This window comes from Clinocottus analis, unplaced genomic scaffold, assembly GCF_023055335.1.
Source record: "Clinocottus analis isolate CAN_PGR_092001 unplaced genomic scaffold, fCliAna1.0.p SCAF_1, whole genome shotgun sequence".
Taxonomy (NCBI): Eukaryota; Metazoa; Chordata; class Actinopteri; order Perciformes; family Cottidae; genus Clinocottus; species Clinocottus analis.
Genome location: NW_027175820.1, coordinates 21741768 through 21866067, shown reverse-complemented (window position 1 = coordinate 21866067; position 124300 = coordinate 21741768). Strand labels below are relative to the sequence as shown.

The 124300-nt window shown below is 41.6% G+C and overlaps 3 protein-coding genes across 5 annotated transcripts; all 3 read left to right on the top strand.

Annotated features, from left to right (window-relative positions):
- Nucleotides 1–19690: 19690 nt before the first annotated feature.
- On the top strand, nt 19691–67054 carry glceb (glucuronic acid epimerase b). The gene is made up of 6 exons (XM_068571157.1): nt 19691–19851; nt 40705–40820; nt 49179–49714; nt 56076–56321; nt 61959–62251; nt 62713–67054. The coding sequence occupies exons 3-6, from the start codon at nt 49192–49194 to the stop codon at nt 63442–63444; spliced, it is 1794 nt and encodes a 597-aa protein (XP_068427258.1). The 5' UTR covers nt 19691–19851; nt 40705–40820; nt 49179–49191; the 3' UTR covers nt 63445–67054.
- A 6435-nt stretch (nt 67055–73489) lies between these two features.
- On the top strand, nt 73490–81809 carry paqr5b (progestin and adipoQ receptor family member Vb). Its single transcript, XM_068574541.1, has 8 exons — nt 73490–73558; nt 74586–74713; nt 77652–77857; nt 78465–78591; nt 79267–79311; nt 79888–79984; nt 80553–80697; nt 81209–81809. Exons 1-8 carry the CDS (start codon nt 73505–73507, stop codon nt 81541–81543), a joined length of 1137 nt encoding a protein of 378 aa, XP_068430642.1. The 5' UTR covers nt 73490–73504; the 3' UTR covers nt 81544–81809.
- Nucleotides 81810–82945: 1136 nt separating this feature from the next.
- On the top strand, nt 82946–94071 carry LOC137782044 (kinesin-like protein KIF23). 3 transcript variants are annotated; one of them, XM_068571136.1, is made up of 22 exons: nt 82946–83015; nt 83702–83768; nt 83961–84089; nt 84212–84317; nt 84563–84699; nt 84801–84910; nt 85066–85236; nt 85935–86047; nt 86453–86574; nt 86747–86849; nt 86945–87024; nt 87159–87278; nt 87614–87773; nt 87894–88055; nt 88255–88421; nt 88558–88731; nt 89314–89538; nt 89769–90092; nt 92020–92108; nt 92798–92858; nt 93125–93165; nt 93375–94071. In XM_068571136.1, exons 1-22 carry the CDS (start codon nt 83002–83004, stop codon nt 93388–93390), a joined length of 2691 nt encoding a protein of 896 aa, XP_068427237.1. In that variant the 5' UTR covers nt 82946–83001; the 3' UTR covers nt 93391–94071. The 3 variants fall into 3 exon arrangements, with proteins under 3 accessions (XP_068427237.1, XP_068427229.1, XP_068427247.1); XM_068571128.1 differs by having other exon boundaries at nt 87891–88055; XM_068571146.1 differs by lacking the exon at nt 89769–90092 and having other exon boundaries at nt 87891–88055.
- Nucleotides 94072–124300: the final 30229 nt, after the last annotated feature.

Below are 124300 nucleotides of genomic sequence, written 5' to 3'. Positions count from 1 at the left end.
AGCTGTGTGAGTGAAAAACTAAAACTCAACAACACTGTTTTTACTGCAGCTGCACTATTCCTTCAAACTAAAATACAGATGTTTTGTGCATCATTTTTTAAAAGAAGCTCATTTGGTGTGTCACTACTGCGATGTATTTAATCCAATTAATCTCTAGGTTTGAACAAAGAATGAGTTTATATACACACACACACACACACACACACACACACACACACACACACACACACACACACACACACACACACAAACACACACAGTGGGGACGGTTGGGATGAAGAAGTTCAGGAACACGACCACCAGAGGGCGACTCCAGCATGAAGAGTTCCTTCTGGAAAGCTCACATTGAGAACCGATGTGCCGGGTACGACACTGTGCCTGTGGACCGTCCTGGAGCTCATGAATAACTATTCAAACTATAGGTGTTGTTGCAGCTGCATTATTTATTTTTTAGCCAAATACACCCCCGAAAATAAATGTTGATGGAGAAACACGAAGATAATGGCAGCTCAGTGCAGTTCTTCCATCGTGTTCCAGCGTTGCTCTGCTCTCGTTGCCCGTTAAAGGTTCATGGTTCATGCCTCACATTGACAGAAAAGTGTATCTCATGTAAAATGTTGTGCTTCTTCAAAAGGACTCTTATCTCAATGAGTCGGTGATTAATTGTAACCGCTGCGGGCTGAACCAGGAGCTTCATATAGTTTAGAGAGTTTATAAGGCTGCAAACAAAAATGTTACAATTGAGACGGTAATTCTGTCGGAAAATCCAATTTTGGAAAAGACACATTGTTTAGAAGATCTGGCTCATGTGCCTCTCACGCCGTAAGCGTAGCATGCAGCTTGTTAGCTGTTAGCACCGCCGGCTCAGCTGAGCGTTAACCCGATGCGTCTCTGTGATTTTTTGGATGATTGTGTCGGCTCCTTTATTTTAGATTAAGTCACCAAACAAATTCGAACTTAACTACACCTTAATAAATCATAATAATACAATTATATATACTTTTACTTTGTATAATACTTCCATACTTGTACTTAAGTGACATTTTAATTGACAGAATTGTACCTGTAATGAAGTATTTTATATCGCAGTCTTTTAAATCCCAGTAAGAATGACAAATTATTCCATACTAGGAGTGTAGCTTTAATCACATACCCCCCCAGTAGGTTTTATGAAAGCTTTGCATTAATAATGATCTAAGTACATGAGTTATCTTCCAGGATCCAAGCAGCAGCAAGACATCTGATAATCCACTTCTGTGACAGACGCCATGCTGTGATGTAAATTGTGGACGTCGATGATGAAGCGAGGCCCTTGAAGAGAAGACGGACATGTTGTGAGATATGATGATTGTGTTCCCTTGGCGTACAGTTCATGAGGTTGTGGTTTGAATGATTTGTCCGCGGGAACCGTTAACGCCAATTTCTCGTTTTGGAGTTTTTCCTGCCTGCAGTTTGTAATCGTCCCTGGATGCCGAACACCAGATTGTTCGCATAACTCTTGGTGGACTTGTGAGACAGATACACATGGGACGATATATGTTTGATGTGTCTTCATACGCCAGACGGCTCACCTCGCCGTGCACGTCTGGAATCATGTTAGGACACGCACTAGGGAGGCCTGGCTTGAATGAAGTCACTTATCTGGAATACTGCAACACTAAATGCTTCTTTAACTGTATTACTCCTGCACACTTGACAGAAATCTACTGGTAATCTGGTTGCTTTGTTTGTAACATCAGTTGGCTCACCACTACCTCTAGTTTCTTATTGTGGCAGAAATTGCATCTGTGAAATCATCTTTGAAAGTGGTTTAATGTGCCTGTGGCTGTTTATTGTCACAAGAGAGTCATTCTTCTTTTTTTGATTGTTTGCAGAAATATGTGGCTCATCCAAATCCAAATAATCCCAAATGTATTTAACTCACAAGTCGATGCCGCTGGAGGGAAAGTAGCGTCTGTATATTGCAGTCTTTATGCAGACATGAAAGATCTTCAGATTTCTTATTCAGGGCATCCAGGGTTGGAGATTCTCGGCTGTCAGACTTTGAATTTCGATCTTCATCCACTAAAACAACTCGTTTAACACGCAAATCGTAAAGATGAGACTTGTAATTTCAGGAATTGCCGACAAGGAAATAATTTGTCTTGGATCTTTTCCAGCTAATTCTATTGAGGCAGTGGCCACTTCTTATCAAATGTCGAAGGCGTTTGATGTGTTTTTAAATCCGACACAGCTGCTGTTTTTTTCTTCTCGTGGATCTCTGATTTGTGAAGCTGCACACTGGAACAATAAGCTCCTCTATACTGGAAATAGGTAAGTGACTGTGACACATAATTTCATTCAGAATAAGCTTTGATGTTTGATACTGTGGTCAGAGGATAGTGCATGTGTCTCCTGTGTGGACGGTACAGGGAATGTTCACTTTTAGTGGTTGGTTTATCAAACAGGGACCATACAGATGAGCAAAAGCAGATGTTATGAACCCAGGCTCAGATTAAAAACAAGGTCGTAAATAAGTGCATGAAACAGACTCAGGATGGAAACAACAGAACGGACAAAACAAGCAGTTTATACATCAAAACATAGGTGTGTGTGTGTGTGTGTGTGTGTGTGTGTGTGTGTGTGTGTGTGTGTGAATATAAATACAGTATATAAGTGCATGTATGTAACAACTGATTCCATTGAAACGTCATTCAGTTTTTCAGCAAAAAATCTAAAGCACTGTTTTTTCACATTCATGCTAAAAGCTTTAAATGTTTATGTTTTCGATTCAGGTGGCAAGTTGTTACATAATCAAAGACCTTTACAGACTAAAATGTAACCAAACGTTGGTTTGCAGTCTCGGAGAGAACTACATCCAGGTATGCATCAACCAAAATAATAGAAAAAGAAGCATCAGCTGCAGCACATCCAAATGGAACATGAGGGTCATTAGAAAGTATAACTACTGATCCTGAAATGATTATGGATGTGTGAGCCGCATACTTTTAAAATGTGTTTTCATTAAAGGCCCTGCTGTTGGTTCACCCAGCAGGTGGTTTTTGCTTCATTAGACATCTGCTCAGGACTGTGTGGGCGTGTTCAGACTGAGTTTGATTGACATCTCCCTCCTGCGGCACAATTTTTAGTCATAGCCATATAAAGTTATATGAACTGAGGCAAACTGCCTTGTTATTCTTCACAGAGGACATTTTGACATGTCACGATATGAAAAACAGGTTTAAATGAGAAAATAAATGATTCCTAAATTCCTTTGTGTGTCCTGCATGGTGCTGTCATGACTCTATCTCTTCTGTGATGTCTGTAACTGTCTCTGAGATATAAATACCTTTGTGTATCGGGTTGTTTTTTTTTATTTTATCTGCTGTGTACTCAGGTCTCTCTTACAAAAGACGTGTTGAAATCAACGAGTCCACCTGATTAAATAAAGGTGGCGCTGACAACAGAGCCATCGTTAATGTTACGAGTAACACCTGTGAGCAGAAGTCTAATCAGCCAGAAGAATTGAAAACACCTGCGTTCTCCTGGTCTTTAACTTCTGGTCCTTGTTTAAGATTTTAACCTTTTCTTCAACCTGTCAAACAATTTCAAAACCCACTGTTGACTTTCAACAAACTTTTCAGTCAATCTTGTATTATATCGGTAAAAATAATTGTTCTTAAGATGTGCTTTTACACAAAAATACAATAAGGGCAGCATGTAAATGTAACTGTGTGTCATATGTGGCTGAAATGAAGGCCGCTGCAACGAGAACAGCACTGACTTGTTGAAAATCTGCCTGTAAGAGAATAAATGTACCACAAGAGGGTGATATTTGTTAAAAAAATTAAAATAAAAAAGACAGCGTCAACAGTCCATGTTGAGCAGCTTCTGGAAATAACAGAAATAAACAATATTGTCGATATGTTTACCATGCGGACTAAAATCTGAAAAAAAGACACTGGGGAAAACTAAAGTACACGTGTGAAGATAAATATAACCAACGGTTCTTTATTATAGACGATCGCACCATCACATCTTTATTTACTTAATGATTTAACAAAGCAGGTTGAAGGTGAACACGTTGTTTTCATGGCACAGTGAAGGCAGGGAGGAATCACTGCTGCAGACGTAATCAAGCTCTTCCACTTTTCCCCACATGGCAGCACTTCACGCCCGTGGTACCCAACGCAAGTGCTCACACACAGGAAGACTTTGCATTGACTCGTTCTCCTAATGTTACTTAAATGACAGCTCTAATTAACTCGTCTCCCACCAGCAGCTGCCTGAACATAAATAATAATTTTAAAAAAAATATAGTGAAGAGACTTGATTAGAGTGACGGGTTTCTTCTGTTGTTCGGAGCAATTTGCCAGCTTCTCGCTAGATACAAAATTCAAGCAGGTGATTTTCTCTGTAAAATTAAAACAGCAGCTGCAGGAGAAAGAGGTATGCAAATCTGCCAAGACTTTACTATCTACTATATGAAGCACAATAAATAGTTCACTGCATCAGAACATATAGATGTAACACAGTAAAAAATGTGTTTCCCAGAGAGGAACATACATCATTATTTGTATTAATGTTTTCTTCAGATAAGAGATCTATCAACTTTAAGGTCCTCTATGAGATTGGCAGCATTTAGGCTTCCAACAAAGACGTCAGCTTGCAGCTAACAGTGCAAACATTGGTAAAGGTGCTCGCAGCGCTGACAGCGTTTACTGAGGGGAGCCGAAGCGTGGGCTGAACACACACTCATGTGTATTGCACCTTTCGTCTTGGGCTGATCTTGAAGACAATGCACCTCATACTTCATGAAGCTGCCTGCTGCCGCTGCTGCTGCTGGGTGCAATTGATCAACTTGTTAATTGCTCATTGAGATAACAGTCAATAATGGAAATGTTAAAAGATGAATGTCGCTATAACCCGCAGAGCTGCGACAACAAATCACAACTTATGAATTCAAATTAGTTCCTAAAATAATCATGAATCATTTCTTGACAAAAGTGATTTTCTTGCCTAAATCATCTCCTCGTGATACTGGCCACCTCTGGTAAAACCGTCTTCATCCCCAGTTGAACAGATCATGTGATTGTACCTCTGTACTATAATGGCGCGTGTCAAGAGTGTGACTTAAGTCATTTTATTTTGCCTATGTCAAAAGATAATGTGACTTAGGCTATTTTACAAGCTTTTCAAGATGGCGGCTGCATCAAGGAGAAAGAATTTCTACCAAGTAATCTGAAGTTATTTCCATGATTTAGGGCTCGTCACCTATTGGTAGGTGATGATGTTTACTATAATATAGGCTACGCTACACATATTGCATCTTTTTATTCAGTGTTTTTAGTTAACATTTTAGTCGGCATTTTAGTTAGCAGTAAAGCTAGCAATTTAGTTAGCATTTTTTTGAGCATTTTCTGAGCGTTTTTTGAGCATTTTTCTGAGCATTTTAGTCAATGAAAATCGCACTTACATAATCAACATGATAATTAGGTTTTAAAGTACGTCTGTTGCAGTTTCTACAGCAGTGGCGGGCCGTGGGTTTCAGATCCAGGCCTTCAATGAGTGCCGTATAGTCCACATCACGGGGCGGACTGAGGGAAAAAGTGTCCCTTGAGTTACTGTCACAGGCAGACACACTCAGTACATGGCGTGTTCATACATGTGTGGACAGACACCCGACCCGCGGAGTCACACGGCACCACCGGCATGGAGGAAGGTCACGAGAAGGGAAAAAAAAGGAGACGCTCCTGTTGACCGACGTGGACCGACCCACGAAGCCACTTCAACCACCAGAGCGGACTCTCCAAGGATGTTGATTTGAACAATACGGTCAAAATGAAAAGAATTAAACGCCTCAAATGGAAGCAAAATGAATCTAAGGAGAAAAGTCTCAAAGGAATGTCATACAAGAACAAAGGTGTCAAAGAAATAAGTGCAAATGCCTCCCTGCAACTCAAACTTATGTCAGCGAGTCTCGACTCGAGACTGCCAAGTCATTAAAGAAGAGCAGCGGCGGTGAATGTTACAGGAGCTTTGGGCAATGAAAAACCTGAAAAAATGACTTCGGTCATTATTTTTAGTATTTAATTTAAATATCGCTATCAACCCTTTAAGTCAAAAGGGGTTGATAGATGTAACATTGTTCTCTTTTTCTCTATTTGTCTGCATCTGAAAGTCTGAATCTTGCATGTTTGCTTTTTTATATGAAGAAACATTTAATATGAATAATTGCTGCCAGTAACAAAATGCATTTATTTGAAAAAGTCATTTTTCTAATCAATGAAATTTTTGCTGTAAATGAGAGCAGCCATGGGCTTAACGACGTCATAATCAATAAGTAAGACTTTAAATGATTTATTCTTTACAAATGACCTCGAGGCTCTACCTTTTAGACTTCACGGGGTGAAAGGTCGACACCTTGACTATTAATTATTTAAAACAGAACAACCATCATGACACTGACAACTAATATCTGCTGAATTCTTTATAACCCTTTCCCCTACTTCAGGAGTGTGACACATGCAACATTAATGCATCCATGTTGCTTGGATGATCTCCACAACAACACCGGGAAGCGTGTCGAGCCTGCGAGCTTATTTTGATAATCAAATCAAGAGAGAATTAAGGTCCTTTTCTCATAGACTTCTATACAATCAGACTTCTCTATTGCAACCAGAAGAGTCACAATATCAAACTAGCTCAGCTCACTTACTTTACTTACGATGCTCCTCAACCTCGTTATTGATACAGTGGAGCGCATGTTTTAAATTTGTGATATTATTGAGCAGAAAATGAGCATGAGGTGTCCGCTGCAGGTGCTCCGTGACCACCGGTTACTGCCTGTTGGCCTGGCGGATGTGTGGTTGCGTGAGTGTGTGAAGTGATCTTCGTAGTGTGAGCAACGCGTCGATGTTACTCGTCTTCACTCAGCGGTGTCAGGCCACACGCGTGATGAGATGATCGCCGTCCTCCTCCTTCAGGGGAGAGCACGGTTAACCGTCCCGGGAGTGCACGAAGTTTGCGGTGCTTTTAACTCGATAAAGAACATTTTACTTCTGTCCGTAACATCATTAGCTTCTCGTCCCTCTTTGCGAAAATGAAAAAGCCGCTCTCCTCGTGTGCCGGAGCAACGGGAGCTGGAACAAAATGAGCACTCGCAAGCATCGGCGTCACTCGGCATTCATTATTCATATTAATTGATTCTGGCAGTTTGAAAACAATACCTTGTAATGCAACACCCATCCAGGACAGGAAGACGATAAACACACACTAATCTCCTCCAGCATGCATACTGAGCAGCTTGCTTCCTGCTCACGTGACTCTCACATCAACCTGCGAAGAACTCAGGTTGTGTTCTCGATGCCGGGGTGTGATTTGTGTCGTCGGAGCCTCGTGGTGTTTGCTGTGTGTGTGGTGTTTGTCTTCAAGTGGGAAGTTGTTCACATGGATGTGATGTTTCACCCCATTGTCATCTCGCTGCGTTCTTTTCAGATCTCAAAATATTCATGTGCTATTTGCAGAATGTCCCATGCCACATGTAGAACATTTACCACCAAATTACCATATCCCCAAATGCAGATTATTCGTGTGGCACGCGGAATCGCTTTGAGTTTTCTTTTTCCCTTAATCATTTTAAAAAATGCAAATGGTAAAAATGAACTGCGCCCATGTTTTCCCCAACACCCTTTTATTTAATCACAAGGCTGTTAAGCTCACAAGAAGACAAACGTGATTGTACACACTCGCATTTGGTAGAAGTAAAAAAGGGAAAAAAAAGAAAGAAGGTCACATGCATCTTGATGTAGATGGCAATGCACTCAGCATCGCGCTGCAATTAAAATTTAATGAGGCCTCTCCATTCTGCTCATCTAGAGCAGTCAGTCACTGTGCAGACTCTCTGCACTTCAGCCTCTTCCTTCCCGTCACCTACTAGCGCTTCTTTTTCCCCCCACTGGCATGCGATTTCAAAAACAAACCGCAGGAAAATGAATATCCCGGCTTTCTTTAAAAAAGCCCAGATTGATCCTGATCCTTGGAGATGCTGCTTGTGTTTCATCTGCGCTGAGATGAGGTTCCTTGAGATTCTCAAACGTGAGACATAGTTCACACAACATGAAGAAGATTTGAGACGTGCCTCTCCTTGCTTCACCGTAGCTGAGACACATGAGAACATTAGGAGTATTAATCAGTGAAAGAACATCGTTTCTGCTCTCGAACCATTCGCCAGCTCCTGAAAACGTACACGCCGTGTTGCGCCTCGTCCTTTTTTTTCCAACTCTCTCACCTCTTATCTCTCTGCTGTTTGCTTTTGTTCACCTTCCTGGGATTCAATCAGTCCACAGTGTTGTTGTGCACATACAATCATGCAGTTCATACAGACAGAACACACTGTCACTACATCCATCCATCCATCTCTCTGTCTGTTTCCATCACACACACACACACACACACACACACACATTCACACAAAACATCCCTGCTTCTGCCTAATCATATTTCAGCACGGTGGATGATGCATAATTACATATTTGCCGAGTGATAATCTGCAGCGGTCTCGGCATGTTTGTGATGAGGTGGAGGAGCGTTGAACACGGAGCCTGTGCAGTTTGCTGGAATTAGGCAAAGAGGATCGGCGGTTCGATTCCCGGCCCCGCGAGCCAGGGTCGATGTGTCCTTGAGCAAGACACTTAACTGAAAAATTGCTCCCGTATAGCTGCGACTACAGTGTATGAACGTTAGATAGTTCTGATGTGGCACCTTGCATGGTAGAGTCCTATGTAAAGCCTCTGTGAGTTTTCAGAAAAGCGCTATATAAATTTAAACCGTTATTACATTTGGTCTGAGAGGATGAATTAAGGACTTTGGTGATCCTCTGGCATTGAGTTCCACCAGGACGTCACTTTTCCAGTGAAAATGTGTTGGACTGGGACATTTGGAGACATTCGTGGTTCTCAGAGGACGCACCTACACTGACTGTGTGATCGACAACGCTCTGACGGATTGTCTTGAAATTTGGGGCAGACACTCAACTCATAAATAAATTGCAAAAACTCGACCATCATCATCATCAGGTCACTTGGGGGTTGACCCTGCAAAACTAATTGTATTCCCCAAAGCCTCCGCTGCACTTTGTGTTTGGTGCTAATTAACAAAGTTTAGCCTGCTGACACTAATAAAAACAAACACGCGTTGCCTTCCAGTGAAACGCTGCTTAATCTAAATGTAAAAGTAAACTTTATTTTGATTCAATTGAGTAAGCGCATGGGGACAGCTACTACTGTGTGGTCCACTTCAAACTGTAGGACAACAGAACTCTGGCAATAAATGTGAAACACATCCCTTTAGTGTTGCACTGCGTACCACACCGCTGACCTCCGTCCAAAGCATCTCAATTAAAATCTCCTGAAACACATTTCCTCTTCCGAGCACGGCTGTATTTTCGTTTTTTCCCCTCCACTGTGCAATGTCCTTTGCTAACTCTTATTATTTCTTCGTCAAGCCTTTTGACACAGCGGCAGCTGTGACATGGTAGACATTTATGAAGGCGGCCACTTGTTCCTCTCAGAAAGAAACACCTTGTTCTCAGTCTGCTGATTTAAGAAAAATTGCGCTCCTCCAAGAAAAAAAATCACTGCAGTAAAAGAGATAATCTATGGGGATGAATAAAACTATAATTCATCCGGTCTCACATTTTTTTTTGTAATTTCACGACTTCCACTTGTGATAATGTTTTTAAAGTGTGAAACTCATTTGCATAATTTCCATTATCCCATAAGAAGCTTCATAAAGCTGCTCTGCTCCTTTTCCACTTGTACTCATCAGTTTGTACTTTCCTCTTGTAGAAAATGGTCTGCTCACTTAGTTTTAAGAAGAAAGGCCGAGATTATGGAGAGAAGAAAATCCATATTGGTCCAATTTGAACAGTTTGGGATTCCCAGAGCAAAGTAGCATGTCACTCCTACATTGTTTTGTTATTTTACGCTCTCTTAAACCTTTTAATGGGAAGGATACTACGATGAACGACGTGTTGCTTTACTCTCAGCAGGAAGTGCTTTATTATCAACAAGCTGCTTCATGGGTCTCCAAAGTAATTCTCTGTGGCAATCCTAATCCTTTTTTTCATCCCATTTTCAAGAATTAAACAGTAAACACTATATATCAACAATTTACTGAAGAAGAACACAATAGAGGATTTGAGTATTTTCTTGAGTCATTTTTCATTTAATTCATTATCATCTGAAAAGCTTATTCTGTCCTGAAGTAAATTCTATTTAAAATAATGTAATATATCTTTTTTTCAATGTCAGCATATGACAGACTCCTCTACTTCATAGAGAATATAGGAGCTATTCTCTCACAGTGTTTTGTCTGCTTACCTGTGGCTGCCTCTGACTTCTCGCCTGCAAGAGGTAAAGACACGGGCAGCCGATGGAGAAATATGTGAGCGCTGACTGTTTTTCTCTCTGCTGGAAAATTACAACCTCTGCCAGAATTAAACTGCAACCACAAATTAATCAACAGTCTTTGTTGTTTTGTTCCTGATTGAACAAATTTGAGCAATTAACAGATATTGACTCAATGTTAGTTTGCTGATGAGAAAATCAATACCACTCCTGTCGTGTCCATTAGATGTGTCTCGTGAGCCGTCAGCGAGTTATCTTAGCTTAGCATTAAAATAAATAAATAAACTAAACCAGATAACACTGATTTGTGAGCATTAGACGTGCTGGTAAGCGGGTTATGTTATCTTTATACAGAGCCAGACTATCTGTTTCCCCCTGCTACCATTCTCGATGCTAAGCTAAGCTAGCCAGCTGCTGGCTTAGCGTCAAATAAAGCCATGGGCTAATTATATCAGTGGTTTTGAGTGTCTTATCTTACTCTTGGCAAGAAAACAAACAAGTATGTTTCCCAAAATGTCAAATTATTCCTTTAATATGAGTATTAAAAGAGCACTCAGCAGATTTGCACCACTGTACCATTGTCAGACTCACAATAAAAAAAAAAGGATGAAGATGCAGTAGAAATTCTTTCCTGGCACCGACATTACCCACAATTCAACACAAACCCTGACAGTTCACTCTGAGATGTAAGTTGCGCTACGTTAGCATTTGTAGCCTGAAGCGGAGATGAGCAGCACTTCACCCTCCGATAATTTTAATTTTCAGACTTGTATTTTTCAGCCCCCAACCAACGCTGACTCAACTTTTCATCACTTAACTTATCAGATTCAACCTCTGGAGCCACAAAAGACTCAATAAGACGTTTCTCTCCAGCAAGCAGACTTTGAGGTGTAAAATTGGTGGGGGTCCCCTTTTTTAAACTGGGAACGGATAGCTCACCCAAAGACCGCCAATCCACGTCAGCTGCAAACAAAACGCAATTAGAGGGGAAAGTTACATGCACGCACACACACACAAGTGGCCGTGTGTGCCTTCGACTCTAGAAACCATGAAGCGCCGTTAATCGTCCGGCTCCCCCGATGTGTATCGACTGGCATGTGAGGGAGGGCGGGCCCTGGTGACAGTGAGCCATGGCCTGCTGTAGCTATCCTCCGCCCAAACAACCGCACCAGCTACCTTAATCACCTCGAGGTCATCAGCATTATGTCGCTGTTGTAATGCGCAAAACCCCCCCTCTCGCCGCTGTGTTTCTCAGATTATTTGGATTTCGCGCTGAGGCCAGATGACACAAGTTGTCTCCGCTGACTCCTAAGATCCTAAAAACAAATGGCGACAGGTTCCCTTTCGGATGAAATGATACGACATATGCTTGAATGGCAAAAAGGTGCACAGACTCAAATTTGTCAAAGCCCAATGATGGATTGCAACGGAGAAAGCTGAGCTTTCATTTGGCTGTCAGGAGAAGCTGCCTGCTTCAGCGCTTCTATAACCTCTAAAATGAGCAGCTTTATGGTAATGGCCTCAGAAGTGAGAAGGTTTTTTTTATGGGCTAGTTTTCACATATTGAAGTAAACTGGGTTGACTACGCCCCGATATATCACAAAATATTTCGCCACATTTAATGTCAGCTTTATATGTAAGATTAAAAATCTATAATCTCTGAATCTGCACTGGGCATGCTGATGGCTTTGTTTGCGTTCACGGAAAGTCGGCGCAGAAGGCTTAGGAGTAGATTTGCATCTACAAATAACTGAGATTGCTTCTTGGATACTTTCCTTTAAAGATCTCGTCTTCTTTACTCACCAGCCAGCTTTCTTTCACTTTGTTCAGAACTTTTCTTTGCTAAGAAAATATTTATAAAATCAACACGCCACTGTTTTCTCTCTCTCTCTCTCTCTCTCTCTCTCTCTCTCTCTCTCTCTCTCTTTCCGCGCTGCTCTACTTAAAGTACATTGAAAAACACTGGAAGCCACAGCACATGAATCTTTTATGACCCGGAGAGAGCCGATAAAGCGAAAGACGGAAGACTCTTGACGCTCAGATCAATCAAACGGCGGGCAGACGGACTCATCTCTGTGAGGAATCCTAATCTAATCGGAGCGTCTGTGTGACTCATTCGGTGCCTTTTTGAAGGAGAGCGTCAAGTGCGAAAGTGCGAAAGTGCTCCCGTTACACGCCAACTAACAAATGGCTTGAGCTGATCAGGAGAAATGTAAAGATTAACAATTGTGGAGGAGTGTTGCTACGTCGTTGTGTGAATGAAGTGGTGATTCATCCATCGATCCACAGACATAATGTCAGCATGAATTACATTCAAGCAGATTATATATATATGTATGTACATGTGTGACGGCCCTGGATTAAAGAGAGAAAATCTCATGATTCATTTATTTGTATTTTTGTAAATTCCAGTGTGATATCTACTCAGTACGGATTGTTCCCGATGTACTAGGGAAGATCTGTTGGTGTTTGGTACAAACCCTCACGAACATATTGTTCCATTAAAAAAGGATATCATGGGTTTCTGTGCACTGGGCTCCCTTGTTATTGACCTTTTATTGAAGGGGCTGCACTTTTAAACACAATGTCCTTCATGATGAGTTCTTCTTGATCGACGATGATATGAAAGACTTGAGCTGTGTCTCACGGGGAGTTTTGTTTTTTGCGGGGGATTTTATTTGTTGAACGTGGCACAGAAGGGGTCTTTGTTTTATGTCAGATGAATGTTTCACAAGTGGAACAATATGTTTAGTGTTTCATAAGCCCTTGTGGGCGGGGCCCTTGGATGTGAATGCTACAATAAATAGATAACTAACTATATGGTCGCATGGATGCTGTAGAGAACTTCTTGCTCTGTCTAACTTGAGTGATTGTACCTTGTCAAACACACTTTTTCAACATTTTTCAACACTTAAGAGTATCATGAAACCAGACAGCTTGCAGGGAATTCATTTCTAACGCCAAATGCATCCAGGCCTGTATTAGCGAGGTCCCTCGGTGCCTTGTGTGAAAATTAGCATTTGAGTATTTCCCTCTGCTCTCCTTCTTCCTCCATTAGCAACACAACTATGTTGTATACTCGAGGACTAAGAATGTAAATTAGCAATCTGACAAACAAACTGTTTTGAAACTGAATGGTCTCCGTAGGGTTTTTGTGTATTTTACGAGACAATGAAACTCTTTGTTCGTGCTATTTTCTTTTAGTTTTCTTGAGTTTGTTTGGATCCCCCTTCGGCAACAGCGGCTCTGAGGTCCATAATGTGACAAACACGTCCGCGGTATGAAGCACACAAATCACAGGGTGGCATATCAGGGTTATGGCCGGGGAACGGTTATATGTTGTCACACTGATGGAGCTGTAGAAAGGGGGGAATTTTTTTTTGAATGTCTCTATCCATAGTGAGTCCCCCCCCCCCCCGCCCCCTTTCCTTCTCTCCGTCCACATAGCGCTGTCACTCAGCTCATTTCTCTTTCTTGTGCCTGAGGTTGATGTCAGATACGGCGAGCGCCACATTAAAGGGCCATACCTCCTCCTTTTCCAAAAGTTGAAATGAGAAACAGACTTAGAATACCAATAGCCGCAGATCAAATGAATGGTCGGGATTCTGAGCGCCTTATCTCGCTCAGTCAGTCAGTTTGGAGTTGGCGGCCGCTACAAAGACCAAGAGAGGGAGGACTATGACCTCAGATATCCTCCCAGCTATCCCTCTGGCTGCAGGGGAGAAAGGTACATCTGCACACACACACACACACACACTTCATTTTGCATCCAATATTTTGTTATATTCTTTGTAGCTTTTTCAAAGAATTATTCTATTTTCCACTGACACTGTAATTTGCCAATCCTCTGCTCTGAGACATTTTCCAAGAAGGTTTATCCAACTCTGTTTTTTTTTTTTTTTGCAGCCTATTTAAGGAGGGAATTTGATTTTTAAGACAGAGCGTTGAGGCTGCTAATCCTTATTTTCTGCCGCTGTCGCTCTGGAATGATTTCTGAGCTGTATTAAAAGTAGGAGCGCTGTTTGAAGTTCTTTTTCAACAGCTTCAGTGAGTCCACATTTTGAACTGGGAGGTAAGCATCGATTTTAAGAGTTTGAGGCACAAAAAACACCCAGAAAGCTCTTCAGCTGTGATGTGTTTAATCAGCCTTAGAGTGGAATTTGCCCAAAAAGATCCTCATAATTTACATTAAATTCCTTATTCCTCAGCGACAGGAAGCGCAAGAAGGGTGTTTGTCAACCAGAAATGTGATTACGCTCTGAAATACTCCCCGCTGATTGAAGAACTCTTGTTGAGTCTTCATCAAACGCAACTCACAGATTCCCTTTCTCGTTGGGATTTTTTCCTTCAGTGGAAGGCATGAAAAGCGGAAATGATCAGCTTTAAATTGCTTTTTTTATAATCCCAAATCTGCACTTTTGCTGGCAGGACGTCTTCCTCTCAGCAGTGATAGTGCAGAATATTACCCGACTGCAGAAAGTGAATGACTGATTTCATGCGGCATACGAGTTGAGTAGAGAAATGAGCTGTAAAGCCACATTTACTTTGCATTTAAATCTGTTATCAGTCTCATTACCCTCACACCTGTTATCACTTACAAATGTATTATAGAGTTCACAAGGTTAATTATGTCAGGCTTCTCTTTCTCTCTAAGACGTTTCTGGTTTTAGATCAACATATAAACATATTATTCGTTTAAATGCACAGCATAATGTCATAAATACTCTGTTAAAAATCAAATTACCTATTACAGCTCATTTGTTCTGTTAAAATTAATTATCCCGACCAAGGTTTTCTACATAGATATAACCTAATCTCTCATTAAAAACAGCCCAGCGGCTTTGATTTCTTAAAAACATTTAGAATATTGATATATAATTCAAAAAGCTGCAATAAGGAGATCCAAGGCAAGCTGAACATAAGCAGTGAACGATATTTCACACTAAAGAGCTTCACATTGTCTGGCTGACACCGTCCTCCCACAGCCAGTTTCACACGATGCTTATGGATGGAAAACAAACATCTCCAGGAGTTTCCTTGTTTTTGCAAAAGAGTAATATTGAAAGATATATGGAGGCTCAACATATTTAAAACAATGGAACATAATGGGCATAATCTATCTTTAAGAATAATTCCGCTTGAATGAACACATGAACACCTCAGTGAACATAATATTATTCCTCGCCTCATCACATGTTTGGGTTCATATCTCACTTTAAAAAAAAGGAGTTGACAGCCGAGCTAGCTGCTTAGCAGCTTTTTGAGGCTTTCGGTCATACACAGTGGGAGCATGCTGACATGTTCACAATGGCAATGCTAACATTGTTTCTTTTTTTACCCTGTTCACTGTCTTAGATTAGTGTGTTAGCATGCTGACAAATGGCAATGCTAACATTGTTTGTTTTTTACCCTGTTCACTGTCTTAGATTAGTGTGTTAGCATGCTGACATGTTCACAATGGCAATGCTAACATTGTTTGTTTTTTACTCTGTTCACTGTCTTAGATTAGTGTGTTAGCATGCTGACATGTTCACAATGGCAATGCTAACATTGTTTGTTTTTTACCCTGTTCACTGTCTTAGATTAGTGTGTTAGCATGCTGACATGTTCACAATGGCAATGCTAACGTTTGTTTTTTTTACCCTGTTCACTGTCTTAGATTAGTGTGTTAGCATGCTGACATGTTCACAATGGCAATGCTAACATTGTTTGTTTTTTTACCCTATTCACTGTCTTAGATTAGTGTGTTAGCATGCTAACATGTTCACAATGGCAATGCTAACATTGTTTGTTTTTTTACCCTATTCACTGTCTTAGATTAGTGTGTTAGCATGCTAACATGTTCACAATGGCAATGCTAACATTGTTTGTTTTTTATTCTTTTCACTATCTTTGATTAGTGTCTTAGCAATGCGAACATTAGCTAATTACTGCTAAACTCAAAGTACAATTGAGTCAGGTAGGAATGTAATTAGTTTTTTAGATAAATTAAAGTTTATGACCAATCAAAACTGATGATGGTGCTTAATGAAATGTTAAGGGATCACCAAAGTTATTACAGTTCATCATGAGGGGCACAGAAATGTCCGTACCAATAGCCATGGGAATCCATTCAATAGTTTCACTCAAAAACTTCATGGTGGGACTGGAGTGAAAGTCAAAGGTTCATCAAAGTCATTCAGCTTCAACCTCTGGGGATCATGAATGCCGTACGAACGTTGGTGCGATGCCAAAGATCAGATTTTGAGATATTTCCCTTGCGTTAAAAGATAGGTCAGAGGGTTGAAAAAATCACAAGAATACACCTGCTGGGCACCGTAAATGTCTGCACCTAATCAAATATGAGTTGTGATATTTCAGTCTGGTAGACAGACAGACCAGCAATGCCATCCCTAGAGCCACAGCACCATATAGCTAAAACACATCAACAGAATAAGATATTATCTGTATATGAGTGTTATGAATTCCTCATGTAGCTCCGCAATTGTTGTATTTATTGTGAATGAGACATTGTGAAAACATTCATATAAAAAAGCTTACATTTTCTCAAAGTCTACAGTGCATGCAACTTTGACCTGCTACTATTAAGAAAACCAGTAGACTGTGGAGAACCAACTGGGTTTAATGAGCATCCTCAGCTTCCATGACAGAATTACGAGCAGTCAACCCTCGGGGCATACAAGACACTCAAAGTGAATGTGGGAGAGCACGGACACAGTTTTTCTTCTTCCGAAGGGGAGATGTTGCTGTCTTGCATCATGCATCTTTGCCTGTGATGATATCATCTTCTTTTATTCTTTCTCAGAGTCTATTTCATAAGATTAGGCATCAGCATATACTGAAGAGAGGGGATTATCTCATGTATTTTAGTCTTTGCTGAAATACCATCGTGCAGCCTCATGAAAAAGGCATTAGAGCTCAAAGAAAAGCTTAAAATTGCACTTTATGTAACACATTCCAGCAGTTTTCCTCATTCCCGTCAAGAATACTGTCGCGCACTCTGCCTTAATCATTGACAATAGTCCTTTTATGTCCTGTATTCTTCTTGAGGGTTACAGGGAGGCGTGGGTTTGATTGAAGAGAAAGCTCAGGAGATTCTGGGCCGGTCACCAGTCTGTCACAGGGCCGTTTCCATTTAAAATCATACAAAGATGATTTATACTCCAGGCTACTCTTTGAAATCATAATAGGAAACAGAAACAGCCTTATTGGCCAAGGACAGTATGTTTACCTCCACTGTCCATTGATTGTCTTTGTTCTTACACACAGTGCCGAGAACAATTGATGTGCACAGACAGTTAAAAGAAGGACAACAAAGGTGAACAAAGCATACAATTTTAGTCTGTAGGAGAGTAAACAAATCACTGTAAGTAAACCCACACAAACATATGGAAAACATGAAAACTCCACACCGAAGACAGGAAGATGGATTAAAAGGATGAACATGAGGGAATGGGATCTGAGGGCGTGTTGGAAGATCAATCCCTCTTATGTTGCCACTACTTTTGCATCTATAGTCATTTGTAAAGTGAAAAGTCGCTGTGATGGGGACTATACACTGAAACAAAACAATAATGCAACGTGACAGGATTTTTTTGTGAGGATCTTTAACGAGTTCTGCCACTGAGAGATTTACAATTGTGCAGCATGGTGTCATTAACACCCTCGGTTTATCACCAAAGATTGACACGTCCTCGCCACGCTGGAATCAAGTGTGGCTCTTTTTTAACTGGAGAGCAAGGCTTGGCTTGAACACAGTGAATAATGCATTATGGAGAGAGACAGAGATGGAAGGCAGTACTTTAAATAATGGCAGAGGATAGCAGAATACCATAAGAAGCCAATGGTTCATTTATAATTGTTTTGATTAATTAATTTAACATGCATTTTTTGAGCATTTCATTTATTGAGTATTTCTTTGATGTAATGAAATGAAAGCATCTTTTAACACCTCAGTTAATCTGTATATGTCGCGCAAGGCTGTATTAAGTGTTTTTGCTTTTACATTCTGCTCATACACTCTCATGGTCCAGTGTATACAACCTGTTTCATTAAGATTCATCAAAGAAACCAAGCACAAGCACGAACACGCACAAATAAAGAAATACCTTTTTGATTTGTGTCTGTAAAAGTGTATTTTTTGACATGAGATTTAAGGGGTTTCAGTCAATATAAATACATTTTCCTGCACCTGAAGTGATAAAGTTATCATATTATCTCATATAATCCTTATTTGTCACCTGGACATCGATAATTTGTCAACACATTCTGCAGACTGACTTCTACGGCTTCTTTAAATACTGGAATTGTTTTGCTTTATAACAGATCCTGAAGCTCAACACTCTTATGATCCCTTAGTATGCATAGGTTTTTATGATTATTCTCTTGACTAATGCTTTTGATTCATTTGTACTACTGATGTTTTTATTCTTTACAATTACGATTATGTTCATGCATATTATTTCATTGCTAGTTATATTACCCTTTTTACTGCTGTTTGTTAACTTTTTTAAGTAGCTTTTTTATGATGTTAACTCTGCACACTTGTAAAATAAGGCTGCTGTTCCCATGTGTTCTATCTGAGTGTGAAAATGTTTAATAATTTATGTGGATAAGGGATACTTTTTTCTCAATACTATGAAATATAAAACCATGGAGAAAAGACACATTTAATAGCTCAAACTACCTCCGTCTACTACCAAAAGTTGAGCTGATGCAGCGTCAGGGACAATGGTTCCGTTATGTCACATGATATGACATATGTTATGTTTAGGAGCATTGCTAAAAACTACTACTCTTTTTGCCATTATGTCTTGTAAAATAGCCATGCATTGAGTTTTCAAATGATAATTTTCAGGAAAGCTCTCGTGTAAATCTAGTACATCAGCCTGCAAGTTGCTCTTTTAACTGCATTTTGAGAAGCTCACTACAGATGAATGGGATTTCACATGTATATTTTAATTGTATAACTTTATTTACCATGGCGTTTTAAATTAACTTTTATTTTATTTTATTTTATTTTATTTTATTTTATTTTATTTTATTTTATTTTATTTTATTTTATTTTATTTTATTTTATTTTATTTTATTTTATTTTATTTTATTTTATTTTATTTTATTTTATTTTATTTTATTTTCACAGCACCATGCAGAAAACACCAACAAAACAAACGCGTTCTCCAGCCGGCTAATTTGATTGGCTCCCAGACATCTCAGAACTCTCGTACTATCTCGCGATACTGCAGATCCTTCCCAGTGAGAAGCAGATCCTGAGCGAGCTGTAGTCAGTCGCTGTTGTGGCTGGGAGGCAGAACAGTCAGCCAAGTCTCTTCTGTTGAACCTTGACTCAGCCTGAGATAAAACAGGACTCTTTTAAACAAACTGACCGACCGGAAACAACAACAACTTCTGGTGGCTCCCAAAAAAACACCAGCTTTGTTTTAGGACACCTTTAATCCCGCAGGTAAGGCTGCTAACGTTACGCCTTGTCGGCTCCCCTCGTCCACACACTCGCATGCAGTGCTAGCTGATATATTTACCCCCCAGTTCAGTTCCACATCAGCGAGTCAACATTTAAAACCCCCGACCAGATCTTCCTTTTCCTCGTCTGTTCAAAATGTTGTCTCTGCACATCAATGCACCGTCAGGAGTCTTTTAATGCAACCTTCAGCTGCTCGGCGCGTGGTAACGGAACTGGAGGGGAGATACAGGAACTTCAAAGCTCAGCGTTGACTCTCCGGAATGCAATATCCCTGTTAGCTTGTATGCTAACGATACGTCTGCTTAGTCTAAAGTAGCAGTGGGTTTACTAGCTAGCTTGGCTAGGTCTTACTGCCAAAAAATATCAGCGTTTTATGTTATTGCCCTGTTGGATGTGGACTTTGATGATGTGGACACGCGACGAAGTGATGACAGGCTTTTTTTATGGGGTGAATGGACTAGACCAGAAACTGACAAACTTAACTTGTTTATGAGTTAGCTAACGTCCAGTCGTCTTTAGGTTTTAAAGGGCAGTTTTGCTGTCCAGTAAATATTAGTCTCACCAGCAACTCGTTGCCATAACACATCTACTTTTCATTGCAAGATCACCTCTGATACTCGTCTAACTAAGATTAGTGTCTCTTTCTAATGTCCAGTAACTTTTTCATCCTCAAAGTCTCCCCTCCACATCTACCATATTTCCACCTACAAGCGCCACGCACTACCGCAGCTGTCCTGTTATTAGAGACTGGAGGTAAAATACCACTTTGTGTAATTGTGCTTCTGGTAATGCAGCAATCAGAGACCGAGTAGCACTAAATGTGCTGCTTAGTGGTATTTGAATATACATCTTAAATTATCTTTTCATACCAGCCCTTTGCAGCCCAATCCCTTTATGTTTGGTCACTACACAGCTGTTAACAGTGTGCATTGTTAAGGATCTGATGTAGATGGCACAAGGCTATTTTCAGGTTATTGACATTGAGTTAAGTGCCCATATACTCCTAAATGTCCAGCTGAGGATAAGATGGGGGGGCTGTATTCATACGGATAGAAGTTCAAATGTACTATGTATGTACACCGTAAACTAAAATGTACACTCAAATAAAATTAAAGTAGAAAAAAATTGTGGATTAATTCATGTATGGGGTTACATTGTTCCAAATCGCAAGCAATGAATTAACTGCACAGAGAGGTGCTGTGGTTATTTTTATTTTTTTTAGTTGTATATGATAATAATCCATCATTGCTTAAAGCCAGTGGGAGGAAGGATCTTTTGTGGTGTTCAGTGATGCACCGCGGTTGTTTCAGTCGAGTGCCGAAGCTGCTCCTGTTCCTCGAGAAATGCAGAAAGGGGATGAGAGAGAGAGGGAAGCTATGACTGGGTTATTAACAGTCAGTTTGTGTGATGTATGATGTGAATTTGGGAGTTTAAAAGCGCAGATAATAATATATCGACGGATGTTCTTTTTTATATAGTGATACTGATCCCTTAACGGCGCCACTGCATTCTAAAAACCCTTCATATACTCTCTTTTTTTTTAATTGGGGCATTGTTTTAAATTAGCTCAAACCTACTTTGGCATTTCTGTACTGCATTGTTCACAGGACACATAACATATTCCTCATGTACTATGTTTATTCCCTTTTTTTTATAAATATGATAAAGGCTTCGTGGCTGAAAACATTTCATGGAATAAACATACTACATGACAGGTCAGTTGTGTGACATTGATTTTTTTGGTTATTTGTGTGCTGGTCTGCACCCCACACAGTGTGTGATATCTAAATCTGGGAAGGTTCTGGGCTCCTCGTGTGTCCTGAACACAACAAAAACCCTCACATCTATACGATCAAATAGCCAGTTGAATAAAAGGAGAACGGCTTTACTTTTATGGCTGGTTTATGGAGATCAAGATTAAAATTGTAATGATGGATGTTCTACTTTTGGTCTTTCTGCCTACTGCTATGATTTGGATTTCATATGTCAGACTGCACCAGGGGCTATACAGAGTAGTTTTTTTTGTTACGGCGACTGACTATCAAATACCTTAAATGCTTCACTTTTTGCACATGAGCCAGTTGAAACATGTTTAAATGTTTCACGAATCACACACCTACTTCTTTCCTCAAAATGCATGTTAATAATTTGACTATAATCAGTTAAGAGATAAGATAATACACTGAATATGGAAATTATTATATGCAAGCCATTGACTGATTGCATATCTGAGCTGTGTGCGCACACGACTCCATTAAAACGCCTGGATTTTTGCTTAGTCAGAGTTTAATTTAGCATGTAAGTGTCTGTCAGGGGTCAAGACCAACAGTTTATTCTGATTGATGCTGTTGACGACCACTTGTGTGTCAAAACACCTTAAAAACTCTGTCAGATAAACTGAATCTCAAAGTATGTACGGGGTCAGCAGAGTGGTGTCAGTGCTTGAGGCATTTCCACTCAAATTGAACGAAAAGGCAGAAAACTTGAGAGGCAGAGCTCTTGAATCAGAAGCTGAATAGACGGTGAGCAACACATGAGAGTATGAACATAGCCTGTCAGACTGTTTTGACAAAAGTTTTCAAATTTTACTTAATTTCAAGGGGGGAAAAAAACAGTTTGATTTCTTTATGTACCGCATCAAAACAAAAACATTTCGTGCAGGAGAAAATTATTTCTCGTCCTGAAATTACCCTTGAACCTTTTCTTTCTTGACCTTTGTAGATGAGAGAGAGAGAGAGAGAGAGAGAGAGAGAGAGAGAGAGAGAGAGAGAGAGAGAGAGAGAGAGAGAGAGAGAGAGAGAGAGAGAGAGAGAGAGAGAGAGAGAGAGAGAGATGTGGTTGAAACTCCAGAAAATGCGAGTATGTTTTTAGTGCGCTTGACTTAAACTGAAATATGATGCGTGATAACCCAGAGACATTATGGCTCCAGTTACAATCTATGACTTTATGGCAGCCATTCTGTCAACTTTGGCAACCAACATTAGTCCCTGGCAGCCAGCCTGGCTACCAATTCTAAAAGTTGCTGTCGGGCGCTTTCCGGTTTCGTTTGGATTCTCTGACTTCACACATGAACCAGAAAGCAGATGAGTGAAGCGGATGCTAAGTTGTTGTTTTTACCCCACTTGCTGAAAGTAAAGTGGAGGACACTCACATTTTAAAGGCAGAAGAGAAGATCAGTACTTATTCATGGCATGAATAAGAAATGCGTTTCCAGGCACGTATTTATGTTTAATATTGCTCTTCATATTCCCGTGTGCCGTCGATATGTTTTCTGCTCGATGCCACACATCCGTTAAGTCGTAATGATCGTGTGTGTGTACGCGCGCGCGCGCGTGTGTGTGTTACCCTGATTGACTTAACTCGCTCTTTATTACACACTTGGAACCACGCATGTAAAAGTATGCATCCGTACAAATATTCACACTATTAAATTAAACATTTTCTCCTTCATGCACTTGTGTTTATAGGTTTGTTTGCATAACCATATGGATAAATATGTCTGTAACTGGTCATATCATGCCTTTGCTTATTGCTTCACGTCACTGTAATTGTCTAGTATATAATTAGGCAATCCTGTTATTAGTTTTATCTAATAAGAATATTGTGCTAGTTTTAAGTAGTAAATGTATGAAACATTTTTTGTTTCAATTGATTTCACCATTGCTTATTTCCTGGTTTGCTTCTTTTTCAAAGCTTGGTTTTATAAAATTATAGATTTTGTCTACTTACTGACTAAAGCTGCTTAAAACTTACTGGTGCACCAGTTGGAACCAGCTGGCTGTTGGGAAAAGGTGAAAATGCAAAATACATGTAATGCAGAAAACAGAATTAAACAGAATTAGTGACTTTTTAATAGAAATAACTTGTGTGTGGTTTGGTATATGGTTTCATAGTCGGGCTTCCAGAAAGTCTTGCGAACAAAACCCCGTTCCACAGAGTGCGTGTACTATTTTTGAGAGGTAGCAGATTGCAGCAGCACTGGTACAAGTTTGCTAATTAGGCAGTCAGCTAATCGAAACACAGAGTTGATAAAGAATGCCTGGAAAGAAGGCCTTTTATAACCCCGCAAAACATATACATGTGAACACTATTTAATAGGTAATACAAGTAAATACTTCGAGAGGAAGTGAGAAGATTCTGAATGAGACTCGAAATACCAAGAAGAAATTTAGACCCAAACAAAGCGCTTTGAAATCCATAAATCTCAGCACCTGGCGGAGTAATCCTTTAGTCACCAGTATTGATCAACAACTCTATACGCCCCTCTTGGATCCATTAAGGCTATTTCCTGCTGTGGTGCAAAATGTACCTTTTTCAAAAGTTAGCCAAACGCAGCATGATGTTTCAAAATCCACATTCACGCTTCAGTTCTGTTCTACAGTTTATACTTTACTGTGATTGGATGATGATTTCGCCATCTCCCAGATCACTGCCTCTGATATTTAGACTTCATCATTCCATAATGCACATGTTTTTTCCATAATGCACATGCATGTCAATTATGTGTGCATTCATTCATGGACATACAGTCACACAGCCCTGAAGATGCAGCTGTGGGCTCTGAGCGTGATGCGGTTTTGTTCATAGTGCCGGGTGTCTTTTAATGGCAGCGTCTCATTTGGACAGTTTCACCAAATCCTCATAATTCTGTGATGTGCACATGTCACAGTTGTAGTTTTTAAACCCATATTTCACCCCCTTCAGTTTGTCATCTCCAGTAGATATTAAATATCCAGTGCTGTCTGCTGAGTTTGGCAGAGTGCAGTTCTGTGTCGCCGTGCTTTGATTTATATTGTTGATGTGAGTCCTTCCAAGGCCATTTCAATCTGTTGTCTGATGAGTGCCCTTCATCAGCACATTTCACCAGACGGCATGAAACAGTCCAAGCGTCCTTGTGGCTGAAGTTCTCTCATTTTGGTTCGACTGCCTGGCCCATTTAAGAAATTGAGGGGGACAGAAAGCTGTCAAAAGGTGTTTTATACTGAACTCTACTCATTTGGTCCCTTTTTTTTCTGTAATACTCTTACTGCAGAGGGGGAAGCCATCAAACTTGTACCTGCGACCTGCTCCCCGAATCAGGCAGTTGCTTGTGAAAGAATATTATTCCCTATTATTGTTCTGTCATGCCCGAGTCTCAACATGTCGGTCTAAACAAGAACCAACAGCATACAGATTAATACAGGACATTTATTTTTTGCTTATGTCTGTTTCTGCACATTTAAAAAAGTGTATTTGTCTTTATATTATAACCAATTGTACATTTGTAATAATGGATAAAAAATAGATCTCATCCAAACATGCAAAGCTGATGTAACATTTATTTCTGTCCGTGTTTACGAGACCTCATTTTGGTGTGTGTTTATCATCTTAATTAAGTTTGAATGGAAAAGTCTGTGAGTCTTTTCTCACTCTCTGGCATTCCCATCTGTTTTCTACCAGCAGCACATAAAGAGATAATGCTGCCAAATTATAAGACACTGCAATATCTATCAATACACTTTCTTTTTTTTAATTGTTCCATGGTGTCCTCAACATTCAGTTTATAAACCTTGTATCTGTATGCTTGCTGCTTCCCACTGACTAAATAATCATAACCAAAACCTTTTCTTATAACTTTTTCTTTGTTCCAAGTTTGTAATTATGTGTTGAGAGGTTTACGTATAGGGTTGGTCAAAATATGAAGTCACGAGACAATGGAGATTTCTCAGGCTGTACAGATTTTATAATATCCTGTTTCTACCGAAGTAGCTTTCCCTTTAATGTCTGTATGATGAAGTACCTTGATTTGTCAGATACTTAATTCACAGGATGAGCCACAAAACAGACGTTCCCATCTGGCTATTTCATAAATTTTCTCAAGATTTTCAGGAAATGGCCTTTTGGACTATATTTCTTGATGTAGTGTCTTATGATATTAATCATCTATTTTCAACATAAGGATGGATCCATATTGCCCACGCCTACTGCCAGAAGAGAGATTATCAGATGTGGGTCGTTTGTGACCAAGCTGGCAGCTGACAGCTCTAGTGTTGATGCTCCTTTTTCTTGCTGAAGTTGACAAGAAAATCCCTTTTAAATTAGTCGTTTCTTTCCGGCTCCTCACCTCCTAACTTCTCGCATGGAAGCAGTCAAACCTACTGTCTTGTGTATGTTGGTCCTTTGAGACTCTTTATTTCTGTGATTCACTTGACTAGCCTGCTGAGTGGATGTTGGATATGGATAAAACAGGCTAGGCTTTATCTCCACTTTACACCTTTTTATTTTTTATTTTGAGCTGAACCATCTGGGACTCTTTTTTGTTCCTCATGAACTGTGAAGGAAGTTTCCCACTTTCTTTGAGTAGTCAGTCACATGCTAGATGGCAAATCTATAATATGTTTGCAGCAGCAAGAAATGTTCTGCAAGCGATGTCATTATTCTGTTTTTTTCTCCCCAAATACTTTAAAAAACAGTTTTGTGAAAATCCGACATTTGAAAGCATGAATAAAGATTGTATCATTCTCTTGTATCTATAAAATCCTAATCTTAAAAGTTCATAATCAGCATAAATGTAAATCTTTTAAATTAAATTCCAAAGTAAAAGATGCCATGTGCAAGTTATTTTGCTCTCTTTCCACACAGTTTTAAAATACAAAAGGCCTGATGTTTTCTCTCTCACTGAGCACGAAACCTTTCCAGACTTAAACCTGCTCTGTGTGAACTTCTTCTTTTTCTCAACATAGGAGCTTTCATTGAAAATACAGCCCTGTTTAAATACAATTTTGCAAAGTAAATCTTTCATGTGTTGAGAAACGAAAGAATCACAGCACATATTGGAAAGAAGAATGTCGTCATGTATTTGTTGATTCATTTCCTGTCAGAATTGCTCTGCGCTGTAAGTTGCTGGCCCCAAGCTGTTATACCAACTTCTTTGGGCTGGCCTACATGTCATTGATGTGTCTTCCACCTACAGGATGTCATTTTCTGCCCCACTGCTGAAGCTGCTTGAGCTTGCTCATGCCAAGACCTTTCTCTCGAATGCAGTGAAAAGCCAGGTTGGCCATAAGCTAAATAATAGACTAATGAACAATTGGATGCTCTGTCTTGGCTGCATGCATGACACTTCCTGTGTGCTCTATAAAGTTCATGAAGAACTCAATAGTATAATCTCAAGGAAGGATCCCGTGACATTTGGATTGTATTATGCAGGGACTAGACCAAACTTTTTCATGAGCAATAAAAAAAAATGGCGCCCGACGGTCATTTTTGTTTCCACCTCCCCACATCTAGCGGGTCAGGTGATTATCTCGCAGATTTCCCGTAGCTTGGTCTTGGCATTGTATTGCAGATGTCCTTAATACAGTGTCGACCTCTTAATTAATGTCACAGTGTTTGAATATATATATATATATATATATATATATATATATATATATATATATATATATATATATATATATATATATATATATATATATATATTCTCTTGTAAACCTGGTTTAGTGACATTGACACAGCAATTATCTATATTTGCTCTATGATTGCAATCTCCATTTGACAATCGACTTCACACATTTTATAAACTGACCTGCCTTCTCACGTTGTCGAAAAGGTCTGGCGCTCTTGTTGGAATTGTCAAAGCAATCAACTCCTTAGCCTCAGTAGACCTTCATGGTTTGAAAGTTAGTCCTACTTTAAATTTCTCGAGGGTGGCTCGAAAGCTCACAACCCAACAAGCACTTCACAATGGCTGCTTTTGTTTTGTAGCCTTCATTCTGTGTTAATTTTTGGCAGCGGGTTGAGGGGGCTGGATGAGTCCGGGCTCGCTGTGGGACACTGCTGTTGTAAACCCTTTGCCCTCTGACCCTTATAGAACAACCAACCATGGCCTGCTTCAAAGACAACACGCAGACAGCTTATGTCGGCATACTTTGCACTCATAACCCTCCCCCAGGCACGTTCCTCTGCACCCCTCCTCTATACTAAATACCAACCGCCCCCCTACAACAAAAGATTGGCCCCAGTTGCCCCCAGGCACGCAGACAAATATGGACCTATGCTCCAGTCTCATTATTCATCATACATTTGTGGCTTTTAGTGAGCAAGACTTTCAGAAAAGTACCCAACAGAGATTTTGTGTTGTGGATGTAACAAGGATTAAGAGCTGGTTGAGCTAAGGAGTTGTAACACTCTACGGGGAGCGAGATCCTCCGGTTGGCTGGCTCACGATCATGTGTGAACGACTGCTTGTGTGTTTGCCGTCTGTCGGTATCCAAACCCAACAACCCCACTGCCCTACCCCTTCAAACACATGGGTTAGCCACACATCCAAGCCAGTAATGTAGCGCTGTTATTCCCGGCCACAACTGTCTCTTGCAGCAGTCTTGCTGTATTGCATGCCATGGCAGTAAATAGAGATGCCACCGTGTTGTCTCTCAGCTTGTGTTCTGTGCAACCAAAGTTAATAACACGTCTTGTGTTGTAGTGACAAGCTCAATGCTTCCCACTTCATTTGTTACTCACTGCAGATTTCCTGTGTCACTCGCTTGTTCAAATAATTGTGGTCAATAATGGAATCGAGGTGAAAAAAAAACCCTTAACTTTGCAACGGTTTTACAAAGAAAGCATGTTTGTCTAATATTCTGTCCTTGGTTGTTGGTGTTTGTGCAAATAGTGTTTTTCTTCTTTCTATTCATTATGCATAGTCAGATTTTGTGTCTTCTCAAGATTGTAGCCATTGTGACTGAGTCATGCTGTGGAGTCGACTCACCACCTCTGCTGTCGAGATTTTGAACACAAGGACTGGGGCAAAAACCTCATGTATCTTCCACCATGTTGTATCACTTAACACACCTGTTGGTCCGGCTGAAAGTAGGCACAGAAAGTTGCCCCCAGATGAGCTAATTTAAGTAACTGTGGAGCAATCTACTTCAAGGACAACAACCAAGGGCTATCTAGATAAATAGCTTGGAGCGAGAGACAATAACATGGTGCAAAGGGCCTGGGAATCGAAGCCGGTCCGCTGCACAAAGGACTTCTCTTAATATATGCTGCATGTGCTAAACCAGGTGAGCTACCAGGGCGCCCTATAAGACTCGTTAACCAACAGCTGCAGGAATGTTGAGTTTGCGTTTGATATTTCATTAGTTTTGAGATACTTCCTCATAGAGCTCAAGTTTGTCAGATAATCGATCGGCAGGAAATACAACTGACAATTGTGCTCGTCAATTAATTGGTGGGTCTATTTTTCAAGCACCGATGCCAAACCCTCGATGGTTCCCGAATCTCATATGTGAACATTTTGCTGCTTTTGCTATTCTTATATGATAGAAAACAAAAAAACCTTTACATTCTTGACTGTTGGTCAGACAAAGCAAGTACCTTTTTGTCGGTCACATGAATTAAAATAGAAATAAAAGTCTCCAAAGGACAGTGACTCCTGCATTATGGAGGAGCTAAGAAATTACTGAACACTTGCATGTTTGAGCAGTGAACCGTGATAAAGCTCAGTCATGCTTCGACCCTGCTTGCTCACATGCTAAAAGGTGTGTTGCAGCATTGCACTGTCACTTTAAAAAAAATGTCTTTTGGTTCTCTGTCGAAGAAGGAAAGTAACTGGCCAGACGAATAATTGAAGCCTACAAATCATAATATATGATTTATATGAAGGAGTTCTTCTCCATCCAGTTTGATAATTGAAGCGCTTAGTGCATGAAACGTGTGTAGTGAAATGTCTCTGGGCTGCCATTTTACTTCGTTCTTATAAGAGCCATCCACTCTTACTACCCAGTGCAGCTCAATGATGTCTTAGTTAATTGTTTTAATAGCTATCTTTACAACTCCACACCCTCCAAAATTGCAAAACTTGGGGACTCTGAAGCTCCCATTTTCCCTGAACCAAATTAGTCTTCCACAACCCTCCTTCGCTCTGCCTCCGTGACATTCACACTTGATTAGGTTTGCAAATGAAGTTTTCCTTCTTTTGAGGTAGGAGGCGCGACCTTGGCCCCAGAGACCTGTTAAGTCTTTATTGGATTGGCTTGACATATTAAGCTGGAAAGGGTGTCCCAGCAGTGTTTTCCCTTCAGCCAAATGCAGCTGCTTCATCAGCACTCTTGTTTCGGCTTCTCTTCATGGCTCTTTTGTAGCCTCGCGTCTGGACTCTCTGACGCATCCAATAACTTGTGATGAAGATGAACTATTTTGGGTCAAAAGAGCCCCAATTGAGTTGATTTACTGTAAAACTGGCCAATATTTCACCCACTCTACTTCATATTGCTCACCAGAACAACTAAATGTAACAGAGCTACCATTAAAGTTATTAATTACACCTGTCCTTGCACTTGTATTAAATACCCACACTAAGAAAGGGCTACCAAAAACGTTGCTATTGCTTTCTCTCTTGGTTATTAAACCTTTCCAGTTGTCTTTTTAATGTGTTTTTTTAATGTACCGTTTTCACAGGTGGCATTTTGTCAGTGACAAACAACATTAACAATCCACAGTACCAGGACCCTGAAATGGAATCATCATTTTATTTGCATATTGAAAGGCAATAGTGTAACTTCTTAGGATGTTTTTCATGATTTAATGCTCATTTTTAAAATAATCTTAGTTGTGTGATAAGGATATGTCTGCATCATGTCCAGTTAATTATGGCGTTGAGCTAAAAAAAAATCCTTTTCTAACGGCACAAAAACAAAAGTATTGTGCTCCTCTTGATGCATCTGAGCAAAAAAAATATGTGTAATCTGTTGGAAATGTGTTTATTAGTCAGTGTCCTTGGGTTTTAGTTTTTGACTTGAATCAACAAAGGGGTCAGGAAGTGTTTTTTTTTTGGTGTCTGTAAAATGTCCGTTGTTTATTGACTTTCTTTTCTTCAATATTTAATTAGCTGTACTCTCACAAACTTGTCCTCCGTTGCTCTTTTCTCCTCCTACAAAAAGAACAGGACTTTTTTTTGTCATTTCAGCAGCCTCGCTCCTGATGAGCTGCTGGCAGGTCAGGAGGGGTTATGATTTTGAGCTGACTGGTCGACAACGTTGTTCAAATATTATCACAACATTCCAATGCCATTTCCGGCTGCACAATAGCTCAGTGGTTTAGCACTGTTGCCTCACAGCAAGACTGCTAAAACCTGCTGGCCTGTCTGTCTGGAGCAAGCGTGTTCTCCCCAATGAGTGGGTCTCCCCAGGGTGCTCCCGCTTCCTCCAACAATCAAAAGACATGTTGGGGAGGTAAAGCACAAACAGGCCTTTGGATGCTTTTTGCAAAAGTTAAACGCTTTGCATTCAATGAGTTATTAAAGTGTAATTCTGCTTGTAAGTCTCAGCAGAGTGTCAGACGAATGTAAATCTGTTGTAAATCAGTGGTGGCTGGTGCCGGGTGGAGAAGCTGTAAAAGTGCCTTTGTTCTCAAAGTTCTCAACAGGCTTTAGTCGATCAGGCAAATGCAAAGAGATTGGCTTCAAAAGAGGTTTTACATTTCTTCTACGTCAGAATTTGGACGACTTTCTACGCCGATTTGACTTCAGTTTCATTCAAATTAGTGCTTGTTAAATATATTAAACCCAATGTCACGTAATGTTTTGGCCGATCCACAAGTATACACTTTCATTCAGAGGGAGTGCCTTGTCTTCTTACACAACTGATCTCCGTGTTAGTTAATGTAAGTGTCGAGCAGGCATACTGCATGAGTGTCCATGATCATTTATTTTTGCACAAGACTTTAATGATTGCTCTCCTTTTTCCCTTTAACATTTCTTTTTACATCAGCCTTCTCATTATGAATGCAGCTGAAGTCTATAATCCCCAGGAATGCTGACTGCAAAAAAAAGGGGAGTGAAGTCGCTGTCTCTGTAGCGCTCCACGTATGACAAAGTGCAGCTGAATAAATAGTGTTTGCTGTACCATCAAAGCTCAGGCATGTCTCCTCTCCTCTGCCTCTCCACCGCCCGTACCTCCTGCATACCCGATGCCATGCCCGAGTAGCACATTAGCCATTCAGCTCAGCTCTGACGGCCCTGTTGGCGATGACGAATTTGATTTACCATAGCTATCTCAAAGTCATATCTTGAACCCGCTTTATCCATCTAATGTAAAACAGACACTGTGATTATACAACCGCGGAAAGAGCGTTGTTTGTGTTGGACACAAAAAGGGAAGGATGCTGCACATATAGATGAGTTGTCATGGACAAAGGGATCTGTAGATGAACAAAAAAAGTAACCAAGTTGTCTCTTTGTAAATTTGTGTTTTTGTTGTTCAGGGTTTTGTTTAATGGACCTTTAGACTTAATGCTGTGATTTAGCACCGTTGCCTTGTAGGAAGACAGGTTCCTATCTCCAGGTAATGAATGAGGTCATTCATGTTTCCAGCTGCAGTAAATAGGACAACTCTGTAGGTCACTTGCTACTCTATATGTAATATACACTCTATTTTACTCGATAGGCAACAGTAATCTGAGATTTCACCATGAACTCATTTTTCCTAATTACTGACCGGTGTAGTGTTGCATGACTTCTGGCCTATAAAATACAAAGCATTGCATTGTGGGATTGTTAATACATGGTGGTGTGCATGCCATGGACATTACACTGTTTCTATTCCATTATGGGAGTTTTTGAAGGCACTATATTAAATATCATGAGCATGAATATCACACTTTGAATTTGGCCACTCTAATAAAATGGCTGATATTAAATATAGAGCATTATACACAGTGTGTACAGTGAATAAATGCTACAACTCCACCTGCGGCAGGAACACTCAAAGTGGGCTGACCTTTTAAAGTGGACACAGTATTCCCAAGCCACTCCTCTGGGTTTTGCTCAGCCTTTCCAATTTTTAAAAAAATATTTCCTTTGACTGTATAACTGATAACGCGGTTAATTATTAACATCCCAACTGCAAAGAACAATGCTCTCTTTGTATGTTAAAATGTCAGCAACAGCATCATTGCAGAGAAAGTGAGGAACATCTGACGTTTTTTCAACGTTATTGACAGAACTGAAATAGTATTTTTAAGCACTCAAGTTGGGATGACCAAATCTTAAAATGTTGTATCGGTGCACCTCTTTGCTGATATCAACGACCCAGAAGCATGTGCTCACACTGCTTCATAAACTAAATGTGTATTTATATAATATTTGTTGAGTTTTGGTTGCCCCTCATCCATTTTTTACCGTTCGGCTCGCGTCTTAATTTCATCAGTATGCTTACATTAAAAGCTAACTGATCATAGTTTTAACACAGAGAGAGTGTGAGTGTCTACTTTAGACGCTCCACTTCTGAAATGCTTCCAGTGGACATTTGGACCATCGCAGACGTGTTAAAGCCAAGCCACATGGACGCTCTGGATTACAAACTGACTAACAAGCTGTTGAACTTGTGAACGGTGTCAAAGAATTGGCATGGCCTTGTTGTACAATCTGACAAACTAGTTTTTGGTCACCCTGCCGAAAGAGACATGGACCTCTTCCATTGGCAGAAATGTTCATCCTTGTTGCTGGATTTCGGTTGGATTCTCCAGTTTTCGTGAGTATTCACGTATTTGATCTCTTTTGATTATCTCCACTGCGACTTTTAAGTTCTTGGCTTTTTTTCTTTCTCGTCTTGGATATTGAAGTCTGATGAGCTTCAAGGGCAACAACCTATTTTGTTCTGTGACAGAAGGAAGGTCGTATCGCGTGAGACGGGTTTCAAGCAAAAATTGTGATCTCTTTGCAAAGTGTTTAATTTTCTCATTATTAAATGAGCATGTTTGTCTTTGAGTCACAACGAGAACAACCCCATCATGTCTTTCATGTGTGTTAAATCTTTCAGAGGGAACCTGCTGTGTCTGTAATTATTCCTGCGATCAAATAGTTTCTCTGGGAACCTGACCTCGGATCCGCCGAGAGAGAATTGGTTGAAACGCTTCCTCTCCATCGCAGAATTCCTAAAACAATTTCTACTCTGCTTCCCTCCACTGTCATCTTTGTCCCCTCTACGCCCCCTTCCTCTTTCTCCACAACCTAATTACAATTTCCCCGTCCCAGCAGACGACAGACCGGAAATAGAAAGTGAATTAGGAGTCGTCCAAAAATGTCTGTCTCGTTTTCTATGGATGCTTCCTGTGCGTCACAGAGTAAAGAAGCGGTGGTCTCGGACGTTACAGCACTGATATAGCTTATTAATGCCGTAAATGTGATTTGCATTTGGACATTACTGGAAGTGAGGCGACGGCCTTCCTTGATTGTGCTTTTATGATAAATGACCTGGAACATTGCGGTGGCCCACTTTCCCTGTTTTTCTTCATCTATTTCGGTCCCTCACGTGCATTCTACCTCAGTCAGAAGTCTTGACATTTTAAGAGCGAGTCTCTGATTGAGGCATAATGATATACGCATATGCAGAATCCTGGGAGGAGAGGAGTAACCTCTGCCACCCTCCTCTCTCACAAGCCCTTTGTTCCCCTGTCTTTATTTCCTCATTCCGTCATATCTGCGAGAGATTGAGCGATATATACCATCAAAGCTTTTTCAGACGCTTCCCACTCTCTTCCAAAATCCTTTTGATTTCCGACAGCACGGGCTGCTTAATATTCCAAACTAGTCGGTGGCCTTTTCAGAGAACTAACAAGGTTCTGAAGATGCAAGTCTTGTCTTCGTGTGAAAGGCAGCTGGGGCGCAGCCCTCTGCTCTTTTTTTTTTCTTCCCGGAGCTCACACCGAGCTGTCTGTGCTACCAACAAGTTCAGAGCTGCTCGTCAGAGACACAGAGGCCGGCAGGACGTGACTTTCTGTACTTGTTCTGCAAGAGTGCCCATCCACTGTCCTTTGACAAATATATATATATATTCAGGCACTGTTTTCATTTTTGGGGCGGGTTGTGGGAGGCAGGAAATCATCAATGTAATATTTGGTTTGAACAGACCTTCTTCATTTTAGAGCTAAAACATTAATCAATGAATTGATTTGAGGGTCAACAGAAAAGTACAGCTATTTGGATATTTTATGAATTCTTATATATTGTTTATTTTTATTTATTCAAGCTAAATTGTCTCACATTCACTGGTCCCAGATACTAGAAGTTGGAAGATTTGCTGTTGTGGTCTCCATTCCGTAGCGAGCAAGTTGAAGATGTTTTCGAAAATTGTGATTTTTCTTCTTCTTTTTTTTTTTACATTTTGTGGCCAAAACAATGACTCGATTATGCAAGAAAATAATCAGCAGCAGATTAATCTGTCGTATAAATAATCAGTAGACTTTCTCCATTTAATCAAGCACACAATGAGGCGAGATGCAAAATGAAATATCTGTGGTAAATGAAGACTCATAAGAACACTTTTATTTGTGAGCTTTTTGGTGTGGCCGCTCCGAGAGTTTCTTATTGAAAATCTATGATACAGTGGTTGTCAGAGTGGGGATATTTTGCAAGATATTGTTATGAATTTTTTTTTTTTCAGTGTTTTTTCAATAACATGTAGGGCTCAGTGCTCCCCTACAGCCTGCAGGTGCATTTGTGTCAGGAAAAAAAGAAAGATGCTATGTGGACACGGGCCTTGAGTTTACGATTTCAGCTTTTGCATACTGAATGACGTAAAAGAAACCCTGCGCCGTTACTGGCTGACTGCTGTTGCTAAAGGTTGCTTTCTATGCGCTTTTATTTATTTGACTTATTGCTGGAATCCGATGGTAGAGTCTCTCCACCGGCAGCGTTCGCCTACAAGCATGAAAGCAGAGTTCACTACAGAGAGCACCGCAGAGTCTTGACAGGCACCGGGGTATTTACTCAGCTTCCAAAAACTTCCAAACTCCTATTTACTTTCATCTTGGCTTCCTCTTGCAAGCTTGCCTTTGCTGCTTCCCACTCCAAGTATTATCCTTTCATCCTGTTTCTTCACTTTACAGTTGGAGTGCAGAAGCAGGAGTGGCTCTGAGAGATACTTCACTTCTCAAGTTTCTCTTTTTTTTCATTTTTTTCTCTCCTGCGTTTGCGCATTGACTCCAGCAGCTCCCTCCCCAGAGCCTGTTGGTGCTTGTTGCCTCATCCTTTAACCGTGGCACTCCAATGCCGATGTTACCGTGATCTAATGACTGAATGCAAAAAGTAGCGTGCGTGCGTGTGTGGGTGTGTGTTTACATGAAGGGTAACTAACTTATGATGCTAAAGGTGTACCACAAGTGTGGAAGTATGTAGTGTTTTTTTTTTTTGGCGGGGGATTTCACAAATGGAAAACAGTCTGTGCATGATGGGAAAGAAGAGAGCGAACAGTGGGTGAACAGCTGCTCCCAATCTGGGCACAAAAAGGTAGCGACGGAAACCCCCAAATATATGCAAAGCGCCACTAAATAACATCAGAATTTACGGTCCGTATCCCTGAATACTTGTGACAACCACAACGCATCTCTCAGCGTGTGATGCCGGCCCACTGAAACGCTCATTGTTCACTAAATCCAGTGTGAAAATGACCCGAATGTTTTGAGAGTTGGGAGAGGTTGGCGCAGGGCCAGAGCTTTTAGAGAATATGCCTCTCATTGCTGACTAGCTTTAGCCCCCAAATTTTGTGTTTTTTATTGCGGGTTGAATTAAAGATCTTTTTATTTTTGGTCCATGCATATTTCTTTGATGGACTAGTATTAATACAAAAGCATCGTATTCTTTCTTTGAAGATTTCTTTTCTGCTTTTGACGGGTCGTTATGAATATGTGAAGAGCAAGAGTCTCCTTTTTCAAGAGTGTATGTTTAATTTAACCTTTAGGGTAGAGAAAGCTAAGAACGCATAGTATATGAAAAGGCTTTAGTCATCTTTTGAATGACAGATTTAAACTTTTAAATGTATGTTTTTTTGTCAACACACACACACATACACACAGTGGACCACACACTGGAAGATAGACCCTTGAGTTAGAAGCGGTCTGTCTCTCCTGCATAGTTCGATTAAGAGAAAGTAACCCGAGAAAGTTAATTATTTTCATATTGATTCATCGTTTAGTAATGTAAAATGTATTTTAAAACTTTTTACTGACTAGACAATTCATTTATTAAGGGCGGGGAATCTGCAGTGATCGATAAATAAATCTTTATTAATTCCAGCTCAAATTGAAACGATGCTGCGTTGACTCTGAAAGCGCGTATGACACAAAGTCTCAGGGTTTGTGTGTGTGTGTGTGTGTGTGTGTGTGTGTGTGTGTGTGTGTGTGTGTGTGTGTGTGTGTGAGTGTGATGAAGTTTTGGTTGAATGAAATGTGCGATAAGAAGTGAGCACATTTTTTAAACCGGTTCGCTTCGGCTTCCACGAGCAGACATCTCAATTAATTGAGCGCTTCACTTTGCAGACGGGAGGAATCTTGGAGATCGCTTCGGGCATCAGATGGTCAACGATTGGCCGGCACCGTCGTGGCATCGGTTGCGCGATCATTCGGCGTTTGGCCGGCCGTCGACTCCCCGGAGAGAGAATGGATGGATTCTGACGTCCCAACAGATGGGTCTCCATCCCTCTTTTTTTTTTTTTTTACCCCGACTACGAGTCTTGATAGATGGCTGCTTGTGTCAGGGTGGCAGCGAATGAGGCGCGACTAGAATAATTAATGGCCTAATATTATTCCTCAGTCAAGCCGCCGTAAAAGAAATACCCTCGGCCTAATGTTCAGAATGTATTCACGGGAGAGCGCCATGAAGTTTATGTTCATGATTCATATGCGAGGTGTCAACCCGTTGCTTAAGAAAGGTCGAATGAATGGGGACAATATGTAAAGGCTATGAAAATGGTGTCAGCGCGGTGCTAAGCTTTAAGAGCCACACATAAGCCACCTTGAAGAGGAGCTGGAGTGCTTCTCGAGTTTCACTGCCCTTGCTAACGCATCTTCAAGAGGTTATTTCTATAACTCATCCTTAGCTTTTGGTTCAACTTCAGCGTTTGAAGTTGAGCTTCGGCAATAAAAGAAGATTTTTAGCAAGCAGTCGGACATAATTGTAGTTTATTATAAACGCAAAAACAGCTTTTGTGTGCTGCAGAAAAACACCTCAAACATGGTCCATCAACGCCTTTTTGATTTTTACTTCTGTTTTTGGTTTGTTTTGTCTGTTTGTCGGCAGGTTTACGTAAAAACTATTGGCTCTATTTTCATGTGATTTGGTGCTCAAGTGTAGAAATACCACATAATACCATTTCACTTTTGGAAACAGCATTTGCGAAGGTCTGCGCTCTTCACGTGCCCTTTTTGGCTGATTTTCTTTTTTAGCTTACACCTGTTTTTGGACAATCTTTTTTTTTTTAAGATGACAAAATGTTTCGATTAAAACAAACAAGACGCATCTTTTACACTTACCGTCACAATTAAATTAAAATACCATTAAACCAAACTGAAACACGTGTTTTAAAAGGTATTTACACATTGTTTTAAGAGATCTAACTACGTTCAGGTTCTCCAGGACATTGGTGAGCAGAATTTCACATGAATCTCCCGCTTGGCCAAATCTGACAGATCCAGATGTGTTGCATCTCATTATTAATGCAGTGACAAGATGTCTAAACAGTCACCTCGCTCATTAGATACCTGGCCTCTGCTGCGTGCACCACTTATCAACACACTCGCCATTTGATCAGGTACAGCTAGCTCAAACTAGCGACATGTGTTTCTAGGATTCAGGCTATCCTCGTTGATATGAATGGGATGGACGCAATAATAAAAACACCTGTCCGTATAACAGTGACCTTTTTAAAATCTGGAAGAAAATGTATACTGTTGATTTGGGGAATCTTGACATTCCTTAAAGTATTAGCTTGTTATTCCCCACTGTATAATTGGATGCCTTCGAAGTTCCTCAATGTAGCTGCTTGTTTAAGCAACACTGGAGACGGATGTTCAGAGAGAGAGAGAGAGAGGAGACATCTGAAATGTTGCCTAGAAAATGCATAGATGGCAGGAGCAGTGCAGGATAAGCTCCAGGAATAATGAGCTGCTCTAGGCTGGTGTTTACTCTCATTTTCTTCTTCTCACCATCTGCCTGCAGCACACCTGCCGAAAAAAAAAAAAAGCATCAGTGCGCCCCATACAGTAGCCAGGGAATATTGATTAAGACTGCTGACATTTCTACTTCCTTTTCACTCTGTCTGGGTACAACATGTGCCGTCTTTCAGAAGAAGGCAAGTTATATACACACATACACACACACCCACACACACACACACATACACACACACCCACACCCCCACACACACGTCCAATGTGCCACCACAGCAGAAATATGTCAAAAGTATTTGAATAGTTTGGTTTCTCAGACCCTTTACAGTATATAAATCATATATGCCGATATATTTTTTACATGAAATAATTTGCTTCTTTTTTTTTTGCTAATCTGATAACAGACAAATGCCGAAAAAGCTGATTTCTCTGCATATTTTGTCGCTACCTATTTGTAGGAGACTAATTGTGTTAATGGTGGATGGTTTTACTTCAACAAGGAAGCAGCACTCAAAATGAAATGTCATACATTGAATAGGGATTAATTACAATGGCTACAAACAAATGATGCTTCAACTCATTTAATTAATTTGCAATTTAATTACTTTTTAAGATGATTTGATGAGTTCATCGCGTCCTATTGTCTATTTACTCTCCAAGCATTGTAAAACTGCAACGGCCGAGGCAGCCCAGCTGTTTTTATTTCTACAATATCTAATTTAAGTGCTTTGTCAATAAGCGCATTTCATAAAAAAAGATCGGTTTTCTCTCTTGATGTGGCAATTTAGCACTTTCTTTGGTTTAATAGCCTGTTTCAACAGGGCTAGAAATAGATTGGTGAGATTAATTGCGGCGCAAAGTGTCCATGTCACTCTGAGAGCATTTGCTCTGATAGACTGGTTGTACATTAATGACCCTGCTGTCGAAAAGCCTATAAATTCATCACAGCTATAATTACAATTATGTATGTGTTTCCTGGTCCTAATTTATAGAGCGTCGGTGTAAGGGTCTTTGCAGCATTGATTTCAGGTTGTGATTAGCAGTGGAAAAACACAAACAGCTGATCATTTTAGTTTTCTTCAGAAAGGTATTGGAAAGCTGCTTCGTGTTCAGAAGCGTTTCATAATTTACCTCCAGAAACGTTTGCCCTGTTCAAAGATTTCATGAGGAGAATATGGAGTTTAGATCAAGATTCACAGATTACTGACATCCTCATGATTATCTAATTGTTTGCGTCAATATTCAACATGTGACAGACAACCTGTTAATAACTTTCCCTGAATACACGCTGGGTTAAAGCCGGTTATTCACCACTACAATGGCAATAAGCCGGTATTTGAAATTGATGCAGTTGAGTAACAAATGCCGCTTTGTCGGCAGAAACCCGTAGACATGTGACCAAGAGGGCACGAGTAGATGTGGCTTTGAATTAAGGATCGCAAGCAAAGAAGATTCAAGATGTTTTTACTGTCATATGGACAGATAACAGACAGTTATTCTATACAATAAAAAGCTTATTTTGCTCAGTCCTAACACAGAATTACAATAAACTTAAGTTGAAAGAATAAGGCACAAAATATAACAGTATTGCACAAAAATATAATAATAGTATTGATATGATGAATATGATACAATATAATATTTTATGAAAGAAAGGAAGCAATGTTCAACGGGTCGCTCCACATCTGGACTTCCTTAATGAAAAATGGTAGAACTTGAAAAAACATACTCAAATGTGAATGGCATGAACAAAAGCAGGGAGTGACAATATCTACAGATATGTTCACTGTGTCGGTTCATATTCAGACAAAAATGCCGTATCTTTACATTGAATGGCTGCACAATCATTTTTGAACTCAACTTGAAGTCACATTAGTATAATTCCCCTGTCTCCTCCGTCATGTGTAGGTGCTGAAGAAACCGAGAGCAGAAAATACCTGAAGAGCAAAGCCGTGGACAGACTCGGTGGTGGATGTTGACAGGATGTGCAGCCAGCCGGCCGTTTCTTTGTGAATGGGATAGAGGTCAGTATCAATATCGTTTCAGTCCTCCATCCAGGACTTTGATGATCAAGTCATCATATAGTAGGTGTGTGCACATAATACGAGGTTAAAATACCATTCAGTGAGGTGTTTTGAATACCTCACTTTAGTTTTTATGAAATAAATCTACCATACTGAATGCAGGACAACCTCTCCTTTATTGGAGCTAAACTCCATGACATGGACAAATTAAATCTTACATCTTCTCCATGCTTTTATATGCGTTGTTGAAAAAAGAAAAGTCTCAGTCTTGCCTGCCTGATGAAATGGTGAGGCATCGCTGCTACGAGGCTCACTCAGCCCTGCATTCCTCCTCTTGTCATCACTGAATCATCTTTGAAAGCATACGGAGAGACGGAGCTCTTTGAACTAACTCTGGGTTCATTAGCTTTTATAACACAGGTTAGTGTGTCTCAGCATGAAGAGACTCACATATACATACACACACACACACACACACACACACACACACACACACACGCACGCAGCAGTGTTATAATATCTGGGTAATGATGCACCACTTTATACCGCGTCTATTTGAAACTGCTCTGTCAGTATGTTCTAATCATTTGTGTATTTTTTTTATAGCAACCACAGGGAAAATACTATTCAACTCGTTATTTTCTTGGTAACATATGCTGCTACTTTGTTTTGCACAACTAATTGAACAATTTGTTTGACAATCACGTTATAAAAAGTAGTATCAATGTGCTATTGTCTCTAATTGGAAGACCCTTGAGTATTTTTTTTTTTACTTCAAGGGAGCTGCAGGCTTCATGTCTTCACGTCTTCACTTAATGAACTGACAAAAACATAGAAATGCAGCGTCATTAGAAACCAGAGATATCATGCTGCCCAAGGCTAAAAACAATTAATACACACATATGAAGTCACATATTTTAGCGACATTCTCCTTTTAAATGAGTCGTCCAGTCAGTCATTTCCTTAGCTCCGCTGGTTGAGTGCACTTCAACGGTCCAATTGTTGTGTACTTGCTAGTGTGTGTACAGTTTTCTAATTATTGAATGCTCTGATTCATACAGTTGGCAGTGTACGGTCCGATTCCTGTTAAAACACGTCTATACCATGTGAACTAAACTCTTAAAATGGCATGACTTGGGTCTGGCCTTAGCGTCTTTTGCCACCCCGATTTGGTTTCTATGATGTTGTCAGACAAGCAGACGACACGACCTGCCTCTAAAAAAGATGCAGATGGTTGTTTATTTATATATTTGCTCTTGTCTCCTCTCCATTTGATTAGGAGTTTGCTTAATCCCTCAGTAGGCCTCAGTTATAAGCTTTTTGGTAATGACCTGCTTAATCCTCCTAGAGATAAAACGCACAGGCGCATTAACTTCAAAGCGGTTTACTCACTTCTGGGCTGCCTCTAAACAAAGCTGTATTATTGAGCAGTGATGCGAGTTCACTTGTCGGGTCTGTTGTGTGGCTGTAGATTTGGGAGCTGAATGTCTGCCACTCTTTTAGGAGATGCTTCACGCAGGCCTGGAGTCACACCGAGCTTTCTGCTAGTGCATGTTTTATAGATTCGTGGGAACTCGCTGGATCGCATTTAAAACCTCCATTACTTGATTTGTAGCTGTGTTGTCGCTCGTGAAAAACACAAATTTATTAACACAAGTTATTTTTCAAACATTCTCTGCCTCCAGTTTCAATTGTGAGTGTTTGCTGATTCTCATTCTTCATCAAATGACGCCGGTTAACTCGCCCTGCTTCCTCTTAAGTATACTCTGCTTTCCTTTCATGTTCCAACCTTGAGTTATTGTCACACTACACAATCACAAGTGACGTGAAGTTGCCCCTCTTTTAAAGGTTCGCCTGCATCTCAAGTGTAAAGGACCTTCATATGTGACCTCAGATAAGTGATTCACAAGTATGACTCAACCTTGTAGCTTAGCAACCTTTTACAAGACAAAGAGTTATGATTTATTTTTTTTGTAATTCCTGTGACCCGTCTGTTCCAGAAATTTAGTAAATCATGCCTGAAGAGGGCGGAGGAGCGGGTGTATGAAGGTATTTAGCTGACAAAAAGATCTGTTCATGTACCAGCGCTTCTTTTGAAAAGATAATGGCGGCTTTAATGGAACCAGACAGTCAGTTGTTGCCTTGAATTCACTCCTGATACCTCACAGTTTCACAATCGGGCACCAACAATACACGCATTACCCCCCGCCCCCCCCTCCCCTCCTCCTCCCGCATATCCACAGGATCTAACATGCCACACAGCTTCAGCATAAGCGGATAATTTACCGTCGTTCTCCACCCCCGTACCTCGCTTCATCCGTGGAGGGGAGCAGTGAAAATGTCAGGAGGTTAGTTAGGGCTACAACACCTGCATCTCACGCGTGCTCCGGGCCTCCGCTCCAATCGCTCCCTCAGGGTGGCTCACGAGCACTCAGCTTTTATTGTCGCGATGACTGCTCATGATTTTTTACACCGGAGGACAGCGGGAGAAGAAAAACAACTCCATTCACCCATCCTTATGCTGGCCGCCGCAGCCGTTTTGCACGCGTTGTAAATGTTGTCGATTCTGCGCTGGGGGATCAGGGAAGAGATTAGCTGTTGGCATGACTTGAAGTGCATTCAACAAGGGCACGATGTCTTTTTGACATTTTGATTTCACGAGAACATACCGAACCCTTTTCTCATCACGGAAAGAAAACTCAACGATAGTAGCACTTTACGTGCCTGCCAGAATATTCCCAGCCTTGTTTTCGGAGGGGAGGGAGGCGGGGAGGGTGTGTGTGGGGGGGGGGGTATTTTGTGGGATAAAGACATCCAAATATTTGCATCTGTTGTCCGTGTGAGGCCGAATTAATACCCATAGTTTTAAGCCAAGGGATCACTTCCTGCATTTGATGAAGCGCCCAGAGATCCCTCACACTCCGTTCCATCACAGCTGAACGGCGAACGATCAAAGTCTACATACAGCCCGATCTGCAGAAGCGGCAATAAAGCCGGGCGTGCGAGCGCCCCCGGGACCGCAGGAATTCAAGACTGTGAAGTCGCTCGCTCTGTTCGTCGGTGAAGCCCGTGTTCTCCCGAGCAGCTGGGTTGTGGAGCTGTCAGCAATATCATGTCGGACTTGTCAGCCAGCTATCATTAAACTCTTATGAAGTCAGATGGGATTTACCAGCGGTTTGTAATTGTTACCCCACTTTAAATTTAGCATGTAGTGATTATATAATACTATTTTTTTTTTTTTTAGTGACCTGGCGGTTATTTTACAAAGTTATTGAATAATTTAAATCGTACATCTCGGGCTGAAATATGTGACTATTTTCATTTTTGATGAAGCTGACTGGTTCTTTTCTCTGCCGCTAAATCGTTTCATCAAGAAAAATCCCAGTTTCTCAAAACACCAGGTGACTTCTTCAAAAACCTATATTTAGTTCACTATCCAATCCAAAAAAAAAAGTAGCACATTGTTATATTGGAGAGGACCCACTTATGTAATACATTTCCAAATAGCTGCAGCGTGCAGCTAAACTAAACAATGCAATCGTAGCCTTTTCATATACATAACACATTTCCCTCTAAATAGCAGCTCAGTGGAAGTCGGGCCGTTAATCTTGTGCTAATTGTAAATTGATTCACTGTTAATACGGGGATTAAATAATCAAGTGGCACCAACTTCCTTCACATTCTTCCGGCTGCTGTTGAGCGAAGAGAAAATCACTTCCCATTGAGATTTTTAATATGCCAGAGCTTTCCTTTGTTCTTTTTCTGACCTCCGTGGTTTTATTATTCAGGTATCATTCAGGCACAAAGAATGATGGCGTCTCGTAACCATCTAAAATCTCAACAAGGCACTCCCTGCTATTTAAGGCACTTCTCAATTTCCTGAGGCGGTTCTCTGGGAGCACGTAAACCGAAAAGCTGCTTTTGTTTTTTCGGGTCTTTTTTTCTTAATCTCCCAGGCACGGAAGACTCTTCTACTCAAACAGTTTGTCTTTCACCTCCTGTCACATTGCATCTGTCTTTTATTTTGTATATATATATATATATTTTATATTTCAGTTTAGTCTTCACTTCAGATCAAAACAGAGTTATTACCAGAGGGATTACATCGATGCAACACTTCCCGAGTTGAGCTGATAACACGTGGATTACACAAAGGTCCATCTATATCTCCTCGAGAAGTCCTCATACCTGCAGGATGAAATCAAAAAGATGCATTCGACTGTCCCAAAGCCTTTTCTCAAGCTACAGATTGTGGCTGTGGTTAAGGTTAGGAAAGGATTTCCTTTTGTAGGAAAAAAATGTAGAACGATAAAGTCGACATTGGCAAGAAAAGGGATACAAACTGCAGTCTGCTTGTAACTCACACACACACTTCTCGCTCCACTATTCCCTCTGACTCTCTCCATCACAGCTTCTGTGGTCGTGCGACACACAGATCCTGTCTTTGCTACTGAGTGAAGTCAGTCAGCATTCAAACAACTGAAGAGGTCGCTGAACACAAGTCATGCTGAGCTTTTTAAATAAACAACCAACGCTGCTGTTCTACTGAGAACAGACTCCGAGTAGATGAAAGGGAATTTTGGGTTGAAATGCACCAGAGACAATGCAGCTACTGTCTGAGCAACGAGCACAATGTTGTTTGCTTGCCTTGTAATTAAGTCAAACATCAGCAGAGGATGTGATTCACAAACATCCTCCTTTGTGGACTCACAGAGGACATTGATAACGACGTTAAACTAGACTAAATAGTTTTTTTTTGTCAACTTGGTTTCCAGTTGTTACTCTTTTATGTGGATTCAAATAAACATGTATATTTGAATGGTGGGGGTTGTCTGGTTGTAAGGTCCAAGAATTAAAGTTTATCAGATGCAAAAGGGAGACGCTTCACATTCAGGTTAGGACAGGATTTTAAGAAAGTGATCCACCAGAATTTTGCGCTTGCACGCGTTCGACTGGTCAACCTGCTGCTCGATGACGACCCTGCGTCGTTGTTCTAGAAACCGATGCGTTGCATCCACCATCAAAAGTAGCCCAACACCGCTTTTAGAGCTGGCCGAGAATCTGTATTACATGCTTTCTCCCCATAACCGGCATCAAATGCAACATGGCACATCATTGCATCTTTTCTTTCTTGCTCGTCTCTTCTTTTTAAAAAAAAAATCTGTCTAGCTCTCTTGCTCTTTAAATGACATTTCCATCACTCTCTCGATAGTTACTAGTGGATCTCTCAACCTCCCTCGAGCTGACTTCAACCAGGTGGTAAATGATCAAGTGCCGACTTATGTGTCGGATGTGGATGAGAAACAAACAGAGGGAGGTATCGCCTGAATCAAAACACTCACGGTTTTTGATCCGCAAACAAACTGCATCATGTAATTTGCTCACCCGTGACATTAACTCCTCTTCCAGTGTGCTTACTGTTGCGTGTAAATGACGTCGAGGAAATGGGACATGGCTTTCTTGACGGATGGCCTCATAGTCGGCGAGAGGCATGAGGATACTCTCCATGCTGCAGTGCTTAAGCCCGTGTCTATCCACCTTGAGCCTGAGCTCAACACCGGCAACGAATCACTATAAAAAGAACCAATTATTTATAGTCTGCTCCCTGACGGGGCCGGTCCTACTTATCTTTCAGGGTGCAGTCCCCAGGCCCTGTCCCTCGCATTTTTAGCATTGTCACAGCTCCTCTCTGCTCTTTCTTTTCATTCCTGTACAAAGCAGCGCCTCTAAATCTCAATGATAATTTTTATGTGGTATTAATAATCAGACGCAGAGATGCACAGCTGCTTTTTTTTTAAATCTCCCATCCCTGACTGGAACACAACAGCAACTAGTTTAAAACTAGCACTTAAACAAGAAATACAACAATATCTTTTGTCTCCTCCATTTTCCTCTTTCTTGTGGAAAGAAATAGTTGAGTAGTTTATCAGAAAAGGAGATGTTCTGTGAGCAGACACATCTCAACCCCTTTCCTACTAACACACAGCCTAAATTTACTCAGTTTTAAGTCTAATGTTAAAGGAGACCATTGTTCATCTTCAACAATGTGCTGTCCCTCAACATTTGCTTATTTAAGCCCTGTAGAAGTCCACTTTCCTATTTAGAGTTATCCAAGCCATTAACTTTGTTCCAGTGGCCGATAGCACTATACATTTGACTCTGCAATGCTGTAGGACATTGCTATCGTCCAATTAACGCACATTAATTGAGCTGACCTTTTGGTAGTGTCTCTTTTAAGGTGGGATATTGAAATGAACTTGGGGAATAATGATTTTCCTCCTCCTTCCTCATCGGAGGACCTGACTCCTTCGTCGCTGTAATAGTGAATTCTTTGAGCAGTGAGCTGTAATTAGTGTGGAGGAGGAAACCTCAGGATGTATTGATTTCCCACTGGCTCGGTGAAAATGCCAGAGAAACACAGAGGACATGAAAACATGGATCCAGACTGATTCGTCCGATAGTGTGTCTCATTGCGTCGTTTGAGGTCTTCATTCATATACAATTAGGCCTTCAGCGACGCTCCAACTAAAATAGAATCTGTGCAACGTCGAGTGTCGTTGCTGCTATTGATTTGCTGTGAGCAAGAAAAGTCCCGATGATAACAGACGTTGACCAAAGTTTAAAATGCATTTCGATAATTACAGTGAAAATAGATTAACGTATCGGAAATGCATAGAATCTGACACAGACGGAATAGAAACGATCAGAAAGGGACGGTAACCTTTTATGTGAAAGAAAACTTTTCTTAAGACTTGATTTGGAAATGTCAACGTTCAAACTTATTGTGAGTGATGGTGTAAACCTTTCCAAAGGGTAATTGGGCAAAGGATGTAAGGGAGCTTGGGCTGGTTGAGTGGATAAGAGATATATAAAAAAAATAAAACCGCTACAGTGCTCTAAAATTATGGAAACCCATTTCCGCCACAAAAAAATGAATAAAAGTCATAATTATGACCAAAAAAACATGAGACGTGAAGACAGCGCATGCAGCACATGTGCACTTATTATCTCATAACTTCGCCTTTTTTTTCTTTTTTGTCATGCTTTTTTTTTGTTGTCATAATTATGTTTTTTTATTATTTTGTGACGGAAATGGGCTTCCGTATGATCGGGCTTCCTTATTAAAGTATAACAGAAGACCCTAAAATAGGTATATCTGGTAGTAATTGATGGAAGGTTGGAATATTTGTCTTGCCGCTTTTTCTTAAGGAATTTTTGCAAATTATTTTCTTGTAAGGATTAAAACAAAGAAACTGTACAAAGACAGTTTGTTTCTTGTCGTTAAGCTAATCTAACCAGCTACATGTTTTAAAATCAATGTTCTTAATCCAACTCGCAGCAAGAACGCACATGAGCATGTATCCCAAAATGTTGAACTATTCCTTTTAAATTGCGAGTGTACCAGATAGAAGAGTTTGTGAGTGGCCACGAGGAGCAGAATTGACTCGAAAGTGTCCCCAAAACGAGAAGTAAAAATGATGGACGAGGATACCGAAAGACCAATTTCAGACAATGGTTTTCTGTTGGGTAGTAACTGAGACACACACGCTCAGGCTGGCACTCGGAGCACGATCCAGAGCTCCCCATCGGTCACAAAACTGCCATTTTGCTTGTGCAACTGGAGCCTTAATTACAACCCACTTTGCATACATTTACCATCGCTTTCCTGGTGTGCTTCTGACTCATCTACAGCGAGACGATCCTCACCAAACAAAAGTGAGCAAAAACGGGGGTTTGACACAAATTACAACTTGTCATGCGTTTATGGAAAGTTGTTGCCGGCAGCATTCTCTTGGGTTTATGTAGAGTTTCATGAGATTATCTCTGGATAACAGATGTAGTGTCGACTGCTGCTCAGCATTGTCATTTATCATGTGGCTGGATTTGTCTTAATTTTTTATAGTTTCTTTTGGTTGTTTTTCAAATAATTTTTTGACCTCATTTAATTGATCTATTTGGTCCCCCCCTCTTCCCCCCCACCACCCCCCACCTCCTCTATTAATGCTGTATGACTCATCTGAGCTTTCACTGATGTAGAAAATTAAACTTGTTGGAAAAGAGCAGAGCCGTTATGGAGCTCATTGCACTTGCATGCACTGAACCAGGTTACAGTCAGCTTTCTCCAGCAAGCTGAAGCTTTATTTGAAACCTGGTTTCAGTAATGGAGGGAGGGGATTATAGATTTCCCCAGGTATGTTTTTCCTGGAGAAAGCTGATGTCTCCTTCACGTGTAAAGGTTTCTTATCCGTGTGTGTGTGGCCGGCTTTAACAGAAATACTCCAAGATGAAAGCGAATATCATGACACATCCTTGTTTCATTAAGGATTTCATTCATAGTCATTCATTTGTGTCTCGCAGGCGAGTTGTGACCATGCGCTGCCTGGCCGCTCGGGTGAACTACAAGACCCTCATCGTCATCTGCGCCCTCTTCACACTCATCACGGTGTTGCTGTGGAACCGCTGCTCCAGTGACGCCTCCCTGCGCTTCCTGCCCCGCGCTGCCTTGGTGGCTCCGAGCCCCAGGGTGGGGGACTCCAGCATCAGCAGCCAGCAGCACCCTCCACAACCGCCAGAGCCGCCGCCCGTCGTCGGAGTCGTCGCCGGCGGCGGCATCAAATATGAAGATATCGACTGCCTGATCAATGACGAGTCCACCATCAAAGGCCGGCGGGAGGGTGCGGAGATATACCTGCCCTTCAGCTGGATGGAAAAATACTTTGAGGTGTACGGGAAAGTGGTGCAGTACGACGGCTACGACCGCTTCGAGTTCCAGCACAGCTATTCCAAGGTTTACGCGCAGCGCGAGCCGTACCACCCCGATGGAGTCTTCATGTCGTTCGAGGGCTACAACGTGGAGGTCCGCGACCGAGTGAAGTGTATAAGTGGAGTGGAAGGTAAGATATTGTTGGAAGAAAAACCTATTCACGCTCAATCAGTTACTGTTTCACTGTTATATTCAGACTTCTCATCCTACTGTCTCTGTTTAATCTTACACACAAACTCAGCATGTCTCCTGATAGCAGTGAGACTGGGGAATCTGTATGTTTCTGTCTGAAAGAACGAGCAGTTCCTTTGTTATCGTATGACCCTTTCTTACAAACCGCTCTAAAGGTTCCCGATTAGGCCGAAGACGTCATGAGGGTTTCTGTTCGTGGGTCGTGATGTGTTTTAAGAGGTGGTTCTTTGCATATCCAAGACTGCTCAAAGATCTCTCAGTTTGTCTATCATGTTGTACTTCTGACTCTGCTCCTTCCTTGCAACGAATAAATGTTCCTGTTTTAATAATTTTACTCCGAGGGGTCGAGTGAATTTTTCTAACAGAAATATATATATATTTTTTTTTAATTTTAATTTTTTTATAGATGTACAATAGGTACACACCTATTGTCAGATGTCCTTAACCTCTACAATCTGTTAGATATTAGGGAACCAAATCTGAAAGGCTTTGTGCTTTTGAATAGACAAGAAGAAGGAAGTAGTAGAAGGAAGAAGTGTGGAAAAAGTGACAATGTTGAAAAAGAAACTTGAAAGAGCAATACCTGCAGATAATGTGTTGGAATGCAAAATGCTGAAGCTGAAAGCTGAAATATTTGATGGAAATAGCTGAATATAGCTGGGCATAGTGGAATATAGCTTAAAATAGCTAAATATATTTGAAAATGAAAGAATAGCTGAATATGTATGAAAATAACTGAAATTAACAATTTGGTACAACTTAATTTTTCACATACATTTTTAAAAAAAAGCCATTTTACTTCATAACGTGGCAACTTTTTGCTTGTGTAATAAAGATATTGTTTTTGCATCTGAAGACCCTCTAGGTTTATTATTTTGGGAGGTGTCATTTTGTTGGCATTTTTTCCTATAATAACAACATACAGGAGTACTTATTTTTAAACTTGCCATTTCTTTTTCCTTTTTTTTTTTTTTACATCTTTGATAAACTCTGTGTCACTGAGAAATACATGATTTACTTAATATGGTCTGTTCCAGTGATGCATTGTAAATCCTATACTTCATTAACAAGATGGATCAGATTTCAAAAGCACCTGCTCCATCTCTGCCACCCACTCCCAAACACTATCAGCTTTTCTTCAACACTGCCTCAGAAGTAATTTGTGTAAATTCAATTAAAAAAATGTATCTTTTCTTCACACAATCAGCAAGTCTTTGTATCGATATCTTACTGGAAGGGAGCGTATCCCTCCCTGTTCCTTCCCACTTTGAGTCCATCCAGAAAGTTGTTTTCTCTTCAAGGCTCCTTTTAAAATAATTACCCGGAAGGATCAATAGCTCATTTAAAAAGGCCATTAGTTCAAACCACATTGTCATCAATATAATTTCCTCGCTCGCTTGAAAAAGTGACCTTGTGTACTCGCCTGAAACTACAAAATAGATATTTATTGTTGTGCTTTTATTATCAAATAACTAGATTCACCAGTAAAAGAAAAGAACCAGCATTGCGTCGGTCCGTTTCAACAGTGAACATTTAAAAAAAGTAGAAGACGTGTTGTTGTTCGGCTGCAGTCCTTCGTCCTTTTCCACTCAAGAAACAAGCCTTTGTTGTAGTGGGGAGATGTAATAAAAAGTGATATATTCACTAGCAAAGTGGCAGTTACTGAGGTCAGCTTGGTGAGTAATGACGGCCAATGTCTGCAAGAGCAATTTGCCCACAATAAATAGGTATTTTTGTTGAGATGGATTGTGCAGATTATCCCACTTTGGCATCTTGTGTTTTTACCTGGTTACAGAAATCTGCTTTTCTGTCACACACACACACACACACACACACACACACACACACACACACACACACACACACACACACACACACACATACACACACACACACGGAGAGACAAAACAAACACACACAATGTTTTCTTGTTCAGTACAATCTGGGAGAAGTACGTGCGTCATTCTTCACTTTCAGAAGCATGACGCCGGTCAGAAAGCCTGATAACATATTTAGTTGATTAGTTCCAATAACTTGGGCTGCTTTTCAGTAAATGGCAATTTTTTTTTGTAGTTCTCATTACTGTGAACTGCAGTCGCACTTAAGGACCCACTGCATAAACGCATGTATACGAGGCAACGTATAAAGCGGGAAATGGGACAGACGGGAATCCACACACACTTGCACACACTCAATTTAACAAGGTCCAATAATTAAGCCCAAGGCTCCTTGCTATTTAGCACTCCACACACTCAAGCACACCTCTCTCCAACTTAGCATATTTTTATAGGTTAAAATAGCAGTTAATTAATTAGCCTGCCACAGTCCAAGTTACAGCAGGGCTTAAACAAGGTCATGGGAGCGTTTCAGTCCCAACTCACCATGCTGCCCATGGAAAAGTCATTTAACAGGATCCTCCGCAAAGTTCATTACATGTCGTCAAACAAGCCGCTGCCATTTTCTGTGGAGAGTCAAAACATTTGACATGCGCCCATATTCTGATGTCTCAAGCAGTCACTCGCCTCTTTGAGATACTGTTGGGATGGGCGGGGGGGGGGGGGGGGTTGGAGGGCGGGTGGGGTTGGAGGGCGGGGGGCGCCAAATTAGAGCGTTTCCGACAAATTAGTCTGGAATTTGACTACAAAAGTATGCTATCAAGGTTTTTATTATTAGACAGTCATAAAAAAACGCAGAGCTTTTATGTGCCATTACTTGTCGCATCTCCTTCTGGGCTTGTGGTTTTATAGTGGAGGGTTAGAAACTGAGGTCTTTCTTTTCCTTGTTGCAAAGAACAAAAGTTGAGAATAATGAATCTCCGGCAGCCAGAGCGCTATCATTAGTGGAAGTAGTTAATCCTCTTACAACACCCTCTTAAATCACGTTCTGTCTCGTTTTGTGTGTCTCTCGCTCTTTCTTGAACCGTCTTTATCTTCACTCCCGGTTCTCTCGCAGACCGCCATCACTTAAACATGTGCACACACACGCACAGACACACACACACACACAGTCTAAAAAGAGGTAATAACCTTTTAAGTGCTTGATAAAACACACATTCTCCCACATTGGATGCAAACATACGTGGCGAGTGATCTTTTTAACCCGACGCCTTCGCACATTCAACGTGTTGACCAAGATGGATGCAGCACTCGCTCGTGAAGACGGAGGTGAATCTGGATGAATAGTCTGGACATTGTTGTGTTGAAAGCCAGCTCACAATGACTCCAAACCACTAATTCACTGGAATGGACAATAATCCCAGTTGACTTGTGTCATGATGAACATTTTTGTAAAATTGTGTGTCTCTTTGCATCTGTGCTGTTTTTCAATGAACACACAGTGAACATTTGTTTAGAGCTGCTGCAGATTGTCGGGTGTTCGAGTCCTGTATTCATTGAAACCCTTGTACATGCAGCTAAATACACCACATATGTGTTTCATGACGTAACCAGCCAGAACACAAAGCTGTAACGCAAACATTGAAGCTATATTGAGCTATTTTGGCCACTAGGTGGCAGAAAGACTACAAAAAGCGCACAGAAACACAACCTGATTGGTTGTTGGTGTCTAATGTGTTGGCAAACTGTTGCCCACTTTACTTAATAAATGTACACAGAGTGACATGAACACTTGCATCATGTTTCTGACTGCTCGACATGTCAGTCCGATATTCGCTGGGCTTTTTAGCTCTGCTTCGGTCCCCATCAGGGACATCAGGTTCAGTTCATTTCATTTGTTAGCATTAACTAGCAACTAATTGGTTTATTTTTGTAAAGAAAAAAAAAAAGGTGCTGTCTAAATAGCCTGATCAGTTAACATGGCTGAAATAAAGCTTTGGCGCCCATGTAAAGTAATCTATAGACTGTAGAGTAATCTATAAAATAGCATGTGTAACCGGTCAAAGATGTTCTTGGTCGTTAACCATCCTCTAATCCTGATTAAAACCCAGCTGTCGGCTGCAACATGCTGGACCTTCTCCACCTTCTTTACTTTGGTTCTTCACAGCGAGCTAGTCTGACTTTGTTTGCTCAAAAACGGTTTAAAGAAATTAAAAATCGCATGACACAATTGGACTTTAATTCTCAGCACAACGATCTGAGAGGTCACGTGACACATTAGTTATTAGGTTGAATGTCAATATTTAGCATATTGCTGAATGGAGCTTTGATGTAGACTCACCTTCAACCAGTTGTTCCAGTCCCGCTGACCGACTGGAGGACGAAAGCAAAGCTCGCATACCAACGAGAAGGTGGAGCCCTTTAGCTGCCGTATTAACCGCTCGGACTCAGAGCCTATAAGTGTTATGGGCTGAAGACCCAGTTTTTTCAGATTTCTAGAAAAAGTCTGCCCTCTAGAGTCATTAAAATATGTGCAGGCTCAACAGTCAATTCCACACGGATTACTTGGTGTTATTCAGGGAGAAGCACAGCGTTCCAGTGTTAGGATTTTGACTGTCATTTGACTTAAGTTGTCAGGGGAGACGCCAGTAACAAGACAAGCATGGAGACAAAGTCTGGCATAGGATTGGAGAGTTTGTGTGTGTGTGTGTGTGTGTGTGCATATGCATTTCATGTGGTACTTGTCCCTTTTCTAAAGAAATAAACATCAACTTTGTCATCTGTATGCCACTTTGACTTTTGAAGGAAAAATAAATCATCACAAACGCATGAAAAGTCTCCGTGGACGAGCTGTCGGGTTTGGAAACTGCAGGGAGAGTTGGAAAATGTGCGAGATATTTTACCGCTGCTGGGCAACGCGACTGCCGTTCTGCAGTTAAGATGCAGTGATTGTTTCTGTGCGATGGATTTGGCTCGTCTGAAGTAAGTCTTCACAGTAATGCGCATGCAGTCCATGAAAATAATGGGATCAGCGGTGGAAGGAGGGTTTTGGTGAACAGCGACTTCATATTTTAACAATGGGGAAAACTGAAGGTAGATGTTCGATGTTCCAGGTTGTCAGACAAATTGGAAAATACATGTTTTAACTGTTGTATAATTGATGAACATCAATCATTTGTAAGTTACTTTTCGCCGAATATTCCTGCATGACCAGTATGTGTGCATGTTTAAATGTGAATCTTTGTCATTTTAACTGTTTGTTACGTTGTCTCCTCTTTCCTATTTTGTTTTGTGATTCACATATTCAGCCGCATTTTATGTACGAAAGGTGCACTATAGATTAAACGTATTATTGACTAACACGAGAGACACCGCTACTAGCTGAGTGGTCTCTAAGCGGAGTTCATTCTTTCAATTGCACTCGCATGAGCTAAAAGGAAAACCTATAATCAGTTGTTCCTGTCATAAAAACAAAGATATAGGTTGTTTTTGTCCCCCCTATTTCAGAAAACGGCACAAATAGCAAAGAGGAAAGTAAAGTGTATGTAGTGTTTAGATAGATTGATCCCCAGAGGAAAAACTCATTTGTCACCATCGAAAACAGACTCATACAGACGACAACAGGCGAGGTTCACAGTGCTCAACGGACCAAAAACACATTACAAGAACAAACACCAGACAATTCCATATAAAACAAGACACATAACCGTCATATAAAGATGATGTATTTGAATCCTGCGTCCTGAATCGCTCACTGAATGAACTTCTGAGTCCTTTGAAAGCCATCCACGACACTATGTTTTCAGAGGAAACAATCGTTTTTGTGTTTCAGCCCTAACATGAGGCTGTTATGATGTTCTTCTCAGAAGGATGGGGGGCGGGAGGGATGTGGTTGCATGTGTGCTCTCTCGGTCACAAGGTCTATAAGTGAGCTATCTGTTAATGAGAGTGAATCTTCCGCCTGAGCTATTCCTGGCTGGTGAACAGGCGAGCTCGCCGCCAGCAGAATGCAGGAGCTTAGCTTTTGTTTCAGCCCGCTGTCCCGTCATTTACATAGACGGTGAGGAAATAAATAAAAAGACTCTTCTTCTCTTTTTTTTTGCCTTCTGTGTCTGTTTTATAAAATAGGCCGAGAGATTTGAACCCCTGATATTGCCACAGTCGTTTCCCATTACTGCAAAGTCTGAATATGTTGTTTGATATCAATAATTCATTTTTAGACCAGTTTTCTTCGTATGAGCGCGGTTATGAACTCAATTTGACACTGCACCAAAAAAAGAGCTGTTATGACAACTGCTATCTCAAAAAGGATAATTTTCTTGAAATAGACTTGCAAAAGAGCCTAAAAGAAAAACCGTTCCACAAACAAGACGCTATGTAAAAACTACAGAAGCTTAATGATGTCATGTTTACAGTGTTTTTGTCCAACAACGTTGTCCATCATGTTCCTTTTCTGCCTCCCAGGCGTGCCTCTGTCCACGCAGTGGGGCCCTCAGGGCTACTTCTACGCCATCCAGATCGCTCAGTACGGCTTGAGCCACTACAGCAAGAACCTGACGGAGCGCCCCCCCCACGTGGAGGTCTACGACACGGCGGAGGACCGAGACAGCCGGGCCAGCGCGGCGCCCTGGAGCGTGCCGAAAGGTTGCAGCCTCGGCCGCGTCCACGACAAGACTCGAGCTACCTCCGTGCGTCAGTTCAGTGCTCCAGGTACGTGAGGGGGGGGGGGGGGGGGGTGACGAGGAGCTTATCTCCTGTTAAGGGCGATGCGTTGGTTTATGGTTCTCGTGCCTTTTCCATACGCCACAACAGTTGGCGGTGCAACGAGCGTTTAGAGTCGACCTGCACACGGACGTTCATCGATATCTCCCTCCAGGAATTCACCGCCATCTGCGTGTCCTTATACTCCGTCAGACGGGTTATATAAATGCTCATATTTGCAGGACCTCTTCAGCCAAACGTTCTTCAACGGGATCCATTGTTCGTGTTTCTGCTACGGCTTTTAAAAATGGCGGCAATATGCTATGAAACCGGAAATGCGAGACTCAGAAAGGACGTGGTTAGCAGACAATCACAGTCTTGCGGGCTGCAAAACGGCTTGCGAAGCTTTGACGGATAGTCAGAAATTTTAGGCGTCGCACGCAAGATGGCTCACGGGATTAAGAGATGCCGTTGCGAGTCTTGCATGTTTGCGTCTCTGCGTGACCCTTTAGCCAGGGCTGCAGGAGGCCGATGCAGCGGCTCCACCCTCGAGACGCGGCGTTAGTCTGCGGTGAGTCACTCGCTCGCCACCGAGCGAAGACATCGGCAGACCTTGTCGGTTGACGGTGGACCCGCCACATGATGGCAGCTTCCTGCACATTGTGATGACTGAAGAAGCGGCAGACACAACAGCACACGTCTCATTATCTGTTGATCGCAGAGTCAGACTTGTATTGTGTGGAAATTTTCCGCCAACGGGAAACGCCTTGAGTCGACATTATTCCCCCGACAGACATTCATATCTTTTTTTTATCCAGAGCACGAGTCAGTGGTTGAAATGATAACTGTTTGTCAGCTGGAGCCAATTAACCTTAATTTGTTAGTCAGAGGACAGAATAAATGTCTTTTGTCTGGTTGGTGCGCTCGTCGCAGGCGACCGCCGGAGCCATACGGACTTTAATAGAAGATAGTTAGCGAGTGCCTCTTTGAGTCTCTTCAGTGAAACAATCCAGATGATCGCTTCAGACAGGTGGTCGAGTACTTAAGATATTAACTTTTAAAAACATGTCACAAGTATTTAATTTCACTATTCAAAATGGCTAAATCATTTCCTGGAACACCAGGCTGATGCAGTTTTAATCAAACGGAGTAAATAGTGCATTTGTTCTGGACTATTTTCAGCTGTAGATTAATGCACATTTGGTAGTCTTGAGAGTGTTTGTGTGTGTGTGTGTGTGTGTGTGTGTGTGTAAAACATGCTGCATGATCATTGTCAGGAAGATGGATGTCACCCACTGCAGCATTGATCTGTTTTTTTTATTGTTTATTGACAACAATGGAGGTCTTTTGCACAGAGGAGTGCGCTTCATCAAGTTGGCTTCATAGGATAAAATCAGGATCAGCTTTAGTCTTTTCATCGTATGTTTAGTCAAAAGAATGATCAAGTATGTCATTAGACTATTCCTCTAGGCATATCATAATAACCAGTTTTATATGTAAACACATCCACCTGATGTTAACTCATCCTGTGACGTTAAGAGCGCTCGGCAGTGTCGGATAATATTACCTTTTAACATTATCAGAATTAATTTATCTGTAATTTTATTCATATAACCAGATTTCATAATAAAGGTTGCAATGTGTAAGATATGGCCAGAATAATTTAAAAAGTAACACTTTTGCCTTTGGACCTCTTTTGGATGTCGTTCAATAAACAAACAAAATGTACACGGACCAATTAGTGTCAGAAACAGATGGCGACTGTAAACTTTAGACTGAAGCCAAACGGGAAGATTATATGATGGAAGTGATATTTTATCAGCTCTCAAGAGTTTTAGCAGTGTGATCATATTTTGCGTATTCTCAACCTGCTTTCAGTTAGTAATTGATGTCTGTGAATGTAGATTATATGGACCCGGTATGGAGGTGAAATGCCGACCCCTGCTTCTTTGGAGCCGGTGGTTTGACATTTCACATTGTACCTTTTCAAACAAACCATGTGCAATGTTTTAATGTTCATTAAAGTCATGACAACATAATGGAAGCAGCATTGTAAAATACCTTATATGACTATATTAGGTCTCTGGCATTGAACACATTGATAGTTATTTTCGAGGGATTTGAACATTGCAGTATGAACTTTGAAAAACATTCTTTAAAATCCACTATTTGGTTCTCGTCAGTGCTCCGTCAGAAGGCTTGTAATGAAACTGAGGGATGGCGCTGTCCTTGGTGCCGTATTGCACCGTTTCCAACTCCAAGGAATCTAATTTAATCTACCTCACTCGTTTTGTATCGAGGCTCATGTGGAGCGGAGGACACTCAGACTGTGTGCACTCGTCCCCCTTATGCATCTAAAAATTGAACTATAAATATGAGTGTGTGTGTGTGTGTGTGACAGATTCAAACACAGTTTGAAAGAGTGCACGTTGTAAATGTCAGCTGGTAAACAGCGTGGTTAAATTCTCCCAGTTCAACTTTTGAGTTTATGACTTTAAAGGACGTGGAGCTAACTTCATGGTCAAATTATCAAAATAATGGCCAGAAAAAAATGGAATTAGGTATTGTCCTCGGTGTTCAGCCCATTGGTATTGGGCAGACAGATTCATTTTAGTGTCACAGCTGTAAAAATAAAATTACAGAGGCCACGAGGTAGCTGACAGTTATTTTTGGAAACGGGAGAAGTCGGGATCTTTGCTGACTGAACGATCTTAATTCTCCTTTGATCTCCTGCTGATGTTTCCAGGTCTCTCTCTCTCTCTCTCTCTCTCTCTCTCTCTCTCTCTCTCTCTCTCTCTCTCTCTCCCCCCCCCCCCCCCTCCCCCGTGTCCCCTCTGTTGAACTGTTGCCTCCACTCTAATTTCCCCCTCCTCCAAATTTCTCCACTTTCACCCTCCTCGTCGTGAACAATTTCTTTTCATTTCGCCGCTCTACACTTTCTCTCCGCTCTCCTCGCCTTACAGCTTCGACCCGCCGTCGTCGGCTCTCTTTCCTCAACATCATCATGTTTTCATCATCACCTCTCAGCCCTCCCTCGGCAGCCTTCACTCTCCATTAACCCCCCCCTCCCTCTCTCCCCCCCTCGACTCTCCATCGACATTTCAGTCAGTTCTCCACCTCCCTTTACTCATTTCCACCCACTTGTCGCCCCTCAACCCGCTTCGGCTTCCTAAACATTGCAATCCCATCATCCTCTCTCCGTTTTAAACGCCTTATTCTGCAATGTCATCCAAACTTTTCCTGTTTTCTTCTTGCGCTGTCGGTTTCTCTTTCCGTCTCTCTGCCTCCCTCCACTTCCTCCTCCTACTCCCTTCGCCTTATTTGGGGCTTTTTTTTTCTACTCTCCCCTCCTTACTGTATCTAGGACACTGGTGTTGAACAGCCTTTCAAATCCTCTGACAAGTGGATCAATCGTCTGTCCCCTGATAATAACCTCCCGTCTACCATCTGCACATTCCTGCACGAACACCGTCCGCCGCTGAGACCCTTATTTCCTCAATCCCCTCGTGGTCGTTTGATAGTTTCACAAGCCTGCCAGAATTAGCGAGGTGATCTTTGCAGGGAGATGCAGTGCAGTGACAGCTGCCACCGGCACCGAAGGGTGCCTTTTTTTTAAAGTGGGTCTGGAAGTTTTACGGTTCCCCCATTGGCATTGAATCAAATGCAAAGAGTTAAAGTGTGTTATCCTTGTAACCCTTAAGATGTCAGTCCATGGTAGTAACATGGTAACATCAACACTTCTGCATGCAGCTGCATTCTGACGAGAGCATTTTTAAGTACATTTTTTTCACCAAACAAACTGTTTTAATAAAGATGTCGGTCATTAACAACTGAGTTTCATTACTCCTTTGCAACAAATTAAAACTGACCCATTGCCAAGACAGTGTTCTTATTTTGTAGACTTGTTTTTTAGTTTTCCCATGGCGATGTGTCCTTGGGCAAGACGCTTTCCCCTGAAATAGCCCCCGCCTGCGGTGTGTGAATGGGTTTGAATGGTTAGTTAGAGCCGTGATGGGCAGGTGGCACCTTGCATACCTGTCATCGAGTATGAATGGGTGACAGCAGTGTGAAAGGGCTCCGAGTGGCCAGAAGACGAGAAAAGTGCTCCACAAGTACAGTCCATTTACTTTAAAGGTATAAAATCTGATGCAAACATCTACATATTGAGTGTTTGTATTTCTTTAAAGCCTTTTCATGTTCGTCGATGTCAAAACATGTAAAATAGAACTTAATATAATATTGACTTCATGTTATTATTATTATTTTAATACTTATTCTCCAACATTTACTGGACAGAAAGTTGAATAATTACTTTTTTTCTAGGCACGGTGTTTCCCGATGCCGCCGCCGGAGGATGGGGATGAATAACCGATGTGCAATTGACTGTCGCTTGTATCCGCGTGTTCGCCGCGCTCGCGCGTGTTTGCGAGCCTTGCTGTATTTCCGCTGACATATTTTGTAGCTGCGTGTCATCTCCGTCTGCTGCCTCATTGCTAAACAGCCAGAGAGCGAAGCAGAACCTCGTCTATATTCCCTCTGCCCATCCTTTATTGATGCCAGAGTAATCACGGGGCCAGAGTACAAATCCACTTACTCCCTGCATTGCCTTAAGTAATGGATTTATGAGTGCATTAAAGAGCCGTAGTCATCCAGAGGCCCCTGCCAGACTGGCTCGCTCCTCCATTCTCCTCCTGATCGACTGTCTTTGTGTCTCGGGCCGCCTCGCCTCCTCCAGCTTTCTCAGCTTCGCGTCATGTGACATCTGATTCTCAATTGTCTTTTCCCGCTTTTGGCTCATTCTCACTCTCTCTCCGTCAGGCTGGCGTCGAGGGCACTCGAGACGACTCGTCGTGCCATTGTCCTCCTTCTTTTTCTTCTCCACACGCTTCCTCCTTTCAGGAGCTATCTCTTGAAGGGATTTGTTGGTTGTTGTTGTTTATTTGCTGTGCAGACCGAGCAACTAGACCAAAGACATGCAGTCGATATAATGCGAGAGGAGCCGCGGCTGTGTGGAAGCTGAATATCCGAGTTCCTAACGTTGAGATTTGTAGGGAAGAGTTGTGTGGATGCAAAGTTGCTGCAGTGCGTGAACTTTCTCTCCCTGTCTTTGTCTAACCCCTCTGCTCTTTTCCTCCCTTTATTCCCTCCTTCCTGTCCTCCTAATTAAGCTCTGTGTGCAGTGACACATCTGTACTGCACATCCCATGAGGAGCTTGTCTCTGTCTGCGTTCGAGGCTCTCTTTCTCACACACACACACACACACACACACACAGCCACTTCACACAGGTATTAATGAAACAAGGTTTTGACCACAGAAGATCATTTGATCATTTGCGAACGTGACTGCATAGTGAATCTGGGGAACGTGAGGAAGAGGACGAGCTTTCATGGAAACAGGGCTTCAAAGGAGACAGACGCACTCTTCAAGGCTTCCTGTCATCCTGCTAAAAATAGTGCAATGTCATCCAGTAATCGTCAGAATTTTGTCGAAATGAGGCTCGAAAGAAACACCACAAAAATGTCTTTTCTCCTTTTTAGTTGTTGGTTCATTACCCACATTGTTCACACCCTTCTCTCTCTCTCTCTCTCTCTCTCTCTCTCTCTCTCTCTCTCTCTCTCTCTCTCTCTCTCATTCGACCCCACAGAGTCCTCTGAGGGCGTGTCCCTGCAGCTGGGGAACTCCAAAGACTTCATCCTCAGCTTGGACGTCAAGTTCGTGTCCAACGGCAGCGTGTCCGTGACCCTGGAGACCACGGAGAAGGGCCCGCCGTTCACCATCCGCTACGTGACCAACACGCAGCTCATCGCCTTCAAAGACCACGAGATCACGTACGGCGTCGGGCCCCGAACCGCCTGGAGCACGCTGACCCGAGACCTGCTCACCGACCTCAGGAAGGGCGTCGGCCTGTCCAACACCAAGGCCGTGAAGGCCACAAAGGTCGGTCTCCTTTTGATGTTCTAAAAAAATCTAGTCAACTCGACAGGAGCTGAAACATTTAGTGGATTAAGCAATAAATAGGAAGTTATTGTTGATAATGAAGTCATCGTTTAAGTGCTTTTCTTTATTTTGTCATGGTCAACTGAATGTTTATTGTTTCGTCCTCTGAGTTTTGAGAAATGATGCTCGACAAAAACATTGAATGAAAATAATCAGCAGATTAATCAATAATGAAATTGCCTTGATCATAATTCATTTCCCATCTTAAAGTTGCATTTCCATTGGTGATACGAGCAGAACTCTAGATATTGCTGCATTAATCTTAGATTTTTCCAAGATGTATGAGAACTTTCTTGCTAAATAATGGAATAATCAAAAGATGATAAACAGCAATATTAAAGAAATGCTAAATCCAGCCATAACAATACGTGTCTGCCCTTGCGGTTTGATTTCCTCCTCAGATCATGCCCAGACGGGTGGTGCGATTAGCCCTGCACGGGCGTGGCTTCGTCGACAACGTCACCGTCTCCACCACCGCCCACATGGCCGCCTTCTTCGCCGCCAGCGACTGGCTGGTGCGCAACCAGGACGACCGAGGGGGCTGGCCCATCATGGTCACCCGCAAGCTGGGCGAAGGCTTCCGGCCCCTGGAGCCCGGCTGGTACTCGGCCATGGCTCAGGGCCAGGCCATGTCCACCCTGGTAAGGGCCTACCTCCTCACCAAGGACCAGGCGTACCTCAACGCTGCCCTCAAGGCGGTCGGACCCTACAAGGTGCCTTCGGCGCAGCACGGCGTCAAAGCCGTGTTCATGAACAAATACGACTGGTACGAAGAGTACCCCACCACGCCCAGCTCCTTCGTCCTCAACGGCTTCATCTACTCGCTGCTGGGCCTCCACGACTTGACTGAGACGGCCGGCGAGAAGCTGGGCAGGGAGGCGGGGCAGCTGTTCGGCCGCGGCATGGAGTCGCTGAAGGCCATGCTGCCGCTCTTCGACACGGGGTCCGGGAGCATCTACGACCTCCGTCACTTCATGTTGGCCACGGCGCCCAACTTGGCGCGCTGGGACTATCACACCACGCACATTAACCAGCTGCAGCTACTGGCGTCCATAGACAACGCGCCCGTCTTCAAGGAAGTGGTCAAGCGCTGGAAAAACTACTTAAAAGGGGTCCGTGCCAAGCACAACTAAACCAACTGAAACCCACACAAAGCATACAGCTGAGAGGATGAGTGTGTGTGTGCGTGTGTGTGTGTGTGTGTGTGTTTATTCAGCTGCAGCTCTCAACACTAAAAGTTTCTGGTGTGCTCTATTGCAGGTTCATTTTCTGCAACACTGACTGTAGCTCTCCCTCCTGTGTTTTTTCTTGAGCTAGTGTTTGTAATTATGCACAGACCTAGTTTCAGAGTGCGAGTGTGTGCGTTCAGGAAGTATGTGTGTGTGTGTGTTTAGAGTAAAAATATATGACGTTAGAGATGGATAAAACTCCTTGAATTCTTTTTGTTTTTCTTACCACTTCATCTCATATTTGCAAAGTTTATTAAAACCAATAAACTAAAAGAAAAAGAAAAATACATATATTATGAGCAGGAGAATGTTGCCAAAACTAAATATCTTATTAATATGGATTTGGGATTTAATTCCTCTGCTGCAAAGTTATTTTTATCAGATAAACCCGCCAAGAGTTAGGAGATTTAACTCACTATGTTTGCGTTGTGCGGTGAGATAAATTAATTTCGCTACCATCTCTTTTATAAAAAAGCTGTTATGCTTCCAAACTGTCTGCTTCCAGCTCTGATCTGAATCTCTTTTCCATTAAACACACAGAAATAGTTCCAAATCATTTTGGGAGGGATTACGTTGATTCCTTAGTGAGCGTAACTCCTTTTTAAATGTATGTTTTCTTTTAAATATCAATATTAAATCACGGATTAGGTATCTGTCGAGCTGTTTTGGGGTATTTGGGTTCAGATGGTTGAAGCGGCTCTGCTACCAGGATGCCTTCTTGGTATCCTACCCATAATTCCACTGTGTATGGCTGAGCGGTTGTGTCGCCACATGTGGTCAGAGACGACTGCACCTTTTTAGTTTGTGTTTCCGGCGTCACCTGGAGGGCAGCAGGTAGCGTGCTGCGGTTCCCTGAGATGATTCATAATCCTAAATTGAAACCAGACGCCACTAAAAGTCCCCCAGCTGGTCACAACCAAACGTGAATTATTCATGTTCGGGCTGCAAAACACGGCGACGGATAGTTAAGAGTTCAAGAGTCACGTCGCTCTGCTGCTCTCATTAGCACACGTTCAGATGAAAGCTACACAAACAGTTTGTGTCGAGGCGCTCGGCTCAGTGTGTTCACATCTGGAAGTGGACTTGTGTAATTCTTCGTGAGCAGACCGTACTACAAACATATATACAATAACCTCTTCAGATCTCTGTACTTTAACTAGTCTGACTTCAGATGTAAAAGACTAGATCTTGGCTATCTGACACTTTTTATTAGTGTTTCATCAACGCCCCCTGATGAGTCAAAGTAGCGGCGCAGCGGTGTCATCATTAAGCTCCACACTCGAGCTGTAAAAATCAAGCTAACGATCGCATTTCTCTTTTTTTTACAATTTGCGAGCATCGACCTATCATTGTGAAACATTGGACTCCTTACATCCCCACCATTAGCTGCATTTTCTTTCTTTCGTTCTTTATTTTTGGACACTTCCCTGAAAGGTTCTTCCTCCTCGCACGTCCAGGTGATGATCGCAGGAAGCGTGGAGGTGGTGATAGACGTTAGCCACGTCTGCGCTAACGCGTCACATTTAAATAAACAATGCCAGGGGCGCTGGAAGGTGGAGGTCGACTCTGGGCGAGCCCCGAGAGGCCGTCGGGTTCCCCCCCGGCAGGCTCCCGTCGCTCCTCTCGGCCTCTGCGGATGAGCAAACTCCGTGTTTTTAATCTGAGAGCCGACCTGTTGACCGCTCGGGCGGGGAGAAAGAAAGAAAGCTCGCCGGAGACGCTAACGATTCAAGCGGCTAATAGGCCGGAGAGCCCGCTCGCCCGGTGCGGTGGCGAGTCGGGGGGATGAGTCAGCACTCGCAAACAAAACAAAGTGGAGCCCTCAGCATCAATGAAGCTTTCATCGATCTACCTTAAAGATTATTTATGGGTCGGTTTCTTCTCCTCGAGGTGCTGATGGGGAATTTTTCTTTGGTCATTTTTATGTAAACTTTGAGATAAAAAAAGTTTTGTTTTTCCTCGGTTTTTTCAGGTTGTTGTGATGTGAGCGGATGGGACTAAATCAGAGAAGCGTTTATTCATTTTGATGTAGCGATGGATTTAGCGAGTATTGCTTTTTTTTGTTTTGTTTCAGAGTCGCTATTAAATCCTTCGGGCTCGTCTTCCTCATCCCGCAGCTTCATCTGTAACTCAGCTCCTCGCATTCAGAACCGAGGAGCGAGGATTTACGACAAATTAAAGGGAGGAAATAATGCGAGATTTTCACGAAAGAAAGAATATTTTGGGAATAAAGTCATAACAGTGAGAGGATAGTGAAAAATATTTTGCAAGGAAAGATAGTACCCTTGAAATCTATGACTGTATCCTAGTTTAACCACTTCATTCTTCAAATATTATGACTTTATTCTTGAATTATGACTTTATTCCTCAAATATTGTGACTATTCTTCAAATTTTATTCCCCTCTTTCTCTCCTTTTTTTTTCCTCCCCAAGACATTTTCACTTTCTTCTCAAAATATCAGATTTTATTCCTAGAAGTTTATTCTGCGAGTTGAGGGAATTATATTGACGTTCTATTTTTAAAGTTAAAAAGATCAAATATCCCAGAGAAGAGGTATGAATACACGGTTTTGATAATTCCAGTTTTTGTACGCTTGCTGACCTTTTTTTTTTTGTAGTTTTTCATCATTTCCTCGTGTAGTTTTCTCCCCATGAACACTCCTTCCATTCTTTTCCATTGTGACAGGACGGGTAGAAATATGTAGTTCAAAACATTCAGGAATGGTTTGCGTGTGAATAACTGTCTTTATTTTGTTTATACCAAAGTCATTGATTCAAGTATATTTGAATTTGTCTATTTTTGTGCGAAGCGACTTCCATTCAGCATTTAACGATGTAAAGTCTCCTCGGAGACGTCACAGAGAGACACTGCCTTGTGAGAAATGCTAGTTTGTCAAATGTAGGTTGAAGTAGAGGAGACGAGTACAACGAGCTCATCGTGAAGGGGATGTGTGCAACTAGAGATTAGCATTTAGTCCGCTGCTGTTTTTAAAGGGAAGCGAGCCGGTAGCTGTAAATTCTCTTTCAGCCTTTTTCTTTCCAATTGTTTGCATCATTCGTCGTTTTGTTTGCGGAGGAGTAAAGGTTGTTTTACTAGATAGACAAAAGCACAACTGCCGTTTGTAGTCACTTTTTGTTCTTTGTTGCATTTCTTTAGTTTTTTTTCTGTTCAGGACAATGTGCGACGCCTTCGTTTAGAAAGCTGCTATGATTGTTCGCTGTGCAACAGGTATCACCGCTTCTTCTTTCTTCATTTGAGTTGATTTTCTTTGTGCTGTTTTTCCAACAAATGACCACTGAGGTCAAATGTGATTTATGCAATAAAATGTTTACTGGGGTCGTGAACGCCACAGGAGACCCAGAGCGGATGTACAGACTTTGCAATTCAAGCACAATGTGCAAATGCTACCATTTTTTAGTCCAAGGAAAGAGAGGTGTTTATATACAGAGTAAATCTTTGTGCTTTAAAGATGTGCTTTTTAAAGGTGTACAAAATAAAAGCGTTTTTCTTAAACTTCTGGTCGCCTATCTTTCTTTTTTTTAAATATTTAACAGACACAGCAGTTTCATGAAAATACCAACAAAAAAAAAACAAAGATTCATTTGCTACAATTGTGTGAATCCATTATTGGTTTTAGCCATTTTTCAATGGAATATGCAAATAATGTTTTGGTTTCCAGCTTCTCAATGGTGAATATCTGCAGCGTGTCTTTGACTTTTATGACCAAAACTTCCCCAAAAATATTTTACTCTGGATTTTGGGACTGTTGGTCAGAAAGACAGATGTTTTTCACTGTTATATTGATGATTGATGAATTAATTGATGGAAAAAGTTATGGGATCTTTTATGTTTGAATTATATATATATATATATATATATATATATATATATATATATATATATATATATATATATATTCAGAAATATCCTTTTTAAGAGAAGGTTGATATTGAAGTCGTTCCTTGCTATATACCCGTATGAGTCGTCTTGTTGGTGCTCAGGTGTTGTTATTCCTACATTAAAGTCCGTTGTTAAGCAGCTCTGACTGCAGCAGACACACGGTGTGTTCACGCTGAACGGCTCCTCTGAAACTGCGCCGGAGAAAAACAATCCCGATTAATAATTTATCCTAATTAGGCTATTCTGATCCGGAGAGCCGCGCCGGCACCTGAGAAGGACCGTATCTCCTGCCACCCGCGTGCATCTTTCATTATCTCCTGGCATTTATACTACCCGGCCACAACTTCCCGCTCGCAGCCACACACCTCGCCTCGCACGGCTCATTCCTCTCCTTTCCCCGACGCTAATGATATTACCGTCCCTCCTGACAGCGAGCCGGTCTCCCCAGCCCTGTAATTAGCCCTCCATAAACCCGATAAGCCCGTCTCTTCATGGCCTCCTCCGCTGCCGTCCAGGCGCCTTCGAGATGGCCGTGATGACATTACGCCGCGTCCTTGGTGCCGCGGCGTCCGGAGGGCCCCGGGGCTTCACGGTCTCCATAAATTTACCCACTTGATGGAATTAACACTCCGTTGAACCCGGCGTTATTGGATTTGTTTGGGTGTTGTTTTGGGGGCCGTCTCGGAGGAAGTGGGGAAGGCGGGGAACAAATGGATGTGGAGGCATCCAGTGGAAAGAAAACAGACGCAATGCACCTGCAATTTACGACCCGGCAGGGTTGTTTTGATCTTATTGACTGGCTTTCTTCCCATGTATCGTGAAGGAAGAAGTTTGATATTTTGGGTAATACCCCTGTGGGGACAAATTGCATGCTGGTCTATGCTGTTTTTTTTTTCTTCCAGCAAGTAGACTTTGTGAAGATGAACACCGCTCTCATAGCTGTGCACTAAACGGACATGAGCGCACAGCTAATATGACCTGCAGCCACTTAGCTTAGCTTAGCTTAGCATGAAAACTGGACGCAGGGGGAAACTGCTAGCTACGCTCCGTCCAAAGGCTTAAAAATCCACATACCACCGCCTTTAAATCTCACCCGCCGAAAGCCCCAATTAGTGAGGTTTTCGAGATGCTGGTGCGTGGGTTTTGTTAGCTCAACTCGCTGTTTCCTCCTCTGTTTCCTTCTCTGTTTCCTCCTCCCTGTTTCCTCCTCTGTTTGCGGCCTTCGTAGCTGCAGCTTCATATTCAAGAGACGTGATAGGATTGGCATCAATCTTCTCATCTAACTCTCAGCGAGAAAACTAAACAAGCACCTTTTTCTAAAATGTGGAAGTACTCCTTTCAAAGCTCTCGCATTAGCGGCTACCTGAGCAGGCTGCTGCGAAACGTCGGCTTTTCTCAATCAGCTCTGCCTTCAAATGTCACTTCTTTATCTGCATCCATTTGTGCTATCGAGCAGACAGTGTTATCGCATCCAGCTCCGTCTCTCCTCCAAAGTGAACCCCAGAGATAGAGAAACTGTCATTACACTGAAAGAAAAAATGAATTCCCTGCCTCCGTTTTCCAAACCTGGTAATTGCTGTATTTTGCTCATTCATGAGCAGCTGGCATCCTTTTTGGTTTAAGCGGGGAGAGAGAATAAAAGTTTTCAGCGGTGCAGTCGGCAGCCAGAGTCAGACATGACGACGGTGCTGGGAGAGAACAATGAGGAGAGGGAGCAGCAGTGGGAGGGCGAGTAAATAGGAAAATAATACAGAGATGCTGAGGAGAGTGAGAGAGAGAGAGAGAGAGAGAGCAAGTCTTCAGCAGGGGAAGGGGAGGGGGTATTTTTGTATCGAGCGAGGGAGAAAGAAGCTGCTTTGAAAAGTCTGAAATTCAACAGAGAGAAGAAAAAAAAGTGCCTGGAGTCTAACAACTATTAATAATGTATCAGGGGGGCGTCTGCCACACACACACACACACACACACACACACACACACACACACACACACACACACACACACACACTCTCCTCATTTGGAGACTCAAACGACACCTCATCAACCAAAACACCAGGGAGGCGCCGGCGCTTTGAGCAGCTGCAGCGCGGCCGGTTCAGTGAAGTCTATCGCACATCTGTAGCCACCGAGGATCACGACACCAGCTCAGCACTTCAGGACTCATTACTTTAGCGAGAAAAATTAGGGGAAACGGCAGAAAATGAGTGTTTAATGAGGTAACTTAAGAAAGAGAGAGGGGGCGGGGGGGGGGGGGGGGGGGGGGCTGGGATCTTATTGTGTTTTCTTATTCATGATCAGATAAAACTATTAGGATGCCACTCTGAGCATTAACACAACTGCTTATGAAGGAAGTACAGGTGCTTCTGCTCTACGTGAGTGTCCAGGCGACGACTGTTCATGTCCACGGCACTCATATAGCCATATTAGCGTGATATTTAGTATGTCCCAATATGTCAAATAGACTAGAGTATGCCAAAAATATGATTCACATAGGATGTCCCACTGAAGCCTGTGTTTCTGCCTCACAATCCTCTGCGCAGAGGAGATGACAGCGAGAGGGTCAAAGTTCAAGATGCCCTGTTGTGACAAAGTAGTATGTACTAACTGAATGCATACTGCATGCAACAGTATGTACTTTTTAAGGAGAGTATTTACTGAAAGTATATCAGAAAACAATATGCAATTTGGGGTAGACTTTTTAGTCACGTGACTGACAACCGTCACGTAAGTCGTCGTGAGCGTTTACCGTGATGTAGATACTTCCATCATTTATATCAATAATGGATTATGGGTCAGGATTCAGTTATCATCATCAGGATTCAGGCTTGAATGTTAGGTGACTGCAGTGGAGCCACTGCAACTACATGTTATGCTGTCAGGTAGTTTATTATATTGTCATATAGTGCATCAGACTTCAAATTCATATGATCTATTTTAAATGAATAGCTTAAATAAACTGCACTGTAAGAAGTATGAAGAGGAGTTACTTTCCACCGCTGCGTGTATGTACATTCAATCTTTACATGGGTTGTGCTTCATCACACTTTAATATCTGTGCTGTAAGCCTGTGGACGACCTTCCAGCCATCTGAAGTTCACAAAAACAAAGTTTGCATCAGCAGCGACTCGATGAATGCTTAATGTGCGACGCTCCGTCGTTGTGCTGACGTTACACAAACACGCAGGACTACAGGAGGCTCGGCCTCAGACTGCAACCCGACGTGAACTTCTTACTGTTTCTCATTAACAGTCGATAAGAGAAGCCAAGACCTTTCTGTCTCTGCAGTGAAGCACTTTAATTCCCTATGATGTCTCCATTAGCTTAGCTTTAGCCCCGAGGTCACTAAACGATAGATGAGTTCATATCAGAAGAAGACAAAGGAAAATTGTAATATATTAGGAGAGATGTTGAGGACACTGAGCTTCTTTGAAGAAAACCTTCAATGCAGGTTCCTTTTCGTTCTGCGTCACCACACAGCTTGTGTTTGAATGCACTGCCACCTGGTGGTGAGATGGGACAGTACTATGAAGGTGGATTTGTGTCTTTTTTACTCAAGCAAATTTTTAGTTTCTAAGTAAATTATCTTAAAATCTTTGCTCTCAATAAAAAAAAAGGCTGTAAAATAAAAAATATTGCTCTCAAAAAATAAACGCTTTAAAAAAAAAGTAGTTTTGAGAGCAATTTTTTTTTTTTTTTTTAAAGCAAATTTATTTTTTTGAGAGCGTTTTTTTTTTGTGAGCGTTTTTTTTTTCTTTTTCGAGAGCAATATTTTTAATTGAGACCAAAGATTTGAAGATAATTTACTTACAAACAAGAAATTTGCTCGGGTAAAAAAGACACAAATCTACCTTCATACAGAACACATGTCAGCAGGTACTGTCCCAGTTTATAATCTGTCTCATTTCATTTATTCAGATTATGTGTTTTATGTTTCTCAATTCTTCAGGTGTATTATTAAGTATATTTCTGTATTGTTTAATCACCTGAAAATGTTTTTGTTACTTAGAAATGTTAAAATCTACTGAAGGAGCGGGTCGTCTACACAGAGCCGGCGGTTCTACAGTAGCACATACACACACACACACACACACACACACACACACACACACACACACACACACACACATACGCAGACAGAGGTTTTTCTACTTCCATGCATCCACTACAAACCATGTGAGGTATGTTTTTTTTTGTTTATAAGTCTGTATTGTTTACGATGCTGTTGCTGCACACGAGCTCCTGTGTGCTGACCCGCCCTCAAAACGCACAAACCTGCACTTGGCAGCTCGTGGGAGCGACATTCCTGACCCCACCCGACCCCACCCGACCCCACCCGCCAGTACTGCTGCATGGGCGTGGCCCGGTGGGATCACGAGTGTGCAGGTCTCGAGCAGAGGTTCTCAACTAGCGGGTCGCGGGCCCGTTTTTAAAGGGTCGCGCGCCTTTGCTTGGGGGAAAAAAAAAAAAAAAAAAATTTAAAACTTTTTTTTCGTTGCCTTTTTTGAAGTCAATGAAAAAAAAAAGACCACGAAAAAAAAAAAAAATTTTTTTTTTTTTTGGTCCTAATTTTTTTTTTGTGTGGCGGAAATGGGCTCCCATATAAAACAGCACCATCTTTACATTAAATACATTTGAGTCATTGACGGTGATGGTGGATCCCACTGGAACCACCTTCAATATTTATATCAAAATCACCAGGTACGGTTTGCTAATCTGCTCCCATCAACTTGTTGTTGTCACTTTGACCTTTCCTCTTGGCTCTGCAGGTCAAACCCCTTTGTACTTGACTTTGTTTACACTCTTGCCTCTTAAAGTCTTAATGACTCACATATTAACAGACAGACTCGTCTGTTTGTTGTCTTTCCGCTCTGAACCCGCGGCGCTGCTCGGCTCCTCTGAGGGACAGAACGCTGAATGAGATCCCAAGGTGCTCTGCGCTCCATGTGTTGTTTCATTATCTATTGTGATTGGCAGGTACAATGTGTACACTCACACACACACACACACACACACACACACACACACACACACACACATGAATCATTTGGATATGCAGCTGAGGTTTAGGCATTTGAGAACAATTTGGATTTTCCATCAAGCCTTTGAGATGAAGCATTAACTTATTGTATGTGTTTCAACTTAGGCAAGCGAGACTTTCTGTTAAATATTTGAGATCGAAACAAAAGAGCTTTCGTGTGCAGTGATGTCACCAAGGTAAAAGAAAAAAAGAAAAAGAAGATACCACACTTCTTCTCCTTTTCTTTGCAGCCTGAGCAAACTGTCAAAACAGACCACAACATCTCCCGCTTTTCTGACTTCCTATTTGTGCGGCGGTGGTGAGACCTGTTTGCTTTCATTGTTTCAGAGTTTAAACAAGATAACAGGCCCGGGGAGCTGTGGCTGGCCTCGGCTGCTGGGCGTGACGGCTGCCGCCGGGCCCTTTGTGGGCAGACGGGGACAAGTCAGCTGAACCAGGAGAGGAGCAAGAAAGTGACATGAAAGGAACTCTGTTGACTTTCCTGCCAGACCGATACACACCCCTCATTCACGATGTCGGACCTTATCGGGGACCGGCTGATAGCGCTTGTTACGTTGAGCTGCCTGTTTGTTTCCTTGATAATATCAGCTTCTGTCGCAGACCTTTACATTGATATTAATGGAACGTTTTCTGTGTGTTTTGGGTTTTTTTACGACCTGAAACCTGTTGCACAGGCCAAACTGCCATCTCTTTGTGAGATAATTATGCAATAACAATAAGATGTGATCTTGAAGGACTTCCAGTGTGTGTGTGTGTGTGTGTGTGTGTGTGTGTGTGTGTGTGTGTGTGCGCCCTCCACCTCCAGAGAGAGGAGGAGGAAAAGGAGGAGGAGGAGTTGCACAGGTACACTGGATATTCTCGCTGGGTTTGAAGAGGGAGGAGATGAAGGGGAGAAACCTTGAGAGCAGCATGGCAACACAAACCTTATAAAGAATGAAACACACCCCAGCGGGCAGCCTCAGTTCAACTCTCCTCCCGGACAGCAGCAGCAGCAGCAGCAGCAGCAGCAGCAGCACCTTGCAGCCGTCATGCTCGGCCTCATCAAATTACCGCAAGTCTTCACCATCCATCAAGTGCCCAAAGTAAGTTCATCTTCACTGTTCCTTAACTTTCAGACTGAGCTGGACTCAGATAGGAGGTGTTGAGTGATTAAATTAAGGAGACTATTACGCTCATTTGCAGGGATTTTTGGGGTCTACTCGAATGTTTACACGCTTTAATGAGAAATAAAAACACTTTATTTTCCTAATGCGGTTTTCTGAGTGTACCTGCATTCATCCTCTGTCTGAAACGGTTGGTTTTACCCCTTTTTTTAACAGAATTGCATTGCAAGGCAACAGATTTGGTCCATGTTTACTTCCTGTCAGCTGAGGTTGCTCACGTGCATTTCAACAGGAAATAAACTGGTACAACTTTTACCTTTAAAACTGTGGATATGTTGTGTCGCTGTGGTGTCACAACGTACTGAAATCCTGGCGGTTCGTTTAAAGATGGTTCTGGATACTATGCTTTAACGCAGACGGAGAAGTTCAAATTCATAATTTTCTATAACACCTAGACCTTACTTCATAATTATATGATTGAACATTGTGACTAAATAAACATTCAAATCTCACCTTTCTTAAAATAACTTAAAATAGAACTTCAGTGGGAGAAAAGTGTAATAATTTTGCCCACAAGTCACACTTTGACTTTTGACCTTTTATATTTCACCTCATTAAATAAAACATTTTTGGAGTGCAGAGAATGAAAACCATAAGCATGTGTTTGCACAAATATTTGAGTTTAAAGTTGCATTGGACAAGAATTGCCAGTATTCTGTGAAGACGTCTTCAATCAGTGCTTCACCATTTGGGCTTGAAAACCCAAGAAGAAAAAAAAAGCTAAAACATAATCTTGACCAAAAAAAAGCTCTCTGCTTTCTTTCTAATGAACTGCAACCATTGAAACTTGGGACTCCTCGGGGGAACCCGTCTAAAACATGCAACACTCGGTCCACTTCCTGTGTATTTTGCTGAGTCACTTCTTCGGCCTCCAGAGTACGAGAATTACAGGTTTCACCAATCCCTCAAACTGGCTGAGGACTAACTCGCAGGTTTCTCTCTCCAGATTTTCCACGAGCACAGCATCCACTCCGGCTACCGACACCCCCACAGCTCGGCCACCGACTGCATCCTGAGCCTCTTCCAGCTGACCAATGAGACGCTGAACATCTGGACCCACTTTCTTCCCACCTGGTAAACACTCTGCATGTGTCCCAACGACAACGCTGCTGCATTGCTGCGATTCGCAATGTTAAGAGCCTTAAACAGGTTTTCCACCTGTCACGTGTCTTGTAGGCTGTTGGCAACATGTGACACACCTGAGGGCATTTTTTTGAGTTTTTGTTTTCAACTTTTTTGCACACCGCTCACATCTTCTATAATAACTTCAGTAAAGCCGAGCATTTTTGTTGTCACGAGGTGTTGTTCCTCCTCTGTCTTAAAAGTAATCCTGCACAGCTTGTTGAGTTTTGTACGTCAGACACTGAGACACAATTTCAAAACTGTGGTTTTACAGACGGGCATTTTCCAAAGTCTTCATCTACTATAAAGAGGAGACAGAAGATTTATTAGATCAGTTCTGGCACATTACCGACTAAACACTACCATTCATTTTTACTGCTCGTATCCAGAGTTACAGTATCTGTCTGCTTGGTATTCACAGTGTCTGTCATGGAATACGATTCAGCGCATATTTAGTACCATAAATGTACTCATCAAGGTGTCAGGAGAGCAGCGGACTTTACATAGCCGGGAAGCCGTTGAGGATAGTGTGGACAGTTATCACAGGAGACGTATGCGTCAAAGCAGCACAGAACTGGAACGACTCAAGCTACATGAGAAGGATAAACAAGTTTGTTTTGAAGACTTGCCTCCCAGCAACGTTGTGGGGTCCTTTGACCATTGACCTCCTTCCGGGGTCCTCCTAATCAGAGGCCTTTTACTGCGTGTGCCGCAAGTACAACAGGACTCTCATGGTACTCTCATGGTGCTTTTATGCATATTTATCACAGTCACAGTAGTCTAAGATATATTTTGTCATTTAGTCATTTTTGAAAGGCGTACTCCCAATACATTTATGAGCACACTTCTGGTAAACACAACATTTAAAGTGGTGCTTTGCGTGGTTCTTTTTGGAGGACTCCCTCGATGAAATGAACTTATTCGCCTGCGAAACCGTCGTGTTCGTCGACTAAGAATGTTGAGGACAGCTCTACGCTTGTGTCTGAGATGAGTCGCCATGTCTTCTCTCTGATGGTTAATAATCCACTTCTCCATCATCTTTGTAACACATTTAATCCTCACGTTGCAAACCCTGACCCACTGATCCACGTTTGAATGACAGAAGTACACCCGGAGCTGCAGTGCTTAGATTAGCCGACGCGCACGGGGGGAATCACTGCTTTACCGACTGGATATCAGCTGGTGACAAAATAACTAAACACTTGGATCAACTTCAGACTTTGCAGAGGTATAAACAAAAGAGTAACCAAGTGTAACCTAAAATTGAGTGAACTCAAAAAGTCCTCATTGCCAAATTTCTTTGAGTTTTCTCATATTTTATTTTACAGTAGATTGATAGGCTTAAGACGCAACATGCAGACAGAGCGGAGGAGCAGCTGAAGAGGAAGAAAGACAAAGACAGACAAGAAGCTAAAGAATGAGGATGATTTCCGTTTTGCCCGCCGCCATATCCTGCACATTCATTCTGGAGCTTAAAGCAACATTTTGTATTTCCTCCCCATGTTTAGCGTCTCCTCTCCGTTTCACAAACACTGCCCGACAGCATGAAGGTTAAATCCAAGACTTTACTGATGCAATTATTTCATTGTGTAGACGTGTGGTAGATGTGTGTTTATGTGAGTCGAGCTCTCGTGCTTCAAAGCTACTGCAGAGGTGACGGCCCCCCAGAGGACACGGTGCACTTCCTCCCTGCTGAGATGCTAGTTGCTTTGACTGCATAGTCCAGAGAGACTCTGTGTGTGTGTGTGTGTGTGTGTGTGTGTGTGTGTGTGTGCTCGTGTGTGTGTATATAAGATGTATGTGTAATGATGTAAAGAGTACTATCCGTGGTGATATTGGCATTGGGTTCAGGCCCGCTAGAGAAGGTAATTGGCCATCACACAGGAAGCTGATACATTTCTGTTGTTTTATAGTTTTCATTATTAAGTCTCTCACGGTGCAGTGGTTCAGTTTGTTCTTTCACTGCACGGAGATGTTTGAATGTTCCAGTTTGTGTTGGTTGGCTAAAACAAATAGAATATTATACCTGATCATATTTAGTGTGCTTGTTTTATTGTGTTGGCTTGGTCATTAAAAGAAAAGAATTTTAGAAATTACAAGGTTTGATGGGAAGTTACATGCTGAAATTATGACATACAAATATAACAGCAAATGTTTAACCACTCCTTTATTATCTCATATATGTGCAAATATTCCTGCAACTACCACTACTGATGCAACTATAGTGTTACAGATAATCATCACGCATAAAGGAGCATAATCATTCATGTAGTAACGGCCTACATTTAAGATAGAGAGTGATTTCTTTTTTTGTATCTCCAGCTGCTAGAACATGAACTCAGTACTGAGGCAGTGTTTTCACTAATTAAATCCATTCTATTGTTACACAGACTACTTTTTTACTTCTTAATGAGGTCACGCTATCACACGTATAAGTAACAATCAGACAACACCATCAATGATTTGCTTCTCTATAATTTCTTCACTACTTGAGTCGAGGCAATATCTCCACTTAGCGCCATGAATCTACAGTTGGGGGACAAACTCAAACAAAAAAAAACATCATAAAGCTCCAAAATCTTGCGTGGGCGGCACTGTGAAGGCCATATAATTCACATATGGGGCCCTCATCTGATGTATGGAAGTATCTTTTTTGTTTCTACACTAATTTATATTTATTCAACACGTTAGTTCTCTTTATATGTTGACTCTCATTTGCTTTAAGTATTTTGCATGTTGCCAATTGCTTGACATTTGATATGATGATCAAGCTCCAAAACTAATTGATTTAAAATAACACAATTACTACTTTACTAAATGCACACACACAGAGAAAGCAGTACTGATGCATCCAATGTAATGGAGTTAATGTGACCTGTTTCTCCTGCAGGTACTTCCTATGGGAGGTGGTGGCGGTGGTGTTGGTGCAGACAGCATGGCACGACTCCTTCATCTGGCCTCTGGTGGTCTTCCTGCTCGCCTGCTGCATTTACCCGCTGGCGTCGAGCTGTGCTCACACCTTCAGCAGCATGTCGGCGCGGGCGCGCCACATCTGCTTCTTCTTCGACTACGCGGCCCTCAGTTTCTACAGCCTGGGTAAGTGTGTGTGCTTCTCTGGCAAGAAGTCTTTTGAAAACCTTTCTGACCGCAGTGAGGATGGGATTCAGGATGCAGGGTCAACTATTTATCTTAAAACGTTTTCTATAAAATGAAGAAGCTTTTAACCACGTCTGTTGCACTGGAAAACATACTGAAGCAGTTTGATGACTATAATATTTTTTTTTTTACCATCATTCAAAACATTGTTAATTTAACCTTGAACCCTAAACACAAGTTAGTGGCAGTAAGTCAATCAGATGTGGTAGTTAAAAGAAATGCATGGAGTGTCTTAAAATGATGCGTTTAGTGAACCTGTGTACATCTTTTTAGATTACAAATCTGACCATAATATGAAATAAAAGATATCAGATAATATGGCTGCCTTACGATCATTTACCAAATTAAAAGACTCTGAGATACTCATACAGATGTGTTACAGCTAATTGCAGTAAGGATGTTTAATCAATCTATACTTCTTTGTTTGGCTTTAATGTTTGGTCCAAACAAGCATTTGTTAATGGAGGGTGGAGAAAGTAACTTGAATCTACTTTTCCTGATACGAAAGAAAATGTACATTTGCTTTGTTTAATGTGTCCTGCTGCAGGCGCAGCAATCGCTTATTCAGCGTATGTTTTCCCGGACAAGTGGGTGAACAGCCTCTTCCACCAGTGCTACGTCCCCATCGCTGCGTTAAACACTGTCATCTGCATCGGCATGGCCTGCTACTCCAGGTATGCTGAGTTACCTGTTAGCATGCTAGCAAGCATCCAGTTTTAATACACACAACTCAGGATTCATTTCTAAAAGATAAGATCCCCGGAAAGGTGTTTTACCAGTTACGGTGAAATGATCCTAGCTAGTGAAATGTCTACTCTGTGTGTTAGCATAACGACGGCTAATATGCTAAATACTAGACACTACATGTTCATATGCTAAATGTTACACCTAAGCAAATTGACATTGGACATGCATGGTGTACACACAGTGTTTTCTCATCTCCAGTGTTTTTATTCACTGTTGCTTTGACTTTGACTATCTTACGAGTAAAAGTCCCTCATGAAGAAAGAGATCAACACACAATTTCCTCTGAATTGTTGTAGAGGTATAAAGTCACAGAAAATGGAAATACTCAAGTTAAGTACAGGAACATCAACAGTGTCCTTAAGTACAGACAGTACTTGTGTAGATGGTTGCTTCATACCATTGTACCAGTCCATTGCAACATTTTAATGTGACTGCTCTTAAATACTGAGGTAGGAAAATAATGCAGTTGTTTTTATCAAATGTGAAATGAAATGAGAAATGTTACATCTGTAGGACATTTGTCAGTATGGAGAAAGCTTCCCTGTTGTTGGTTCGGTCTAGCTAATGTATTGTTCTTTCACTCATCTCTCCCCGCTGCTCAGGCTCGGCTTCCCATACCTGCATTATAATCACGACGTCGTAAAGAGGTAAAAAACTAAACAGTGCATTTTTTTTAAAAATATCTGCACCTCCCATCGCTTCACTATTCTATCATGAACTGTGTTCATCGTGCTTCGATGACGGCAGCAACAGATTTCATCCTGTAGAAATGTGTGACTGTTGACATCCCACAGACATTGTTGACTGTTGAGAATTGAGCAACTCTCTGTTGAACACAATGGGTGTCGCCTAAGCGTGACTATGGGGACCAGCCCAAACAGTGATTTTGTGTAATTGGCTTTAGCTGGGCTGGTTGGAGAGGAGCTGGCAAAACGTGTTCTGTAACATCCTGACTCACTGACTTTGAGTAAAGTGTTCAAATGTGAAACAGAATAAGCATAATAACTCTTAGGTAACAGAGGTCTGCAAAGTTTAGCAGTGCAGCGCAGAAAACATTTACATTAGTGGTGACATCTAATGTAAAAGTGGATTTATTACATAACTTTTGTATTTCAAGTTATTTTATTAACGTTGTTTAAGTGCATGGACTTTTTTTAAAAACAAATCTACCTACTCATCCTGATTCTTCCAGCTACTGTACACGTTGTGTCTTTTATTTTCAGATTTCCTGAGTACCAGACTCCAAAGTTCAGCAAACATCTCCGCGTTGTTGCCTTTGCCTACCCCTACCTGTTCGACCACATTCCTCTGTTCTACAGGGTAGGACCACATATGTGCCCTTTACACACACACACACACACACACACACACACACACACACACACACACACACACACACACACACACACACACACGGTTGTCTTCACAAAACACACATCTGAATGGATGTCTCCCAAGCCTCACAGATAACATTCCATATATCGGACATCATTTACTTGAAGGACTTTTCTGCAAATTAATAACAAGAAAAAACAGAAAAATATGCATTTTTTTTCATTTAAATGACTTTATTTTACTGTAATATCCATGACAAGGGTTATTTTTTACCTGATGGGATTTAAAGCAATAATAAGCAGTAGATCAACTTTGTTGTATTACACATTATACGTGTATGTAAGATATAACATATGATGTGAATCTAGTCTCTGAAAGAGGAACATTTGACACATTCCCCCTTGAAGCTAGAACCACAGTGTTTTGCTCCACTAATAGAAACTTAATAAATACCGTTATGCCTCATTAAAACCATTTGACGGTGATAAAAGTGGTCGTAATGGAGATAGCATTGTAATCTGTTGACTCTGTTCGGTGTGTGTTCTACTCACAGGTGTTTGTGTGCGTAGGAGAGGGCTGCTCAGACAACGGTACCAACGTGCTGCACTGCTACCACATCACCTTGGCTCTGCTCACGGGCTTTCTGTTCGCCACACATTTACCTGAGCGGCTGGCGCCTGGCAGCTTCGACTACATAGGTGAGACTGATCCGAGGAGCAGCTGTTGATTCTCATTTGCATGTTACACATTGGGCTGTTTGACGCGAGAGCCGACCACAGAGCGTCATCACAAGTGTTTTGGCGTCTTTGAGCAAATGTGATTTAGCTTCACTGTTTAGATTAGTTTTAAATGTTCTGTTACAAATGTATAGTATATTTACATCTGTGTTATAAACTTGCAGCAATTTGTCCTATAAAGGCATGAAACATTTAAAACAAATAGAGTGAAGGTTTGCCATATTGATCCATGATGCTCTGACAATATTGTCTTGTATAGCTTTTGAATGCAGTGTTTTTAAAAGTATTTCACATTTCTTAGACCTCTCCAGTCCTGGATTCACATCAACACATGAAATGCCTTCTCATTTGTAGTAATCATTGTGAAATAATGCTAATGCTTAACCACCTCCTATTGAAATCACTTGTCAGTGTCTCCCACTGTGACTGTTCACGCCTGAACTCAAACGTGACTCGACTGCTCCCCCTGCAGGTAACAGCCATCAACTCTTTCACGTGTGCGGCATCCTCGCCACCCACTTCCAGATGAAGGCCGTCAAGCAGGACATGGTGACACGGGGCCCCTGGCTCCTTGCCCACTCCGTGCCCATCACCTTCTTCAACTCAGTGGGTGCGGCGCTGCTCTGTGTGGTGGTGAATTTGACCATCATCACCCTCTTCAGTCTACCTCTCATCTCTGCTCCAGCCGCTCAAGAAAAAAAACACGATAAAGGTGCAAAGAAGCCTAAACCAGGGCCAGCCCCAGCACCGAAATCTCCCGCTTCTCACAAGACACACAGACGTGGGAAACAAGTGCATTATGGGTGATATAAAAACATTTTAAAGGGTACACTCAAGCTATGAGGAGCTGCTGTCATGTCATTTTGCAGTCTACACTAAAGTCAAGGTGGTATTCAGACGTAAGACATCACTCTGATGACTGTGTGGGTAAACTGAAAATAAGGGCGGAAGTTGCACAAACGTACAATGCAAATTAAACAAAATGTTTGTTACTATAATATGTAATGAATCTAAATGTTTCTCAGGAAACTGTTATAAAAAGCTACAAAAGTAGCATGTTTGCTACTGTGAGGAAGTGCTCCCTATTTTTATACCAAAATGTTTTTGCTCCATTCTCTGATTTCCACTTGTGGGGTATGAAGAGACTGTCAGCTGGAGGTAACAATCACACATTTTAAATGCTAATTTCACTGTCAATTTCTAATTATAGTGCTGCATTTAGACACTGTGTCTTTTCATATGTAAAGTGCTTGTGCTTGTACACAGCCTATCGGATTGTACTGTCATGCACGTCACATGAAGAACATGTTTTTCTTTTGACTTTGAGCTGCCTGCAAAGTAGGAAGTCAACAAAGTCGGTGTAGCCTAAGACAGAAAATGTTTTCACAGTAGTTTATTTCCTCATATGATTGCTGTCTCTGTGCCCTGCCACAATGTGCCTCTGACGCAAAACTCAAAGTATTTATGTACAATGTTATTTATTTTTAAATAAAATATTAACCAAACCTGCAAATGTGTCCTTCTAATTTCAGTTTATTAAAAGAGAAATTTAAAAAGGCAAGGGAAATCCATTGTGTCTTGTCTGCAATCAATTAATGAAATGAAACTATCATAAACATAAATACAGTAATGTATATGTAAAAGAAGCAGGGCATAGTGTCATGAATTGATATGATAATTTACTTCGATACAGGATAATGGTGGGAACCGCATGAATATATAAGAAATAGTGGAAATTAAGATTTACAGAGAAGTAATGTAAATCAATGTGCTCTTTTTGTTTTGTTTCCTCGCTTCTTATTTTGTATTATTAGTAAAGTAACTAAAGTGGGGTGTGTTCTATGTAGAATTTTCTGAAAATGATAATCAACAATAAATTTGAATTCCTGTTCATTGCACATGTTTTTTAAAATTAAATGTCAAACAGTGTAACCACTTGACTAATTTTCCTCAAAAATATTTAATAAAATAATATAATATTTGAGTCACTTCCTGGCATTTCAAGTAGCGGTTTGTAATACTTTATTAGTGGACCTTGAATTATTTCATGTTCAAATGAACTGAAGCTTCTTTGTTTCACGTCATGAGTCAGTTCAGTTAGTTGTAATCAACCAAACCGGAATAGATGCTGGAGGCGGGACTTCCGGTTCTGCCTGCCGCGTCTGCTCTGTGATTGGTTGAGATATTACGCCACGCGGAAGAGAATTTTTCAAATCGAGAAGAGGCGCTCTGTGTTCAACGGAGAGGAGACGAACAACACAAACAATGCAGAGACCAGCGTTAGTATTACCGCTTTTTATTGTGTATTTAACACGAAATAACGGCTAACAATCTACAACGATGCTTTGTGGTAGTTATACTGCCCAGGTGCATATTAATGGTAACCTTTGGTGGTTGTTCAGAAGAAAAGCTTTGTAAAGTTTGCACAGCTCGCTCTCTTGTGAACCTAGCTCACTTAGCTAACTGTGGCACTTTACAAGTAAACTTACAGCTCATCTATCACCAATATGTGTTACCCGTATGCGAAAAGGACAACACGTTCTCCAGCTTTGGTTATTTTAATGTTTAAGTCGCAAATATCGTGTTACGTTGTTATTTTTTCTTGATCGTCGTTAGCACGCGACACCTGGGCTGATTTACGTTAGCTAACGTTAGATGACGTCACGGTAGTTATCGTGACGTTAACCGATAAGAGGTTACGGTTAAGCGAGTAGATTTATTAAAATATATATTAACCAAAATGTGTCCCCATAGTTTTGTCCATGTAGCTGATATTATTTTCTGTGATATGTGTGTATGTGCATGCGTCAAGAGTGTGAGCTGCATAATGTGCAAGTGTCCACAGAGTGTAAATTATTCAGGTTAATGATCAGGATTATTCAGGAAGCGATGTGTCTAATTAATTGAATGCAGTATGTATTTGTGTGTGTTTGACATTGATTCTGTAATGATGTATCACTCTCAGCAAAGCGAAGACTCCTCGGAGGCCTGGCCAGAAAAAAGCATCCAACATCGAAAAAGATCCCGTTGGAGTAAGTACTGCTTTGCTTAAAAAACGTAACTGTACTCACAAAGTCAAAGTAGATTCTTACAAACCCAACACCTGTGATTTAATTAAGTAATTAGACATCTGTGTTGATCAACTTAAACTGAATTTCTGGCTTGTAGTTATTGTAGTTGTGGCTTCATCCTTGTAGACCTCATGTACTCATTCATCTGTTTAGGTATACTGTCGTATACGTCCACTTGGAGCAGAAGATACAGAATGTTGTGTCGAGATGATCAGCAGCTCCACTATTCAGCTCCATGCTCCAGATGGGATTAAAGCCAACCGCAATGGGGAATTCAAAGAGGTAATTCTGTCGCTGGCCTCTTCGCTTGGCCATGTAAAGCAAATTGACCACCTATACCTGTGTTTGTTTGGTAACTGGTCTATTACATAATGTTTTACATTTTGTTTCTATTCATCCTCTAGACACAGTACTCATTTAAAAAAGTATTTGGTATTAATACCAATCAAATGGAGCTGTTTGAGGATGTTGCCAAGCCCCTGATAGAGGACCTGATTCGTTGTAAAAATGGTGAGTGAATTTAAGTTTTACATTTTTTTAATTAAAGGCATGAAATGTAATTTAATATGTGCACTGTGCTGAACCTAATTCAATGACTTTGTATCCTCGAGTAAAAAAATACCAAACATGTCCTCTAAAATAATTGTCCATCTCTTATTGACACTGTCACCACACAGACCACAGTTTACAACATGATCACCATGAGCCCTAATCCTGTGTGAAAAGTGGTTAATTATGATATTCCATGCTCATAGGTCTGCTGTTTACGTATGGCGTTACTGGAAGTGGGAAGACCTTCACCATGACCGGCTCACCTGGAGAAGGTGGACTCCTCCCCCGTTCTCTCGACATACTCTTCAACACCATCGGCCCCTTTCAGGCCAAGCGATTTGTAAGAATTTTGCATCTTTGGTCTTCAAAAAAAATGTAAGGAGTACATTTTGGGGGAAGGTTGGTAATGGTCATGTGTTTTAAAAAAAAAATCTTCATCAGGTGTTTAAACCAGATGAAAAAAATGTGATGGAGATCCAGGGTCAGGTTGATGCTCTGCTGGAAAGACAGAAGCGAGACAGTCAGCAGTCTGTGCCCAAAACGCCATCCAGGTGACTATGAGTAACTTTATTCCATGTCTTACTTTTTAAACTATTTGTGGTGTGGCAACTACTTGTGTAGTTTGAAGGAACTGAATGTGAAGTACATGTTCACTGCTGTTTTAATGATGTCGCTTTTCTTTCTTTCTTTGTTTTTGTCTTTTCAGGCTGAAGGCTGACCCTGAGTTTGCAGATATGATCAGCTCAGAGGAGGCGTGCAAATTTGAGAATGTGGATGAAGACTGCTGTTACAGCGTTTTTGTGTCCTACATCGAGATCTACAACAACTATATCTACGATCTCCTCGAAGATGCGCCGTGTGACCCTATCAGACCAAAGTAAGAGACAGCATTTCGAACCGGTGTCCTTTTTAAAAAAAACACAATGTAATTTTAAAGGATTGTCTGTACGACGCATATTTGTATGCAGGTTTAGTTTTTCATTTATTTTACAAAGTGGCTCTGCAGTAAATTAATTTAGGGGAAACAAATGCACCCACTCAATAAGTGTGATTTGTAAACTCCGACTGTATGTTCTGAATATGTTTGAGACACTTTTCTTTTTTCCTGTTTACAAGATGCACCTTTTTTAAAAATCATGTTTTTGTTAGGTGGCTCGGTGGCGGCACGCCTGTACGGAACAATGAGTTCATGTATGTGGCCAGTGAACGTTCATTAGACAGTTTACTCGTAGCCGTAACTTGGCTGTAGCTGCTGTCACTTTTAGGTTCTCAGTGTTTTTCCATCCCATTAATCCAAAGCCTTGTAAATAGCATACGTGTAGCTTTCCAGCTGGAATGTCATTTTGGTTGCTCCCTGCTGTTTGCTGTTTGTTTTGGAGACGCATAACTTCCCTGAATGGCTCAAACTTGTGTGCATGCGTCTGAACCCCTGGATGTGTGTCCCTAGATTGTATTGTATATTTAACGTGAACACTAACATCAAGTAATTGTCATTTTAGCTTTTGCTGCTCGTCTTACTAAAGCGACACTTCAGTGTGTTGCATTACGTTTATTCTCGTCATCAACTTGTTTCAGACCACCTCAATCCAAGATTCTCCGTGAAGACCAGAATCACACCATGTACGTGGCCGGCTGCACAGAAGTGGAGGTCAAATCGACAGAGGAGGCCTTTGAAGTCTTTTGGAAGGGTAAGTGGTAATAATCACACTCTTGTAGTGGCTTTGTATTGTATTTCATGTTATGTGTTGACTTAACATGCACACTCGGTTAAATTACAAAGTTTGGCGCTGGAAGCTTTTTAACTTGTGTTTTGTATCTTCTCATCATATAAATTAGAATATTTTTTTCTTAGGTGATTATTAATATGTTTTTCAAAACCTCTGTATTGAGGTGAGGCAGCCATGACATTTCTTTGATCCAATGTTGCAGGGAAGTTTTGAGAGAATAGATGCATCCTATAGTCAGTTCAAACTAGCATGAATCATTGATGAAATAAAAAAAATTCTTTACCTTTTTCTATAAAGTAATCTAAGTTTTTATTGTTCCTGTTTTCGTCAACACAATGTATTAATGCCGCTCTGCTGTTTCTCCAGGACAAAAGAAAAGGAGGATCGCCAACACTGAACTTAACCGTGAATCCAGTCGCTCGCACAGCGTGTTCACGGTGAAGTTGGCTCAGGCGCCACTCGATGCTGATGGAGATCACATTCTACAGGTGACCTGCAGCTCACGTCTAAAAAAAATAATGTTTCTTTATTCAAAGATAGACAGTGTGTTGTTTGTTTTTATCTGACACAAAGCAGATCAAATCAGACGCATGCAGGTGTCACAAAGGATTCCAGCCGATATTTCTTGACGCTAACGTTGCGTTTTTATTTAAATTGCAGGACAAAAACCAGGTGAACGTGAGCCAGCTGTGCCTGGTGGACCTGGCTGGCAGCGAGCGCACCAGCAGAACCAGAGCCGAGGGAAGCCGTCTGCGCGAAGCAGGTCAGTTCATGTCTTACTGTGCCAGAGGGATTTTTTCTTTGCCTTTTTAATGTTTCTTCAGACACTCTCAGTCTCTGGTTATGTGTCATTTACAGGGAACATTAACCAGTCCTTGATGACTCTGCGCACATGTATGGAAGTCCTGCGTGAAAACCAGATGTGTGGAACCAATAAGGTTGGTATTTCATCATCTGTTCATCAAGGAAACATCATTTTATTTCTGTGAACAGCAATATTTATCATTCTGCTTGTTATCGTTGGTAATGTTCCAGTCGGTGCAGTTTCACGGAGCCTTTTATCTTCTTCCAGATGGTGCCGTACAGGGACTCTAAAGTTACACATCTGTTTAAAAACTACTTTGACGGAGAAGGAAAAGTCAGGATGGTTGTGTGTGTCAACCCAAAGGCGGATGATTATGACGAAACTATGGTAAGACATTGTTTTTGTTTTGTGGTCCATATATTTTTGGCTGATTTGCCATCCAACTGCGATGGAAATTGTATACTAAGCTTGGATATGTAATCCTTAGTTTTAGGGTTGAGCAATATATCAATATTATATCTATATGGTGAAATTACATTTTTTTTAAACTTACCGGACTGTTCTGGCTGTTCTATTATTTGCCTTGACATAGTTATTGTTTCCACGTCACTGATTATTTCTCAAACGTATTGTGTGTGTGAATGCGCAATAGTCAACCCTGTAATGTTGTCGTTCTCACGGTATTTGTCATTTCTAATGGTGTTCTGTTGCATGTGCTGCAGCTGGTAATGCGTTTCGCGGAGATGACCCAGGAGGTGGAGGTCGCGCGGCCCATCGACCGGCCGATCTGCGGCCTTGCTGCAGGACGCAGACACAAAAACCGCGCCTTCAAAGATGAGCTGTCACGTCGCCTGGATGACCGAGGAGGTCCAAGTAATGCAGGTAAAAAAGCCTCAAATCTGTACCGCTTGCTCTTTGTGCTCACAGCACGTTGTAGTTATGTCACATTTATGATATGCACATGTAACAAACACAAATGTTGTGTTGTTTTTGTCACAGTAGATGACCCATCCTTCTTGAATCAGCTCGTTGAAAGCCTTCCAGCCATTCCTCATTTCGAGCTGGTGGACCCATATGATGATCAGTCGTTGCCCCGCCTGATCGAGATCCTGGAAAAGAGGCATCGGATCCGTCAGATGGTGACGCAGCAGTACGACAAAACCGGTATTGGTCCATTTTCTAAGCAACAAATGATCTGATTTGTAGAGAATGTATTTCTTTGTCGGTAGCAATGCATGAATTAGTCACTGAATTAGAATAGGAGTTATTTTTTCTGGTCACTAATTGTATTTTATTTTAAAAAGAAATGAAGGGTAATATTGTATCAAATCAACATGTTTTATTCATTTGTTTTCTCCCACAGGAAATGCACTGAAGTCCATGTTTCAGCAGTTTGACAGTCAGATCAATGCGAAGGAGACGTTCCTCCATGAGCAACGTTGCAAACTAAGCGAGAAAGACAAAGTCATCCTCAGCCAGAAGGCGGAGCTCGAACGATTAGAGAAAAAATCCAAAACGCTGGAATACAAGGTGTCTCCCCGACTTAGAAAAGTCACCCAATTTTTTTTATCTGCAGCATTTTAAACATGCTAATCAAAACAAGGATATGTGAATTCCCTCTTTTTAAGAGAAGCATGTATTTATTGTTCTTCTTCTTGCTCCTCAGGTCGATATCCTGCAGAAGACGACGGACATGTACGAGCAGGACAAGCGCTCACTTCGGCAGGAGCTGGAGACTCGGGAGCAGCGGCTCCAGAGGGAGCAGACGGACAGGAGGCGCATGGAGCAGCGCATGCAGGGCATGGTGACCGACTCCAAGCTCAAGTGGGAGAAGGAGTGTGTGAGTAGAATTATTCACGGTAGACCCACTATTTTTGGGGAGGGTTTGTACATTGAGCGCTTGCAAATACTTGGCAATCATTTACATCTGTGGAGCTACATGTTTGTCTACTTCACACTTTAGTAGCCAAGTGTGACACTTGAGTTCTGCTCAAAAATGTAAAAGGAAGCTGCACCAAAACATTGTGAGGACAGATAATGATAAAGAATTATTCTATATTTGTTGTAGCCAATTCTAATCCAAACAATATGAATCTTACAAATGCTAAACTGTGAAAAAGAAAATGAATATTATATAATTTTTTACCGACCACTGATGTATCAGTGGTCTTTTTTTTAATGCAATAAGTGTGACTTTATAGTCCACTTTGAAAGAACAATCACAATGCCTCAAAGCTTCACCAAGAAAAATGTATTTACTATCTGTAGTGCAAAAACTTTGGCTGGTTTAAAAAAATAAAAAAAGATCCTGCTGTTCATTTAAGAACAAGAAATATGAGCCGCAATACCTCGCAGATATTTATCATGTAGGATGAGATAAGAAAGTTTCTCTCTGTTTCCCCGCTGGCGTTTTTACAATCAGGAGAGGCGCGTGAACGCCAAGCAGCTGGAGATGCAGAACAAGTTGTGGGTGAAGGATGAAAAGCTGAAGCAGCTCAAGGCCATAGTGACGGAGAGCAGCAGCAGCAGCGGCGGCGGCGGCATCGGTGGGTTTCCCACAGAGCGTCCAGAGAAACCAGAGAGGCCCTCAAGGGAGAGGGATCACAACGTGGGCCAGAAGAGGTCTGCCTCGCCATCGCCGCTTCATGTGAGTCATTTCCTCCGCTGCACTGCCTCTTCCGTCGACGTGCACCACATCCTCTTGTGAATCTTCAAATTTTGCATGTCACTAATTATTACTGTGATGATTGTAAAACATTGCTCTGCTTCCTGTACACGGCATCCTCTTTGCTGTATCACCCTGTTGTTGTGTTTGTGTTCATCCGGAGCCCCTAACACCCACAATGCTTGGCCTCGTTCCCCTCCATCACTTTTCAGGACTTCAGCCAAACTCCCTCCCGCCAAAATCGAGCCAATGTTAGGGCAGATCAGGACGCTTACCCAGACACCTCCTCATCCTCCTCCTCCACTTCAGCCTATCCCTCAGTAGCCTCCTGCATCTCCGATTGGGAGCACAGGCTCCCCGTAGACCCGAGCAGCCGAGCTATGCACTCTGGGACTCCCCAGTACAGGAGCCGGACTCCCGCCCCATGCCTCGGCACCAGCAGCGTGGGTCGCAGGAGAGGCCAGCGCTGGCCAACGGAGATCGAGGCCCCGGCTAGGACGCTCGTCTATGGGCTAGACCTAGAGGCAGGCACAAGGGTCAGTGTGTGTGTAATGAAGCATAGATGTCCTCAAGGATGCGTTTGGTTTTCCTCTGCAAGCCTGTAGTTCCAGCCTGTAGTGTAGAACTGCTCCCGTGTTAGTCTCAGTAGACGTCTGCTTGTTTAGAAATGCATCTCGTAGAAGCGCTGCGTCAGTGTCTGCTGGTGTTTCTCTTATCCAGACTATACGGCACAATGATGTCATGCTAGTAAATCATCTCTACCTGCATCTAAAGCTTCGTAGCAGTAGCAGTAGTTGTATCATGTTTGTACTTCTTTCTGTTGCTTGTGACTAACTGCTCTCTTGAATAGTTGTTGCCGTGTCACGTAGCATGGTTGCAAAATGTTTCTTGTTAATTTATTAGATATTCTAAGAAATTAGATCAGAAATAGGTGAGGAAGAAAACCCTAAAACCTTATTGCACTCAGTGTTGAGGTTTGGTTGGATGCGGCACGCACCACTGATGCTTTTTAATGTGCACAAACATCGTGAGAGTCCCACTTTTAACATTAGCTAAAACATAAAAAAAATCAGTCTCTTTAGATTCCATCGCGTGCTCACTGTTATGTCTTCATTGGATTGAAAGAGATTTTGGGGTTTTGGATTCCCACGTCTACAAACGAGCAAAAACCTTTTACTTGACTTAATGGCCCACAGTTGGAAATGTTATGACTGTACACATGTGGACCAAACCGACAAATTAAAACCTGCAGTTTCATCCGGAGATACTTACAAAGTATGCACGCGTGTAGGCCAGACAGTCTGAGTCAGACCTTTTTGAATTGCTCTGTATTTAAAAAAACAAACAAAACTAGTTTTATCGAGCCCGCTTCCAGACTCCTGAGTTGCTGCCAACCTTTTCTTCAGCGACTCAAACAATGAGTGATTAATGAAGTGGAACAAAACAGCCGTTCAGTGCGATTATCTGGCCGATAACAACATAATAGTCCGGGTCCTTATTGAGCTGCTCAACATGTCGGGGACCAAAACAGATTCATTTGGGTCTATTGTTCTCAGGCTTCACTGAAACATTTGACATTTTTTAAACAAACATTGTCAACCTGTACAACATCTGTATTTTGTTTGCATGTCATCTTAACCGCTCAACCCATTTCCTCACTACTTTGTGCGGCGCTTTGCATGTTGACTCTTATTCTCTCTTCCGGGCTGTTAGTTACTTTCTGAAAATATGTCTTGCTGGAAGGCCAGATTATTGTTTTGGGGTGAGATTTGAGATGTCGAGGGCTACAATACTATGGTAAATTAATTAAATATTCATTTTAAAACCTGTGTAGCGAGACATGCCCCTGGTCCTCTTGGCCTTCCAGTGGTAAATGTATTTTCAACACGCGCTAACACCTTCTGATGATCCGCCGTCACCACTAAACCCCAACAAAACTTGAAATGGTCCCTGCTGGTGTCACATGTGAATAACTTCCTGGTTTGTTTCTCTCACTGGGATCACCAGACGGCCGCTCCAGTTCACCCAATGCACAGGCGCTCACACTCTGCGGGTGGGGAGAAATGGGTAGACCACAAACCATCTACTAATTTGGACCTAGACACTGTCATGCAGCCAATCTTGCCCAATGCAATCAAGGTGTCGACCCCGAATGAGAAAGCTCTGTCCAAATGCCAAAAGTATGTGCTTAGACATCAAGAGCTTGCCTCAGACGGGGAGATCGAGACCCAATTGATCAAGGTAAAAATCACATAATTGCTTAATTTGAGACTTCTGATCATTTTTATATCTTGCATGATTTTAACTTAATCACGTTCTGTTTGATTTCACATTTGACGTCCTGTTTTGTATTTTACTGGGCAACAAACAACTTTGTTTCTTTGTGTGTGTGATTGATTGTGTTTTTCCTTTATTTCCCTCTGGACATTTGTGATTACTTCTTTTTTTTTTAAACTTTCTCAGGGCAACGTTTTTAAGACGAGAGGCGGAGGACAGGCTGTGCAGTTCACTGACATTGAGACACTAAAACAAGAGTTCCCGATGGCATCAAGGTAGAGTATTTGCCCAAGTAGGACACAATGATAAAGTGACGTGAAACAGACGTTAATACTGCCAGTAACTCGTCTAGTTTTATATTTTTGCAGCATCGTTTGATTTCAGGTCCAATCATATCTTAAAACATGTTACAATTGACATATTTTTACATTGCAGCAACTTTCACAATTTCCACATTTGAATTTAAGTGTTTTTGGGAGGAGGAAGTTGTGAAAGGATCAAATAAACCCTCGCCACAGAGCCAGAGGAGTGGCTTTAAGTGAGGCCGTCAAACGGAGGTTTTTATGCGTGTTAAAAACAAGTGGTTGTAAAATCACTTATAGGCACAAACGTCCTGCTAATTTCTTTGTAATTTACAGTTTTACACCTAAAGGTACGTGTCTGAAAGAAAGTAGAAAAGAGTTTATTTCTCTTCTCCCACAAACTTTCGGGTTGACACCAAAATCTGTCACTGAAATATCTAATTTAAGTGTTTTGTAAATCAATGCTTAAACTCGGTAATGAGGTAAAATGTCTTTTTCAGTTCATGTTAAGAACTTTAGAGGTTTTAGAGATTTATTTTGTTTTAATAGAGAAACTAATTTGTCAAGCATTTATCTCGTCAAATATGTCAACACATTCTGATTATACTTTATTGTGAAGAATTAGCGAAAGGAAGTTCAAGTTTTTATGTTTTTTGTTTCAGTCGCAAGAGATGCTCAGGGTCTGGAGACGGAGAAGATCAGATAGAGGACATAGAAAACAAGGTAAGCTCTAAATTAATTTAATAAAACATCAAACAACATGAAAATATATTCAGAAAAAATTAAACTCATTTTAACCTGCAAGTGATTTCTGGTCATTTTGTGTGTTACCGTTTACTTTATAATATCTTACACGTCCTCAGGTGTCAATGTTTAGGGTCTTTAGCCAGTTATTGTGCAGTTTTAAAATACATACTTTTCATACATTGATTTGTGTGCATATCACTTTTTTATGTGTTAACTTATTTAAACTTTTTCCCTTCTCTTAGGCTCCAGTGACGAGCGCGAGTTCAGGCTTTGGGTATCAAAAGTAAGCTCGTAAATGTTTGTTTTATGTATATATGCATTGTTTAGCATGTTTTATAAGGTTTCAATGTGCATGTGTGTCTTTTGCTTTTTTATTATACAAATAGGTGACATTATATATGCGTTTGTGTGTGTGTAAATATTTCTATTTTGTTGTCTTGGATTAAAATCAGGTTTATTGAGGTTTGGACTTTCTTTCTTTCTCTCTTCCAGACGCAGGAAGCCTTGAGTTGCTGAAGATATGAAGGAACGTTCTTCTTGAAAACATGCAATATTTTGCCTGACTATTGGGACATTGAAGGGACCGCCATGTGAAACTATGCATCTTTTTCTTTTTTTTTTCTTTTTTTTTCTTTTTACAATAATTTGAGTGACTATTTTTCTATTATGACTGATTTTATTACAAATTATTAGGGTGCAGTTCTAATTTGATTGTCGTTGATTAATTTAGCATGTTTTTTGTTTAAGTTTTTTTTAATGCTAGAATGATAACTTAAAGACATGGACATATTAAGGGGCCCAATATGAATATCCCATCATAAATGTAACTCTTTCTTACTATGCCTTTCCAAAGACTAGAATATTTGACCTTTTGAACATTAGAAAAGGTTTTATTTTTTTTATCTATAGCGTCTTTGCTTGCTTTTTCCCCCCATGGGATATTCCTTTTATTGGATGTTCCACTGAGCATATGGCTGCAAAAAAAGAGCACAGAATGCAGTTGTTTTAGTATTACAGTGTGCTGACCTGTAAATATAGAGCTGTTATGCACGTATTTGCTAAAAATCAATCTCTGACTAACTGTAAATATCTTATGGAGTGTTTTACCTCTGTTTATTGAAACGGCTCCTCCTGAGATGTGTAACACACTTCCCTTTTTGCTGGCAATAAATTTATTCAAACACCATCATCATGATTTTTCAGTTCATTAAAAAAAAACATCTTCCATCAACATATCCAAAAGAAATGCTTAATTTTGTTACAGATACATTTTATGTTGAAGCAGCTGTAAGTTAATGAATATTGGTTCTCCACCTGGTTGAGCAGAGGAAAACAAGGCAAATTAATGTTTAGTCTGACTAAATGAAAAATGAATTGTATAGATTGAAGGGTCTTAATTCTGAGGATATTGAATAGCATGAATACATATAATGCGTCCATGTTATGCTGGAAATGTATCCTGTTTAATTCATCTGCGCTGAATTTCATCTTTTTCTCCTCTAAGAGTATTTCTGTGTTGCTGAGTTCATGTCATAGTTCCACAAAGGCATATTATGCCATTGCACCCTATTGTATAATATGACTGTTTAATGTCTGACATGATAGAAATAAGTAATTTTCTTTTCCCTCAATGGACCTCGAAGCAGAAATGTCACATTCCAGTTGATTTGTTGGGCTTTTTCGCAGCTTTTCTTAACAATTTGTCTGCCTAAAGGAACAGTACATTATGTATGCATGCAGTACATTTATTATCTTTAATGTCAAATCCCCCTTTTGGTCATGCAGAGCGGACAGAAAAGGTGTAGTTTATAGTGTGAACAGCAGGTGGAAGTAGATCCCTGTGCAAAGGTTGGGACCCACAGGGTGGGATGGCATGTTTGTCTGGTTGTCTGTTGAGATGGATGCCTTGTTTTTTTTTTTACTATTTTCTACTACAGCAAACCAAGTCTACCTACGTGTATTAATGAAGTAACCAAACCGAACTAAATCCATTTAGGAAGCACATATTTCTAAATCATTTAGTGCGTTTAGATCTCTTTTAAATACCTTAGGGTTAAATTTAATGTGATATTTCTGATCGATTGCAAAAATTCTGGAAGTTACTTCCCAGACCTGAAATGTCCCGAAAACACAGAGTCTGACATCCGTCCATCACTGGACGGCTCCGTGCTTCCCGGGATCCCCTCCCGCTGCGTCGTTTGGATGATTTCACAGCGAAAGCCTGGACAACCAGGACGATGAGGTCACTGATTTGCTGAACTGCTTTTCTGCCTGGATGATGAGCTGTCATTAATGTCTCTGGAAGATGGACATTTCACTTTGCAGCAAACGAAGCTGAAACGGGTGCGTGGTAACGGGCAATGTGCACTTGGCAAATTGACTATGGAAGGCAATTAGGTTGGAGCAACATGGTTGATCAAATATGAGCTGTTTTTTATTATTTATTATTCTATTCAGAAGCCATGCTCACTTTTTTTTTTGATGGTTGCCAATTTTATCGGGGGCCTAAAAGCCTGACATTAAATGGCCAAATATTAGACGGTCATTTCCTGTTTTGATCTGTTCTGTTGACCTCAGGATATCCATCCTGTCTCTTGGCACAACCAGTTTGAGCACCAGTTGGTAAGAGTGTGGAAAAACAGCCATCGGCCTGATCTCAACTCTTGCGTCCGAGCTTGTCTGTGAAAATATTGACCCTTCCTCGCCCGCCTGTTTAACGAGCCGGCCTTTAAGCAGTGCCGGAGCAAATACCACATGACAGCACTGCTTTGCTAAATGGCTTCTTTAACTCAAACACTCGCTAATGGCTACTTAAACAGGGCTCCTCTTATCCGCCGCAGGCTGTGTGTTTGCGTTGATACATTGTATTAAAGCGCGTCACCTTTTTGTGTACTCCTGAGTGTGAAAGTTAGAGATTACAACAACAAAAAAAACGCTGTATTTGATGTTTGAGGCTTTTACTTTCAGGGTCATTTTCTCTCCGGTGTGACACAGGTATGACGTGGACACACACACACACACACACACACACACACACACACACACACACACACACACAAAGACGTGTTGATGAACAAGTTTTAAAAAAGAAGGGAAAAAAACAAGCAAGTACAGATTGTGACGTGACAAGCTAAATGTGCATTACGTGATCATAAAACAAGATGAACTTGGTCGTATGAGTGTTGCCTGGTAAGTATTTTGGTGCATAGACTCTGTCACACCAGTGGAAATAACTGCATGTTGACTTTAATAACAAGGTGGGTTATCTGCTTGTAGCACAGAAAGCCATCAGTTGGGATTCAATAGGACACACATCGTTGTGCACTAAAAGTGAATTAATAAATCATTTGAAAGAAACATAATAATAAAGTAATAATAAGCAAAGGTGTTACTTGAATTCAACAGAAAACTACATTTACTGGGGCCCCAAATTCCTCACGGCAACGTCAGACAAAATCTAATTACTATTTAGAAACTATACAGAGTCTAAATTAAGCAGATTGAGCCAATTATTTGCCCTTCAATTCATAGAAGGCCGAGTTTACCGTTAAATCCCAGTACGGCATGTGAGTATTATGAGATCCTGCAGTTTGAAGCTTAAAAAACAAAACAAAAACAATGTTTAAAAATGATAGAGCTATATGTATCATGTAGCTGTCGATACAAAAGGTTTTAACCAAACAATTCAACGGTGCAAGCTATTACCGTCCAGCAGCTTTGCACAACATCCGACCACAAAGAGGGATCAGGTTGAGGTGGCGCGCTGCCGTGTCCCACAACGATTGGTTGAGTGATCCGTGGCAGTGACGGTGTGGGAGAAACCACAACATGTGACGGTGATGGTCTGGGAATAACCTGTGGTTTAGGTTCTGGTGGTCCGGCGTTTGCTGATAATAACAACGATATAAATGTTTTATATAGCCGCTTATATATACGTCAGATACAGAATAAACACATCAAACTATACCTACGTGTGTATATACATATTATGAAAAAAAGCATAAAAGCAAGGAAATTGAAGTGTTAATGTAATTTTACTGTCTTATTGTAAAAGTGCCGGAGCAGTCATCATAAAGCCTTTTTGTTGAATATTTGGTATCCAGTCCAAACTGGCCAACTTCAAGCACAAGCGGTGGTGGACGGGTTGGTGTGCATCAGAAGTTAGACTTGACACTAGCACCCTCTTGTGGTTCATGATTAAACTGCACTTTAATTTGTCTTCATTGGGAAGCTGCACTGATTGATAAGACCAGGGGTCAGCAACCTTTTCTGTCCAGAGAGACATTTGACCCTTTTTACCACCACTAACTTCGTAGTAATAGTTTGAACATAAATGAAACAGTGGCCTTCAACCATTTTGATTTGTTTTAGCGTTCAGCTGTTTAGGGACTGTTCGTAAACTCGGTTGTCAAAATACATCCTAATTCCTTTTTCTCCCTGTTAAAAGGGTTTTTGAGGGGAGTTTTTTCTCAACCAATATGAGGTACCTGGACTGTGAAGCCCTCTGAGGCTAATTTGTGATTTTGGGGGATTCAAAACATATTGAAATTGAATGTGTCACATTCAGATTTGCAGAGTTTCTGGCCGCGTGCAGAACAACAATATCGCTTCTACAACCCACGGCTTGCTCATTCACTTCAACGAGAACATTGCTTTGTTTGGCTCGGTGGGGTTTGCACACACAAAGGCTGATATCTGTCAATGGTGCAAGAGCACATTCCAGGGAAATGACTTTGTAATGTGTACGGCGTAATTCTGCTGTTGACTTTGCTATCATAGCAACACAGGATGAAAATGATCGTTGCTGCGATAACGTTCCTTTGTAAGTTATAGTATTATATCTCTGGATTGTGTTTCTACCTGTAGCGCATGCACACACCAACGCAGCAGCCCCTTCTGTTTGACGCACGGCTATTTTTAACCTGAATGCGAGGGAATAAACGATTTTTCTTTGAATTCCTGGCTTGTCAGTCGTTGTGTATTGTGCTTTAGCTTTGCCTCACGTGAACACAAAGGTGAGGTTCGCTGCGGTGGATAGGCACTCTATTGTTTTGAACTGATAAGGGACATTCAGACGGGGCCCTTTTTATTTTATCGTCGGCGTCAGTGTACGTAGATATGACCGATCTGTAGATGGAGCCAGTTTGTTTGATGTCGGTATCAGTTGCCATCGCATGTGTATTTATTATTTTTTTTAACAGATATCATGTTTTGCACTATAATAAAAAACCATGGTGTCATGGCAAACTATATTGATTTAACCCTTTGGTTGTTCTAAATTACACTCATTGTCGTGACAATATAAGATAGCCCTCTTCCACAACAACATCCAACCCTCCTTTTCACCTACCTGCTGCGTCTCCTCCCGAGTCAACAAACAGTGTTTGTACAGCCGTGTGTGTGTGTGTGTGTGTGTGTTTGTGTATACACGAGTGTGTGTGTGCGTGAGCGTTCAGAGTAAACAATGGTGGTTTGAAGCTGTACTTAGTTCCCTTGTCTCCCATTTAATTTTCAGCTTGCTCCTCAGTGGTCCATATCTATTGCCTCAGACCTCACCTTGTTGAGTGAGTTTTATCACATTTGTGATAGTAAAACAAACGTGTTGCAACTGTAAATAATGTTGCACTTAGCAGAGATGGGGTTTAACCAATGGGACGCGTTTCAGGAATGACAGCAAAATGCAGTGTTGTCTCTCTATAAAGTTGTTATTAGAGGAAATATAATTGCACCATGGAGTACATTCACTGGCAGGATTATTAATAAAAGTTGGTTATTTCTTTTTGCTGTTATGAGCCACAACCTGGGGGCTGAATTTTTCATCAGCAGCGCTTCCTCACTCTCCACGTACTCGTGCTCCCATGAATCGATACCAGAGCCGCTGCTCAGCTCGGCCTTTCAGGAGCACGTATGTCCATTTGACATGTTTATAACACAATTCAACCATAAATATTAACATAAACAATAAATATGACCCAAGGACTGGTGAGAGAGAGCTCAACAAGTTATGGAAAGATCCATTTTCATTTCCATCGCTTGATGCCACACATGACATGAGGTTCATACGCATGTTGACCAAAGGATTTCCATGACTTTAACCCACATTTCCATGAGCAAACGTTTTGTGAAATCTTGGTGTATTCATAAAAAAAAAAGTGAGAAAAGCGTCCGGCGTACAGTTAACCTTAAATGCCGTGTGCGCGGCATCTCGTGGGCTCGAGGGAAGCGGACATTAAGCTGAATCTTGGAGAAGTTGAACCATATTTCTGTGCAGAATTATCGCGATTAATCGAATATTTACAAAACATAAACATTGTGTACTGCGGATCTGCGGTCGCAAGATTCTTAAGGGTTAAAGGAAATTGTAGGGAATGGGACCTTTGTTGCACATTATTAGAATATAAATGTAATTTTTAGGACACGCGGTTGCAGGATGAATAGTCACAGTCGGCAAAAGCATTTTTTGTTGTTGAAAAGCTGATTGTTTGATGATTTAGATAAAGGCATCAAGTCCAGTGTAGCGTCAGGCATTTGTATTATTTCCAACTTTTCATAAATCTTTTAAATTACGGTGTTAATGCTACGGCTAATAGCAGCCGTTCACAATAATTAGTTGTGTGTATCACATCCAAACTTAATTTAGATGCTTAACAAAGCACAGTGACCGCAGCCAATTCACGTCGCACACATATCGCCGTGCGTGTCTTAGTAGCTGAGATTATTCTTCAAGCCGCCTGTGAAAATCCCCCGAGAGTGTGTCATCACAGTTTAAAAGTCAAAGGCAGGGCTTGTGTGCTCTTTAAAGCTATAACATCCTCCGCAGGTGATGGCCACCGCTGGGCCTGTTTACCTGCTTTGCCTGTTGATCTTGCTAAAAGCCTCTCACACTCCCTTAATACACACACACACACACACACACACACACACACACACACACTAAACAGGAGTGTGTGTACCCAGTTTAAACACACACATTAATAACAACTGTAATGCCATTCTTTGTCGAGTGCTTTTACAGGTTCAACATTGACCTTTAGTGTTTAATCTTCCTGCACAAACAACCGTCACTTGATATGCAAACACGTATTTCACCGCTGTTGGTCAACTCCCATGTTCTTTGGAAAAGGAGAACGAACACAAGGACAAAGATCGGACTGTCCCCGGTCCTGAGATCATGACAACGTTTGACTCTTGAGCCAATAGAAGTTATTGTCAGTGCCATATGTGGATGAATGAAATCGAAAAACACGGCAGGTCTGGATTGCCACGAGATTCAAGTTTGTTCTAAAATCATCAACATGTATTTTCATCCTTCTGAATGAATTTATTTATCCAACCTTTATTGTTCTTTTATCCTTTTTTGTCTTGGCTTTCCTGTCTGTTTGCCTACAGACAGCGAGTCAGCGTGTACCTGGGAGATATGAGAAAAATAAAATAAGAAAGTGCTAAACATGCTGTTCGCATCTTTTTAATCTCTTTTGTGTTTTTGAGAGAAACAAGGGAAGTTGATGTGACGTTTAACTGCTCATTCTATCCAAGTGTTAGATGCCCTTTAATTGCCTTTTTCTTTTATAAACACACAAACCTTACATGGAACAAATGAATGATTTCCGTACTGCTAATGGTTCATGAATCGATTCTTCTCTGCACGCATCCCTCCGCTGCGTTATCAGCTGCTGCCACAAGATGTCACTGTGGTCCATTCATTCTTGCATGTTCCTCCTCATCCTCCCTCCTCCAAACTGTTGACTCTCTCCCTTCCAATAGGAAACAGATGGGAGACCTTTGCTGCGGGCTACTGCCAAATGGAGCAAATTCTCATTACAGTGTCTGCAAGCTCTGTTTATTCTCTCCGAGCTTCACCTCCACCCCTCGCACCACTTTGCCATCTGATGTGTTCAACACTTGTTTCCGAGGCAGGCGGTGTTATTTCTGATATGCCTCGTTCTGCCGATAAGATATTTATCGTCTCCAGCACAACACCGGGGGGGGGGGAGCCGACGTCGTTTTCCCGTCGGGCCGCTCACAGTGATCGGTGTTAGCTCGCCACGTTAAATGTTGAGCCGGTTTCCGGGGTTTTGTGACGACGCGGCGCTCCGATGGGTTCGTTTAGCTCACCAACGCCGGCGCCCCGGGGCCTCTTAAAGGTTGTGGAGGAAGTAGTGTAGTGGTTTGAGAGATGATTGGCCAGGTAGGAAACGAGAAAACACTCAATTCTGCCGCACAAAATTGTTTTCTTTTTTTAAAAAAAAACCATTTGTCAGACCATAAAAATGATTGAAAGGAAACGCTGAAGAGGGTTGCTCACATAAACATGCAACGAGGGGTCACAAGGGGAGATATATCTTCATATCAAGGTGTCGAGACCAAAGAAATGTTGCTAAGTTATTACATTTGTAGATACATGGTTTTGACTCTACAGCGATGCAGCTATTGGAGTCTTAGAGTGTGTGTGTGTGTGTGTGTGTGTGTGTGTGTGTGTGTGCAAATACGGATAACTGCTGACAGAAAGACAGTAAGGGAAGTAGGAAACCCTTTGCTCATCATACCGTATCTTGAGTTATGTACGTATGCATGTATATTGGTAGGCTGCACGTCACACACTGTGTACTGAAACCATTGTGAGTCTGGATTTTACATCTCGAGTCGGACACATGCAGGAACAGTGAGACATCTTTGCTCACCTTCGTTCTCATTCTTGCCGTCCGTCCCCACAAACGTCCTCCCTCCCTATTACTCTCGATCACAGACAAATCCCCAGCTCTGTTCGAATCCCAAGTCTGGGAAGCCAGCACTTCCAATGGAATATAAATGACATCATTATGTAATATTCAATCTGTTGCTGCAGCAATATCCTCTTCCACAGATAGGCCCCCTCACCGCCCGCCCCATATGCTCCGGACTCGCCGGTCTCCTGTTCTTTTTCATGCAGAATATTAAAGAGTTATTAAATTAATCTGTGCTCGCTGGCGCATGTTATTGCAGTGCAGAGGTTTGTGGGGCGAATGAAGCCGTGAGGCCGCACCTTAAGCTGATTTATTAAGGGTGCGAGGGAATCACCAAATAGACCTGATAACCTGTTTTATTTTGCATAAGTGAACACTTTCCCTCAAATCCGCTTATGTCCTCGCCCCGTCCCTCCTCCCCCCCCTTTTTTTTTTTAAAATGAAGGTTTAACTAGTTCTTGTATTTTTCTGAGGCTGCGCCTATTGTCACGGGTTCTTTGTCTATTTCTATTACGAGAGCTGACAATTTTACAGAAGGAGTGAATGGCACAGGTCATGCATGTGTACAATCTTTCATATGATGTAATATTGCTCATACGATAAGACTTTTCTCTCCGAATGAACATTTTGTCATTGGTCTCGTCTGGTGGACCGGAGTGATTGGCTTCATTTATTGTGTGCTTCCAGTGCAGTGAGGAAACATGCGGCGTCTTCTCCTTCTGTCACGGTGCTGCTGACTCCCGGCTCACATCAGCAGCACCTCTGGATAGTTATGAAGACAGGAAGTGTATGCCAGCTATACCGAAACATAAAATAGCGCACAAGACAGAATGTGTTGTTGGTTCACGAACCGTTACCCAAAGTCTTACGTTAGGGGCTTTGCGGTACCGATCTTTCTCCTCGTCACACTTGCGGCTCGCTGAAGAACATACAAACACGGTGTTCAGCGCTAAAAAGACAGCTGGAGAGTTTGGGATGAAGCTGCCCGACAAGTGCGTGTGCTCTGTGAACAGCCAGGCGTCTGTGTGTTCCCTCGGCCCGACCGAATCAGCAGATTTAACACCCGTTGATTCCACCTCCGATTCCTAACCTCATTTATCAGAGTGTATGCCAGCAGTGTAAACATTTAATCCAGCGTGAGATTTTTGGGCTCCTTTGGGTCAACAGTTTAGCTGTTGCTTTTTTTTTTTGCTGTTTTTTTTTTCCCCTCAAGCCTCGAGACAAAGTCTGCTTTCAATTATTTCTGCAAAATTGCTTTACAGGGTCCATGCATGATTAAATATTCATTATGTTAAACTAAGCACTTTCTTTGTATATAAATCCATATTAGATTTGGCTGGCAGGCTGCCTGAAGCCACATCAGAGGGCTTTCTGGGGCAAAGAAGCCTTGGACCTCCTTAGCAGGTCCGTCCTCCTGGGTTCGTTTGTTCTGATGTAAATGATGATTTGTTGATCTACATCCTACCTTTTTATTTTGTCCTACAGGCAGGGCACACGTAGGCCTTTTCTGTTGTAGGGAGCAGGGATGTGTGTGTGTGTGTGTTCAAATTTAAAGTGGGTATGGGAAAAATAAACAAGCGTGTCAGTCGGTCTGGTGGCAGGGGAGCTTCACTGAGCCCTCCAGAAGAACTGGACAGCATCTGAAGAAAAGCCATTTGTGTTTGTATCTGTGTCTCAAGCACAACTTTGTGTGTGTGTGTGTGTGTGTGTGTGTTCAGTACGGAGGTGTGCGTTTGCGTGTGTACACTGTGCTTGTTTGGAGAGCGTATCGGGCGGTGGGGTCGAGGAAAAGCTTTTACATTTCAAATATGACCGGGTTTCCCTGAAAATATTTACCCAATATTTTTCTCTTTCCAAGCAAAATTGACCTCTTAGATTGTAAAGATTGCTCCAAAGACCTTATGGAAAAATAAATTCAGGAGTATTTGAAATTCCTGAGTGGATTTGCCAGGGCTGCCTCGCGTGAGCCCGTGTTTATTTGTTTTTCAACGGCAGGAGGGATCCGGGTTGTGTGGACTCAGAAGGTATTTGGTTTGTCTTCCGTTACAGACATCATGAAGGGTTCTCACTGCACATGGTCAGAAATAGGACAAACCTGAAGCAGCTGTGTACTCTTGTTTCCCCAGAAGGGGGGAAAAGAAATACACTTGTCTATCTGCCAAGTAATATGTTTGACAATTTGCTACTGTGGTATTGTGTCTTATATGGCTTTCTTATCATTATTTTCACTAAACCAGTGTCCAATAACTGCAGCCACTTTATGAGCCGCCTTGCCTTTTGGCAGTGTAACCTGTCCTGCTTGGCCCCGAGCTATCGGAGCGCAGCTAGCTGTAGCGGCCGAGGAATGCACATCATTCTTGAATGAATTGGACAGGCGCTGACCGCAGAAAGAGAGGCCGGCGCTCTGCAGGACAACATCTGAAGAAAAGGAAAATTTAATAGCGGGAGCTTCAGTCCCGGCCTCCATGCTCCATCCACATGTGAGTGATGTGTGCCAGGCGATGACAGGCGGAGGTATAGAACGCTGTCGGACTTCCATGCAGATGGGTGGTCTGACACAGACCCATCGAGAGAGAGCGTGTGTGTGGTGCTTGTAACTTAACACGCTCACAAAGTCTCACACTGAACAAAAAGAAAGGTATAGGAACGAGCATGACCACATTAGCTCACCTCCCAGTAAAGTACACACAAACACACACACACACACACACACAGTTCGTATTACTAGGATAATGAACTCTCTCACACTCCATGATTGACTCTTTGTAACACGAGTGCATCCCTATGCGCGTCGAGGACATGATGTGTGTCAGACTCACCACACACACCACATTGTGTCATCCTGTCATTAGTTACTTGACGCTTGTTGTGCAGAGCTGAATGTGAAATATGTTGCAACCTGTTATGACAATGCAGCTCGCCGACTTGAACTGGGCCCAAGTCAGTTTATTAGGTTACGACTGAGTTATTCTTTGAGCTCATTGTTGGATTCTTCTGTAGTTGGGTCAGTTAAAGAGCAGTCATAATGGCCGACATGCTTTCCAATATGTGTTTTTCATATTTTCTGAAGTTAATACAGGTGCGTTATAAGTGAATAATCCTATGCTGAATTTAGGGTTTGGAGGTAGTAGAAATGCAAAGGGTTAAGTGACTGGTCTTGTTTTTTGTCATAGCTGGTGACTCAACCACACAACTAGTGAATTATCTTTGCACAATGCAACTCCACTATTATCATTGTTACATCAAGCTCTTATTAAATAGCGTAATTGTGCCAGAGTAGTCTGCATTGATTGTGCTTGTCAAAAGTACAGCCTACACTTTTGACCTTTTTATTTTTGTACTTGTATTTCTTTTTGGCAGGACACCTTTAAACTAAACTAAATAGAGCTTAAGTTAAATAAGTATTGTGCATCCCAAGGGGAACGTTCATCTCAATGTGGCAAAAGAAGAGAAACCTTTTTTAAGCGCGGCTGTGTTCATGCCAAACACGACCTCCTTCCTGCCACCGCCGAGCCAGCAATGTGTGGTTTTCACTTCGGTAATGACGCTCGTTTCCCTTCTCTAAAGACACGGGCTGGGAGAAGTGTTGAGAGCCCTATTTTGCACATTTAGTTTGGTGGCGCCCAATGAATAGTGTGTCGCATTTAGGGCCATCTAATGGCATCTAATGGCAGCAATGGAATAAGATATTCTGATGTAATTGTATAATCACCTAAAAATAAGTATTGTTGTTTTTACTTCTAGAAAGTCATCTTTCATTGATTCTTCTCTGCGTTTGACCCATCCCCGGTTAAGGAGCAGTCGGCTGCCCTGTGAGTCACCCGGGAAGCAACTAGGGGTTAGGTGTCTTGCTCAAGGACACTTTGACATGTGAACTATGGTGGGGGGGAATCAAACCGGCTACCTTGTGGTAACGGGACAGCCACTCATCCCCCTGAGCTACAGACGCCCCCACTGGCCCAGAACATTAAAAAAAAGGCTGTTTGCGTTTTTACGGCGGCCATCTTGGTTCTATCTACGCTTCAGTACTTTCAGTTGGTTGCAATCTGCGACCTTACCACTAGATGCCGCCAAATCCTACACACTCCATCTTTTTTAGAAGTTGTTGTTCCAGGTAGGGAGCTTTATTTTTGACTCCTTCAAAGAACTTCAAAATACATAGTTTCTGCAAAAATCCAGCCCAGAGTAAATATTAAAACTTATACTTGTATACTTGCATCTTCTGGGCCTCTCCCTGTCACGTGTATATCGACTCTGCTGTGCTCTTGATGTCCAATACGTCATTGGGATCCCAGTCCAGCATCACACTCAGGACAGGATATGACTGGCACCTGGACTGAAGAGGGCAAATGGAGAACAACGGAGGAACAAGGGCTTCACCATTATGACAATTAATCTAATCGCGGCTCTGAACTGAAAGCAGGCTTTGTTAATGGTAATGTACAGTCAATTATCTTAATTGTTCCATTTATAGAACCTGCTGCATGTTTCAGGAGCAAATTGCTGGAACTTGAGGGATGAGCTCATTCACTCTCCATAATTGTGATTGTCAATTGATTCACTTATGAACGTCAGGGTGGCTATAAGGAGGATGAGGGTAATCGCAGGTCTTTCGGAGGGGGAGGGGTCCGTGATGATGATCCTGAACCGATGATGAGGCGTTTGATAGTCGGCCAGGTTTATCTGCATTCTGATCAGATATTTTTTTCCAATCTCATTAAACCTCAAACAATATGTCGTCTTTTCTGTGCGCTGTCCTGCTCACTGTCACACAAAAAAAAGCCGTGAGTGATGCGCGTAGACGTTTTCATCCGTCTGGCCCTCCTCCAACGTCTATTATCCCTCACAGATTGCTTGAAGGATGCTGCTACGACTGGTGTCGAACCAGAAGAATTACAACCATAAATCACAGAGTGGATGATAGATTATTTTCACCTGCCGCTTTTTCTCTGAAGCGCTGTCACTGAGAACATCACTGTCCGATCGCATGCTACACCCATAAACCCTGCTAGCACAAAAAAAAAAAAAACACCTCAGCGCAGAGGCTCGCCACGGTTGATGGAGCCTTCAGACAAGCCCTGAGTGGGACGGTCGAGAGTCCCTTGTTGTACCCACGAATACTACACTGACACACCATCACCCCTTTGGGACACCCAGTCCCGAGTCCGTCAACTATACCAGGGATAGAAGAAAGAGCTTAGGGGAGGCGATGGAAATACAGGCGTTTTCTCTTTTCCCTCTTTCTGCACATATTAAGTAGTTGCAACGGCTTTGTTTCAATTTGGAATTGCTGGAGAGTGACTAACGCGGCGGCCCTGTGGAGAAGGTCAAGCACTGGCAGCCATTAAACTCACTTGTCTGAGATATCAAGTGCACTGCTTTTTGACCATGCAGTGTTTGATGAGCTGCGCCATAATGTAATCACTTGTTCTCTGCACCGCGGTGGCCTTTCTGAGCAGTGCTTCACATTGTTCGACGCGTTATGCAACAAAAACAGCAACAACAAAAAGCTTGAAGTGGATCGAAATCTGTTTGGCTGAAAGAGAAGATATTTGTAAAAAGGGATGGAGAGGATGAAATGTAATTTTAGACCAGCTGTTGGAAAAAAAATAGCAAAAGCATTGCGGCTATTTGAAATATAGGTGTTGTTAGCTTAATTTGGCTTATTTGTTTTTTAATCCTAAATCTGTACAATTGTTTGATCTTTTTAAAAAAATAAATAATATTAGTTCAGTTTAGGCAGAGGTAGACAAAAGCAGACTCATCATTTCCGTCGGCTGAAATGACAACTTTAGCAAACATTTACTCCTTGAACGGATTGTAAATATGGTCTCAAACAGTTTTTTTTATGTTATTTTAAGACAAAATCCCTTAAAAGGATCTTAAATGCACTTATTAGCGAACATGATATTCTGCTTAAGCATTGAGGATAAAGCTGTCTGTCCCAAGTCAACGGTTCCAATGAGGACTGACTTTGGTTAGTGAATCACCATCTTGGGTAACGTGGCTGTAGTTTTACTTCCATAGAGAGCAGGACAGACAGCTTTATCCTCAATGTTTAAGCAGAATATCATGAATCGGCCATGCGCTACGGCCGACATTCAGTTCAATCCAATATTCACATTACCTCAGAGCAGAGCTGAAGACATTTTTATAAATAAGGAATTGCATAGTGGCAAATTCAATTCTGTGCTTCATAATTAACCTTGGGAGGAAAACTCATTTAAGTCCATTAAATCATCAAATGAGCTCAGGTAAAGCTAAACTTGATTATGCCACATACAAAAAAACAAAAAAAAAATCCTATCACAGTCTTCGAGGTGTGGAAACACCGTCATTTATTGGAGCCCAAGTCGCTCTCTTTTTGAGCCGTTAAATTGTGGCTCACACATCAATGCAATTAAACTAGTCGGAGGAATACTGGCTTTCTGGTTGAATTCACAATGTTAATTAGCCAGTTGGGATTTTTTTAAATAAGTTATTGCTCTGCTTTATCTCGTGCTCTGGGTGAGTGATTCTCATAAAGACTAGAGCCGTTCTCTGTGCCTTCCTATCATAGACAACGTGTGGGGTGAACTTGCAAAATAATTGCCAGGAAGTGTGTAACTAATGATTTCCATAAAGCTGCAACGCATAATGTGTTGCTGTTTAAAATGCAAATTTAGCCTCGTTGATTCACAGAGCGTATTCAAATTCCAACTTACAAACTGTGTACTATTTTTTTTAATCTCAGATTCAGTTCCTCTTGCAAACATTTATGTTTCCTCTTGCCCTGCACAGGTGTTAAAGACATTTTTTAAAATGAGCTCTTCATATTTTCTGAGCAGTTTATAAACATATGCAACACTAAAGCTTCTTTGAGAGCTTGCATTATAAAGTCTGCATTTTAAAACACCAGTAAGACGTTTAATGGGTGTGAATTTTCCTTTCAAAACAGCAACGGTTGAGGCGGTTGCCCCCCCCCCCCCCCCCCTAGCGTTGCCCGTGACCTTTTGTAGCTGCCACGAGCGGCCAGCTGTAATTTATCAACATCTAAACTTTCCCCCCGTGCTCGGTCAAACACATGCGGGAGAGCGGCCACTGACATTAAAACTCAATTAGCAAGGCCACTTTCTAAATAATACATTAGCAAAGTGCATTAGCTGCACATCGTCTGGAGCCCAGAGCCCGGTTCCTGCACTACATCTCAATATGTCAGTGCTGCAACTGTCTGGAGCTAATGTGGAGGAATCGGGGGACGTTTGTACGGAGATCTAGCAATTAGAACATTGTCGTTGCACACGGACGAGGAAGTTCTTGTTAGCCGGGATATTTAATGTTTTGCTCAACTGCCACAAGTCTCGTGTTAACATGAGAAAGCACACGTTATAGCAATGGAAGACAAATGTATGTCTTAAGTGGTTCGTCCTGCATCAACACTATCGCATGGTGCTCGAGGACTCCTTACATTAAACGTGCTAGAGATCAGCTATGCTAGCGGTGTACCTCCATGGACGGTGTTGCCGGTCTGTCGGTGTACAGAGGACGGGTCGTAATGTGGGAAAATAAAAATATTTTTGAGAATGACAGAAGAAAAAAGGAAATACAAATTTTGTTTACTGTTTTTTTTTTAATATGAACAAATATTAATAATAAAAAAATTATTTAAAAAAAAAAAAGCCACAGTGACAATTGATGGGAGCACTGATATTACGAGAGATATATTGCTATATAACTGACTGTATTCATTCGTGGTGTTGATGAGATTTTGGGGGCCCCCTAACTTTTAGCCCATTAACTAAAATGAGTTTGACACCCCTGCTGTTGACTCTTAAATAGTGGATTATTATTGGTTATTCTCAGGTAAAGGTGGCTCAAAAAGACCAACACAGTACAATAAATACACTCCACACATTTTTGATTTAGTCACTTCTTTAGTATTGTCTTCTTTATTGTCTGCTGGCAGGGAGAAGAGCAAAACACAAAGAAGGTAAACAGACAATATTTTCCATCCTTGTATTTATGCATAACCTACTGTAGCTGTAATCCCCACATTACGGCATGTGCCGTGGTTTATACACTACCATATTGGTAACGTTATAAAATAAAAGCTGCTCTCAAAAAAAAAAAATTGCATCCGCTTGTGGCACAATCATAATACCATATCCATAACTTTTGAATTTGACTCTACATAATCCCATTCAGAAAGGCCTCCGCCAAGCAGGGCTACACCATCTGCCGCAGCACAAACAAAATACAACAAATACTATAAATAGATTACACAGGGCCTTATCCTTTATCCACACAAAAAGATGCTCTCTGTATTTATTCAGAGGAGAGAAATGTGCTAATCTGGCTTTGTTTCACTTAGAGGCCTCATTTGTCATCCCGTTGCTCTGTCTGTGGGTAATGACTCTCTGGCTCAAAAGCACACCAACTGTTAAAATAGCTCATTGTGATGCCCTGCGTCACCTGGGCTGTTACCCTTTCATAACCATATTAAAGTGTAAATAGATAAGATGCAAGCGAAATTAATTGTTCTTTCGAATCCCCAAATAAAGGCCTCAGCTGACGGGGTGACAGAGAACAGTTGCAATCACGAGCTGTATTATACATTTGCAAGTGATTGCCGTTAAGCCAGTTTTTCGTCAACACCAACCAGGACATGAAGGTCCCTGCCAAGAACAATGAAAGCTCCGGGTTTTTCGCATCCACAAAAAATATTGGAAGGCATTGTTGAGGGATAAACACTCTCAGCCAAAGTGGGTTGGATGTTTTCCTTGTGTTCCTGGCAGAGCCTTCAGCGTCTGCAGCTGTCAGTGGTGTGGTTTTCCGAAGGCGCTTTGAATCCCAGGCTGACTTTTTACTGGCTATGTCATCTTTGTGATGACAGTGTGTGGAGACTGATATTCATCCACCCTTAATCAATGAGGTCTAGTATGCGTGCTTGCGCTCTCTCACTCTCTATATCGTCCTGTTTAAACTCCCTGTCTCCTTTTTTTTTTACTTTTACATTGTGAGCTTTTTATTGTGCAAAATAATTTAGAAGTCATGTCCAGGTTTTTACATTAACTGACATTATTAATGCAAATTAGCCATCTGCACACAGCGCTAGCTTGTACCGTTTCTACTTCATGTCCCTCACCACTCTCAGCCATCAACTTACCAGAATTATGCAAAGTATACCGCTCATCACGTCTTGTTTTCTGGTCTTTCGCTACAGGACTGAGATGCATATGCAGGAGAAGATGCTCCGGGGAAAGAAGCAACTTTGTGAGTTTACAGTGTTTTTTTCCCCCTGATATTGTGAAAACAACTACAGGCTTTGTGCTCAATGTTCCAGGGCCCAAAAGTAGCTTTTAGAAATGGTTGCCAGGCTGGCAGCTGGCCACCGTCTTTTGGTTGCAAGGTCGACAGAAGTTGAGTTTTATTTTTGTATTTTTTTTTAATTGTAGTGATAATAGGGCTGCGCGACCACATTTTTGGTTTTATGAAAACATTTACAAGGAGTTGTTAAACATACAAGACGCATAACCACAAGCGCAAAAGGCAACAACTACATCAGCTACTTTAAAACAAATATGCAGAGATTTACGTGTATAGGTCCGTCCCGAATACCAATTTAAGGGCTGTATGAAGTCCGCAATCGTCAAAAAACACGTAGAGAATCACAGGAATGTATGATTAAAAGCTGTAAAACACAAAATATCATGAAACTGGACAAAATATGGACTCAATTCATGAAAATCCTAGTTTTCCCTACGCTCAGCGTCCCGTCCCCTCATCCCTCTACATGTGCCGAGCGTGGACGTACCTCAAAAGTCACCTTTTGCGGGCCCTCCTTCCCGACACAGTGTGTTTGTTTTTTTTTGAAAGCTGTCGTCTCCGGCCGTTACACATGGCCTCTCCGGCAGTGACTGCCTGCGAGCCGTGTGTGATGCATCCTGCAGAGGCTTCCTCTCAGCTCTTTCAGCCTGAGCTCCCCACGGGTTCTGACATGAGCAACGGCAACTCGGGGCCTGGCTCTGCTCGTCTCCACGATACGACTCGGGGAAAAGACTCAGTCGGACATTTCTTCATTCTCTGCTGAGATGGATGACATCTTCACCCTGAAGAAGACTAGACTTTTGCATCTTGGCTACAAGTGTGCGACTATTTTGTCTGCTGTCAAGGGTGTCTCTTATTGCTCCAACCAGACGGGTCTTGGACACAATAATAAACTGACCGCATCAAGTCAAAGGTTTTTTTTAAAAATTGTGTTTCTCTGTAGGGTTCTTTCCATAATGCCGTCAGACACTTACGATAGCAATCTGAGTCGGTGAGTGGCATAAAAAGGTCCATTTTGTGAATGTAACGTTTCATTGCTAAAAAGCTCTCCAGCTCCTTTTTCTTCTGCCGGTGACGGCGTTATCACTCAATGCTGGACCACTTTCAGAAATTGTTGTCCCCATTAGTCACTTGGATACAAAAACATGGGAAAGTACGGTTCAGGATGAAAACTACCAGAGTTACTCCTTAATGTCGCCCATCAGTGAGCTAGACGTTGAAGAGAAGGGACATACAATTGTCCTTTGCCAGAAGTTGAAATGAACCCTGGTAGGTCTTGTTAAATGTTAAATGTTAAACAGTTTAAGGACATTTAAGGCCCATTGTCAGATATTAAGGCCTAATGTCTGATGCGTCACACTAACCCAAGCAGACCCTCATTAAACCACATTGGCATCTGAACCGTTGTCTTATCTTCAAGAAGCGGCGCTGTGGCCTCTAACAGAAGCTTAACCTAACTAACGTGCTGTGTGTTTGCGTGTCAAAGCATTTGATGTGGCTTATGTCTGTAATAAAGGCTAATAAAATGTGTAAGCATCTGTGTAATCATAGAATAAGTCACTTATTTATAGTTTCACAAAGGAAAATGGTGTTCTCTGTTGTTGTTTAGCAAATAAACGGCAAGCTGATATGTTCAAGGTCAGAATACTGGGGGAAGGCTTTGACTTTCCAACATTCAGAAGAAACGAGTCAAGCTTTGGTGGAGGTGTGCATGAACATACCCACAGTATCAAAAGTTTATATTTGCTTTGCCTTTTCTCCTTTTCTTTTTGAATAGGATTTAGTTCAGTTGGTAATTCCCCTTTTTTTAATGGCTGAAAACACCCGTTGGGGCAGACGGGAGACTCCTGTTTGCTTTGCTCTCCAGCGTCCTGTTTTATCATCCCTATTAAGTACCGTCATGTTGGTTATTGCCCCTTATCCATCTTTGAGGTGGCCTATCTTACAGCGGGGCAGGATCATAAGTCATTTGGCCAGATAACACTGCCATCGCTGTCCTGACCAAATAAATAAGCTCGGAGTATATGGCTATATGGTATTAATGTTTAACTCACTTCTTGGAAACCATAAATAAAGGCCGTCTGCACCTTTGGCCTTATTAACTGTCAGTGTCATTTACTGTGGGACGAGTAGTACAGAGACATAGAATGTGTCTGCGTTGCATGTGCACATTGCATTTCCTGGGAAAACATGTATGAAGGTAGATTTGTGTCTTTTTTACCTGAGGAAATTTCTAGTTTGTAAGTAAATTATCAAAAAATGTGTGCTCTCAAAAAAAGATTTGCTCCAAAAAAAAAAAGATCTCAAAACAAAAATTTACTCTTAAAAAAAAAGCTCTAAAAAAAGAAGCTCTCAAAAGTAAAATTTGTTCTAAAAAAATTGCTCTTAAAAAAATTAAATTCTCTCTCCAAAAAAATTTGCTCAAAAGAAATTGCAAAAAAAAAATGCACTCTCAAAAAAAAGTTGCTGTAAAAAGAAAAATGCTCAAAAAAAATTCTCTAAAAAATAATGCTCTAAAAAAAACTGCGCTCTCAAAAAAAAAAACACTCAAATAAAAAAAATGCTCTTAAAACAAAATTTTGCTCCCAAAAAATAAAAATTCTCTCAAAAAATAAATCTCTCAAAAAAAATTGCTCAAAACAAAAAAGTTCTCTCAAGAAGAAAATACGCTCTCAATAAAAAATAAAAAAAATCTCTCAAAAAAGAAATTTGCTCTAAAAAAAAAAAAAAATGCTCTCAGAAAATTCTTGGTAAAAAAAAAAATTCTCTCAAAAAAAAAAAATGCTCTCAAAACTAAAATTTGCTCTAAAAAAAAATCTCCGTCTTAGCACAGCGCAGTAGTGATGTGTTCGTGAACGAATCCTTACACGGACTCGAGAGTAACGAGTCCTCTCAAAAAAAAGATTTGTTCATTTTCTCGTGGCCGCGCATCGGGACTTGCATCGGCTCAGTCAAGGAAACAGAAATGATTCATTGAATGCAGGCCACGTGAAAAAGGATCCAAAGACTCGTACAAAGACCGAGTTGGAAAATGAACAAATTATTTCTGTTTCCTCTACCAGTACTGAGCCTATGCAGGTCCCGTGGAAAAGGATCCAGAGACTCGCGTCCGGCAGAAGAACGAATCATTGATCCGAAGACTCGGTCAGGAGGTGAGCGATTCGTTCATCTGCCGGCATTAATCTTTAAAATGCAGTTGTGTTACACATTTGTCGTTCTGCATGGAGCGAAGGGACGAGCATGCCGTGCGTCTTTTGAGCTCCACATGTCTCTTGACCAGCCAGCGATCTTATAGTTACATGTTGAAAACGTTAACTCCCCATTAGAGCGTTGTCATTTCCTTCGTATTGGAAGGCACTAGCCTATTTCAAGACGTAGAATTTGAAAGCATGTGGTTATGAGGGCCCGAGTTGACAATACACATGTGTGGAGGAGTCCAAGTGTAATTGCATCAGAAGCTGGCAGCAGCAGCAGAATGTGATGCATTTTCAGTCGCTGGATAGAAATGAGTAGAAATGAGTCATGTGTGAGTGGGGCTACTCACGGGCTGCCACAAGAGCTGTCCAAGTGGCTTTTCAAAGGAGACATAATTGCTTTCCTTTTCAACTGAGCTCATACTGCTTGCAAGAAAATGGCATTCTGATTTTTTTTTTTTCGTAGAGTGTGTTTTAGAACTGTTTTTAGGGAACGTCACGTTGAGAATATTTGATCACACAAGAACCCCAATTAACTACTGGCATGGCTTTCATGAAAGATGCTGCCCTTTTCTAATACAATGCATGTTTGAATATAAAATGCATACATTTACGCCAAATCAAAGCTACATAAATAACTTCCTTTGTATTTTACGTCTTCTACACTTAAAAACATATTTTTACATGTAGAACATAAACACCGGAACACGTAAGATCTCTCTGAAGAAGAACCATTTTGGGCTTTTAGCACTGACTTGCGTAAGATGCTTTGTTTCAAAGCTCTTATTATAAATCTATTAGCTGCAAAATGAAAGGAGCCATTTTCACCTTTTCTCCATTAGTTTGGGAGCTACATTAGTCAGACATCACAGGCCTTACGCGAATGGACTAAAGTTGTTTTCCTGATTGTAGAAGGTCACATCCGCTGCATTGTTATTCTTTCATTAACGCTTCCTTCAAGAAAAAGTGTTTTAAAGCAACTTGGGCTTTGACTTCAAACCCCTGGCAATCAGCTGTGTCACTTTACTGTAAACCTGGGCTTCCTAAGGGGCATAAACACGAGTGGTCAGAAGATCAGACATGTGGTAATCAAGCCATCAGCTCCACCAGAGTAGCTGCCACTTGAAGGTGAGCGCTCCTGCGGTCGATGCAATACCCCTTTATTGCACAAGAAAACCGTAAGTACACACACAAAACGAGTGAAGTACTCTCTGTATTACGGCAGGCACAATGGGCCAAATTTGAACCTTTGCATTGGTCTGTAAATTGTGTTGGATGCTTACAAAGTAAGTGTGAAATAAAATACTGCCGGGAGTTAGTTTTCATTTCGTCTGATCGTCTGACTGCTGAGATGTTTTGAGAAGACAATGGCGATGGAACAAACGGCTTTCAAAGTAAATTGTTAATGTTATAGGCATTCAACAGGGAAGACAGATAAAAAGTGGGCTGATGTCTGAATTTTTGGTCTTTATGTTTCTAGTTAACTGTTGAAAGATCTTTAAAATAGGGTTTATCATCCAAAAACCTTCACCAATGATTTAAACATAGAGAAATATTGTCGTTATCTATGCGTTATTATGCTGTGATTTTACTGGTCCGGCCCACTTGACATCAAAATGGCCCCTTCACTGAAATGAGTTTGACACCCCTGTACTACTGTGTACCTATTGCTTTTATTTTAAAGAAACCGACTATCCAGACTGCTCTACAGACGCAGCGTTTGGTAACCTCTCCAGTCTCCATGTTTGCTCTGCGCCACCTTTATTTGCTCAAACACATTATAACAATCAGGATGGACTCCTCCCTCCCCGGCACCTCCCCTTCTCTGCTGTGCCCTTTGTCTTTGTCAGTTCTTTTTTTTTTCTTTTTTCTATTTAGTTGTTGAATCTATAAACCATTTAATACGGCCAAGGACTTTCACTGTTCCGATAGGCTGTCATGTCCTGCCAAAGCTAATATTTGTCTCACATTTTATTGGCAGTGGCGGGTTGAAAGCAGGTCAGGTGGTGCAGTGTCATTGTCTTAAAAAATAAAAGGCCTCCGACAACAATAAAATGTTAACTGTCGTGTTGTGTGCCAAACTGGAGGAATAATTGCCTCGGCTCGTACAAACGAGAGATATTTAACAGTCCCATTGTTTTTACTGACCAGGTTGTGTTTGGCAGGGGCCTTCACAAACACCTTCAAATTGAGGGTGGGAGTTTAATAGCTCAAACAAGTATATATTTGATGAAAGGCATTACATAAAACATGTTGCACGTCTCTGTACAAGAGCAGTGGGAAAAAGTCTTTAACACTGCCCCATTTCTCTTAAAAAATAACTATAATCATTATTATTTACACCTCTTTGGAGGTGTAAGCAGATAGTTCTTTACTCACAATATAAGGAACATTTGTTGTACCACTTTTGGATACAGAAAACAGCTACTGTGTAAAGGGCTCAACATGGAAAAGAAATTCAAAATACTAATCTGTGACGAGCCTTAACTTTCTAGAGAACGCGGTGTTCTCGTTTCCACAAAACCAAATGTTATTGTGATGTTTACGGCCGCTGGCTCAGCTTAGTTCTCAGAATGTGGCCAGGGATCAAATGTTGCTCAAACACCAGAGATAGCACCTGAGTCACCTGCCAAGCAGATTCAAGCTGACCTTCAGGCAACAGGGGGAGTCGGTTTTAACCTAGACTTTGTCTCTGTTGCCAACTTGGTGAAAGTGGACCGCCGAATAAAAGCTCCAGGAGGATCTTACCGTCAGCGCAGCCAAAAGAAAGTGAGACTGAACTTCGCGAAAGTACACCTGCTCAAGCCCAAATCCCTCATGACAAGAAATGGAAATCTGAAGTTCCAGTGACTCTGAAGAAGACTTCAGAAAGGAGCCTGTGATTGTGACAGTGACGTCATTGCGATAGATGTCCGAATCTAAATTACATCAAAAACCTGTGAGGAGAGCCACGTGTTTTTTTTTTTTTCCCACACTAGCAAATCAACTTCAATATATCCGTAAATGGATTCAACCCAACCAATCAGACAACACATGGTTAGATATAGAACAGACAGTTTGGAAGGACATTCAGATTTAAAGACCCCCCATTTCTCAGCCAATCAATCAAACGCCATGCTTTGTTTCAAAACACTGACACTAATAGAAACTCTGACAGCCTGGCGGAAATTCCACAAAATCACTTTTGCACCTTCACATTTTACCCCATATGGAACAATCCTGACTCTCGAACCCACAACAAACCTCTAAATCTCCACCGTTTGCTAAAGGCATCACCCATTTCAAACACATCTTCAATAACAAAACCCCGGTCGGGGACAAAACCATCGGGGACTTTCTGGAATATCTCCAACTCAAATCATCCATTCAATTCAAATTCAACATTAAGGCCACTAAACTAGAAGTATCTCCCTCAACCTCACAATGAATTAACATCACCTCCTTACAAAAGTTAATCGGTAAAACATCATCCGTACCGTCAATAAAATGGGAATTAGACTTCTCCATCACTCCTGACGCTGACTTCTGGATCCAAATCTGCAATAACATCTACTTCATGACTAAAAATGCAAACGTACAACTAACACAATATAAAATACTTCACAGAATTCACCACACTGGCCCAAAAAATGTTTAAAATGGGATTCACGTCAGACATCACCGTGACATAATCGTCCGGATAGCTGCGTTCGCGCCACCTGGCACGCCAGTTCAACACTTTTAGGAAACAATGATCTGTCTTCCTGAGCTGCCTCGTCCCTTCACTGTGCCGACGAGAAGACCTCTCAACATATAAATCGAAGCAAAACAAACCGCCGATTATTCCTCGGGGCCCTAACGATCGCCAAGAAATCTATCCTCAAGAACTGGAAATGAAGGAATAACACACGTCTCACACACGGGAGACAATCTAACCTCCTCCATCATTTACAATACAACCGAACACCAGTCCCACTCCATCCGGTCGTCCTTCACTGTGTTTATGCAAACACGACGCCACCCAATCTGTTAATATTCACATTTTTGTCATTTTTTTGGCCTGAAATCCATTGAAACCCACGTACATGCATACGCACAGATTTATATGCATCTGCCCTCATCTATACTTTGTTCCTTTTTGAGATTCAAAAATAATAAACACGCACAGGCAAACACACACGGACACACACCGTTCTTCACATGTAGTGTTTTGCTAGCTTGTATCATTGTTTTGTCGTCCTTTGTGTTATGTCTATGTATTTATTAAAATGTATATATATATATATTTATTGTGGTGTAATCAAGAAAGCCATTGATACACTATCAGTCAATACAGTATTTATATTTTATTGAACTCTAATTTCTTAAAGAAACGTGTCATAGTCTTACACAGACATGTGTATGAAGTACTTTGGTGTCTAGTACGATCATCATATCAGGAAAATCCTAACGATGTTTGTTAAACCTCCCAATTTCTTAATTTAATTTGACCTTTTCCATGAATCTGGGGGGGGTCGATATTGACATAATTTGCTATGCATGCTGAATATTCATCACCAGGAGATGGCAGTACTCGCCATGGAAGAGGCTCAGGTTGTGAGCGGCTGTACCTGTCCTGCCCCCCCCCTCCCTCCTGCACTGTCGCTCTCACGTCTATATTAAACACACACAGCGCCATACATCCCCTTGTTCTGTCTGCTTATCAGCTTGTCTATTGTTTTCCACATTTTGCCGTACAGTATGTGGACACACAACTCTGTGTGTCCACATACTGTGCTTTACACTGAATAACCTGTTTGTAAGCTTTTATGACCTCCAATGATGAGGATGACAGACTTATGGATGACAGACTTATGGACGGTAAACGCCGCCTGTCAGCATTCAAAGACCGTAAACGCCTGAACACAAACTCAGGTTAATGTTTCACAAAATCCAACGAATTCCTCTCCAAACCTCCAAACCTCCCTTTTTTATTTAGAAAATGTGCTAAACTAGATCATCTGGAGTTTATTGTGGGATCGGTTCACTGCTTTCCTCACAAACGGTAACTTGCAGTCGTCATTACGTTGGAAGACGAGCTCTGTGAATAGCACCCTGTCTTTTTGTTATTTAAAACCTTCACAACTCTGTCTTGCTCATGACGAACCAGAAACAAAGCAAACGCCGGATGCTATATCCACACGTCACATTAGTCAGTCCACACACCTCCACATATACAAAAGGTCCAGAACAAAGGCAAACCAACAAAACAAAAAAACACTGACTCACTAAATGTTTAACTAGTGTGAAAAGATGACATCAGTGCACACCCACAGTCTTCCCCTTTTTTCTATCTGTGTTGCTACCAGAGGGCCGCTGGCCTTTTTTTTTTTTACCCAGACACTGTTCCCTCACTGTTGTCCTAATACTAGTCAAACATTATTTTGAATGGCCAAACTCAATAGCGGCAGTGTTCGACCTGGCAGTGTAAATATTAGCAGAGCACACAGAGAAGCAGGAGTTGCTATGTGTGTCTCTGTGTGCTAAGTGTCGTCTCTCCGTCGGCTATGTCCACACGGTGCACGGCAGCAACAATAAAGTTGTTGGACAAAAAGAAAAAAGGGAAGAAAAAAACGAGAACAAAGAGAAAGGAATTCAGGCCAGAGGCGCCGTCGTGTTTGACGAAGACAGACGTGAAATTTGTTCTGTTTTTAGGTGGAATTCTGTGTCGGAAACAAACGCTTACCATCACCCCTGCCATGTGTTTTTAGCCGTACACTTGTTGTGACGGATCAGCTGTTGAGCTTCGTTGAGTCACCACAAGTCACCAAGTCATCCAGTAGCCTCCACCAACAGGACAGCGGGCGCAGCAGCAGCGTCACGCACATCTGTCGAAGATTTCACAAGTTCACCGACCGCCAGTTCGTCGGCAAAGTCGAGGGACCTTCTGATCGCGGATTCTCCCTACGCACTCTCAGCGATGTTCTCTGGTAATTTGCCATGACAAACATAGAAAATGTTGTGTTTACTCATGCCTGCCCCCGGAGGGAGAAGTTTGTTTAGTGGCAAGACAAACAGGTGTTAAAGGAAAAGGTCTACCTTGAATCATGACTCAGTCTCCAGACTCATTGCCCCTCCATGGAGAGGTCACGCTGGAAATCAGTGAATGCGAATTTAGTATTTATTAACTACCTTTTATCGTTTACTTGTCACCTAGATTATATTTGAGAATGCAATTATGATTTATTTTTTTTAGTAACCGGAAACCTTGTAAACTTTTAGTCACTTATTTACTTTATTTATTCCAATGTTTTGGTTCGTAGAAATTCACATTTGGGTGTTTTAGTCGGTTGAACAGACGTGTCAATTCACAGACTACAGCGTTATGGATAAATAATCCAGGTCAATGTATATTAGGCAATCTTGGCTCATCCCAGATATACAGGATCATTATCATATCAGCATTTATGTCAACTGAGAAATAATAAGCCCTGTACAGGAAGGCCTAAGTACTAAATAATATTATGTAATGTGTTTATGGGGAAACTAGAAAACAGCAGATGTTGTGTTTTTAATTATTAAACACTTAAATAGCTTTATTGGCCTCACAAATCCAGTGTCAGTTGAGCTATAATAAAACCTTTTTTTTGTGTGTGTAATTGGGTTATTCTCTCTTTGGCGAGACCTAGAATATGTTTTGTGTTAGCTCAATTAGACAACTCTCATTCCTTTTTGTTGACCGGTTGTCATAAGACCATAATACCCCAAACCTCTTACACACTTGCTCCCATTCATATTTTAAGAAAGAGTCACAGCTGTGGAGAACTTTGCTGTTCACTCTCCGGGTTGGAAGCAACGGAGAGAGAGAGAGCGCAGCTGTGAAAATGTTTGCAGTTTTATCTCGGGAGAAATGGGCAGGAAGTACAAGCATCTTCAGCTGGTTGGGATGCATTCTCTTGAAATCCTGTTTGTTCTGGGCACAGACACAAAACACCAATGTAAGTGATGGGCTAGGCAAGCAAATAAACAAACATGCTAATATTGACTGTGGTTTTCTGTGTGTTTACATGTGCCCAATGTGCCTGCTGTTCACGCCAAACAAGATTCATCTCACTTTTTATATTTCATTTATTTCATCAAAAGTTGGACATTTGACCAAAACCCAAATTATGCCCTCACTCGATAATATTATTGTTGATTAATTTGATAAACGTGTATGTCATAGGGTTCTCAACAATATGGTTCTACCAGGAGATAACGCCGCTATTCATAGACAGGACTCGGGCGAGCGGCTTGTCGAGCCGCTCCAGCCTGAGGAGTTTTTACAAGCGGACAATGCTGATAAGGCCGCTCCTGATACAGGTATTTTGCATTTATTTCACCCCCGGGGTGCTGGAGGAATGCTTACCTGGTCTTGCTCCCGGCCCTGGGGCCTCAACTGTCAATTTCTGTAGCTTCAATTCCAGCCCCGGGCGCCCCACTTTAAACCTGTGCTGACACGCTACATCGCTCATACATTTAGCAATTCCAGCAGGTCAGTTTGAAGAAACTTTAACATTGGGAGGACCGTACCAGTATCGTCTATATAGTCTGTCGACCTCCCGCCTTTTTTTTTTATTTTTTTTTTTTAGATGTGTGAGCCTGGGTGTTCATCCGTCGCTCTGTGCGGTGCACGTGCATGTGTATGTGGCCTGCATCTCCAAAGAGAGAGTGCCAGATATTGAGGCATGGCCGCGGGCTCATTCTCATGCAGGCCCATGGTGTGGAGCTGAGGCTTCCAGATAATTGCTTCTCTGAGGAGTGGATGGCCTGGGAGCGTTCTTCATCTACCGGTGCCAGCCACCAAGCTGTCCATCATATGGGCCTGATGACTGACTGATTCTCTGAGGACAAACAAAAGCCATTAGTGGTGTATGTGCACAGCTGCTGCTCATAGCATACCGAATTAACTTAAACACAACTTGCTTGCATACAAAGTGAGACACAAGGCACGTACAGTACACTGTCAACACTCTCCTTGTGTTTTTTTCTTCACTTCCTTTCCCCATTATCGTCCTCCGCTCACCTCCTCCTCTTCCTGTGCTTTCTAATCTCACTTCACACCTGCTGTCTCTGACATACATGTTTCCCCTGAGAGAAGAGAGTGAAGCTTGAGTGAAGGGCTAAGGCTCGGTGTGGGAGGTGGAGAGAGGGGGGAGACAGATTGAGCCTATTTTATACCAGACCTCCCTTTGGCTCTTGTTAGGGCTTCAAAGATCCACCCACAGGGCAACACTGGTGCAGGATGAAGCAAAAAAAAAAGAAAAAAGGTGGTGTGTGATAATCAAAATGGCCGTAACAGTGCTGCGCTTTTCTCACAATCTTGAAATGCACAGCGATGGGGGGGGGAAAAAGACAGTCGGCCGCATATTAGGTTCTTCATTGTTGACTAATTTGCAAAATACATCCCCTCGTGTGTGATTTTTACCCAATTAAAAGTATTGCTCCCACCGTGTGATAACCTGAGATCATTGACTCAGCAGTTGTGAAATCGTTGTGTTTTCAAACGACGAAGTTTAGACGTCTAATCCTCCAGCGGAGTCCTCCTAATCCCGGTCGATTGGCATGAATTTGACACTTGCGTGTAATTCAGATCCCTCCGCAAGGTGTGGGGCTCTAATGAAGGGGGCATTTGTGCTTGCTAAGCATGGCCGGATTTATGAACCAGCAAGGCGCTCCATCCAGCTCCGCACTGACAACGGATATAAATATAAGAGCTCTTCAGGGGGACTGGATCACATGGGGAATGGAGACCCCCCCCCCACCATGGCTGTATGCGGTGGGGGCAGCTTCACGGGGAGTAATCACAAAATGAGGTATTTTACAAATCATGGTTCATTCCGTGATCCTCTTACCGTCGCGTTATACGGCCGACGCTTTGACGTGACGACTGTTTGTGTCTCGCGTCGGCTCGTTCCTTAACAATAATGATCCAAAGTCTAAGACTAAGAAATAGTATTTTATGTCGCATGTCTGGCTGATTCATTTATTAAGGTTGTTATTCTTGCCAATACCCATCCAGTACATTGAATCATGCACAACCAGTTGCAAAGGGACTGTGATTGAGAGAAATGTCAATTTCATGCTTGAGTAAAGCAAATAACCGAATATCTTCACTTAACTAATTAGTACCAACATGAATAATGTACCACTGTGCCATAATATTGTGGTGCAACATACAGTATCTGCACAAGTTGAGGTATTTTAAAAGACGTGAGAATAAGTGGGTCGAATCCCAGTTGGGAAAAAATGTCTTAATTGTATTTAGTCAAATTTCCTTTGGCCCATTTGGGATGAATTATTCCCAGTTATTCCTGTCGTCTTGGTCTTCCCAGGGTCCCACAATCTGATGGAAATGACTTGTTTTGAATTGTTTTCTTTGATTTAAAAAAAAGTTAGATAGAATATATGGACTTTTCTTTGCAGTGCACAAAGTATTCTCATGAGCATTGAAGTGTGCTAGTGGAAATTGCATCGCTGCTTTTGCTACATACGTATGAATGGCAAACCAATCACACTTTGGGTGTCGCGTTTCCTTCCTTCTTCGTGGAGAGTCGTGTGGGTTTCACACAGGGCGAGTCTCTTAGATGCTATTAGCGGTTTTAACAGGAAGAGGGTGATTAAGTGTGCCTGTGTGTGTGTGTATATATATATTTTGTTCTCACGTGTTTTCAATGTTCCCTTGTTCTAGCTTTCAATGAACTTATTCTTTCCTGGAAGGGCGTTCTGCGTACACCGTGTGCCTCTCCCTGGGACTCCAGTCGTATCCTTTTGTTTTCTTTGGATGGTTAGTCTGAAATCTAAGGTGAAATGGCATAGCAGCATATGTCCTTTGCAAATTAGGGTCCGTCATGAACATGTCCGCGGTTTCACTGGATTTAGTGTGTGGCTTTCCTTCACAGCTGTTTGGACGTTCTCTCGACACCATCCTGTTTTCACATACTTTAACCCAGACATTTCAAAACCATTTTGTTGTCCACTCACTATGAATTTGAAGTTTCGTCTGGATTTCAACCAATCCTGACTTTTTCCTTAACCTCTCTCCCCACTATTCCTCAGGTGGCAATGTAAACGCGGTGCGGTGGAACATAAGCTTACATATTTTAAAAACGTCAAAATGTCACATTTTCACTTCTCTTGCAACTTTATGAAGGAATCTAGGTATTTTTTGGGAGCAATGGTGTTAAAGTTATTATTG

Excerpts from the sequence above, each read along its gene's own strand:
- glceb (XM_068571157.1), top strand. The coding sequence starts at position 49,192 with ATGCGCTGCCTGGCCGCTCGGGTGAACTACAAGACCCTCATCGTCATC. Across the intron at positions 56,322-61,958 it reads GCGTCAGTTCAGTGCTCCAG|AGTCCTCTGAGGGCGTGTCC; the intron begins GTACGTGAGGGG and ends TCGACCCCACAG. Across the intron at positions 62,252-62,712 it reads AGGCCGTGAAGGCCACAAAG|ATCATGCCCAGACGGGTGGT; the intron begins GTCGGTCTCCTT and ends TTTCCTCCTCAG.
- LOC137782044 (XM_068571128.1), top strand. Across the intron at positions 86,850-86,944 it reads AAGCCGTCTGCGCGAAGCAG|GGAACATTAACCAGTCCTTG; the intron begins GTCAGTTCATGT and ends TGTCATTTACAG. Across the intron at positions 88,422-88,557 it reads CCAAAACGCTGGAATACAAG|GTCGATATCCTGCAGAAGAC; the intron begins GTGTCTCCCCGA and ends CTTGCTCCTCAG.
- paqr5b (XM_068574541.1), top strand. The coding sequence starts at position 73,505 with ATGCTCGGCCTCATCAAATTACCGCAAGTCTTCACCATCCATCAAGTG. Across the intron at positions 77,858-78,464 it reads CCTCAGTTTCTACAGCCTGG|GCGCAGCAATCGCTTATTCA; the intron begins GTAAGTGTGTGT and ends GTCCTGCTGCAG. Across the intron at positions 79,985-80,552 it reads ACATTCCTCTGTTCTACAGG|GTGTTTGTGTGCGTAGGAGA; the intron begins GTAGGACCACAT and ends TTCTACTCACAG.